The following is a 137,316-nucleotide window of genomic DNA, read 5'->3' as shown; positions in this document are numbered from 1 at the left end:
GGTCTCCACAAACACGTGGGGCGGGAGACGCCAAACAGACAATCGATCCATCACCAGTCGTCACCAGAGCGACAATGAGGCGAGGAATATTGGAGAAGAAGATAGCGTCCATCGGTGTCCAGCTCCGCACGTACATATCGGCCTTTGGCCACTGGTAGCAAGTACGCCTCAGTTTATTAATCAAGCGTGACTGCTAAGTCGACGATGGGTACGTTTCAGGATACATCTTATAGAGAGAGAAGCTTCCAGCTTTTTCGTTTTGTTTTTATGAACTCACGTGTTAATCGAACTTAGTTGGTGCATTAGTTGTTGTTTCTTAGAAAAGGGGAACAATTTGACCTATCTGTACTGCAGCTGTTAGCGGACTAACCCTGCATGCATTCCGTCTTAAGATTTCAGAGCGTACTCCCTCCGTCCAATAAAAGTTGTCTTAAGTTTGTCAAAATTTGAATATATGTAGACATGACTTAACGAATAGATGCATTCAAATTTAGTCAAAGTTCAGACATCTTTTATTAGACGGAGGGAGTATCCGCATGTTTATTCAGACACAGGCGAAACTTGTTCTGCCGGGAGCATCATATCGCGGCAAGTGTACACCAAGGCATTCAGTATGGAGGAAAATTGGCCCAAGTGTTCACTGTTTTGCAGCAAACTAACTTTGATTCGACTTGCTAGTAATGGATTCTCTGGATTCCTTTGCCAGTCACAGACAAAGTAACGGTAGGCATATTTTTAAGAGACTGTTAACAGCTAACGCAGCATTTCAACCATTGCCCCTTAGGCTAGGAGTAGATGACAAAACTGCAGTTATGCTGACAGATGATTCCTGATTAGAATGCAACAGATGAGTGTTATGCGAGAATTACGAGGAGACACAAATGTATGGCAAGACCATGGAGCCGCTATTAGCATCCTGGTGTTGGCTATTTCCTTCTTCTACAGTCGTTTAGTATTTTCAGTGTTTCTCTTGTTCTCCATGACCATGAGGATTGACAGTTTGACACTGATGAATAGATGTTTCGTCCAAAAGAAAATTACTAATGTAGTGTCATGCAATGGCCTACTCAATTTGGCATTTTATTCACGTTGAGGTGCATGCGTTTAGGACTGAAACTTAGATAGATGTTCATGGTTGTGCTGTATCTGAACTTAATTCGTGAGTCGTCTGGTTCTGCATCCAAAACAAGCTAACAGTAGGAGCTGGGGGTTCTAACTTCTAACTCGACTCCCTCAGTTCCATCAGAATAACACAGTCACATTTTTTAACAGATGTTGCAGGCCCCTGCTGTTAAATGGACGAATCGATGTTCATTCCTTTGGCAGGTGTTTCCATATGTCGACATAGTCAGATTTACTTTTTTTTGTCCGGGTGATAGTATCTGGACCCTGATTCGCACGTTTTGGCATCAGATAGAGCCAGATTGATCATTGACGATGATTCATCCCACAAAGCAATACCACCACCACGCAGAAAACAGAGAATAAAACATCCAACATAACCTACTCCAATTACCTACTCTGCGCTGTGCAAAATGTTTTAGAAAACACAGACACAGTGACAGTTGGGAGCTTGTTAGGATGTTCGAACACTTGGCGATTAAACTACCTATCACGCACATTTCCCTGCTTAACAACCCATACTTGGAACCACACCGACCCGACCCTTAAAAACCCAACGAACACACACCTCCTTACGTGCAGCCAGGACCAGGATCGAGCAAAATCTTCACCATGGGCATGGCCACCACAGCCGCCGCCGCGACGACGACAATGCCGGCCCCGGACAACAACAACAACAACAAGCAGCTCCTCCGACACCCAACACCGTGCAGCAGGCCGCCGGTGCAGCAGCAGCGGCCGTGCTTGGCATCCTCCAAGAACAGCCGAACCAAGACTAAGCCGAAGGCGAAAGCGCCCGTGGTGATCGCGCACGAGTGCTGCCCGAGCGCGATGCGCGCGCACGTCCTGGAGGTGCCCGCGGGGCGCGACGTGCTGTCGTGCGTGGCGGCGTTCGCGCGCCGCGGCCGCCGCGGCGCCATGGTGCTGGGCGCGGCCGGGCGCGTGGCGGACGCCGTGCTGACGAGCTCGGACCCGGCCGCGGCGCTGGTGCTCCGGGGCACGGCGGAGATCCTGGGCCTGGCCGGGTGCTTCTTCCCGTCCGCTTCTCCTTCCTCGGCCGCGGCTTCGGCGGGCGTCGCCGTGTTCCTGTCGGGGCCGCGGGGCGGAGTGCTGGGCGGCGGAGTGGCGGCGGGAGGGCTGGTGGCGGCCGGGCCGGTGGTGGTGATGGTGGCCACGTTCGCCGCCGCCGCGTTCGACCGGCTGCCGCTCGTGAAGGGGGACGAGGCCGCTAAGGGCGAAGGGTGTAATGGCGTGCCGCACGGTTTGGATGATGGATACCGGCGGTGCTTTGGTGGCGGTGGGCTGCCGCCGCTGCAGCAGCAGCAGTGCGGGTGGGCGCCGGTGTGCCGGAAGCTGGGCGCGAAGAGCTGAACGGTGGCATGTGGCATCATGGCCCGAGTGAAAAACGCCTATCCGGACAGGTTATTGGGTTTGTTTAGAGAGACTAGCTGGGCCGAGGTATTTCGGGTTTTCTAACCGGGCCCGCATAAGTTTCAGCCCAAACTTCAAAGAGGTTCGTTGTTCTAAAAAAAGAAAGAGAAAGATTTCCCGATGTTCTTTGAGTCAAATTTTTTATACCCATCCGTCCAACAAAAATGTTTGGATGTATCTAGACCATGGTTTTAAATAGCGTGTTATGGCATTTAGCGCTGGTCTCATCCAGATGCTATAGACGCTAATAGCGTGCTATAGCGCGCGCTATTTCAAATAACGTTTTGCAAAAAAATGAATCAAATGTAGACCAAAATTAAATGTTTCTGCATAATAACGTGCTAAAAAGTTCTCTAATCATTTCGAAGACCAAATCCATGACATAAACAAAAGATACGAGTCATAATTGAAACACTGGAGGTGACGCTGCTGATCGCAAGCTGGAGGAAAGACGGTCTGTTGTTAGTTGGAGGAAGAAGTCGTCGCCACCGCTGCTGGTCACGAGCTGTGAGGATTTGCCGCCTCCGCCCTCATGGTGGAACCAGTTAGGTCTGAGAGACCGAGACCGGAAGATTTTGGGCATGGTCTTTAGACCGACGTGGTACTATTTGAATTTTGGACGTTATAATATTTAGCGACGCTATAGCATATAGCGTTTAGCGTCATTTAGCGTGCTAATAGCGAGCGAGAATAGCGGCATAGCGAGAAAAATTGCTTAAACATAGCGTCGGGTCTTCAGATATGCTATAGCGACGCTATAGCAAAGAAATAGCACGCTATTTAAAACCATGATTCAGACATGATTTAGTGTATAGATGCATTCAAATTTGGTTAAAGTTGAGACATACTTTATTGAACGGAGGGAGTACGAAGAAGGACAATTAGAGAAGGTGCACGGAAGTTCTTTTTTTTTCCCAGAGAGTGCAGGGCAGATACTTGGTATTTTGGTAATGATAATCATGGTCTTCCCTCATCTTCTGTTTTAGTTAATCCGACGGTCCCTCCATCTATCCAAACAGACTGTCTTCAACCTCCGCTTATGGATATAACCTGCTTCCTGCTATCCATATCAATTGTCTCCAATTTGTCTAAATATGGATGTATCTATGTCTAAAAAACGTCTAGATACATGTAATATTTCGACAGCTAATATGGATCGGAGGGAGTAATTATATACAAGCGGCTGGAAAAAAACTAAAAAACACCAAGATATTTTATATATCATCGTAGATAACCAAATTTGAGAAATACAGTACAAACGCAGACGCTCACAACACATGCAAACACTCATCATAGAGATAACCATATTTAAACAAACAACTACTCCCTCCGTTCCAAAATAAACGAAATGAATCTGTATAAATCCTTGTACAAATCCGCGTCACTTGTTTGGGACGGAGGGAGTATCAGAGAGATACTCTATTTTGTTGGCGTTGGGAGCAGTCCATCGTTAAGCCGGAGCTTGAAAGGAAATTCAAGCACGCAGGTGCATGTATACGCTTCATTGGCTGCCTAACCGTGCAGAATTTACACGTGTCAAACTAGAAATCTCCAACACCGTTGGGGCTCTTGCACGTCAGACCACCAGGACAGGGACAGCTCGAGAAAGCCCACAACCAGGCCCACCTGTCGGCTTCCGTAATAAATCCCCCGGTTCCAAGCAGAGCCGTCCCTCAAGACCTGCACGCCCAAATCGACCCAGCCAGCGCCTTTGGCTTTTGAGATCCGATCCGTCCCAAACCCCTACCGGCCGCCACCGCTGCGCTGCGGCTCTCCCGCCGCTCCCCTTACCGCTTCGCTTCGCTTCGATTCGATTCGCGCAAGCCTCTCCACTCCCGCCTGCTTCAAATCTCCCTCCCGCACAGCGCGCTCCGCGCTTTATATGCAAAAGCGCCCCATGGCTGCCGACGCCCAGGCACAGCAGCTTCCGCTTGAGCAGGCAGCGGCGGCGGTGCAGGCCCCCGTGGCGCCGGCGCCTGCCCAGCCGAAGCCGACGAGGGTTTCGCTGTCGTACGAGGAGATCTCCAAGCTCTTCTCCCTCCCCATCGCGGAGGCCGCCTCCATCCTCGGTAACCACGTCCTCCCCATGTCTCGTCTCCCTCTAATGTTGGCGGGATTCGTCGCCAGAGCTCGCGATTGCCTGGTTGGTGCTGCCGGACTAGTAGGTGGCAGCTGAGCGACCTTGGTGTTTGGGTGCTGATTTTTGCAGGCGTTTGCACCAGCGTCTTGAAGAGGATATGCCGCACCCACGGTATTGTCAGATGGCCGTATCGCAAGGTAAAAAGAAAAATCTGGTTTCCTCTGTGGCCGATCCGTTAAGATCAATTCTGTACCCTGCGACGGTAGCTTTTATGTTTTAAGTTATTGCATGTTTAACTGCTGAGGGACCTCGTGGTAAGAAGGGGAAGAAAGTTACATACTCCTACCTGTGAGGAAATTAATGCTTGCGATACATACCCCTACCTTCTTGCTGTAACTCAATCGGGGGAGAAAAGTCCAAGGGCTACAAGGATAGGGATTTGATTTCCTTGTTTTTTTCTTTTTTGCATCAATGAAAGATCCTAGCGGAATACTTTCATAGAATTTTATAACTGAAATCAGTTCTGTGGCTCTAACTAAAGGAAAAATTGCACTAGGGTTGCTCGGATGGCCACGAGCGCGAAGTGTCTTGGTGGTAGTGGTTCTTAGGTCATTTAGCTCGCCATGGAATTTCTTTTCTTTGGATAGTGTGTTTCTTAGAAAAAAATAGAAAAAATAAAGCAAAATTTGGATCTTTTACCGTGAAAAGATCACCTCTTTAGCTAAATACCATCAAAAGAATCTTGCTCAGATACATAGCATGATAAGAACACACTGTTCTGAAAAATACCATGTTATTTCAATCCGCTTGGTGCCTCCCCATTTTCCACTTCATTGCACGATGGAATCCTCAAGGATTTACCTGTTTGTCCCTGTGTAAAGATCAAAGCAACACCGGTCCATCAGGAGTGAGGAGTTTAGCTCCATGGAGCCATAGCTCTACTCTCCAGTACCGTTGGATCCAGATGGGCCCAGATAGGGTTTGTTAGTTTCTTAATTCTACGATCAGGTTTCAAATAGTGACTGACATAGATTCTGATGCCCACAGGCTATTTCCTAGTATTTTGACGAACGACATGTTACTTGATGCTATATACTCCCTCCGATCCATAATAAGTGTTGGAGATTTTGTACAAAGTTAGTACAACTTTGTACTAAATCCCCGACACACTTATTATGGATCGGAGGGAGTATCTGAACACAATATGTTTTATGGTATTTTGCTAGAGTTTTAATGGTACAAATCCAAAAACTTTGGCAGGCTGCTTAGTTTCTGCAAGTAACTGAAATACCTGGATTGGTCTATGGCTTCGTGCTTGTAATATTGAGCTGTCTCATTCTATTGCCAAAACCAATTCTTATTATATTACGGAAGCTTCAGTATCTAGAATCAACAGAGAAATACTTCAGTGGACTGACTAAACAAAAGCTCAATATGTTAACTGTAAGCCAAACACACCTTTACATGATAACAAACAGCTGCAAAAGTTGGCTTTCCAGAACTCCAGGGTGAAATAAAATTGAAGTATGATTGTTATTCTATCACTACAGCCTGAAAGTCTGAGGCCGAGCTTGAAACAAAACATAGAGGTGGCCAACTGTGAAAATTGTGCCTCAAAATCATCACAAGTACTTGCTAACTTACTCTTGTTTGTGTATAAGTAACAAATGACACCTTGGACCTAACTAAACTCCACCCTACCGAATGATTTTATGCTTCCATGTTATGGCCCTATTGTAAGCACAATGACAGAAATAATGACTTATGCTCTGATCTTAAACAAGAATATCATGAAACAAGGATACCAAGATAACCCGTTCATTCTTATCATCTACTTCCTCCATTTCACGAAGGTTGGCGTATTTTGTTTCGTTAAGACGAAGGCTTTGACCAAGAATTACACTATTAATATGTAACATATATGATACAAAATCATGATTATTAGAAGAACTTTTAAAGACGAATCTATTGATATAAATTTCATGTATGTAAAAACACATATTAATAGAGTTATCATTGGTCAAAGCCTTGTCTTAACAAAACAAAATACGCCAACCTTTGTGAAATGGAGGGAGTATCAAGGAAGCTATTCAAAACTTGCAAGCATAATCACATAACTTCCCACCAGGTTGTTTGTCATGTGGATTCTTTGGTGTAGGAATTGAGAGATCTTCACATATTTATAATTCTATAGATACATGTACACATGAATTCTTTCATGTCCTTAATTTATGTTACAGTGTGCTTCCTTTTATAATTCCACGCCTTTCAGTTTAGGAAGGGTGTATATTATGTCTCGGACACGCATTGAAATGCGCATCATTTTATTAGAAGAGCGTCTCCAAGATTAGAAATGCAGGACAAAACAAAAGCAAAAATAGCTATACAAAAAGGACTAACCAAGCTATGTAAACAGGAAAATAGTGCAGCATAAGCTTTAGGAGCTGCAATCTGTAGGTCTGGAATGCAGCGACATCCTTAGAAGTTCCTTTGCGCCAGTGAGCTTCTGTAGCTCAGCCTTGCTAAGGATCGACTCAACCAGACCAGGACCATCTGGTCTCACACCATCAAGAACACATGTATTGTGTGTGCGCCTCCTGCGTAGTGTGAGCATGATTAGCGACCTCACGCCTTTGAGATTCTCCTCTGTTCTGTCCATGGCTTAATGAAACCGCGAATTGAACTCCTCATCTGCGGTTGGCATATTCATCTCCACGCCAAATAACTTGAAGACCCTGAACCAAAACCTCCCTGAAGAAAACGCACTCTGTCAGCAAGTGGGATATGCATTGACCAGACTGGTCACAAGAGGGCAGACGTCAGGATGCTGAAAGCCGTGATGTGCCATGCCACATGATCAGCACTCCAGCATCTGTTGGCTGCAGCCAACCAAGAGATGATCTTTACCTTCACTGCGCGGAGCCCAGCAATCCCAGCTTTCATCTCACAGGAGATGCTCAACTTTACCAGCAAAGAACACAAGATATGCAGATTTTGCAGCATATGCGCCAGTAGCAGTCTAGTGGCAGAGCATCTGGTCGTCACTCTCAGGGGCAAGCTGAACCTGATGGATTATGTGAAAGAGATGGAGGCACTCCACAATTCCTTTTGGACATTTGGGCCCCCGGCGATGCCGTCTCCCCAGCTTCATTACCACATTGCTTCACTAACCGTTCTGTGTCATCTGATGTGCGTCTCGACAACCACAAGAGCTGAAGGCGCGAGTCGGTATTGCCATCAAGCTGTCAGTCAATACAGAGTCTTGTGCGAGTGTCAGTCCATGCAACCTTCACAACTACTCCCTCCGTTCCATAATTTTTGTCTCAAATTTGCCCAAATATGGATGTATCTATTCCTAAAAAGCGTCTAGATACATGTAATATTTCGACAAGAATTATGGAACGGAGGGAGTAATATTAATAACATGCCTACTGCAATCACCATGTCTCCTAGTTCTAGTTTTCTCTTAATTTATTCTTCAAATCGAATCATTTATGTTGTTACTTGAATCTTTATACTTGCAGATTGTTTCTGGGAAGACTGGCGATGACGTAAAAAATGCTGAAAGAGAGAAAGCCAAGGAACTTCTTGAGTTGTCAAAAATTGCAAAACAAAAGGCGTGAGTATCTTTCCCTTGATATTCTCCATGTATAGGATTTTTTTTTCCTCTCGAGTAATAGTAAATATCTCTAAAGGTTAACAAGGGTCATGCATTTGACTGTCACTGAATGTTAAGTTGTCAACTAGGGTACAATTTAAACCATGACAAGTCCAATTTATAGATTACTGCTAAGCAAGCATTATAGGATAGAGTGTGTTATATGGCTCTAGTATTATGTACCTGGGTCGGTGATTGTCTGAGATGTTACATCTAGATCTTATATTACCAACACAATCGTTATTACTGTGTCACAGGTGTGGTTATGGCACCAGTAATAAATTGAGAAAACAGTTCTAAATTAGGGTTCTATTGCCTATTGGAGATCATCGATAGCATGTCATACTGCAGTACTCGCTCCTTTCCTATATAGAGGGCAGATAAATTTTATGCGGAGACAAATGAACTCTGCGGATTAATTTTGTGCGTGCTACGTCTGCTCGTCCGCTGCATGTAACGGCTCCTCTGATCCTGCACTTAATGCGGCAGATACGTGCATACGCTGCATCCAGCTATTTGGGGATGAATCCATTACATTAACGTTGCAGGAGCCTAAGCGTCTTCTAAATGGCAATGCCAGAACTTCTTTTATCCTCCCTCTAATGAGGTAGGAAGGAGTTTTAAATTACGGTGCAATTTCTCAATTGTTGCACTACTTTGTCAGCAGCATTGAAGTCAATTGCCACACGTCCTTTTCTATTGCAATGGATATGAATGAATGATTTTATCTTCGCAAAAAAAAAGAATGAATGATTTTATAAGAGAACATTCATCTATAAGGTTATTTATTTTACCGATTATTAAGTTTCCTGCTCTGGATCCTCTACAATGTAAAATGATGTGTGACTTTTGCTGTCCAGTGAGAAAATTGAAACTATTTTATTATTTACATCGAAGGATTTTTATTATTATTGATGTCTGCTTTCTTTTAAGCTGTAGCTATCTATTGTCTGAAAATAGAGTTCCTCTCAAGTTATACACGTAACTTAATGAATAAATTTGGATCTGATCCCAGTAGTACTAGTTGCTGGGTTTAACTCCTCAAACTCTGTGCAGCATTTACTCCGTTAATCTCAGAACCCTTAGATTGCTTGATCAATCTTTCATGCACTGGTAACTTCATGTTGTAAGCACTTGAACGCGGATAATTGTGCCTATCAATGTCAATTGGAGATTATATGTGCCATGCTTGCATATGGTTTTTTGCTTAGTGGTTAAGGTTTAACTACCCATCTGCTCTCTGGGGGCTTGGACGATGGGAACAGTAGACTGGGGTGGTTGCCAGGTAAACCTTTACCATGACCATTCTGTTTAGAGCATCCCTCTATAGGACTGTTTGACCTGGGAAGCATATAGTATTCCTCTTCCTCCGTTCCATAATTCTTGTCGAATTATTACGTGTATCTAGACGCTTTTTAGGAATAGATACATCCATTTTTGGACAAATTTGAGACAAGAATTATGGAACAGAGGTAGTACATTGTTGTACACTTTTCCAGAGGTTCTTGAATGATATTTTAATCATTTCCATTTTCTTAGTTTATGGTATGTGATCAGTTACTCTGAACCATACATGGACCAACTGATGTCTTCACGCTGTTGTACTGTAGAAACAATTTGCAAAAGTCGTCTGACCCTTAATTTGGACCCATTGATAGGTCCCCAGGTGGTTTACAAGGAGTACCAAAATCTCAACAAGGCAGTACAAAGGCAGGACCAAGCTTGGCCCATGTTAGCCAAGCGAAAGACATCCCCACCTACATGGATGATTTCAAGAATGGATTTCCATCATCCGGACTGTCTTGTGAAACTATGAAATGGTGGGGGGCTAGCAGCCACACAGAGACTGCATCAGCGAAAGGCGATAGCCGAGAAGCCCCTGAATCTACAAATGAGGCATCAAAAGGCATGACTGATGATGAGTTAGATTGGGGAGCGGATGAAGCCGAAGCTGATACTGATGGCGTGGTTACGTCTGAACCATCTGCGCAGCTGTGCTCCCTTAGAAGAAAGGCAGCAGGCGACGGGCGCAGGCTATTGAACGGTGACACTGGACGGGGCCAGGGCTTCTGCAGACTGAACAAGAGGCAGAAGATAGCGCTGGCCCAGGTATTTGGAGCTTCACTGCCAGAACAGTGGAGTAGCAAGCTAGCTTGAACGATTTTTTGCTTGCTGTTGTATCATGTGTAACTCTAGTGAGTGTAGTACCGATATGGTTTGTCCTCTTCCTGTAAGCTTGTGCACTGATGAAGAATGGTTGTAGTTTTGCCTGCGTAGATATTCTTTTAGCGGATAACAGTTTCCATGTGAGTGATTGTTTTGGCTGCCTAGATAAGTTATGTAGGTTCTGTATATATGAGTGATTGCTTTGGCTGGCTGGATATGTTTTGGATTTCCATGAGTGATTGTTTTCAGTGCCCTTTTTCATATGTAGGTTGGCTTTCAACTGGCTCGGTTGCACGTAGACAGTCTCTTTTTTTTTAAAGAAACAACGTAGACAGTCTCTTTGTAGCCTTGTAGGTTTTGATCTGGCCCAACTAGACGGCCCAAATGTTAGCAGAAAGACAGGCCGTAAAGTGAAGTATGCCCCGGAACGTAGCGGAAACGGAAAAACGTGTCTTCGAGTTTGCTAGTTCCCCGATCTCTCACTCTCTCTTACTCGTACTCCGTATTTGCCATCTTCATTATACGTAACGCGTACAAAGGTGGCGAGGATAGGCTCGTCGCACTCCCCGACGATGTGGAACCAGACAATTAATGGAGGCGTGTACACCGACGCGACGAAGTGGTCACTGTGGTTGCTTGACCGGCCCCGGTGGACAGCGGCTGGCCGTCAAGGAGCTATATATGCCTCAGCGGCGCACGATCCGTTGGCCGCACCGTGGACGCCGTACGTCGTTGAGTGAGGCGACACCGAGGTTCACGATAAGGTCGCTGGTTTATCTTGACAAGATCAACGAGCGGAGAGCCTTTTCTAGCCGGCGCCTCATGTACGTGTTTCGCCGAGTCCGTTGGTTCGACGAGCAGCCTGTGGGTTTTGTTAGCAACCATGCTTTGGTTTGCTATATTGACCGCGACGGTGTGGTGAAACAAACCTGGTTTTAATTCTCATGTAAATTCTGCACCAACCGAGTGTTTGTTCTGAAGTTTTTTTTTTAGCTCAACACGGTCAATTTCGGTAGCTCGATTACAATAATAGTATTGACTCTGTTTATTAGAAAAATCGGACCCAAAAACCAATACAATGCACGTCTTATTCTAAGAAAGACGTGCGAAAAACCCTGAGTACAAGCAAACACAAAGCAAAACCGAAAAAAAAAGCCACCACTGTCAAAGCAAAACCACTCCCACTCAACAACGTCGAACAGGAAGCAGCTCCATGCAGCAGAAAAAGGTAGGGACTGAGCTTCTTCGACGGCCAGAGCAAAGAAGGGGTGCCCCAACAGCAACAGCTCGCGCCTCAGCACGCCCACGTAGCACGAAGGTGCAAGCATACTCTGCCGCCAAACGATTGCTCCAAAGGCAACGCCTCCAAGGAGGACACGACGTCCGAGGACGCCGCCATTACCCGATTCAGACACCGAACCTAAGCTTTCGCTCGGAGACACCTCGTCCGAGGACGCCGTCATCGACAATGTCGGTACTAGGCTTTCACCAGCAGCCACCACACCCACCACGGACAGGAGCAGCCACGTAGCAAGCAAAAGCTGGCCAGGGGCCACCGCACAACCGTGAGCGTCGACGAAGGCTGTCGCACGCCACACAGCCCAACCACCATCGAGCACCGGCCAGGACGCCGCCATCGCCACGCACCGGATCTGATGCCCCAGGACCCGGATCTGACACACCGGATCAACTGGCCCCATCGACGAAGCACACGTAGAAAAATTAGGCCGCGGCCCTCTAGACCGCCCCGACGCAGCACCTGCGCACACCATGGCCACACCGGCGCACGCCACCTCACAGCTACGTGCCTCCAAAGGACCGGCCTCGGCCCTCCATGGCAAATTTTCTAAAGTAACACATGGCAAGACCGACTACATGGCAAATTTATCAACAATCATCTCACAACCATTGAAGATGCCCTTACACAAATGTTTAGTACCTCCTATCAAATGAAAGATCACCTATCTATGTGAGTCTCAGACCTTTCTAGGACCAAAATATACTACTCTCTCCGACCCATATTACTTGTCAAAATATTACATGTATCTAGACGCTTTTTAAACATACATACATCCATATTTGGCAAAATTTGAGACAAATAATATGGATCGAAGGGAGTATATATTTCTAAACTCTAATTTTACACAGTACACACTGCAAACAGTAATACAAAATTGAGAACATGATTAAGACAGTGAAATCTTCTGAAAACATGATCAGGCACACATCCTCTGCATTTCTCTAATATTGAAAAATAAGTACATTCACAAAATCATACTACCTGATAACAAGAATATATGATCAGGCTGGCTAATGGCCGTCCTAGTTCACCTTAAAAAAAGAACAAGAATGACAGAACACATGTAGTGCAATTATCATGTGCTTAGATGAATTGTGCCCATGTTTCCAAAACAGGAACAGATGCAAGTGCGAACGGAAGTTGATCTCTGTGATACATATTTAGAAGATGCAACAGACCTTTTTATTTTTGCGAACAGAAGATGGAATAACTGATTGCATTTCATCCAGTAATGGTTATCCAGCAGCAGCATTTTCCCCCCTATCAATAACAAACCTAACGCAGTATGAAATAACAAGGGTATGTCCCTGATTGTACATTTGTAAATTGTAATGTCTTAAACTCTTTATATATTATTACGGTACGAGCCTCTCCTACATTTTTCTTTCAAAAAGAGTATGCAAAGCAGCTACGTAAGATGAAAACAATCATCGGAGTAGTATCAGCTAGCTAACATCATGTCCCCGAGACTAGAATTTACAGTGAGAAGATTTCACATCGGAAATTGTCTGACCCTGGAACTCGCGTTTTGTCAATTCTGGGACTGCAAAGATGAACAGATCGAAGCAAAATGACATGGAAGCAGCAGCAGAAACACCCCCGATCTCACCATGGCAAGGTGCCGAAGAGCTCCCTGTAATCACCTGTAGCTGCTATTATGTCAGCTGAACCTGCAAGAATTACACCACAATCATTGTGCAGAACAATTAATTAACTGGCCCTCCATCTGCAATAATCACAAGCTTACTCACCTCCGGCCTCCTGATTCACTTGATTCTGGTCCGATCTTGATGATGGCATCGGCATTGAGCTGGCTGCGGCGGCGGCGGCCGTAGCGGCAAACGCCAGTGCCGGCTGCTGCATGGAGTTGAACTTGAGCAGCGTGTCTCTGCTCCTGTTCGCCTCGTTGCTCTTCGGCGCCTTCTTCCTGGGCTCGCCGCTCTTCGGGGTCGTCTTCCTGAGCAGTTCGACAGATGGCGTAACCGTGAGCAGCTCGAGCGCGGCCGCGGATGGAGTGGCCTGCTGCTCCTTGACGTGCCTGTCCTCCGCCTCCGCGCCACGGAAGGCCGCGTCTAGCATGGCACGCGCTTGCTTCCGGGCGACAGCGGCCTCCTGGACGCTGCGCTCCGCCTTCTCGCGGGCCGCGGCGGCGGCTCGCAGGGCGGAATCGTGCGCGAGCAGCGCCGCGGCGAGGAGGACGCGCGCGTAGCGGCCGTCCAGCAGCGTGCATTGGCCCCTCCCGGCGGGATCGTGCTCGTACGAGAAGGGCCTGCGATCGACGGCGGCGGAGCACGGCGGGCAGACGAAGGAGTACGGGTCCGCGACGCAGGAGAGGTGGGCCACGAAGACGCCGCAGCGGGAGCAGGCGGCGATGGGATCCGGCGGGGAGAAGTCTACGCGGGGTTCTCGGGGGAAGGCGGCGGCGTAGGCGCCCGGGGCGAGGAGGAGGAGGCAGGCGCAGCAGTAGGCGTCGGGGTTGCAGAGGAGGACGCAGGAAGAGCAGAGGCGGCAGGATTCGCCGTTGAGGCGGACGTGGTGGGGAGCCCAGGAGTCGCAACCGGAGGCGCAGCCGAACGACCCCCAGTCGTCGGGTCCTGAGGCGGCGGAGAGGGGAGGCATCATCGCTGCGATGGCGGCGGAGGGAGGGGTGGTGGTAAAGGGTTTTCTAAAGGGAAGAGGTGCGGGCGGCCAACGAGGAGATTTCTGTTTCCAGGCCAGCAAAACAAAATCTACTTTGTGTTGTGTTCGTTTCAGATCTTTCTTCGAGGAAGCAGTATAATCATTCCAAAAACAAAATCGGCGTTCCTTGGCTGCTACTCGTTCTTTTCTTGTGCAAATATTTTTTTCTCTTTTAGGAGTCCTTTCCCTAAAACTCGTATGAGTTGTTAAAATCCTTCGCGAGCTTAAACGCAACTCTCACATAGGCCTCGATTTTTCTTTAACTAGGAGTAGTGTACGGAGTATTTTGGTTAGTACTCCGTGGTACAAATCTTTGACCAGCTATCACTCTTAATACAAGATTCATGTGATGTAAAATTACGGTGTGATTGATTTTTAAGAAAAAGTCTTAAATCTCAATCGATGCACTGGTGCGGTTGGATTAAAATTTGGATGCCATCCCCACTCCCCCTATCCCCCACATGAAGATCCATTGGTCAGCACGTCAACTATCTCTAACTAAAAATCGGTGACTTCTCTGTCGCAAAACCGATAAAATTATTACAACCATTTTTGTCTCTAGAGAAGGCTTCGCTTAGCTATATTATAAAGCTTTATAAGATGTCTTATATCGTGGGTACCTCCGTTCCTTAATATAAGAAGTACTCCCTCCGATCCATATTAATTGTCTCAAATTTACCCAAATATGGATGTATCTATGTCTAAAAAGCGTCTAGATACATGTAATATTTCGACAATTAATATGGATCGGAGGGAGTGCTAAATTTGTTCTAAGTCAAACTTCTAGAAATTTGACAAAGTTTATAGAAAATTTTGCTAACATCTACAATATCTAATAAGTATATTATGGAAATAATGCTAAAATTAATAAATTAGTTTGGAGTTGGGTAGAATATCGAGGACAAAAAATGTGTATTGATTAATTCTATGTAAAATCGAGGTAAAAAATCTTTTTAAGTTCCAAAACTACTGAATCATAAGATAACACCACCAAATCTATGGTGCTAATGAAGTGCTGCAAAATTAAACCAACATAACACCGGTATGTGGACCCCACCTTCTAGAATTGACCCCACACATATAGTTAGCGTTAGGATTTGTTTGTTGTTTACACAAACGTCGTAAAACCAGCTCCCCAAGTGGCATTCCTCCCCTAGTCCCGCTTTTTAAAACCACGCCACCTCGTGACAAAGCCAAGATACGATCCAAAGCAACGTGTGGCAGACTCACGATGTACTTGTCAGCTTCAGGCGATAGCTGGCCGCCTTAATCCTATAAAAACAAGCACAAAAACAGAGAAATATCTCTCTCTCTACAGTCACGTGTTACGGCGGCAATGTTCATATAGAGGAGCACCTCAGTGTTCTCTAGCACTTTCATGGTGTTTTTGCTCTTCGATCTGATTAGAGTTATGACTTTCTAGTTGTCTCAGATATGAGTTGTCTCAATTTTTTTGGATAAGATTCCTGAAATTTTAGTGGGTACAAAATAAACTATTAGGTGTGGATATATCTAAGTTGCCTAATTTTTAAGCAAAAGGCTTAAATATAAGTTGACGAATCAAAACCGTTGGATTATTATCTACTCTCTCCGTTTCTAAATACTTGTCGTGGTTTTAATACAAATTTGCACTGAAACCATGACAAGTATTTAGGAACGGATGGAGTAGATACTACTTATCCTTATTTCTTCATCACTCGTTTTGAATCTTAAAGTACAAATCATATCTAACGACTCAGAAGGCAACTTATTTCTAACTAAAAATATGGCAACTTAGATATAGCAAACCGAAAATTATTATATCAAATTTCGCGTTAAACATAAATTTTGTCACAATTCATCATAGTTCGATACATTTTGTTCAGAAATATAATTTTTATTTGTTTTTGATTATTTTCATGGCGGGTGGGTGGGTGGGTACCCGGTTTTATCCGATAAGACTTTGGTTCAGTTTTTATTTTTCAATAATTCGATCAATGAGAAATTAATCCACTGGAATATGTTCGGTTTCTCAGCTATCTGACAATTTGGTTAACCCTTATATCGATTTTAAACGGATATGATCGAACATGTGACTTGAGACGGAAACAACCTCAACCATAATCTGACACAAATAATTCAGCAAATTAATGACTTGAGCCATGTTTTTTTAGGATCACGACTTGAGCCATGTTTATTTGACTGCATAGCAACTTCACTTCACTTGTAGCCTTTTCTATCTCCGGTACCGGCTGGAACCGGTCGGTCCACCCACAAGGTAACACGTGACACGAAATTTATGAGATGATATATGGACATAATGTTGATATTGAAATAACATTTAATGGATATAGTTGTGTAATACTTCGTATTCACAAAACAATATTGATATTGTAAAAGAAATGATGGGATATTGATATTGTAATTAAATGAATTTGTTGACATAGCAATAAAATTTGATTGATATGAAACTGATATTGAACGAAATTTGGCTGGTAACAATAATATTTGGACTCCGGTTAGCAGTGGAGCGGTAAAAAACCTGCTCTAAGAGCATCTCCAACAGCATACCTACATTTTGGATACCCCAAAACAATATGGGTAGGAAAGAGAGAAAATATGAGTATCCAAAACCGGCCCAACTTTTACAGCGTACCAAATTTGGATACCCATAATCATCCATTCACACCGGCCCCACCTGTCATTGATCCACCCTTTCTTCTTTCCCCTGCGCATCTCCTCTCCCGAATTCGTCTCTTCCCTACTGCCTCTCGATCCAAATCAGAATAGGCCACGGTCGTGGCAAAGCGGGCGACTAAGGCAGCGAGCGGCAGGGCGGGCGGCGCTTGGCCGCGACGGGAGAGGCTGGGCAGGCCCGCGATGGCGGAGCTTGGGGCGACGGCGCGGGAGGCGGCGGCGGAGCCCTGCATGGGAGGCGGCGCAGTCCGGCGCGGGAGGCGAGGAGGAGGGCCGTGGGGCAGCCAGCGGCGGTGCGAACCCTAGCGGCCGCTGCAGGGCCCGACGCGGGCGTGGCTGGGCCGAGACGAACGACAAGAGCGCCGGCGGGGGTACCGAGCCACCGATCGCGGTGGGGAGGTCGCCGGCGACCTCCATCTCACTGATCGGGGCATGGTAGGCGGCGCAGTCCGGCGGCGGACGACGCGGAAGAGATCGAAAAGTGGGCAGTTGGCTTCGCGCATGCCTGTTGGGGAGGATGGGTAGCTACCCATATTTTAGCTTCCTATGCCGGGCTAAAATATGGGCGGCTACCCAAAAAAAATCGGGTATCCAACTTTTTTGGATATGCTATTGTAGCTAGTTTTTTGGTCAAAATACCTATATTGACAGTTTTTGGATATTCTTTCCAAATATGGGTATGCCGTTGGAGATGATCTGAGACCCCATTTTACGGACTGTCTGGCATTGCATCGAACACTCACCGTGCATCTCTCAACCCGACGTTAGCGAGACGTCGATCTTGACGTGGCCGGCACGGCTGCCCTCTTCCGCGGCGGCGCCCGAGCCCAGGCAGATACCGCCTTCTCGCATAGTGGAGCCAGCTCACCCTTTCCCCGTCCCCGCTGCGCTCCATCTCAACATGACCTGTCTATTCGTCCGGGAACAGAGCAAGGCAGGAGAGAAACTGATCTGAAGTGAACTACGCCGCCGCCGTCGCTGCCACACGTGCGCCCGCTCCATCTAGTATAAGAACAATCTCAATCTCTGTCTCCCCATTTCCCATCTCACCGCCCGCCTCTTCCCCGGCCTCGCGCTCTAAGCTCCGGCCACGCCCGAGCCGGAACCGGAGCGGAAGACCGATGATGCAAACGAGGGAGCAGCAGCGGCGGTGGGTGATCCTCGCCTGCATCCCGCGTGTTGTCCCTGACGGAGAGGCCTCCCCGCCGGCCACCGACTTCTCCTTCCAGTGCAAGGCCCCGCCGGAGCCTTGCTGTCTCACCGTGCCCCGGTGCATGGCCCCCGACCCCAAGGACATCGAAAACCACCCCTACGTCGCCGCCGTCAGCGATCACGGCCGCTTCCTCCTCTACGCCACCTTGGGGAACGACGACCTGGTCCCAGGGGAGCCGCCCTTCGTCGACAGGTTCCACAGCGAGCCGCTAGGCCTAGTCGTCGTCCACCAGGGCTACAGGCCCCAAGCCTACTTCCTCTGCGAGACTGCGACCTCCAGACCCTCGCGGCCACGCGCCTCCCGGACCACGACCCCGACCCCGACCGCCCCATCCTCCATCCCGGCAACGTCGGCCTCGTCAGCTACATCCCGCTCCAGCCCAGGATCAAGCCTGACGACCCTGTCGTTTCCGTGGTTGTCGAGCTCCGGCCCACGACCGGCGAAGACCACGCCGCCCTCATCTGGTACGCGTCGTGGACCAACAGTTGGTACGTCTGGCACGACTACCCTGCTCCTGCTCACCGGAAGTGGGGCGGCCACCGCGTGATCACCCCTGCGGATGCTCCGGACTCTCCGAGACTCACCTGGGTGGATCTCTCCTGCGGGCTTCCTCACCTGCCACAACTTCTTCGAAAGAAACGAGGGACCTGAACCGCCACTGCGCTTCATCCCGCTCCCGGACGGCTGTGAGGAGCGGGTCGGCAGGGCGGACCTCGACAAGACCCGCTGCGTGGGGATGAGCGCCGGGAGCCTTCGGTACGTGCAGATCCACCGGCGCGGCGCCGACCCGATCGTCAGCATGTGGACGCTGCTCGATTGGGATGATGCCAGGTCGTGGCGTCGCGACAGCACCATCTCCTTCAGCCTGATCTGGGCTGACTCGGGGTACAGAGCTATGGAGCTGCCGGAGGTTGTCCCCACCGGGTCCCCTGCCGGAGCTACGGACCTGCTGCCGGATGAAGTCCCCGCCGTCGCGTTCATCGACCCCGACCACGGCCACACGGTCTACTTCCTGCTGCGGTCACGGCTCTTCGGCGTGGACGTGAGAACGGGCAAGTTCCTTCGCTGGCAGCACTTCAAGATGGACCACCCGCCGAGTCGTTACCACTCATCCCGATTCGTCCGTCTTTGGAATCTATCACAGGAGATTTTCAACAATGCCTGTATGCTGCTAATCTCTTGCCTCATGTTGTCACTTGGATGTTTGAAATTCTCCATCTCTGTAGTACATTACTGATCACTGTTATTCCATCCGTTCCATAAAGATTGGTGCATCTTTGAAACGGAGCTTTGAACTAGCTCTAGTTTAAAACCGTGCCAATCTTTATGAAACGGAGGGAGTACCATCTTGAGCATTGAGATTTTAGGAGATCACCAAATTAGCCTGCAGATATTGGCTAAGGGATGATGTGTTCTACGGATTGAACTGCATACATGTCTTGACCAAGCAATTAATTACTCGCACTTAATTACCTAAGATGATTCACCAGGAATCCAGTAGGATGCTTAGTATCTCCTGTTTGTCAACTTCGCTACTAATGAATATTGAATTCATGCATGATCCCTGTAAACAAAGAGAGAGAATACATGCATGCTTTCTAGCTCCAACTTAACTTCATGCATCATCCAATCTGATCCCTTCATCTTATGTTCAGTTGTTGTACACTTCTACAGTTCATACCACCGAATTGGCTAGCTTTATTTGGACACAATTTGTTGTTCTGCTCGTAATTAAGTTCTCGCTGGTACTACCATTTTAGTGAGCAATGTATAGACGAGCTAGTAGTCTCTCTCTGTACATACAGTTCTAGGACGCTAAGAGTCGCTTACTAATTATTCATTAGACGCTGCCATCTAGGTATAATTGTACTACGTACTTCTGGTCCTTTTGCATTTCAAGTTGTTAATTTGTCCGACAAATTCTGTCCTCTCAAGTGTTACTGTTTATATGCTTGTCATGAGTTTATGGTCCTCTTTCATGGCTTAGAAACGCCACCAGACACCATTATCATGTTTGAGGAGATTGGTTGTGATGCATATGTTCCTTTATGAAATGTTGAGCAGGTCTTCAAGCTTACACGGTTAAAAGAGATCTGCACCAAGTGGTTCCCCAAGTGGTTTTGCGACATCCCGAGACGCAGGCAAGTACGGACAAGAGAAGACTGGAAGCACCTGAGGAGGACCAATCTGAGAGCAGTAAAAGAGGGAGGAAGTGACTATGGGATTTGGGAATGGGTGTCATCAGAAACTGCTGTTTGTTTGATTTCGCATTTGGTTGTGGTGGCCCTGCCGGTGGATCTCTGTAATTTTGTGCTTCAAAACCTTGCTTAACTCTGACCTGGTAGGTTTGTGGGTGACTGGTGAGTTCTTGCCGTTGCGTGCAGCAAGTTTGTCAAAATGTCTATGTGGGGTGAACTCGGTCTTTTGTTCCGTTGAATTTGTTGATAGTGGAAGGCTGGTCTTGAGAATGTATGGGAAAAAAATATCACATTGTACACAAGTCCTTTAGAATCTGGAATGCAGAGTTATTACATTGGCATATTTGTTTTGCTTCATGATAGTGCACTTAATTTGTATTTGGATATGGTTTTCTTTGTGAGGATGTGATATGTTTAGGGCATTATATTTCATTACTTACCATGAATGTCAAGATAATACATGAATGTGTGCGAACTATAACGTGCTTTTTCATTGTTCTTTATATTTTGGTTCCAGAAAAAAATTGTTCTTTGAATTATTATTAATGCATGAGTAACATGATGTACATTATCATTGAACAAATTGATGCCGCACTACAGATACAAATAGGCAGGTCCTCCAGAATCTAAGAATACGTGTAATTTGTGTTGTTGCACCTCAATGAAAATTATATTGGGATTAGTTTTTTAAGAGCATGTAATGATTTAGTTCAAGGCATTGGATTTCACTTACCACTAACACAGTACTTAAATGTTCGCAAATTATAACCGGCTTTTATCGTCATTTATAAAAAAAATTCGAAAAGGGGAATGCCCCGGCCTCTGCATCAATTGATGCACACAGCCAAAACGTCATTTATATTTATTCTTAATGTATGAGCAAAATGACATTGTTTTTGGCGTTATACAGATAACACCTCAGCAAAAACTTCAATGGGTTTCTTCGGGTTTTGATAAGGTGGTTCAGTTTTGCGTTCAAGAAACAAATAATAGGTTGGTTGATCTATGATACGCCTATTCATTCCCCTATGTTAACCTGCAACGTTTATGAACTGTTTATCTGTTTTTTAGAGTCCAAGTATGTATTTGTTTTGGCTATATATTCGTGTTATCTTGCATGTTGCTGTAATTGACGATTACATTTCTGCCTTTTTGGTTACCGTACAAGTTTTGGATGATCTGGAAACAATACTGTATATTCAGTAACACGCATATATGATTTTTTTTCCTTACAGTTTTAACATGCATACATAATGGATTACTCTCTCCGTCCCATATTAAGTGACTCAAATTTGGTCAAATATGCATGTATATATATTAAAAAAACGTCTAGATACATATAATATGTCATCGCTTAATATGGGATGAAGGAGTAGTATTTAGGACGGTTTGGTCTATTTGCTAGGTAGTACTCCATCCGTCCCATATTAAGTGACTTTCTATTACATGTATATACACGCCATCCATATTTGATAAATTTGAGTCACTTAATATGAGACGGAGGGAGTAGTAGTTACGAAGCTATCTAGGTAATGATTTATACTCCGACTGCATAAATTAGGTGGCTCTGCTCCTAGCTTTAGTCCTAAAGGAAATGGAACTATGTTACAGCTTGTTGGAGTTTACATTGGCATGACCTCGGGAATCTCTATGCTAGATCCTAGAAGGTACTACCTGTTTCAAAATGTAAGACTTTTGGTAGGCTAATTTAGGAACAGGAAGAGTACTTGTAAGTACTTGTGGGCTTGTGGCCGAACAAAACATCATAAGAAACAGGGATGTCTTTGGTCTGCAACTTTCTAGTTGAATAGCATGACACTGAAAAAAAGAATAGTATACTACTCACATTTATCGTTCCCAGTGCATACTTGAGACACACGAAATTGAAGTAATCCTGCGAAAATGCTGAGGTTGAAAAGAAAAAACTCAGTGGCTGTGGGTGCACTGGGAAACATGACAATTTATTGATTTTTGTTGTTTTCAGTAGACGGAGGATTTCAAACATATGGTCCAAGACTTATTTCTGTTTTGCAGGGCACTAGGGCAGGTTGACTAAAAGGGGTAATGTGGAATCGACAACACACAAACAACCATGCACTTTTAAATTAAGAGCATGTACAATTGTAAAATACAACAAAGTATATTGTACAATGGGTTATCACTTGGTGCTATATCTTATAATTAATGTTTGGAGGAACAAAATTAATTAAATAAATGTTAAGAAAAGGTGAAGTCTAGTACTTTGCTCTATCTTGGCCTTCTCATTGTTGTGAAGAAATCATCTCTTATTTGAGAGAAGTCTCATGCTTTTTTTCATTTCTCTCTCTTTCAGATCGTCAATTATCCTGCGTGACATCGTTAAGAAAGATTGACGTCACCGTGTTATACATGTCCTAACCATCTTCTTCGAATTCAAGTTGACAGCACGCAACATTGCCTTACTCTCGGTTGACAGAGGTTCAACACTTACGCAACATTGTCTTACTCTCGGTTGACAGAGGTTCAACACTTAAAAGAACAGTTAGGAAAGTAGTTTCCTGCATCTGGTGTCCATAATAATTTCTTTTTCCTTGGTACCTCAATTTCCTCGTGTATGACCTCTTTCCTTTTGCTTCACCAACATATTAATTGCAGCAGTGAATTGCAACCAGGAAATGCTGAAATTCGACATGTGCAAGCTTGCAACCGTTGCTTTATGATGTACCATTCGAGATGGTTGTATTGTTTTACGAGGCTTGCTTAGGTGCAACCCCCTTGAATAATTTGAAAATGGTATTTTGGTACTTTGTCTTTTAGATTGGTTTCTTTACCCGTCATCCCAATTCCCAAACACTAAGCTTGACGCAAGTCTATATATATCGTGAAGGCCTTAAGTTGCCGTAACAATACTAATCACAGATTTAAGCAAATGGTGAACTGGATCATGCATGGAGGGTTTGTGCATGTCAAACACAATTCGACCCAGTAAACTTTGATCATCAATTCATCATTCGCTCCTCCAGCGACGTGCAGGTGGCTGCCGCAAAGGATGTCGCCATTCCTCGCTCCAAGCTAGCCGTAGAAGGAGTATCCCCTAATTTTCGGCCAGCGAGACCGGCGGAATCCCCATCTCAAGTCCTTCCAGCCGATAAACGAACAGCCCTTCCACACGTTCTAGACGGCCGCAGCGACACACGAGCCACCTTCAAGATTTTTTTTTTAGAATACATTCAAGATTTCTAAACACTGCTTGATGCAGTTCCTTGGGCTCGTTTGGTAGCCCACTTCCCCTCTGGGATCCCGGTCTCCTAGGTGAAAAAACCACGGGCCGAATTAATCGGAAGGAGCCCACGGATGCATTTGGTGGCCCATGAGAGGAGATATCCCTGCCATATCCACGGGCCATGGCCCTTCCACGGGGGAAGATTTCCATGACCCGGTACGTCGGGTACTCCCCTCCCCCCCACTCAAAAGAAAAAGTACGTCGGGAACAAAACTGCTCACTCGCTCTCGCGAATCGTTCGTGCCACGCCGCCGTCCTAGAGTTCTCCCATCGGCGACCGCGAGAGACGCCGCCGCCTCCCTCCGGCGACCTCGGTGACCCCGAGCGACGCGGCGCATTCCCCTCCAACGCAGCAGTATCTGGAGAGTCCCTACCATCCTCACCTAATCCGTGAGCTACTCATGATAATTTATGCAGCATCAATCAGCAATTATTTATCCATTTGCACACTCCAGGATTTCCTATGATTAGCATACGTAATCTCCTTGATATTTCTATGGCTTTTCATAAAATCTGGTGCTGAAGATTTTGCCCGTTTCCCATGTCGCCAAATGGGAATAGGGGTCGGGGATATCTCCCCCGCAAGGGGAGTGGATCCCATGCCGCCCTGCGTCCCTCAATTTTTCTGGTTTTGAAAGCCCTGGCAACCAAAGATTTTCCAGTCGAGCAGACGCGGCCTTTCATCAAATCTTCGATCTGGGACTCATTAGGCAATAGTGTGTTGGTATTTAAGCGAATTGGGCTCTCAAAACCCCTTCCACCCAAAAAGACTTGTGTTTTTTTAGAAACACTAAAAAAGCACTAATATGAGAAGGGTTTTTGATTGATATAAAATGAGGTGTTTTGTGGAAGTACTAGGAACAATCCTCTATTATCCTTTCTACCAAACAATCATTTGAAATTTCTAATGTTTTTTAATTTGTAGCGTAAAACCCACAATATGAAAACACAGTGCCAAACAAGGCCTTAGCGCTCAGATGCAGGTTAGGGAAGACACAACATCGTGTTTACTGTACTACTCTTTTAAACAAAGAGGCGTGCTCTAATCTCCATCATTGATTTGCATTGAAAATTGTACTCCCTCAGTCCCATATTAATTGTTGAAATATTACAGTATAGACGCTTTTCAGCCATAGATTTGTCCATATTTTGATAAATTTGAGACAATTAATATGAGGCGGAAGGAGTAAAAAGATTTAAGGGGCGCATACCGAAGCAGATTTACCGCCACAATTTGTTCTGTTTTTTAGGGCATTCGGAGGAGGATACTGGCATTGGTGTGGCTGAAGATTCTGCACCGAGCACAAGCATCATTGCTGATCACTTTTCCGCTAAATGGCCTCAAGCTCTCTTGCTCTCTTTACGTGCATTGTGGACATGCCCTTTGCCCTGAGCAGACGAGCACCTAAAAGTGCCGCATAGAGTAGCAGCCAGAAGAGCATAAAAGGAATACGAAATAGAAAAGGATGAAGGAAAGAATAAGGAATAAAGCAAAGCATGGTGCATGGACGTAACAAGGAAAGCTTCCCGCCGTGTTTAAGGGTAAGTGGCTTTTGATTGGCTTATGCTAGCCACAATGATTGATATCATTAATTTGTCCCGCTCTTCAAGTGTACCTACCAGAGCGGCGATCTTGATTTACCAGTATTATTGGTTCGTGGATCTGTCTGTTCGTTGCTGACAGCAACCCATTCGTCGAAATACAACTCTCTGCCGTATTCTACAAAACAAAATGCACAGAAACTATACTCGTAAACAAAATGTACAGCAACTATGCGTAAAATGAGCTTGTCTCTATCCATAGCAGGACTCTAGAGGGTCAACATCTCAAATTCCAAACCAGTTTGAACAGCAGTGCTTTCCTGCATCCTGCTTTGCTTTGACTTGCATACATCAGACATCAGAGGGATTGGTGGGCAGCAGGGCAGGACAGGGGAGACCACAGTAAAATCAAGAACACGGTCAATATGGGACCAGACAGACGGCTTCAGTCCGGATCAACCGAACTCTGCGATCGGATCAGGGACCCCAACCAACACGAACCGTTATCCTTTTTCTATGCTGGCGCAGGCCAGGTGCACATGGCAGGTTGCCCCGGCCAGAAGCCAGAGACCACCGCCGTCCGGAGTCACATGTACCATGGGGGATATGGCCATGGCCAACAGATCGAACCCCTTTTGTTTCCCAGCGGTTGCAGTGGGATCTACTCAAACTCAACCGGGAAATCAGTGGGAGCAGCCAGCTTTTGTGCTCACAGCTTTTATAAACCAGCACACTGCCACTAGCTATTAAGGCTAGAGCTAGAGAGCCCCAGCACCCATCTGTCTCTTCTTGGCCGCCTTCCTCCTTGGTGCTGGTGCCTGCCCTGCTCGAGAGCAAGATGGCCAGTGGAGCTCGCCCGTCTCCATCCCTCCTGCTCTTCTCTCTGGGGCTCCTGCTCCTCTGCTTCACCTCAGGTCAGCTCGCTGCTCAATTAATTACTCGGCGCCCCTTCCAGTTAGACGATCTAGCATTTTTGTTGCTCACTACTAATCAGTTGTGTGATCATCTCTTTCCTGTTTGGTGGGTGTTCTTGTGATTTGTTCTGTAAAGAGCGAAAATTGCGCACGGTAACATTTCTTCGGTTTTAGTACGCAGCAGTTCTGCAGCTAGAGAAAAACTTTTTTCTTCAGTTTCCGTTTCTTGTGGTTGTTGAGTCACGCTTTCTGGCACATATGTACTCATGCTATGCTAGCCGATTTTGGATATGCTATGATTGGTATTCTGCGATCTACATACGTGCTCTTGATTTAGCATTTCGATGCCTTGGATCCGTCATAGGATGATTTGTAACTTTGCTTCGAATCCCCTCACAAACTTGTCTAAAAACAAGCATCATTTCTCTGTTCTTCTGCAGGAACCACAGTTCGCTTGGCCGAGGCACAGGTACCCCCCCCTAAATTCTTCTGTAACCATCCCCATTCTTTACCCCCAACAACCTCTCATGACGATGAACTGATGCTCCGAATTCGAATGGGCGCAGAAAACATGGTGCGTGGCGAAGCCTTCAGCTGACGAGAAGGCCCTGATAGCGAACATCAACTACGCGTGCGGCAACGTGAGCTGCAGCGTGATCCAGCCGGGCGGCCCGTGCTACAAACCCGACAACCCCGTCTCGCACGCCGCCGTCGCCATGAACCTCTACTACGCCACCTACGGCAGGCACCCCTGGAACTGCGACTTCCAGAAATCCGCCCTCATCGTGCAGTCCGACCCCAGTAAGCACAGTGCTGCAGACACTCTCTGAAACTGAAACCTCTTCTCCAGAATTTTGCGTCTCTGATATACGAGTTTCTGAATAATGTATTGCAGGTTACGGTTCTTGCACATACTACTGATTTCCTCTACCGAGGTTGAGCCGAGGCCGTGGTCGATGCGGTCTGAGGAGTAGCAGCATATTGCTGCGAGCGAATTGCTCCAGCAACATGTGTTAAAATTAGCCGAGGAACAGCGTGTTGGGTGAGTTGTGCGTCAACTGTTGGTCTGTGTTTTGCCCGTTGGTTTCAGATGTCCATTCAGTGGGAACTTGTTATTAATCCATGTGTGTCGTATTAATAATTATCATTATCCTACAACTGCCTGTCTGTCTCCAAAAATAAAATGGGTCCGAATCACGGTAGATTTGCTGGTTGGATACTGACGCCAGATGTTGGCAGTACTGTTACCAGATCGCAGCGTAAAAACTGCCGTAGTAAAACGTACCGTAAAAACTGCCTACTAAGTTCAACGCTGCAAAACTGAACGAAACGATACAGCAGCGGCACGCGAGGGTTAGGAAATTCCCAAGCGAACGCGCCCCCACAAGGCCATTTTCCGTGTCGGTTCTCCCTCGGCCCCGCGGCGGCGCTCCTGCCGCCCGCGGCACGATGCAGCCCTTCTCGCGGCACGCCGGCTTCTTCGCCTCCCTCAAGCAGGTAACCCAGCCCACGGCTCAAACCCCACCCCGCCGCCTCCCTCCTCTGACGATCTACTCCTTCCTCCCCAGGTGGAAGACAGATTGGCGGCGGAGCAGCCTCAGCGACAGCCCGACCCGCCGCCGCCGCCGTTCTCGGACACCATGACCGCGTCCCCGCTCTTCCTCGGCACGTCCACGTCCACGGCCACCGACCGCGGCAGCGGGCCGGCGCTGGACTTCCTCACCCTCTCCAAAGACGACGAGGACCGCGCGCAGGAGCCCCAAGAGGACTCCAACAACGACGAGGATGACAGCGGGGAGGACATCACACGGCTCATGTCTCTCCTCGGCCTGTCGCCGCCGCCACGGGGTGGTGGCGCTGGCGACGACGCGAGCGCCAGCGGCGGATGCGATTGCAGCGGCGGCGACGGGTTCATGGCGAAGGTCGTCGGCATGGTCGGGCCCAAGTGCGAGAGGGAGAAGAAGAGGGTGGACGGCTGGATTCGGCATTACTGCCCCGGCGACGGCGGCGGGTGCAGGGAGCCCGCGAGGCTGGCGCACCTGCTGCTCGCCAAGGCTTCGTGGACCTGGGACGGAGAAGGTCCTGCGGATAGAGCAGCCCTTGCGTTCCCTTCCGCCGTGAAGGAGTTCTTGGCCCGTGACGCGCCACCGCCGCCGCTGACGAAGGAGGGGGAGCAGACTGATGCAGAGTGATTGGAGGAAATCCCTTTGTACTCCTGCGTTCCTGTTGGCCAACGCCTATTTCAGACACAGGGAGGGAGGGATATGCAAACTGAATATAGTTGTTCTCTCTGAAAGTGTCAAAAGCAATTTGTTGACTTCTCCAAAATTGGAAGTACATTATTTACCAGAGATTTTCAGGGACAAAATTGTGTTTCCCTGTACATTTTTCTCCAGTGATGGCCCTGGGACGGCTAAAACTCCAAATTAACATCACCTAAGGTGATACTTTACCCTAAGTTGTAATTTGTCGAGTACAAGGCCTATCTGCTGATCTGCCAATGATAAGACAACAAGAAATGCCAAAACATGTGATATTTTGTTCTGTCTTTAGACCATATTCAAATGGAAATCACATAGTCAAGCTGTAAAGAATAATCAGAAGGTTAAGTTAAGCTTCTTAGGTGAGTTTTTTTTTTCAAAAAGGAATGTTAAAACCTGCTCTTAGGTGAGGTTATGTTAGGTGTACGAACTGAATATGGTGAGTACTATGCCAGAAGCACCAGAAGCTTTCTTTCCAATAAACTTGAGGGCTAATATTCAAAATAATTTCAAATCTGTCGTGATATATATCTTCATTTGAATTGTAGGACAGGGCGGAGGCAAGGAGACCAGCTACTGTACCACTGCGTGTGTATGCATGTATTCATCTCTTATTGTTTCTCTAGCGAAAGAAGTGAAAAAACGCCACCACCGAGACTTAGGTGTGTTCGGAAGTCCAGCTTCCAGCTTCCCAAAAATTCGACGCGAAGCAGTGCCGAACAGGCTAGCTCCAAGAATCTAAATCTACGAAGCTGACCCAGTTTGATGTACAAAAAGCGGAGCGACCCTTTTGGCGATTCACGGATCAGCAAACCGTGGAGCAGGGAGAAATTACGGACGAACTGCCACCGCCAAGTGAAAAACGATTCGCTCCTCTCTTTTCTTCCTCCCCTCGTTCAGTTGATACCCCAACGCCACATCCCAACACACCAGGAGGGCTCTCCACCGCCGCACAACGTCGAGTCCATCCTCAGCTTCGGTCGCCGCCATACTAGCCCCCGCCCGAGGCGCTCCCACCACCGAAGCTTCTCCGCACCCCTGCCTGCAACCCGGAGCAATTCAATTCCTCGGTGTCAACATGCCGCAGCTGTTCTGCTCCCACGGTCGTGCGACCGCCGGGTCCTTAACCACCTCTGGTTGCAGATTCGGCCGCTAGGTCCCCGGCCTCCACCAGTTGCAGATCCGGCCGCGGGGTCCCTGATCTCCTCCTCCCCGGCCTCCACCGGTTGCAGATCCGGCCGCGGGGTCCCTGATCTCCTCCTCCCCGGCCTCCATCGGTTGCAGATCCGGCCGCGGGGTCCGTGACCTCCTCTTCCCTGACCTCCACCCGGTTGCAGCTCGTCGGACGCATCAAACCAACTGACCAATCAATTCAATTCCTCCTTTCCTGTTCTTGAATGAATCAATTTAATTCCTCCTTCCATGCACTTCAATCGATTTGAGGCCAATTGATGATTTGGGGGCAGGGATTTGCATTGCGGGGATTTTTTTCTCTTGAGAATCATTCGCGTTGCAGGGATTTTATTATTTCACGAGGCACCAACCACGAGCCCAGGGTGGTATTCCTTAGCAGGCCAGCCCGACAAAAATGGGCTTTCGCCCCAGATGAACTCAGAGCAGTACCGAACGTTTTCTGCTCCGATTCAGACGCCAGAGTTGTTGCGGGAAGCTGGATCGAGGGAGTTTCATGAAGCTGGACCGTTTCTGAACGCTCCCTTATTCGAAGTTCTGCCACCACTGGTAGAGGAAAGAGCAGTTGTTGAACTGATTTCAAACATCTCATTCCCCAATTAATCCTTTCACTGTGGTGAAATGTCGTCTAGCACATGTATTGTAGACACCGAGAAAAACTAACCGCTAGCACATATCCCAAAGGAGCCATTAAAAAAGTGATTAGAACTAGAAAAATGAAAATTATCTAGAGATATGTAACGGTTTTGCTATAGAGATATTGAATGATTTTTTTTAGGTATAAGTCGACGTGTTGGAGCAAGACAAAGGAGTGAGGATGACATCTAGATCTTAATTCAGCGGTTTTAATGCGTCGGCTAAGATTTATTTTTATTTTTCTTGAGAAAAGCCATCATGACAGGCTTTATTAATCAGGGAATGATGATACATCTTGTGTGACTACATCCAAGAGAAAATGGGGGATCATTATGCCAAACATAGCCAAGATCCCCTTCGCACGACTAGCTAAAACATGAGCAGCCATATTAACTTTCCTACGACAATGTTCAAACACAATCTTAACAAAACTATGATTAATGAATAACTATCCGCATAAATAGCAGCTGCAGGATTTAAGTTTTTTCTTAAAATCAAGCGACTGGCAAATTATAATTAGAACGGTTTTCTGGAACAGCTTAGAACGAGGAGGCTGATTGAATGGTCCTTGTTCTCAATTTTTTTTTTCGAATAGCTCCGTCTCGTGGGTTTTCAATAGAAGAAGAAAAAAATTCCTTCTGCAGGAATGTAAAAGTGAGTACGTACCCTGAGTACTTCTGACAATAGCAAAAGAATATCAGGACCGGCCGGCGGGAGTATATCTTGACCACCTCAACTCCTCAAGCAGTCAAGCCACACCGCAGGCAACAGCTCCTTCCACCTCGCCGTCTCCCTCCAGCAAATCCTCTTCCGGGTGGCAACACTGGCAAGAAATCAACAGAGAGAAGACTGGATTGGGACTGCAGGGAGGTAACAAGCCGATTTTCTAACTCAATTTGTCAAGAGAGTCTATCAAATGGACGAATTTTTTAGCTTCTGAAGCATGGGTATTTGGATCTCGGAATTGCTTCATGTACGATCTTTGGATCTGGTAAGAGCAGCAGCTTGTGTGCGTATGGTTCGTTCTTCTCCACACCATCGCGTTCAGCTGCACGCCAGGGCAGACCAAGCGGTCGAGCCAGGACAACACGGATTGGAGTGCGATCTTGCTTCGTCCGAATTTGGGGCGAGTTCTTGGATAAATTTTATCAGTCCTTGTCAAGTTGGTCTACTGCTGACTTGTTTTGGATCTGTGATGCGTGAGAGAGAATTGCCTGGCCTTTGAAGTAGGTACTGATGATCCAAATGAGACAAGAGATCGCATGCTTATTGCTTTGTATTTGCTCGATTGAAGAGCAGCTAGTATAGTATACCTCTTCTTTTACTGTGTTTATGTTCTAAATGGATAACCGATTGCTGAGCAGACAGGCTAGTGAAGTAGCATGGACCGTGAGTGTATCGACAAACATGAACAAGGATTGGAACAACCTTTAAGATTTTTAGTTGCCGAGGATTGTGTAGTTTATAATAGCATTTTGGGTTGTCATATAATTGAACAGATTGCAGGCATCTGCTGGAAGTGGATCTACTAGGATAGTGTGATTTTCCTGACATTTAGGGACAAACTATCATTCAAATTTGTATAGCAAGATAAGCAAGCACCCGCAAGTCCCCAAGTTAGTAATCAGTATTCCCATTTCTCCTTGCTTGGTATTCTTGGGCTTTGAATGAGGATATGACAATTGTTCTGTAGAACATTATGATGCCAAGGTGATTAAGCTACTGTTTAATTCCTGTATCTAGAACCATGGTAGGAGACTAGGAGGTATTAGCATTTTGAAGACCTGTGCCGGGTTTATTCTTGCTTATCAAGATAAGCAAGCACCCCAAGTCCCCAAGTTAGTAATCAGTATTCCCATTTCTCCTTGCTTGTTATTCTTGGGCTTTGAATGAGGATATGAGTATTGTTCTGTGGAACACTATGATGCCAGGTTAACTTTTGCTCATTTTTATTAAACAATTGAATCTAATGCAGTATGAATGAACAGAGCTGTGTGGAACCTCCATCAAGTTATGGATTCAACAGATGTTTATGGTCTCTGATTGTGATGACAAGTTCTTGTTGAGTTCACATGTGCTTGAAACTTTCTTAATCGGCGAGGTTGTGGAATGTGGATGTGTTAATACAGGCGATGGGTTGCACTTTACCCTATTATCAAGACTTCAAAGCCTACGTCGTGAAAAAATGTGATTGAATTTAGTAATGAAAGAAACTTGATTAGTTTAAGATCCAAAACAGCCTGTTCCATAGACTAAGGCACAAATGCATATTCCTTATAAGCCTTTGCATCTTCTTCATTTATAGTAGTATCCACGTCTTCTGAAATATGTAAAATCTAGCAGACCTAATGACAATGCAAACATGGGAAGTGTATTCTGTCAATTCAAGTGAACTGTTAAGATTCACCCATGTCAAGTGATCTCTCTATAGAGCGGAAACTTCAAAATAGTATCCTAAAGTGGTTAAGCACCTAGAATTTGCGCAATGATTACAGTGTATAAAGGTGTGAACAGACACAGATTTCTTTTTTATTATGGATAATTAAACTAGCTCAGACGATAGTAGCTTCTGTCAACTTCTGGTGTTGTTTTTTATCTCGAGTTATATTGCTAAAATAGTTTATGCCTTAAAAGTATATTTTCATGTCGTATAATTCACATCAATGCATTTTCTTTTTAGCATCATGTCGGAGATGAAAGACACCAATGCTACTGGGCATGATCTTGTTGGAAATTCCGAGCCTATGGACCAAAGTGCAGATAATTCCATGCCATCGGTTCAGCAACAGGTTATTTTCTGGACTATGGTCATTAAGCCAGTCTAGTTAATGGGAGCAACCAGCAACGCCTCCCAGTAACTAACACGATGAGTTAATTGTGTGAACACAAACATATTCTCCTATATGCAGGAACAAGCAATCAAGAAGAAATTTGGAGGATTGATCCCCAAAAAGACACCACTTATCTCAAAGGTCTGAATTTGTGTACCTCATCCCGTAGTGAAACAGTCAGTGTCAGATATGTACATAAACAACAGTTGTTCTCAGTAATGAAATTGATCTTTGTAATTATAGGATCATGAACGGGCCTATTTTGATTCTGCTGATTGGGCTCTAGGAAAGGTATAACCCCTTATCTGTGGCTTAATTTTTTTTTCCTGCAGTTAGAACTTGAGTTCCAAATTTCAATGCTGACATTACTAATGACATTTTGATCTTTAGTCTGGACAAGGTGTGTCAAAACCCAAAGGACCGCTCGAGGCACTTAGGCCGAAGTTGCAGGTACTACTCTTCATATGTATTGTAGGATCATATTTCGCACCCTAAACAAGAATATGTTCTGCAAACTTCTGTGTTTTTCTCAAGTTCAGCTCTTCGCCTAAAAAATAGTTCAGCTCTTCTGTATTCTGGGCATCTGGAAAACTCGTAGCATAAATATACTCATTGATGTAAATGCTCTTTTTTCCAGCCCACGCGACAACAGCAGCAACGTTCAAGGCGCACTATCTACACTTCATCAGAAAATGAGGGTACGCTTCCTTTTGCACAATGATGTCTCAACCCCTTCTGTGTGAGCACTGTGGTAACCTCACTAAACATCTGACATCCAAAATGCAGATGGAGAAGGTGCAAGTGCCGAGGACATGAACATCAACTGATCACAGCGTCGAACCTGTTATAGTTGGGAAGGTTTCATCACCCAAAGCAGCTTGCTTTTGTTATTCATGGACCAACTGCCGGGAACAATATGTGTGTGTTTGTTGCTTCCATAGATAAGGAAAGAAATGCTGTACTTTTAAGGACAGACAGTGATATATTCATGGGATTGATGCCTAAGATCCCTGCCAAATGGTAGCATAGACCAAAGCATTGTGTGTGTTTATACTCGAGCTTGAGGACAATTTGTCAACGAAACCTCTATAATCATTCCATGATTATTAGTGCATCATTGTGAGTTTGCATTGCAAAATTCAGTGTTAAAGACTTTTTACATCCCTTTTTTTTAATGTGATGGTATTCAAGCTCAAAATTACTTGTCATGCTCATCAATGGTTAGTGGGAGCGTCTGAAGATGTTTCTTTTCATATCTGAAGCTGTTAGTTAACCAAGGAAAAAAAAAATACTACTGGCTGGCTGATGCAGAATTCTGCTCGAGCTCAACGCTCGATCATGATGCCATTTTTTCAAGGCACAAAGTTCTATTGCCACTCCGAGATACATGTGGCTGAGGAGTCGGTGTTAATTACAAACAGTACATGCTAGCTCTTGAAGGACGTATGTCGACTTTCATCTGCTGTCCAGGTACTATCAAGCTAACACAAGACGTCATGCGAAACTTGTCCCGGCCAAACTAGTGTATCCTGTCCAGGTATCAAGCTGCAGGAGATCGGTGGAGTCGTCATCGCGTATTTATGCCTTTCGCCCTGTCGAGTATCGGTGTCGCATCGAGCGCCTTTCCAGGACACGCTCGTGCCGTCGTGCGGGTTGCGGGGTATAACTACGTACTGTACGCACTAGTGCCGCGCCGTCTCTGGCCGGGTCGGGTCGGTACGACGTAGCGATCGCACGGCATCACGGCGAACCTCCGGGATGGCGTTAGGCGAGGTGGCGCCATCGTTCGATCAACCGGGCCGCCGAAAAGAAGAAGATGGACGAGTGATTATACATGGGGGCGGCAGCCGAACGTGGCATGTTATCGCCTTATCGATCTGCTTCCAGGAGATGGCTTGATCGCTCTCTCGCCGCGAGTCCGCGACGGGGAGAAATTATAATGGTCATTGGTCAAGGAGATGAGAAACGACTGAAGGACTTACACCTCGTGAACAACACACAGTCACCATTGCGGAACGTTAACGTAGAGCTGAATGCCCCTGCATTCTACGGTAAGCAGTAGCAGGCGTGTGCTTGTCACACATTCTTTTTGCAGGGAAAACTACCAGGGAAGCTGTCTAAGATCCCTCTGTCTGTGTTCCTGCACCTGATGTCAAATCAAATCCATGTGCCCAGCTTTCAACTTTCCTTTTCTTGTTGAGTACTAGCAAGTACCGCGAGATTCTTGCGGGAACGTGCAGATGAACATGCGGCTACGGCTAGCCATAGGGATTAGCGAGAGACGATCGGAGGAGACGTCGCGATCGGAGAGCACAAGTGGTGGGCCCTTTGACGCACTACGACGCTCACCTTACTGATTTGCGACGGCGTGCGCTGCCAAAGCCCAACTTGCTACAGCAGCAGCAGCACCACGAGCCTAGTAGTGGACTAGTGGACCTGCACGTGCGTGTGCTCCCCCCGGTTAACATAACTCCTTGACATCACAGTTGCTTAACGAGGGTCGACTTGTGCATTTTATTATTCGTGCTCCGAATATATTGGATGATCCTCCAGCCAGTTCCCGTGAGACGATTGGGAAATGATCACATGGCTCCATCGGACGGGAATGCGTGTGCTTTCTTCCAACCATCTGTTCGCCGGCCGGCTGAACTTGGTCGATTTCTCCGACGCGCGTCAATGCACTGTGCACATCGTAGGCGATCGACCTGACAGGCGATTTTGACCGCATATGTATCTTAATTTGGTGTAAGTAAACGAAATCTTGTGTCGTCGACCTCTGATTAAATCATGCGTCTACTATGACCAAAGATGACCCGTTCCTGCGCAGTCCGGGGCCTGAATAATTTACACATATCCAGCCCAAACAAAACAAGAAAGCTAGCGGTGTTGCATCGGTCAGATGGCATGTCGGGTCGACGTTGACGTGTCGACGGGAGGAGATCGAAGGGTGGTTCAACTGTACCAACGGACGGACTGATCGAAGACCCTGTATTATTATTAGCACGAGTAATAATATTTTAATTTTCTTGTGTGTACGACTTATGAGCAGCAAATTAAAACGATGAGGACTCGTCACCACGCACATGCATTGTGACGAAGAAGCTAGCCAGCGGTTGATTGATCGGCGGGAGCGCGCTGATCGATCGGACGCATATGATTGCCTGGACTTTGCTTGTTGGCGTTGTCGGGCGCTGGCTTAGCTTGTCTGGCCGGTGCGTCGCGATGCGTGCATGCAGACGCCGTCTGTTCACGGAGGACGTACCGACCGTCTGTTTTTTATGCACCGATCGAATGATTGGCGCTTGGCAGATGGTTCTGCACCCTGCATCGGCCGACGGGTGTCCTGTGTACGCAGCTTAATTAATCCTCGATTTGCTGACGGATAATTGGCTAGCTAGTTGTTAATTTGTTTATTTATTTGCGAACGCTGGGTCTGGTACTCTGGTATACTATGCAGCACAGCCATGCTGTTGTGTGCATTGTACATTCTCTTCTTCTGTTCTTTAGTTCTGCTACCTGCAATGCCGCGCAGGAAATTAATTACCCTCGCATAAATGCATCTAATGATTAGTAAAACCAACTCTGAATCCAGACATGTGTGCACGGACCGACTAATTAAACAGTCCGATTAAATCATTCTTATGTGCAGAAACCCAAATCTAGGTCGATCGGATCCAAGTTCGACCCCTTGGGCCACATGGCATGTCTCTCAAACACCTGTCAAATCTTCAGGGCACGATGATGCAAACCCCCATCAAGCTAGGTACTACAAAGGTCTATAAAATTCACATCGAAACACATGTGGACGAGGGTGCCTGTACATGAATCCAGGCGATCGAGCACCGGTCCAGAAGGGGCCGGCCGGCCGTACCGGGACGTATATATGACGCTGTCTCATCCATCGCGTTTGATGCATATCCATGTTGCAGTCAGTCGATGGAGCCAGGGCGATCACGAGTGAGCGTGTGTGCACATGCATGTTGACAGAGGCAGGGGCAATGATGTGTGAGGAACATGCGCGCACGCGTGGGTTGAGGGGGCCTTCTCCGACATGGCACGTTGGGGGCAGTTGTGGTTGGACGCCACTGTGCTACCGACAGATGTATCCCCGGACGGATCCTCTCCACGTTTGTGTCGTCCGTACAAATGCACGGCCGCGAATATACTTTTACCGTACGGGACTGGTTTATATTCGCGTGTCTGCGACTCGACCGATCATCGACAAGCATGTAGTGTAGTGTGTAAGTAGTATTGCATTTAGCTCTAGCAACTAGCCAAATTAGACGGTGCTGTCCCAACTATCTACTTCCACCGTCTCTGCCACACACGTGTACCCCATCTTTTATTAATCTCTTGCATGCTGTGGTTAGCATTGACCCTCTCCGTTTCTCTCTGCACATCCTTACGCACACCTCACCACGAGCAGTGCAGTCCAGCGAAGACTTGGGGTGCGAGTCCACGCCCATCGATCCCCGCCGCTGGCCGACAACACCCACGAATCCGAGATCCAGAAAGACTGTGCTTGACGGCGAGATGGAGATCGCAGTGGGCGCGCTCTCAGGCATGGTGGACGCGCTGCCAGGCAAGCTCTCGGCGAGATGCTGCAGCAGGAGTTCGAGCTGCTCTTCGGCGTCCGCGGCGACGTCGCCTTCTTCCAGGTCGAGCTCGGCGCCATGCACGCCGCGGTCCTCCGGTGCAGGCTCCTCCTCTTCTCCTCCCGTGCGGCAAATCCATAGTGACTTTTGAATGTTTGTGCTGTGATCGTGGAGTACCATCATGTACCAGGTGATTTTTCAAAGTTTGTGGTTTTTTCTTTGAATATTTGTGCTGTGATTTTCGAGTACCATCAGGTACCCATTGTACATGACGAGGTACTGGTATTTATGAATGTTTGTGTAGTAATTTTGTTTCGGTACATAATGTACGTAGTCTTGATACGACGAGGTACTTAAAAACTGCTAAGGCACGTGTGATTTTTTCTGGATAAATGTTATGTACCACACGATGTACTCATCTCATAAGTCCATGTACACGAGGTACTTAAGAACTGTCAATGTACATGTGATTTACTATACGATGTAATTTATCGTTGATGAGGTACTTATTAATTGTATGAGTTGAGGAACTATCATGTACCTTGATGTATCTGTGATGTATCTTCATGTACTTTTCATATACCTTAATGTATCTATCATGTGCATGAGGTACTTAAAAACTGTTAAGATACATGTGATGTGTAAATGTACTTGTATCATAAGTTCATGTACACGAGATATTTAAAAACTGGTACGGTATAGTTCATATACCATAATGTACTAAATATGTACTTAAAAACATTTCATGTACCAGGATGTACTTAAAAGTGGGAAGGGGGAGAGAGAAAGAGAAGAACAAAAGTTGTCAGTGGTCAAAGTATTAATCCACCATCTAATTTAAAGAAGGAAAAGCTAAACATGTGGCTAGCACGATGAGTGCAAATACTTGGGTTGACACAGCCGACGTTACTAGCAACGAAATGAGTATATCAGCGGCGTGTACGCAGTGCCAAGGAGATCATGGCGGCCGGGCCACACATGTTGGGGTGATCCGATGATGTGGTGACGACGGCCACGGACCACAAACGTACATGCATATATCTACCTAGCTAGCTAAGATAGCTACAGTACCACTATATAGCTCCCAGATTAAGATCCCCAGCTAGGTCGGGTACGTCGTTGCACCCACCAATCCATCCTGATCAACCATCGATCGATCGCTCCAATCGTCGCCCCCCGCGGCTTCAACAATCATCAAATCGTTGGTGCTCCACTCCACTCACCTGTAGCTAGCTATAGCTACAGCTACCTATCTGGCCTGGCTATATAGCCACTCTACGCCATACCACCCCCACGCACCACCACACCGGCACTACAGTCAGCTCTAGTACTACTAGCTAGCCCGGCCTCCGATCGTCTCCGGCCACTTACAAATAATCCTTACCTCTTATAGACTCACGAATAATCTCCTTCCCATGATTATAGTTGCTTTGTTAATTCGTGGGTTCACAACTACGGAGTACGTAGTAATTAACACCAATTGCTTGGCTAATTCGTTGCCACGCGAATGCCTGCAGGTGCATGGAGCGTACGTCCATTTGGGCAGAAGAGTTTCCTTTTATTGATTTCCATTCAACTATGCATGCTGACCATGTGTGACAACGTGCACGAATCCTCTACAGTAGAACGATAACAACGGGGGCAAAGGGGAAAGGGAAAGACCGCATGCAAGAGGGAAAGCCGGCCGGCTCTACTTCCTTTCCGCCTTTTTTCTGGATTTCGACACCAAGTCGGAAGCCGCGACATGTGGCCTGCCGGCTGCCGGACCCCAACGTGCGCGCTGCCTACAAAGGGCCCTTCTCATGGACGCCTTCCTAAAACGACAATGGCGCGGCGACAAGAACCCGAAGTGCGTTGAGCTTGATTACTCCTCCCTAATTGCTATTCCAGCTACTGATTAAATACGAAAGCGACGTTAGTTAATGTATATTGTAACAAGGTGAAAACCAATACTCTTGATATAATTTGCTGTTGTGAAATAAAATTGTACACGCTCGTTGATTTGCATATCAGTTAATTCATGAAAAACTCGTACGGTTAGGGTCCATGGACATTAGTTTTTGAAGCGAATAAGTAATTACTCCGATCCATATTACTTGTCTCAAATTTGTTCAAATATTGATGTATCTATGCTTAAGAAATGTCTAGATACATGTAATATTTTGACAAGTAATATGGATCAGAAAGAGTAATAATCTAGCATGCTAACTAGATAGCTATTGGACTCTGTTTTCCTGATGTTATTCCACTGGTTCTAGTGGAAGAAAGAAAATGAGCTAGGCCACTATTCTATTCATTTCCCTACTTTCCTTGTTTCTTGACGTGAAAACAAAGAATAAAGTTGACAAAACTTGGTAGAGTTGCCTCTCCTCTCATATATATGATCAATACTAGGCTACCAACTTTAAAAAATGTTACTACCTCCTTTGGTACCGTAAATATATATAACAAGTTCTAAATTTGTCATAAATCAAATTTCTTCAAATTTAACCAAGTTTATAGAAAACTCTACCAACATTTAGAACTTCAATTCAGTTTATTAATTAAACCCATCATTTTTTTATTGTATACTCATTTGATATTGTAGGTCTTAATAAAAAAATTATAAACTTGATCAAACTAAAAAGTTTAACTTGGTATGAATCTAGTACTTCTTGTACTCCCTCCGATACATAAAAAATCTGACCCGTTTTGTTTTAAATTAATACCATTTTTTTACTAAGTAGGCAAATTAGACGAGACTATGCCACAATGGTCATCTCTTTGAGATTTGTGATACTATATAAGCTAGCCTGCGACCTTATCTCTTCTTAAGCCTTGTTACGCTTTGTTTCCTGATTATGAACTGTCAGTCGCAAACCGAACTTAATTGATTTTCTACATAGCTGGCTGATACAATTCATATACATGTAAAATGAACCACGGACTATGGCCCATTAAAAAATATTATAATTGGCTCTCTACATGAGATTTCAAAACTATCCGGTGTCTGCTGATAAGGTCTAATGAGTAATGATTGCATACAGAGCTAACTATCTTAGCTAGCAACAGTACGCAGGACCATATCAGTTTTAAATATAGATTAGTAGGACCATTTTTATCATAAACCAGCAGCAGCAGAAAGGAGGACATGACAACCAATATGGTCATGGGTCCAGTCTAGAAAAGCTTGGAAACAATTAGCTCATTCTCAAGAAGGGAGGGTGCACATGGAAGCCACACAAAATTAGCAAGAAAGCAATCTCGCAACGGCTGATAAACTAAACTAGTGTTTTTAGTAGTGGTATTAAAAAGTGCAAAGCACAGGATAGAAGCGGCAGACGCGAAAACTTCTGGGAGGAGGGAATCAAATGAATAATACTCTTATACACACATGAGCCCTGCCCATACCCGGTGAGTAGGCCCCCACCCAGTTCACATGCCTCCGTCGCACCCCACTAACAGCATAAACAAATAAAAATATTCTGTTCCACTCACCTCTAATTGAGAAAAAAATGAGATGGGTAATCAATTTGGGTATGTGCCCATCTGAATTTAGGAATGGTAGCTGTGGGTAAGCTTGGTTTTACCTTACTTCTAGGGCTAGGTGTAAACAACTACGAAGAAGATACTCCTACATGCTAAAGAGTTATACAACCGTGGAGTTTTCTTTTTGCAGTGTTGTGTAGTTTTCTAAACTCGGGGTTGTATGCGGTTACTTTCAGATAACTCAATGCTTGTGTTAGAACTTGAACTAGATTTTTTTTTAATAGAGAATAAGGGATACTTCCCCAGCTCCATTTATGGGAAATGAGACCAAGCTAGCTAGCTAGGCAATGAACGAGATTTTTCTTGTCCAATTCTTTTTATTCCTAGAAATAAGAAAGATCTTGTTAATGCATGCAAGGTGCGGATCTTGTGACCTTGATCTCTCCATAGAGCCAAAGATTTCCAAACAAAACAATATTTAGAAATCTCAAAAAATAATTATGAACAAAATTTTACATGTACACACAAATGTATTATGTATGTATAAATTTTCATGAAGAACAATGTACCATCATGTCAGCTACGAAAAGAATGGATTCGTCGACCTAAAATTACATGTACGCACAAATGTACTACGCATGTACAAAAAGACGGATAGATTCCTGATAGATTCGTGAGCCCAAAACTTATGATTTGCACTATCTAGTACTATAAATCCACCTTGTCATTTTTGTGTAGCCTAAAAATAAAAGGCGTACATACATATAGAACTTTTTTCTAGATTTCTTTTTACACTTGTATCGATATTTTCAAAAAAATTGGGATCCATAGAGCCCAACCTCTAAAAGCACTTTTCGTATTGTCTGCGCTCTTTCGGCAATGAATATAAATAACACCGCCGTGATATATTTCGATTAAATTTTCTAAATACCCAACAACCGCTGAGGTGTAAGATCTTGAAACAAAGTAAGTGTGCGATTTTGAAAAACAAGGAAAAATAGATTTGCGATGAGTTGTGAGCTTGCAAATTTAGGTAAGAATTAACATGTATGATATATAAAACAAGAAACTAAGTTTTTATACACAATATTTTTCTGCATTGAACTCAATCTCTCCACATATTATTAAAATTTATTTTGCAAGTTTACTTAATACACATACCATTGTCCATATTAGTTGTTTTTTCAATGCATGGTAATGCACCTTTCAGATTTGGTAAAGCAAATGCTATTATTCTCGGTTATTTGACCATTGTCAAACTCGTCGACCTTATCCTTATGTACACTTGTACAATGATCCCTTTTCATCTTCTTGCATTTTCTGAAGGCAACTTGATAGTACTATCTCCTTTCCATAATACAAGACAACCACACATATTTCGAGGTTAGATCGACTTTGATGTCATAATAATATGTGGATCATGTGTTATAAAACCAATATAATTAGAAATTTTGTTTCAAATACGAATTCTACGATATCTTTGGTATGATTATTGGTCAAAGTTAAATCTCAAAATTCATGTGTGTCTTGTTTTATGGTTTAGAGGGAGTACTTAGTCTAACGAGTATAACCGGTGCAACATTGTGAAAATAAAGGTGTCGCCTCTGAATTTCCACCAAAGTCAAGGGCGTAACTGCAATTTCGCCAAACACAAATACTTCGTAGGAGTACAATGGCATGCACATTCGCAGAAAAGGGCCGAAAACTCACATAAATCAAAGCTTAAAAACTCGCAAAAAGAAAAGGCGCGCACTCAATAACGACGCCTACCGAGCGAGCGAGCCAGCCACGCTACAGCGCCAAATTCCACACCAAACCAAACAAAAGCGCGGCGACGAACGAACGAACGAGCAGCCAACACCCGCCCGCACCACCTCACCTCACCGCACTACTCCAATGTCTAATCCACTCCCTAATCACCACCCGCGCGCACCAGCAAAATAAGTACGCCCAACCCGGCGACGGAAAGCTAATCTCTTTCTTTTCTTTCGTCGTCTGCTCCTTTTCTTTCTTCCTCCCCACCTCCACCACCATCTTCTTTCTCCCACCCAACCTTTAAGCCGCCCCCAATCCCTCACGCCATCGTGCTGGTTTTTCTGTAAGCGAGGTGGGCATGATCTCTATAGGCGGGTCTTCGTCTTCCTCGTCGTCGTCGTCCTCGGCGGCGGCGGCGGCGGGGGTCAGGATGGGAGGGGCGAAGAGGCGGGGGAAGCCGGCCGGTGCCGCGGCGGCGGCGGGGCCAGCGCAGACCAAGTGGCGGAGCGGCACGCAGGAGAGGATCTACGGCCGGCGCCTGCTGGACGCGCTGCGGGCCACGCGGTTGCCGCAGACCCAGCCTCAGCCGCGCGCCGTGAAGGCCGCGGCCGACTCGGCGCTGGCGCTCACCGCGCGCGGGCAGTCGCGCTGGAGCCGCGCCATCCTGCTGGCCGGCGCGGCGTCCTGCCGCCGCCGCGTGCTCGTCAAGGCGGGCGGGAAGATCCGGCGCCACCGCAGGCCGCAGGCGCGCGCCGCGTTGGAGGCGTCCAAGGCCGCGGCCGCCGCGTCCGCCGGCGAGCCGCCCGTGCTGAAGGAGAGGAAGGTCAAGGACCGGCTCCGCGTGCTGGGCCGGCTCGTCCCGGGCTGCCGGAAGCTGCAGGCGCCGGACCTGCTCGAGGAGACGGCCGACTACATGGCCGCGCTGGAGATGCAGGTCAAAACCATGCGCGCGCTCGCCGACGCGTTCGCGGCGGCCCAGCTATCCTCGCCGCAGCCGCCGTCTCAGGCGCCCGAGGCGTCTGCTGCAGGCGACGAAGCCGAGATGGAGAGGTGAGGGTCTGAACTGAACCTCTGAAGGAGACGATTGATGACATGATTGCTTGGGCGGTTGGGCTCGGGAAAATAAGGGCGATTGATTAATGGATTATTACTGCGAATGGGGTCTGGGATTCGAGGAGGGTATTGTGATGCCGATGATGATTGCTGCTGATGGACTGCTGCTGATTTGTAAATTCTTGATACTTGTATAAGTAATGCTGCTCTGCTCTGCTCCTCTCTTCTTCTCCTCTGTTCTGTTCTTGAAATGTTCTTCCTCCTCCTGAAATAAGGCGGGGATTCCTGTGTCTTTCTCTTGCCGATTATGCTTTTGGTTTGGGGTCCCTTTGGTTTACCTGTGCGGTTGTGCCAGCAGGGAATTAGGAGTTTTGCTTCTGGCCAGGGGCAGTTCTAGCCGGACGGTTTGCTAGAGCTGAATTCAGAGGATTCGATCCATTTCCTGCAAGTTTCTGTTCTGCCAAATTAATCCTCGTGTTCCAAACGGGCATGAGCTTAGCGCCCCCAAACAGCACAGCCCAATCTCTTGCCTGAGATGCAGAAATCTGAATTCGATCAGAAGGGCATAGATTGAGAAGTTTGCAAGTGGCTCGTAGAAGAAGAACACACCACCAAAGTGAAAACCGCCGCGCTTAAACTAACGCCAAATATTGAACGATGCGTGAGCCGAAAGCTTGGTCTGATTCCATCTGCTCTCGTCGCAGGCCGGCCTGACGCTTGTTTCCTGATCCGGCCGGGCCGATTTTTTCAAAAAATAAAAAATAAAGTTCTGCAGCATTTGCTGCCAGAAATATTGCTGCGCAGTGCTGCCTGCTGCTCCCTGCCAGAAATTTCTGACGTGCATTTATGCACGTGAAAATGTTCTCTGCAGAAGCAGAAGTCCAGAAGAGATCGAGGGGAAGGGACGGTGACCTGCGTCGTCTTCATCGTTCCATTCTCCTTGTTTTCGAGAACACGGGATTTTGATGAGAGAATGGAATGGGATATGTGATTTGACTGCTTCATAGAAACGAAACTAGTTATGAATCGGTGCATTTGCTATGGGACAACAAACAAACGGGAGCGGCAAACTTCTATACATTCTCTAACATGAACAGTAATATCAGATAAATATCTCTAAGTGATACAAAAACATAAAATGAATCCATATCTCTCTCATTCCTTTCTTACAAACAAAAGAGTTTTTATTATTGAAAGGTGGATTACCGTTCATTTTTAGTGATAAAAAAACACGACATATTAGTTATGTCACTCTCGCAATATCCACATATAATATGTGGGTATGTAGTATATGTTTCGTCTATTTCTTAGAGTACAATCGAATCTTCTTATTCTTCTATTTAAGGATAGGTATGCCATACACCCCGCGGTGATTGTAGCTCAATTGGTCAGAGCACCGCCCTGTCAAGGCGGAAGCTGCGGGTTCGAGCCTGGCCAGTCCCAAACTAGGGTTCAATGAATGGAGAAATTAACCCTAAAACGTTTATACCCATCATAAATTATTACTATTGCCTTTTGACATAAATAAATTAGTATTCCCTTCTCTCTATGCCATGCCAGCATTGTTGCGTAACCTGCGCTCATGTCTCGCTCTTCGTCCTCTCTTTGATGCTTTATCCAAATCTCAGAAATCACCACTCAGGTTTTCCTTGCCATAGTTGACAGCCCGCTAGGCCATTACTATCAGGCCATGTGGAAGTTTTTCATGGATTAGTCTAATCTCATTTGTAGGGCAAAACCTATTGGAAAATTTTCAAAAATAATTAACATAACGTATCAACTTTGTTGAAGATTTTCAAGAATTATTAACATAACGCAGAGTCGAATAAAAATCAGATCAAGAGGAGTATGGAGGTTAACCAGTACTTTCTTGTTGTTGTGTTGTCAACAACACATAATTTTGAGCCCAACTAACATTGCTACAAGCAAAAAATGATCAGATCAAATGTTGTTCCGATGTACCATCCTCGTCAATAGGCTATGGGTGGACATGAACAAGATCTCCAGTTTCGTTAGCCTAGCACCGCACAACCTGCTCGACAACCAAATCCTACCGCATTAGCAACAGTGGTGGCTGCAGACTTAGAGGTCATGGGCGTATCGACGATGAGCAGGAAGACTTGGAACAAGATTTGATATCGCCAGCACATGTTGTTCACATCACGTGTTGTTCGCAGGCTGGACTAGCCATGCCAGCATACCGCGTTCACCCCTCGCGCACCCTCCGCTTCCGAGCTACTGATGCATCGAATCGCCATGGACATGCATTTCAATGGTTTGATCCCCGCTCCATGCCCGAGAATTTTAGGGAGATATGCTTCGGTTGGGCGCGCTAGTGATGGGATGAAACCCTACGTGTGTGCATGCGTTTTTAGGTTGAACGGTCGATCTAGGTCAAAAGGGTGGAGTGTGTGCGGGCACGACCGAGTGAGATCCACAAGCGTGGTGAACAACAACGGTATCAGGGAGTCTATCTCAAAGGTTTCCTTTTTCATGTGGAGAGTGGAAGGATGGAGGTGACCGACTTACACATCATGAACGACAGTTGGACAGGTTTCACCCACAGCCACTAGCTTGAAGGGATGGCCTGGGCAAGGCTACAAGGTGGGTTGAAGCATTGATGGCAAGGATAGACTTATAAAAATATCAGAGGGCGCACAACTTATACACATTTTTTGTTCAAATTTGAAGGTGTCACACACCATACATGCCTTAAATATATCGAAGACAAGAATTCGTGGTCCTATGCACTTGGGTAGCTCAATGTAGATATCCACCGATCAGTGGTGCAAACAGGAGTGTAAGTAACGGAGTAGCTGGACACAACTCGTTGAGTTGAAAATTAAAACAAAAGTTTATAAAATCCAAAAAAAAGATCGCCGAGCTAAAAAAATTAAAGAAAAGGGAAAGAACTACGGGGATGAATGAAGATGAGAAGGAGAAGGAGGAGGAGGAGAAGAAGAATAAACGAAGCGGGTAGATTTGGCTGGCCCGTAACGCCCGTTCGGTCGGTAGCTCGCGGCCTAGCAGTTTCCAAAACATTCCGACCGGTTCTGCTGTTAGCCCGAGCAAATTTGCTGGCTTTTCCTACGTGGCAAAGCTTAATTGGTCGTCTAATCCGTTTACTCCAATCGAACCGTCCAAGATGACGAGCTAGAGATACGTCCACGTCAGCGGGTGACGTCCCGGTCAGCGCGCACGAACCCGTCGTGCCGCGCGCCATCTCCGTCTGCTGCAGGGGATCATCCATCTATCCATCCTCCAGTCCTCCTCTTCCGTGCATGTGTAATACGGGCATACGGCAGCGCATTCCGGCATCTCTCCCCGCGTCCTGCCCGAGCCCGGAGCCCCCCCAGTTGCTCCGCTTCGCGCCTCTCCCCGCCGATCCACCCGAACCCTAGATCTCGTCGAGGAGTTCCGTTGACGACGAGGAGAGGGGAAAAACCGTTTCGCTTGTGGACCATGGCGGCGGCAGCGGCGGCTTCGTCGTGGTGGGCGGGGCGGATGTCCGCGGCGTTCGGGGCGCCGTTCCTGTGGCTCGTCTGCTTGATCTACTTCGTCCAGGTCTCTTCTTCTCCCCGCGAAACTCAACGGTCCTCGACTCCTCGTGACCGTTCCATTTTCGAACACGCGAAGTCGGTTAGCTAGATCTGTCCTCTGCATGCTCGCGTCTAGGATCATTTCGCGGTTTCGTTTACTTGGCGCATGGAACACGGGGAGAAACTGGGATTACCTGGATTCTCTATTTTGAATTTCCCCTTTTCGTGGGGAAAGTGAAGTGCGGGAGAGGGCAGTGAGATAATTTTGTCCTGGATCGAAATAGGTGTGCTTCTGGTAGAGTAAAGTTGTGTGCATACTTCGCCGACTTACCTTGTTGCAAATGCCCCGGAGTAGCTTGAGATTGATGCGTAGTGTATATGCTGCCAAATTGGTCACTGTCCGTATAGAGACATTTTAGTGTGCCAAGGAAATTCGGCTATAAAGGATAAACCAGTTCCCCAAGACCCCACCTACCTCCTTGTAAGTGTCATACTACATGTACTGGTTTTTTGGATTCTGATGCCTTAAAATTACTCGATGTGATAATTGCACAAGATAGTTAGCATTGGTGGTATGTCAAATACTTTAAGGTGTCACGTAGGTGGCAGGGGACCATTTTTATTCATATTGTTAGCCCTTGTTGCATCTGCATGCGTTCTCAAACATTAGCATGGTCAATCAGTTGCAAATTCATTGTCTCAAATAAAAATCTTAGGTGTAGCTAATGCTATTCTTTTTGTCTTTTGTTCGAAGCTTGACAAATCTGTACATTTGAATGTTGAAATATATATATTGTTCAAAATTTTAGGGTTTCAGATCTTTTGTCTGGACAGCTGTCTCATATCAAATGAAGGACATGATGAAGTTGTCACCCTCAACATCACAGTTTTTGGTCTCTGTTGCATATTTCCCTTGGAGCATCAAACCTATATATGGGTAATGTTACGTTTTGTTGCTTTACTGCATGGTGAAACTTATGCATGAATTAACCTTGATTGATGCAAAGTACTCATTCTTATCCTTAGGCCTTGTATTTTTGCAAATAAACAGTTTAATTAATATAAGAGTTAATTATTTGAACATTGTCGTTTATTATTGAGTTCCAATGTTCCGCTCATTTTGTTACACCATTTTCTGTTTGTTGTGATTGAAGTTGGTATACGGTATGTGCTGTGTTTATGTTATAAAGAGCATATTGTTCAATATGAGCTACATAATTTTATATTCGCTGATTTCTTACAGATTACCGTGATTAAAACTTAGCACTTACGATCTGAACCTAGACTATTATAACTTTCATCTCAAATAATTTTAGGAGAAAATGGATTAACAATTACGGTTCATTTGGAGACATGAGCACATGACATGACGATAGTAACAAGCAAATGCAAAAGGGAACACATCACAGAAAGTACTTTCTACATGTGTTGTGTCAGTTGCTTTGTTGCTTATGCATGTATATCCATGCATCGGTTTTGAATGTGGGGCTGGGCTTTAAGATATTCAGTGGTTCTAGTACATAGCTCTGTTTAATATCAAAATCCCAATTATTTTTTCTAGTTAGTGTCCATGATTAATGATTGTCAGAGTATTTCTTGCCCGCAGAGTTGAACTGCCTTTTGGCAGTGGTTGCTAACGACTGTAAACCATCAATATATGCTTTGGTACATGCATTACAAGACTACTATGTATTTCTGTTCGCTCAATAAATTGTACTTACCCATATATCGCTTGTAGGATTTTGTCAGATTGTATTCCAATTAGGCAGAGGAAGCGTGTACCTTATTTGATAATTTCTAGTTGTCTTTCTCTCCTTCCGTGGCTTATCATTGGGCTTTCAGAACCTTTGAGGAGCTCTAGCAATTTTCTTACGCTACTGCTGATTGTACAGAACTTAGGATCTGCCATGGCAGATGTTGTTATAGATGCAATGGTTGCAGAGGCAGTTCGATCAGCAGGGTGAGTAATTTGGTGCATCTTATCTCACCATTTAGCAAGTATTCCAATGGAATGCCTTAAAATCTGAATAATTCTATTTCAGGCCAGAATTTGCTGGTGACCTCCAGTCATTATCTTGGTCATCAATGGCTGTTGGGGGGATATTTGGGAGCTTACTGGGAGGATATGCATTATCTAATCTCCCGATCAACGTTATATATATTATTTTCTCAGCTCTTCCGTTGTTCCAACTAGTTTCATGTATTTTCGTTGAGGAATCTCCGAAAGAATTCGAGAACATGGTAGATAATATCGTACATGATCGTGCTGATGATCAAAGTATTGATACTGCTTTTGCTGGAAAAGGCTCTGGTGAATCATTTAAATACGAGGGTACTAGGAGACGAAAGGGTGCTCATAAGAAGAACAAAAGGAGATCATTTGCCAAACGATATGACGCCCACGAGAACCACAATAAGTCAATCAGTTCAAGGCCCTACTTATCTCTGAAGTCAGCCTTCTTCAGTTTATGCACAGCTTTTAAGCAGCCAGCCATTTTGCGGTAACTAACCATGGAATTATTTCAATTTTTTCGGCTGTTTACTCCTGTTATTGAAGAGGCTAATTGGTATCTTCTTTTCTCTCCAGTCCTATGGCATGGTTTTTCATATCAAATGCAGCAATTCCGAATATCTCAACAGTCATGTTCTATTATCAAACAGAGGTTCTACATTTGGAGGCATCCTTTCTAGGGACCGCACGTGTGATTGGGTGGTTCAGTTTAATGCTTGGCACATATATCTACAACCGCTACTTAAAGCATAAGAAACTCAGGAATATTCTTATGTAAGTAATTAGCTAAACCTGTTTCTCTTGTCCAAATGTTAACCCACTGTCTAGATTACTGACAGATTATTTGAGGGAAGTTAAAATGATTTTGATACATGCTTAATGTACTAACTAGAAATTTTCATAAATTTTGCTTATGTTGATTGTCCATGTTGTCCATGATTAGTGTGTCCAGCTTTTCTTTGAGGACAAAATTTTCAACACTTCCACCTGACAGTCTGACACCTTCTCTGTATGCCCTCTGTTGTTAACATGTGCAACTTTGTAACCATATTTCCATTTTGATGAGTATCACACTGGATGCGGAATTGTTTCCATATAAACTGGTTTAAATAAAATTTACTCAATTTTTTCTAACCGAACTGTACGAAATTTTCATTTTGTATGTTGCTATAAGCCATTATTGATCACCTCTTGGTCAGTATCCTGTTGCAAGTTAACTTTTTTGGTTTGCACATGCTGTTTAATAATTTATCTTGTCAAAAAAATTGATGCAATTATCGGTTAGTCATTAGCTATACAATACAAATCTGTTCACACTTGTTCTGAAGTTCTTATATACATATCTGTGATACCTTTAACATTTTCTATTCTTATTTCCCAGGTTTGCACACGTTGGTCTTGCCATAATTACTGTACTGGATATTTTGTTGGTGTCACAATTACATATCCAGTATGGAATTGCAGATAAATACATGGTGCTGTGGGGTTCTGCTTTGGCTGATGCTATCAACCAGTTCAAGTATATCCTCTAGCTATCACATCTTTAAAACCATCAAATTCCAGTGCATTACTCCCTCCTTCCCAGTTTATCTGTCGTTTTAGCAAATTTTCTAATACCAAGGAGCAATTAAAACACTAGGCAATAGAAGTAAATGCGTGGCTGAAAATGCATTGCTTCATAAATCACGCCGCTTCTTTGCCTAACTCGGCCCGCGAAAAGAGCCAGCTGCATGCACGTGAAATCAGCTCCCATTAGCCTTAATTAGCCGCATGCAACCAATCAGCATGCAACCCACCTCACGCTGGGTGCGTTTTTTTTGGCTGGGTAGTTAATGCGTAGAGAAAGCCGATGCGTTTTTTGAGCAAGCGCTAGCGCGACATTTAATCTGGGAAAATATCTAAAACCTTATACGACGTTTTTTCTGGGAAGGAGGGAGTACTATATTACAAACCATAGACTTGGTGATCTGCTTGATCCATAGTGTTCAGAAAATCGCCTTGAGATGTATTTCTGTTATTTAACCTAAATTGCATCCCTGAACTACTCATATTGAACTGACCACTCTTGCGTTTAAAAGATTTTACTGTTGCATAAACTTGTTAGGCATCATTCTTAAACTTGTTTATTTCAATTGAAACTTGAGAAACACTAGCATACCGTATTATTTTTCATTTTCTTGTATTGGGTGAATGCCAATCAGTGGCACTCATGAATACCTCTTGAGCTCCAAGTTCAATATGACCTGTCTATCATTAAATACTTTTGATCACTGTATCTTCTACTAGATGAGGAAATCGTGTACTTTATCTAGTATGATTGGTCCCATTATAAAAAATAATAGATGGCCGCTGTTGTTTTCTTGTGAACGCATCAAATTTATCCGTTTTCATTCGTAGAAAATTCTAACTATACCATTGTTCATTTGGCAGGATGATGCCGTTTCTAATCCTCTCAGGACAGCTTTGCCCACCTGGAATCGAGGGCACACTGTTTGCTCTATTCATGTCCATCAACAACCTCAGCAACACATTAGGTTCATTCCTGGGAGCTGCATTGACGTCAGCTTTGAACATCTCATCAGTACAGTTTGATAATCTGGCTCTCGGCCTGGGTGTTCAGCTGATTGGCACTCTCTTGCCTATCGGTTTTTTGTTTTTGATTCCAAGGGAAGTTACAGGACTAGCACCATAGGAACAGGGATTCAGACCTGATCATTCTTTTTTTCTGGAATGGTTTGTGCTCCCTAGTCTTACTCATACATGGATATATAGGAAGCAGATTGAAGCTAGAAGGAAGGTAGTTCAGTTTCGTTGAAAGATGTTTAGATGTTTAGACTTTAGACAGCACCAAGCATTTTAAGCATACACCGAAGTTCTGCCACCTGTGTAGGCAATGTGCCTCGTTACACTGTTTATTTTATGACTGCACATATATTTTTAACTATACTTACACAATTTCAATATTTAATATAGTATGTTTTTGTTTACACGCTGAATGGTGATGTGACTGAATATAGTACCGTGAGCACAGCGAGAAAAACAAAAAAAAGGAATAAAAAAAAGCCATAGCTTATGTCAAAGAAAGAAGACAACTGCACAGTTTTAAAACATTCCATAAGTACCCATTAAAATACACCATTTGGACAGCCATACCAAATTTGAAACTTTGCTGCCAAGTTGAACCATTTGCATTGCTTTCCCGCTAAGGAGTCTAGCAACATACTGCAGCTTAGTTACTTTTACTTGCTTCCTAAACTCAGGAAATTTCTCTACTAAAAAAATAATTCAAGAAGTTTCAGTTGTTACAAGGAATGTAACCCTGCCTTAACCTTCAGGGGTTCTCTGAACATTGAGAACCCTCTCCAGGTGTTCCTTTTAGCACCAAGACTCGATAGAAGCTAAATCTGACTGGTCAGCTATGGCATAGACTTGTATGCGCTGCTTGAGATGGAAGCCCCTGATAATTTTTGCTTCCGATTTACAGCCACCTCTTTGCCTTTGCCCCTGAATTCATTGGAGGTGGTGTTTTGGCTCTTTTGTCACTTGAACCTGTCAACGGAAGCACAATACTAAGGATCATCACAGAAAATAACCTCTGTAACAACATGGAACACATCGATCTGTCTAAAGTAAAATTAATTCTGTTTGACCTTTTCTCTGGCAGAAATCTGTCTACCATTTGGTGCGTTCTTAAGAAAATATTTAGAAACAAACAAGATTCAGTTCCAAGCATCACCTAGGAGCTCCCCTAAAAAAAATTAACTAGGAAGAACAATATAGGCAAGGAAGGCACCTATATGCTCATGAGGCAATGCCAAGAATCCTTGATTGTAAAGGTATCAAGCAACGGAGATATATAGTGCAAGCAGGTAAAAGAAGGTTGTAGTGGTTCTGGCCTGGGAAAGCAAAAGATTAAGTAAGAAGGAATGGAGAATTCACATTGATGTTGGTCAGGCCATCGAACCCAGGAGAATGGCAGTGGCTTGTACTCGCTGGCAGCACATGCAATGATTTGGCTATTTTGTACACCTTAACATCAAATGACATGACATTAGGAACAGTGGAGTTGATTAATCCTCTATGTGAGACAGCCTACTTTTTTTATGTTTACAGTATTAAGAACGTGAAAATAAGAGCAAAGCCGAGTTCTCTTTATTAAAAAGCTTACTCAAATCTGACTTTCCTCCTAAAGAGGTTCTGCGAGACGATGGTGGTGGGAGACCTGTTAATGATTGTCTTCTCATTAACCTTGCATTAGCAGTAACTGGAGATGGGCCATCATAGTTTGTCTGGGTAGTGGTTTTAGCAGGAGTTGCTTGTACTGAATGCGGAGAATTCCTACAATGTTGTATCAATGGCAAAGAAAGCTTAGTGCAAACGTAGAATTACAATCTATACTCGTTTGCAAATGCATACTAACGATTAAAATGCTCCCCATGACATACCTTCTTTCAGAGCCATGAATCAGTTTCCCTATGCTGCTCTGAATGGACCTTCTTAAATGCGATCCTTTCTTCGTCACATTGCTTGTGGTGGGTTTATCCAATTTGGCATCAGAAGGTTCACATGTTTGGCTTGTTTCCACGCTCATGTACCTTGGTCCACATGGTGTTCTTTGGAGAGAATCCAAACCTGACTGCTTGGACTGATTATAAGCATCAGGGGGTAGTTGATGAAAGGTAACCACATCATCTGTTGTAATTATCTTCTCATTCTTCTCTCTAGCCAGCCCTTCAGATAATGTCGGGGACACCTTTTGTCACAATAAGCAAGAAGAATAAAAAATCAGTTGCTACAACATCAAACAATACGAAGTTACTCAGAGAAAGATTTACCTGTATTACTGATCTGTGGTACTTTGTGCGACTGAAGCCATCAGTGCTGCATTCCTTGTCATGAGATGCCCCATGGTCTCTGTTGAACTTCATCATTGAAATAGGTGATTTTGGTGCCTTTCCTGCTATGCTGCCTTTACCACTACTAACATTCTCAAGGCTTAATCTACGCGGCCTTGGCGGGGTACGCTCTGGGAGTAGCTTTATTCTCTCACTCATTACCGTATTTTCCTTCAGTTTAAGTGATGATTTTTCCAATTCTTTGGCTGCCAATGCCTTTTTGAGAGTGTCTACCTGAAAATAGTTTGGAAATTATATCCTTACTGTTCTGTTTGTGGAGCAGTTAAAATACAGATAACATATAAGTATCTGGAAGTGTAAAAAAGCAATGTACATTAACATCATAGATATAGCAAAACAAATGTATGGAGAAAGACTCCAATTCAGTCCAATGATTCGCTCGAAGATAGTGGTGAAAATTATAAGTGTGCGTAGAGCGCAATGTTTTAAAAGGTGAAAATTGTTAGCAGTAATGCTTATTTGGAATTCAAAATAAATTCTAGGATTCTAGGCCCAAATGATGGGTGCCAAATGAGCTGTTACATGAAATACTGTTGATGCTAGCAGGAAATTTTACCTGCTCTTTAAGCTCTCTTATATCATTGCTTTCTTTGTTTGCATGAGCAGTTCCGAGTTCAACAGTAGAAGCTCTTTGAGCAAATTTAAGTGTGCTAAGAGTTTCTACATAAGATTCTCCCTCCGGACTTATGTGGGCTAACATTAAAGTCTTTGCATTTCCCCCTGTCATTGGCAGCACAAGAAAGATGTTACAATAACTAGACTAGTGCGTGCAGAGAACATGTTCAAAGATATAGCTGTATACCTAACGAACTCCGTAGCAATTGGGTAAGTTTGCTATTTCTGTAAGGAATGTGAGAATTCTTCTGAGCTAAGGCAGTGATGACATCTCCTAGGCAAGAAAGTGACTTGTTAATATGCTGAGCTTCTTTCAATCTGTCCCCTGTGGCTTCTGACCTGTCAACCCTTTCACTTCCTGCAAGATCTACCAAATGCAAACAGCTGCAGCTTACATTGCCAGACATATCCTTCCCGTTTACATGGACAGTCAAGATACTGTAAGAAACCATAATAATCAGTTGCAGCAAATATTGGAAGGACAGCAAAGAAAAATGATTGCAGGGAACATAATGTGGATGCAAACCTATGAGATCGACTGCTTCTATTGTTCATTGCTGTTGTACTAGAAGCACGGTGATTTTCCCCCAACAGCATCAAATTCATAACATCAGAAGGAGACTGCACGGCGCACATCTTTGCATCGGGGAGGTTGAACAGACCATTGCTTGAAGTCCTTATATCTATTGTGAAATTAATGTCAGGAACCAACACAGTTATGAAATTAGTTATTACTAGAACAAACATCACAAGACTATCACAGAAGACATGGAAGGATATTTTGTGCTTGAAGTATCTTCGCTTAGGAGATCACGAACTTGCTCATTGTATATTTCAACCATCTGGATTCGTATATCATACTTTACATCTTCCCTAGAGGTTGAAATAGTGAAGAGATCATTCAGCGCCATGTAATTAATTCCCAGATCATTAGATGATGAATCACCAGACGGGCCACACTAATCATCAACATGCACAGCACAGATAAAGAACAATATATGTGATTAAATAAAGCCCCAGGAAAAATAAAGAGTTACTGTGCTAAATATGATTTGTTCGATACCATCGTATGAGTTTTGCCGGAACCTGTCTGCCCATAAGCAAATATGCACACGTTATAACCATCCATGACAGATCTAATCAAAGATTGTGTCTCCATGTAAATCTCATCTGCACCAATTTGAGCACTAGGGTGTAACAATTGGATAAAGCCAGGTGCATCCAAGTTCAGTTGATATCAATATTCTGAGGAAAAGTTTAGACCAATGTTACCTTGAGTGGTTGTTGGCCCAAATGTTTTGTTGAACTGGAAGACCCTCTGTGTAGTTTGTGGCTTAAACGGATCACAAACCATTATCGAACCATCATTTCCAATATATTCAATTGACGAAATAGACTCCGAGTTTATAAGTGGTCTTATCCGGCAGAAGACCCGGATATTTCCTATAAAAGAGCTCTTAGAAATCACCGAAACGGTAACATCAATGACCAAACTGAACTAAACTAATACCTCGCACTTCTTGAAGCATGTTATATAGGTTTCTATTTTCTTTCACAGCTTGGTTATAACCAAGAGCAGCTTTGGAAAGACCTCTGATATTGAGACCTGTTAAGTTATTGCAATGTTATACCACACCAGTAAAGCTCAAAATGAGGTTTAATTGGCACACTGAAACTGTGTGTTCTAACCAAGGTTTAAACATCGTACCTAATTCAGTGATGTCATCTTGAAATTGGGTCTGCAAAGACCTGAAATCAACTTTAACCTCTTGAAACATTGTCTTGAGCTCCTGCAAAATAAGTTAAGTCATTACCAGGTGCAAACTGACCACAAAGCAAAATGATGTTGAACCTACAAAAAGACAAACATGCCATATGGGGACAGAAAAAAAACTCAAATGGATGATGTTGGGTATTAAACATATTAATAATCCAGTTAGAAGCATGAGATCTCACCAGAAATTCAGATTCATGTGCTTCCAAGAGGCGCATTCTATTCTCGATCTGCAAATTTGAACACTACAAGACAAAATGGTATAATGCATCACAAGGATGTACAGCTTAACTTAATTACCACAGTTTTGAGTGACTAAACATGCAAAGTCCGATAAACTGATTTTAATGTGATGGCATAAAAATGGCTTCCAAAATTTAAAAAGGCAAAGGTTTTCAAATTATCTTTTCACATTAAAAATCATGACATTAATGTTCATTTGAAGCTGCCGCCATATTGACAAGACGTGAGCGCAACATCACTATTAAGTGGCCCAGCATGTATACTCCTATAAATATAAGCATGTCCAATGCAGGGTGCTTAAGGTAGTGCTATAAATATAAGCATGTCCAACATCACTATTAAGTGGACAAACGTGGTGGCTACATAATGCTTACTGTGTTGTGTCTGCTGGGGTAGCCTGGCTTAGGCTTTTAAGCATGTCCAATGCAGGGTGCTTAAGGTAGTGCTACAAAATTAAACCGGTTTATTCTCAAGCACCAGTGCTTATTTCTATGCTAGAGGTGCCTAATTAAACACCTGTCCTATAGCACACAAGCACCAGTGCTTAGACAAAAGCCGGTTTATTTTGTGCAAGCACCTCCCTAAGCACCTTGCATTGAACATGCTCTAAAGCATATTTTTTTCATTCTAATACTTCTACCAATACATTAAGAGAAAGCTTTGTGCTATATCTCAAGGAAAACATCTGTCAAAATTAATTCCTTCAATTTTCTGCTGATAAATGGAAAAGCACATTACCTGAATATGCTGAGTTTGTTCATTTTTTATTGTAGAATCTTCTGGAGAAAATAGTTGAAGAAGTGGTTTGAACTGCACAAAAGGAAGTGATCTTTAATTAGCGTCAATTTAAACATCAACAATCCAAAAACACAAATTTCCATTTGAAAATAAATTACTGATAAACATTGGTGAACAAATGATAGATCAACAATGCCAACTTAGGAGGTCAGAACATATATAAGAGGAACTTGGTATAACCACATTTCATAAGTCAGAACTGAAAATTATGAAAGATTGAAGATCTCGATTTCGGCTTGTATCACATGTTGCTTTCTAAATATCTTCAGCAAATACAAGCTTCCAGGGGTTTTATGTGATTCCTTCTGTTAAGATTCCTCATAATTTTACAGTTCTACCAAGCTGCATGCTCAGTTTTTTTAATAAAGAACGTGTTCTATGTTTTCTGGAGAAAGATTTAGTTGTAACTTGTAACAATTCTTGAAGAATCAAATGTAGTAAGAGATTTAAAAAGGTTTGATGCAGTAAATAGTAAATTCTGCAAGGCAGGGTCGTCAGATGTTGCATATTGGTGTACACTGAATTGGGAAAGAATGCACGACACATGAAAACTATAGGACATCACAATTTAGTTGAGAAGATGTCAAGAAATAGTAAATATTTGGCACAACAACCATCTGAAAAGACATAATGTTATGATTTGCACAAATATTCTGAGATGTCATATGAATAACAGCACCACGACTAATAGTGGAGGGACCACAGATGCAATTGGTTTCATACCAATTTGACACAGATTCAGGAAGATGTCTTATACTGAATAGTCTGAACATGTAGGCAAGCAGGTGGCAATAAGCGTGAAAATGAGCTTAAGCTTGAAGCTAATAAAACAAATTGGGCCAGAGCATGGCTAAATTGGTATAAAAACATAGAGAAATATGTGCATTAGAGAGGAAGTATCCAATAGATATGGTAGCATTTCAAGTCACCTGTTCCTTTTCCAGCTGATTTGATAAAATCTTTCCAACTAGCGCTACCGGATTCTGGAAAATAAGTTAAACTGGTCTTAGAAACTGATACATGGTACAATTGGTACAGTAGATTTAACCAATTTTTTCGTTGAGTAAGGACCTTTCTCAAGACATCTTGGTCCAAATTTTCCTTGCAGCCTATCATGCAATCAAGAATAATCCTCTGAAGTTTTTCGATTGCCTCTGAAATGCACAATACGTAGATGGTTAAATTCTTCATGACTGTTTAACCAAATCACTAAAATGTAGCTAACGGGTGCAGCATCATATAAACAGCACAATTAATTGACAGATAAACTAACGGCAGCATATAGTGTGATGACAAGAGTGACTTATTGGGTAGCAAACATTCAGAAATGAAGTGCATAACAAGCACGCAGAGAAAGGCGCAGCACAAACCTTCCATGTTAGGACTAACGTTTTGAAATGATTGTCCCTCAGCATCAATAGTCTGTGTCAAGTCTAGACGCTTTTGGGGGGTAGAAGATCCCAAAGCAACATTTTCAGACTGAAGATGACCGACAGAACGCAGTGCAAGAGGTGATTTCATGTTCTTGAATGGCCCGTTGGCTCCATGCCGCTCGTAGTAAGACTTCAAAGAATTGACACAATCGACAATTTTTCCCACAGAGGCAACATCAAGATTATCCTGCACAAGCAACTGAGTTAGTAGGGTGACTAATAAGCATAGATCCATCATGATGATTAACATGCTGAACACAGGCAGCAAACCTTTTCCAAATCAGAGGCCTCAAAACATGGCAACTTCAGCTCCTGAACAGCAACCAAGAAGTTGCGGATGTTCTCGAAATACTGAAAAGCCGTCGATGGCTGGCTGTCGCAGGGGGCATATGCAACAACCTTTGGCACAACACCTGGCTTTATTTTGTTGATGGCCTTGCATAGGACAATGCCATTCCTTAGAGCAGCAACAAATTCTTGCTCTGACGGGCAAGGGGATAGGCCAATGGGCCCAACCATGCTCTCGAGCCAGGCTGCAGCCTGGTGCCGCCTCCATGCTTGCACAAAAGAAAGCAAGAAAGTATAATGAGGCAACGAAATTTTCACATAAGCACAACTTAATATATTTAATATTGTTGCATGCTTAACTTGGAGTCTTGGATTGATTTTCTGTACAAAGAAATGCATTGACCTGACTAAATTTTCTTCGCCACATATTAGAACTAGCCGACTGGACAATCTGATTGAAGTCTCATCTCCGCAACAAGTGTTGTTTACAGAAATTAAAGCGTGGAGCATGGGAATTAAACTTGCACATGCATTTTTGCTACTTCGTACAGTTCTTGGAGCAAGATAGGAGTGGCAGATTCAGGATCACCGAATTACATCCGTCTAAGCTAAGAGCCTAAGAGCATATTCTTGCAGAACCAGAGTTCAAGTCACGGAAATATATCTGATGGACGCGAGACTGCAGCCCATAATAAAACATTACAGCAAGCATATCCCGCTAAGAACTAAGAAGTACTTACATCAATTGGAAATAGGAAAGAAAGATAGCTGCGCATCAGATCGCAAAATATCCGCGGGATCCAGGGGAATCCCAAGATTAAGGGCCTATCCCACGCGATCCAAAAATCATTGGGACCGTAGCACGACACCGTAGTTAATAGTACAAGAAACGCCCCCCCCCCCCCCCCCAACGACCAAGAGCTCTCTGCAGAGCAAACCCATCCAAAACCCAACCAAAACGACGCGCGATAAAGGGAAAAAAGAGGCGCTGCATAAATATCAACGGAACATCGCGAGGGGGATGAAGCGATCAACAAACCCTCGACCGACGGCCGGAGAGCTCGAGAATCGAGATAACGAGAGAGATCTACGTACCAGCCTCCTCCGCCTTCCTCGACGCGAGGCGGCCGTCGCGGAACGACACCCTCGGCGGCTCCGCCATGCCTCCGTCCCCTCCTGTCCCGCACGCACCCCTGCGTCCCCGCGTAGGCTCTGGAAGCTTCGATTGGGGTGGGGAGGAGGAGAGGGAGAGCGAAGGGGGGCAAAGAGAGAGAGATGGGGGGAAGGAAGAGGTTGTTCGAATTCGAAATGTGGGGTGCGGCGGTGGGTCCTGACCGGTGGCACCGTTCGAGGAACCTGTTAAATCTGTCCAGGATCTCGACATGCCCCCGGACGGATCGGACGGACAGGGATTGCTCTGTTGGCTCGGGGTCTGTGCGGGCCGGCGCTCTAGGTCGGCGGACTGCGTTCACGCTTACATGTGGGGGCCAGTGACGTTGGGGCCACTCGTCGGCTGCTGGCATGGTGGGGGTAGAATTGTAAAAGTTCAGGTGCTGCGGCCGGGAGCACGTGATCGCGTCAACCACAGCGCGCCGACCATAGGGCTGGTAAAAAGAGGACTGTCTAATCCGTGGTTTATTTTTGTTGGCCGCTTATTTGGTTTGTGTCTTGTTTGTGAATTTTTGGATTTGGTCATGGGTTCTACTTTTACTTCTCTCTGCAAAATTTCTTCTCGTTTTCAACCGTTCAATTTCGTACACAACTCAAATCATCCCACCTATCCCACAAGCCAATCCCTTGCGGCATTGACGAGGCAAATGCGGTGGAGGATGTAATGCCCCCGCCTCAGGCACAGGGCCCAATGGTCAGATCAACAGCGCGACGCGGGCGCGTGGCGGGCGTGGGATGCGCGGTCCCACCAGGACAAGGAGTGAAGCGCACGGCTCAGTAAACGAGCCGACCGACGGGTAGTTACCCGTCCGATCAAAAGAACAGCGGCTGTCCAATCCTACCCTAGGGTTTTAGACCCCTAGTGGTGGAGGTGGCATCCATGCACGCCAGCAGCTCACCGGGGGAGTTGTGTGCCTCCCCGCTGGACACTTGTAGCCCATGCACTAATGTCACTTGTGGCATCTCCTTGTATATAAAAGGAGTACCCGTATCAACGGTCAAGGGGTTCCGCATCTTCTTGGCTCAGCTCAGCAAGTTCGCTCAGTTTGCTCGGCAGAAGCTTAGTTGGCTTCAGTAGACAGCCAGCAGAGAGCAGTGAGGAGTACCTAGCTTTTGAGAGAAAGCCCGGGAGCTTGCCCGGCAACTTGTAAACATTTGATCCGCAATCAATATTAGCTCAGACAAGCAGGACGTAGGGTTTTACACCTCCGGGTGGCCCGAACCTGGGTAAAATGTGTGTGCATCTGTTCTTGGATTAGCGCGCAGCCCTAGCACTTCGTCTCGCCGGCCCCGCAGGGCCTCATCGGCCGTGCCGGCGGTCGCCGGATCTCTGCCCCAGACGCCCCTACCGAACCTAAGAGGGGGACGTGGCCGCACGCCCCCGGTGTCGGAGCACCGAGCGACGACATCGGGCGCGCTAGGTAGGGGGCACGGGAGTGGACAACGCCGGAGATCGCCGGCAGCAGAGTTTCCATCGGCGTCGGCTTCTCTCTTCTTCGCCGACGAGTCTAGTCATCATGCCCCCCAAGCGGGCTGGTGACTCACGCATAGACCCGCGTGAGGCCCCAGCGGCACACAAGCGGTCGCACGACCCGAGTCGGGGGCTCAGGAGAACCCCGAGCCCTCGAGGGTGCAGCAAACGTAGCTGCCTCCACCGCCTCCTCGGCCGTCTGCTAACAATCGGCCGAGGGGACCGGCTGCCCCCAGTGTCGGGCCAGTCCCGCTCCCGCGCCGGTCAGCGAGTTGAGTCGCGGGCCGAGGATGCTTCGCGGCAGCGGCACCAGGGCCACACCGCGTCGCGGGCAACCCCTGGGAGTTCGCACCCTGCGCACCCGGAGGCGTCCGGGGCCTGGGCGGGAAGCAGCTGTTCAGGAAATCGGCTGCCCCCCGTACGAACCCCGGCAGAAGCCATCATCGCCGCGCACGTCATGGTGCGGTACGAGCCGTAGCAGGACACGTCGGCGCACGAGACGTGGGGCGAGGAGTTGGAAGCGCTTCTTGCCCTGGCCGTCCAGCAGCCGCAAGGCGAGGGCGCCTCGGTAGGCTCCGGCCACGGGCAGAACCTAGAGCGCGGAGACACGCCACTGGCCTCATGACGGGGGGAGAACCCTCCCCCTCCTCAGGGAGACCAAGGAGACGGGGGCCCGGAGGGGTCCTCAAACTCGTCGCCCACCATTCCGAGGGGCGATGCGCGTGGCATTTTGAATGCCCGCCAGCAGGAGGATTTGCGCCGGCGCTTGGAGCGCCGGCGCAGGCGCGAGGTAGAGCGCCAACACCCACAGGAGCAGGAAGACGCTCCCATGGGCCCCGAGGACGGCTGCACCGCGTTCACACGCGAGCTGCGGCGGGTGACGTGGCCCCGTAAGTTCCGAGCGCACGTGCTTGGTACGTACGACGGGACCGCTAACCCCAAGGATTTCCTCCTGACCTACACGTTGGGCATGCATGCCACCGGCGCCGACGACAAGGTCAAGGCAAACTGGTTCCCGATGGTCCTAAAAGGATCAGCGCGAACCTGGTTGCTCAACCTGCCCGCCGGGTCCATCGCCACATGGGCGGACCTGCGCGAACAGTTCATGAGCGTGTTCCAGGGTGGCTATAAGCGCTCGGGAACCATGGCGGAGCTGCACACTATCGTGCAGAAACCGGGAGAGACGTTGCGGGCCTTCATCAACCGCTTCTCCAACCTCTCCTATTCCATTCCGGAGGCGGAGGCGGCTGCCATCATCAACACCTTCGCCATCAACGTCCGCGATCCTGAGATGCGCGAGAAGCTGAGCACGCACCGGATCCGGACGACGCAGGACTTGTACGCCCTGGCGCACAAATGCGCCATGGCCGAGGAAGGGTGCCTGGCACCCGAGCTGGCAGCTAAGGCTGCCGCGAGCCCTGGCGAGGGCTCGCAGAAGAAGGGTTTCCGCAAGCGCAGCGGGAAGCAAGTTCTCGCTGCGGACTCGGGGGCTCCTGCCGCGAGGCCCGCGAAGAAGGCCTCGCCGGGTGGCGGGCATGGCGGGAAGCAGGGCGACGCGCCCTGCTGCCCCATCCACAGCAACTCCCCCCACGATGCGCAGAACTGCCGCGTTCTGCAGGGGATCAAGCAGCGGTGGGAGCAGCGCCATGAGGAGCGCCGTGCCGCCGGCGCCTGCTTCAACTGCGGCGACATCGGGCATCTCTCTGGAGACTGCCCGAACGACCCCCGAGCAGGGCCAAGGCCTGCCGGCGGCCGAGCCAGCAGGGATGAACCCCAAGGGGGGCGCGGCAAGCCCCGCGCTGGTCGGGAACGCCCTCCACGGGGCACGTGCTAAGGAGCAGCGCAAGTCCGACTATACCGGCGGCGACGAACCGGGCTTCCAGGAGCCTCGTGGCGTCGCCTGCATCCATGGGGGAGCCTATGCTCTCCCATCCCACGCTGTGGTGAAACGTCTTACCCGCGACGTGTGCGGGCTGTTGCCGGATGCGGAGCCGCAACAACCGCTGAGGTGGTCGCACGTGCCGATCACCTTCAGCGCCGACGATCACCCAGAACGACAGCTGGGTTCAAGGGTAATACCCTTCATCGTCTCACCGATCATTAGCAATATGACGGTGACCAAGGTGCTGGTGGACAACGGAGCGGGGCTTAACCTCCTGTCCGCTAGGCTGGTGGAAAAGCTCCAGCTGCCGGTGGAGCAGCTGAAGCCCACCGATCCGTTCCGGGGGGTGAACCCCGGGATCGTGCACCTGCTGGGGCGCATCACGCCGCCGGTCACCTTCGGGTCCCGAGAAGCGTTCAGGACCGAGCACATAGTGTTCGACGTGGCGCACACCCTGTTGCCCTACAACGGGATCCTTGGTCGGCCAGCGCTGATCAAGTTCATGGCGGCCACGCATTGCGCCTATGGCGTGATGAAGATGCCGTCCATCTACGGGGTCCTCTCCATCAGGTGCGACCTCAAGGACGCGGCCTGGTGCGTTGGCGAAGTCGTCCGGGCCGCTGCCGTAGTTGACGCCGGCGACGAGAATGCTATCGAGGACGACAGCTTGCCGGGCGATGCCCCAGCAACGAAGAAGGCCCGCGCTGCCCCGCAAGAGCTTGCCGGGGGAGGCGCAGGCTCGAGCTTGCACCCCAGCAAGGGGCAGGGGCTCCGGGAGGAGGCCGCCAAAGTGAAGAAGCTGCCCCTCCAAGCCGGCGACAAGGAGCGCACCGTTACCGTCGGTGCGAACCTTGCCGCCGAATCGGAAAGCGCCCTCATCACCTTCCTCCGGGATAACGCCGAGGTGTTCGCCTGGCAACCGTCGGACCATCCCAGAGTCCCCAGGGAGGTGATTGAGCATCGGCTTGCGGTGCGCCCGGATGCGCACCCCGTCAAGCAGAAGATCCGGCGGCAAGCACAAGAGCGTAAAGATTTCATCAAGCAAGAGGTGGGCAAGCTCAAGGCTGCCGGGGCAATCAGGGAAGTTCTGTACCCCACTTGGCTGGCTAACTCTGTACTAGTGCCTAAAGCAGGGAATAAGTTTCGCATGTGTGTAGATTTTACCGATCTTAATCGCGCATGCCCCAAGGATCCCTTCCCTGTACCCCGTATCGACCGGATAGTAGATTCTACCGCTGGTTGTGACTTGCTGAGTTGTCTGGATGCTTTCTCCGGCTACCATCAAATCAAGATGGCGGTCGAGGATGAGGAAAAGACAACGTTTATCACCCCGGTTGGCTGTTATTGTTATGCATGCATGCCTTTCAGGTTGAAGAACGCGGACTCCACGTTCCAGCGCACCCTGCGCGAATGTTTGGGGCCCCAGCTAGGCCGCAACGCGGAGGCCTACATGGACGACATCGTCATCAAATCGAAATGTGGGGACTCGCTGGTTGATGACCTGCGGGAGACGTTCGACAACCTCCGCAGGATCAAGCTCAAGCTGAATCCTGATAAGTGCACCTTTGGTGTCAACTCCGGGCAGCTTCTGGGTTTCTTGGTTTCTCACAGGGGGATACAGGCCAACCCGACCCAGATAGAAGCCATCGAGAAGATGGAGGCCCCCCGCAAGGTGAAAGATGTCCAACGCCTCAACGGCTGTGTTGCCGCGCTGGGACGTTTCATCTCCAAGCTGGGCGAGCGTGACCTGCCTTTCTTCAGGGTAATGAAGAAGAAGGGTCCAGTCGACTGGACTCCCGAGGCTGAGGCGGCGTTCCAGGAACTCAAGTAGTACCTGAGGTCGCCGCCCATCCTCGTCGCCCCCAAGCTGGGCGAGCCGCTGCTACTCTACCTAGCGGCGACTGACCAGGTGGTCAGCTCGGTGTTGGTTGCCGAGAGGGAGGAAGACGTCTCGGGGACTGGGGCTACGGGGCAGAGGGCTGAGCGGCCCCTGGCAACCGCCTCAGACCCGGGGACCGCCCCCGAGTCGACAACCTCGGCACCGCGGAAGCGGTTGATGCAGCAACCGGTGTACTTCGTTAGTACGGTGATGCGCGACGCGCGGACAAGGTACCCGCAAGTACAGAAGCTCCTTCTGAGGATTCTCTTTGCGTCCCGCAAGTTGCGCCACTACATCCAGGGGCACCGCGTCACGGTGGTGTCCGGGTTCTGCCTTGCGCGAGCCCTCACCAACCGTGAAGCCACCGGGAGGGTGGCCTTATGGAGGATGGAGTTGTCGGAGTTCGACCTGCACTTCGCCAACTCCAAAAGCATTAAGAGCACGGCCCTGGCGGACTTCATCGCGGAATGGACGTCCACGGGCGTAGAAGATAGTGAGCCGGAGACCAGCCTGCCCGGCAAGTTGGACGAGGACCACTGGGTCCTCTACTTCGACGGTGCGTTTAGTCTTCAGGGAGCAGGCGCTGGGGTCGTCTGAAGGGACGCGTAGAGATAAACAAAACTTTTCCTACGCGAACTCCCAAGATCTAGCCGAGGTAGAAGGCCACGAGGATTACCACTAGACGCGCAGTTGCGGATTATCGATGCGGCGCCTTGATGCAGTGCAGTCCCTCGATCCGATCCAGCCGATCCAATGCCGCGATCGTCGAAGTGCTGAACGTACAGCACCTCTGCCGGTATCCACACGTGCGAGGAGGAGCTCCGGCGGCGGACTGCTAGGTCCGGTGCGACGGTTGAACTGAATCGGGCTAGGGTTCTCAACGCATGAGAGTGGAAAAAACCGTGCCCCTTAGGCATCCCACGCCCCTGCTTATATACCGAGTGGAAGTGGGCTCCAAGCCTTGTGGCCCATCCACCCTGCGAGTCCAACTCGCATTGTCAGCCCAATTCCAGTTCGGGTCCAACCCGACCAAATACTTGCTCCCACTCTTAAGTGTGTGACCCCGCAGGCTCATGGCAACTTGGACACGATTGGAGTCCGACTCACAATCGATCAATCGGTAGCGGCTCCTAGCAGAACGTGCCGACTCCCAAGTACCATCGAGTCATGACGACGTACCTTCCAATGTGACATACGTCTTAGTCCCTTTTGCCTCACGATATACCTTGTCGAACTATAGGCGATTAATCGTCATCCCTTTAATAGTTCAACTCTCTTCTCGATCTGTGATATACGATTCATCCGACTAACTCTTAGTCGATCGACCCGATTAACAGTTAACCAAGTCGCGCATGGCCATGCTTCCCAAATCATATCACTCGAGAGGGCCCAGATAATATCTCTCCAGTCGGAGGGGCAAAATCCCATCTTGGTTATCCACATCACACAGCTTGATTCTCAGTCAACCCGAACTCTGCCTTTATAACTGCCCTGTTACGGAACAACGTTTGACAGAACCTAAGTTGGTGATCCACAACTCGGATTGTACGATAACCTCAGGTCTAAGGATTACATTGATTGAGACATGCAAATGACGACCTGCTCGTTGCATCTCAATATGGGTCAGTCCGACTCGCTAAACTCTTTAGCCGAGTCCGTGTAAGCTGGAATGACATCACCATGCCCATGACAAGTGGAACCGAGTCATCAGCCAACTTTCACATTAGTCTAGGTTATGTGTCCAGCACAACCTTAATGACTAAGGACAATTTAGTATGAACAACATGAATACATAGTTCCACAATCAAATCACATATTCAATGATACATATCAGATGTTCAAACAAGGACAACTTAATAATATTTATGAATACATTGGGAATTACATCATACATGATTGCCTCTAGGGCATATTCCCAACATCGTCATCTAATCACCAACAGGGGACCAGTTGAGGTTCGCTGTTCAACTCGACTTTGCGAACTCCATCAACAACACGGCGGAGTACGAGGGCCTGCTTGCCGGGTTGCGGGCAGTGGTCGCCCTCGACATTAAGCGCCTGGTCGTTCGCGGCGATTCCCAGCTCGTGATCAACCAGGTGAACAAGGACTACGACTCCCTCAAATGGCGCCGTACGTGGGGGAGGTCCGCAAGCTGGAACGAAAGTTCAAGGGCTTGCGCTTCGAGCACGTCAAGCGGAAGGATAACTTCGCTGCTGACGAGCTGGCGAAGATGGCAGCAGAGCGCCGGAAGCCTCCGACGGGGGTGTTCTGTCAGAAGCAAGCGGCTCCTTCAGTCGCCCCCCAGCCGGCTGCTGGGGACGCCTCTTCGGCAACCGAAAGAACCCCTGCGGCAGCAGGGGTCCATGCCGCTGATATGGCGGCATGCGTTGGCAGGGAGATTCCCCCCTGGGTGGAAGAAATCGCCAGCTACTTAAAGGGGGAGGCTCTCCCGGAAGATGACGTCGCCGCGGAGCGAGTAGCGTGGCAAGCCAAGATGTACACTGTGGTGGATGGGAACCTCTACCGCAGGCGTGCGAACGGCGTCAAGCTCATCTGCGTGCCGCAGGAAGAAGGGTGCGCACTGTTGGAAGACATACATCGAGGCACATGTTCATACCATGTGGCCTCCCGGGCTCTAGCCAGTAAGGCGTTCCGGCACGGCTTCTACTGGCCCACGGCCCTGGCTGACGCAGAGCGGCTGGTGAGGACGTGCGAAGCGTGCCAGTTCCACTGAAAGAAGAGCAACCAACCGGCACAGGCCCTGCATGTCATTCCGTCCTCATGGCCGTTCGCGGTCTGAGGGCTCGACATCGTCGGCAGGCTACCGAGGGCGGTCGGCGGTTACGAATATTTGTTCGTGGCCATTGACAAGTTCTCCAAGTGGGTGGAGGTGGAACCAGTGCGGAAGATGACCGCCTAGGCGGCTATCAAGTTCTTCAGAGGCATTGTGTGCCGGTTTAGTGTGCCTAACAGCATCATCACCGACAATGGCACGCAATTCACGAGCGCGGCGTTCCAAGCCTACTGCGAGGGCATGGGCACTAAGCTGCGCTTCGTGTCCGTTGCTCACCCGAGGAGTAACGGACAGGCGGAGCGAGCCAACGCAGAGGTGCTGCGGGGGCTCAAGATGAGAACCTTTGACAAGTTCAAAGGCCATGGGAAGCACTGGATCGAAGAACTTCAGCCCGTGCTGTGGTCCATCCGGACCACACCTAGTCAGGCAACGGGCAGAACTCCTTTCGCCCTTGTCTACGGGGCAGAAGCGGTGCTGCCCCTCGAGCTCAAGTACGGATCTCCCCGAGTACGCGCGTATGGCGACACCAGCCAACACGAGCAAAGGGTCGATGATCTAAACTTCATGGAAGAGCTTCGATGCCGGGCTGCTGTTCGAGCCGCGCGCTACCAGCTGGACTCCGTCGTTATCACGACAGGCGAGTCCGTCCCCGGGGGCTCGAGAACGGAGACCTTGTCCTGCGTCGGATACAAGGAACGAAGGCGGGGAACAAGTTGACTCCGAAATGGGAGAGCCCCTTCCGGGTAGTGCAGGTGACCAGGCCGGGGGCCGTCCGCCTGGAAACCAAAGACGGCTTGCCCATGCCCAATAGCTAGAATATTGAGCACTTGCGCAAGTTCTACCCGTGAAGCGGCGGAGCCCGACCCTCAGGTGATGCCTCCGATGCATACCTCTCGAACTAGTGTAACCGGGCAGCCCCCGCGTGTAAACCTGTAGTTAATCGTGAATAAAGATAAGTGTTTCGCCCCTGAGCTTTGGATTTGCCTTGTTTATTCGCGTGTTCCTCTCTCTTCTGTCTCCTGCTTTAAGTGCACAAAGGTGTCTTTCCATACTTGGTTGTGAGCAGGGGGCTGTTGTGGCCTCGAAACATAAACCCGTTGCCGGATCGTTCCAGCACGGAGCATGCCGTTGGTGGGCTTCTCGCAGCGCGCATCACTGGACATGCCGTGGCGGGTTTCCCGCAACGTGCATCACTGGACGTGCAGTTGCCGGGGCCCTCGCAGCTTGCACCGTGCCGTCGCTGCGCCTGGGAAAGGAAATGCTCACATCCAAGTTTGGCATCGACCCCTTTGTGCCCGGGGGCTGGGAGGCAGGAAGGGTTTGTTTGTGTTGCTTATTTTCATAAGTTTCGAAAAAATTTGCAGCACCTCGGGCCTGGTAAGAGTCTAACCTGCAGGAAAGGGTGAAATCTTGTACACTGTGGTGCCCGTGGGCTGCCCACGGGTCGCACCATATACCGGTGCCTTGTGGTGCGGGAGGACCGCAGCACAAGGGGCTCCCCGCACTCTGAGATTTCTGACTCGGCAGGTTGCCGCCACGTGTGCCATGGTTGCCTGGTAAACCTGACGGCGGAAACTGCGCCGCGTTCGAGGGAAGGGCACCACGGGTGCTACGCGGGTCCGTCGCGCGCGGTGGCAAACCCCCCTCCCGCGCCTACAAAAGGCGCGCCCCAACCATGGAACGGCTCAGAGCGAAGCCGGGTCCGGGGCCGTTAAGGCGGGTGGTGCCACGAAGGCGCGGAGGTGGTGCGTCCCGTCAGCGCTTAGCGCCGGCGGGTGCGCTGCCATCGCGCCCCTGCCGCATCACCCCATCGAGCCTGCCCCGAGGGACGCCACAGAGGCACGATGGTAGTGCATGCCATCGGCGTCCTGCGCCGACGGGTGCACTGCCGTTGTGCCCCTGCCGCGCTTCCTCAAGTGGGTTGCTCCTGGGCGAGGGTCGCCGCGGAGGCACTGTGGGGTGCATGCCATCAGCGTCCGGCGCTGACGGGGTGCATTGCCGAAGTGCCCTTGCCGCCCACCTCCATAGGACACCTCCGCAAGGAGCAGGGGCTGCCGCGGAGACTCTATGGTAGTGCATGCCATCCGTGCCTTCTGCCGACGGGTGCACTATCATAGAGACCCGGCCGCATTCCCTTTGAGAGAGCCTTTTTTCGGGCGTGGGTCGTTGCGAGGACGCTGTGATGCCGCCGGTGCCGGCGCTCGTCGCCCGTTCCATCCCATCACCGCGTCCCTGCCGCGGCCCTCGAGTAGTTTTGCTCTCGGGCAACAAGGGCGGTCGCATCCCTTGGGACGAGCTCCCCAGAAAAAACCAGGTCTCCCCCGGTTGCGGGGGCTGTTGCTGAGAGGCTATAACTTCCTCGCCACCCGTGCCCGCCGTACGGGGTGGGGCGCAGCTGGCGTCAAGGACGTTATAGCCGTCTTGCGGCTGCTCCTGGGGCGGAGTCCTCCTGAGCCGGGGTCCGTCCCTGAAGGCGAGGGTTGCCGCGTGGGCGTGGTGGTAGCATCATCGTCGGCGGTTGCCGCTGGCGGCGATCCTGCCCCCGCGCTCCTACCGCATCCCTCAGAAATCGTTTCCCTTGAACAGGTACCCAAGGAGGGTTCCTACCAAGGTAGTGCCCCAGCTGCACTCTACCGCCGAACGTCACGGAGCATTGGACCGAACGGAAAAGCTAAGTGTCTGAACGCTGAATTCGCTAAGAACAGAATGAAATTGAGCACTGTCTCATTGGGTGTGACCCCAGATCCCGCGCGTAGCCGGAGTGTTAAAAGGGACACTTGCGGGGGGAGTGCGCTCCCCGTGTGGCTTTGCGGGTCCGTCCCGGAGGGGCACGGCTTGGAGCAGTTACCCCGCAACTGGAGTGGCTCCCCGCTACCGCTTGGCTTTAGGTTGGCACCGCGGGTCCGTCCCGGGTCCCTGGTCTGGTCAAGGGTGAGGCGCGCGTGAGTTCCCCACAACACAAGGCAAAATACGCAAAGGCTAAAAGGGCCACCCCGCTAGACAGTACCGGGAACAACGAACGTGTCGAAAAACTTAATTGACTAAGAATTGGATGCTGCTTCGCCAAGTGTGGCCCCGGAACCCGCGTGTGGCTGGGGTGTGAGGAGGACGCTTGCGGGGGGAGTGCGCTCCCCGTGTGGCTTCCGGGTCCGTCCCGGGAGGGCATGGCTTGGAGTAGTTACCCCGCAAGTGGAGCGGCTCGCCGACTACCGCTTGACCCCAGGTCGGCACTACGGGCCCGTCCCGTGTTCCTGGTCTGGTCAAGGGTGGGACGTGCGAGTCCCCGGCAACACAAGGCACGACACGCAAAGGCTAAGGGGACTGCCCCGCGAGGCAGCCCCGGAAACAAGGAACAAAAATTGAGCAAATTGAAAAGCTTGATTGACCGTGCTGAATGATTACATGGACTAATCAAAAGATGATTGTTCAAACGGCGCTAAGCGCCATACTTGTAGGAAAGCGAACTAGAGGAGCTACATTGGGAGAAACGAGCACGGCTAGGGGCTGCGGCAACTAGTTGTCGCCGTCCTCGGCCGGGGGCTCGGCGGGGAGATCAGGCTCCGGCTTCATCTGCATCCGCTCGACGACCTCGTCGATGAACTCGCGCACTGCTTGGGTGTGCGTGGGCTCATCCTCGCTGTCGGACCAAGCGTCCAGCAGGGACTCGAAGGGAAACTCCGGGTCCCGGAGATGGATCCGCGGGAGGATTGTCCCGGCAACCTCCCGAGCGCAGTTGGTGACTTCGTTGGCGCCGTATTTGGCAATCCAGACGTCGAGCGCCCCGAGCTTCCCCACCAAGTCGGGGAAGAAGGGGATCAACGTCGTGACATCCGTGCCGTCCACCTCCGCCGCCTGCAGCTCAAACTTGGCCAGCAGGTCGCGCAGCGACTGGGCGATCTTCGTCAGCTTCTCCGTCTCGACCTGACGCTGCCCGATCAGCGTGCCGTGATGGAGTCGAGCGTCGTGCGCGGCCTTCTTGGCCTTGCTGACACGGCCCTCCAGCTTCGCAAGCTCTGCGGCCTTGGCGAGCTCCTCCCGGACGGCGGCCAGCTCGGCCTCAAGCCTGACCGCTCTATCTTTGGTGGAGTTGAGCTCGGTCTCGTGCCGAGCCGCCGCTCTCGCCACATCCTCGGCGGCCTTGACCTGCACCTCCAGCATGATGCGGAGGCCTTGGATTTCGCTGCGGTAGTGGGCGATCAGGACGCTTTTCTCGTCCAGACGGGACTGGGCCGTCGCAAGCACCTCGGCGTGCTCCTTCCGAGCCGCCTCGAGGGTGGCCGCCATCGAGTCCAGCTTCCCCTAAAGCTGCACGAGCTGAGCCTCTAGCTGCCGCTGGAGCTCGGCCTCCGAGACCATCGGCTCCCGGGCGGCTTCCAGGGCTTGTTGGGCCAACCGCGCCTCCTCTTCGGTGAGGCGCGTCTCCTCGCGCAGCCGGGAGAATTCGTGGCGTTCCCTCTTTACGGCCTTCCGCACCTCGCCGAGTTGATTCTTGGCGGCGGTGTGGTGCTCCCTCACCTCGTTGAAGGAGGTGACGAAGGCCAATTGCTGGTCCTTGACGGCGTCCAGGAACCGGTGCCCCCGCTCGAAGACGCTCAGATCCCAGGTAAGGGGGTTCCAAGCGACCTCGGCGAGGGTGCCGAGGTTGGTGCCGGGGAGCGCCGCCGAGAACGATGAGGCCCCTGCTGCTGATGTGGGGCTGTGCGCCGGGTCACCAGCCTGCTCCCGAGGGCCTTGCTGTCCTCCCCCGGCAACTTCCCCTGCGCCTGCGCCCGGGGACCCCGGGGCTGGGGAAGCCTCCCCACCCCAGGCGGGGGTTGCCCCCTGCGATTGCAGAGGAGTGATAAAGACATACCGGTTGCCGGCCCTGCCTCTGTGGGGGCTGGGTCGCCAAGGGGCGCACCCGCATCGCTACTGATCCCTGCAGCGATGGGGTCGGCGGCGCCGCTAGTGTCGGCGCGCGTCCTCTTGCTGGGTGTACTGGGCGGGGAATCGCTCCTCGCCCTCTTGCTGGTACCCGCCGGCGAGGAGGATTTCGGGGGGTTACGCCGGAGCGCGAAGCCCCGGAAGACCCCCCTAGCGGGTGGCGCCGTGGGCGCCCGCGGAGTTGTCGTGACCCGGAGAGCTCCGGGTGTTGACGGCGAGGCCGCCGCGGCGCCGGGAGCTGGACTTGCGGAGGCCCCCGCTACCGGGGCAAAGACCGTTGCCGGGGCTCCGGTGACCCCTGCAGGCGCAGGTGCGGTCGGAGTGCTGGCGGGCACCCCGGGACCGGCTACCGCCATGATGCCGGCGGCTGCCGCTGGGGCGGAGGCTGCCGCCGAGGCACCCGCGGCTCCTGTTGCCGCGGATGCCGTCGAGGTGCCGACGGATGCCCTTGAAGCAGCCGCCGCCGCAAGGCTGGTGGCCGCTGCCGGGGCGGGCGTCGCCGGTCGAGGAGATGGCTGCGGCCGCTATAAACGCCTTTGATCTCTTCACGATCAAGGGCGCGCTGTTGCTGCTCTCCTCGTCATCGTCTTCCACGGCTACGACCTCCGAGGACGCAGCCGCCTGGCCCACCTCGTCGTCCAGCGACTGGAGGGAGGGCCAGCTGGGATCGGATCCACCCTCGCTCTCCTCAAGCACCTGCTTCTCGCGGGGTGTTTGCGGGGGAGCGTGCGGGACCCGGGTGGGGGTGTCGTCCATCAACCCCCACTAGTTGCAGGGCGGGAAGGCGCCGACGATGTCGCGGAGCGCCTTGACGCCGGCGTGAAGAGAGGAAACCCCCGGCGGGAACTCCGTCGATTGGAAGATCTCGCCGGAGATCCCCCTCACCCATGTCCTGAGGGTCTCCAAGTCCATGCCGTCCTCCTGGAGGCGTGTTCTGTCCCCGGTACCCATGTACATCCACGCGGGCCGGGAACGTAGCTGCAGCGGGGCAATGCGCCGATGGACGAAGGTGCGTGCCACGTCCACATCGGTGAGCCCCGCCAGCCGCAGCGCCTTGATCTTCTCCACGATGGGGAAAAGGTTGGCGTCGCGGTGGTACCTGTCCTGCCAGCCATTCTGGGGTACCGGCAACTCCGTCGACGACTGGATGAACTCGTGGGGGTCCTCCACTCGGACCCAGCACCAGTCGCCCTGCCACTCTTTTTCAATCTTCTTCCCCAACCGGACGATGAACTCGGACTTCATCTGGTCGCGGGTGCGGAAGACCACCCCTGACGACATCGCCTTCGCGTTGTCGATGCGCGGGTAGAAGTAGTGGCGGAAGAGCCCCACCGACGGCATCACCCCCACGAACGCCTCGCAGAGGAACTGGAAGGTGACGAGGAGGAACAGCGAGGTGGGGTGGAGCTGCGCCACCCGCAGCTGATAAGACTCCATCAGTGCGTGAAGGAAGAAGGCGACTGTGGCGCGCATCTCCCGCCTCTTCTGATCCTTGGTGGCGGCCGCTTTGATTGCTGCCTCGGTCTTGCTCGTCGTGGCCTTCTTTGAGGTTTGGACCTCCTTCCCCTTCCTGGTGGTGGGGGGCGCCATGAAAAGCGAGGGCGGAAGCTAGCAGGAGCGCAGGGATGCAAGATACGGAAGAGGATGGAGACGAAGGGGCAAAGTATTGTTTCCCCTTTTGGCAACAGTGGTGGCTTTCTGACTCCTGGCCGTTGGTAACGGCCGGTTCCGTACCCTACGGGTGCGCGGGGATAACTCCTAATCACTGGGAGTGATGCGCGGAGTGGCCTTAACTTTTCTATTTAGGGGGGGAGTTAGGGCGGAAATCACGCGTCCACTACTCCGTCTGTAACGGTTCCGTACAGGGGGACGCGAAGGGACGTGGGCCCGCGACTGATCGGGGCCCACGCGTCGGTTAAGGGCGTAGCCCGGCAACCGACCAAGGGAAAACCCTTCCGGGAACAGGTGATGCCGGCCCACGCCCGGGGGCTACTGTCGCAGCAGTGGCACCCGGGGTACCACCACTGCGTGACGCGTGGGCCCCGTTCCCGAGTTTCCCGGGAAGGTCTCATCTCGGAGAGCGTCTATGAGCTCCCCGGCAAGCTACCAGCCCGGAAGGGGCTAGCGGGGCTTCGGGGAACATTCCCACCTGGGCACCTCCTGGGAAGCTGCTTCCCGGGGGAGGTCCCCGGGTGCGCTGGGCCCGGGTGCTTCCCGGGGTTGTATTGCCGGGACTGGAGGTTCCCGGGCGCATGCCCCCGCCTCAGGCACGGGGCCCAGTCCAGTGGTTAGATCAACAGCGCCACGCAGGCGCGTGGCGGGCGTGGGATGCGCGGTCCCACCAGGGCAAGGAGTGAAGCGCACGGCTCAGTAAACGAGCCGACCGACGGGTAGTTATCCGTCCGATCAAAAGAACAGTGGTTGTCCAATCCTACCCTAAGGTTTTAGACCCCTAGTGGTGGAGGTGGCATCCATGCACGCCACCAGCTCACCGGGGGGAGTTGGGTGCCTCCCCGCTGGACACTTGTAGCCCATGCACCGTGTCACTTGTGGCATCTTCTTGTATATAAAAAGAGAACCCGTGCCAACGGTCAAGGGGTTCCGCATCTTCTTGCCTCAGCTCAGCAAGTTCGCTCAGTTCGCTCGGCAGAAGCTTAGTTGGCTCCAGTAGACAGCCAGCAGAGAGCAGTGAGGAGTATCTAGCCTTTGAGAGAAAGCCCGGGAGCTTACCCGGCAACTTGTAAACATTTGATCCGCAATCAATATCAGCTCAGACAAGCAGGACGTAGGGTTTTACACCTCCGAGTGGCCCGAACCTGGGTAAAATGTGCGTGCATCTGTTCTTGGATTAGCGCGCACCGCTAGCACTTCGTCTCGCCGGCCCCGCAGGGCCTCATCGGCCGTGCCGGCGATCGCCGGGTCTCTGCCCCAAACGCCCTTACCGAACCTAAGAGAGGGACGTGGCCGCACGCCCCCGGTTTGTTGGCGTCTGCCGTCGACATGCTCACCGTCGCCATCGTCACGGCCTACTACCTCGAGTGCACGATGACGAGCAAGGAGATTGCAGGCCATATAGAGTAGATTTTTTTTTCTACAGAGCAACAATATCCCCTGCTCATGTAGTCCACACGTAAGTAACTATTGTAGCAAAATCTTAGTACTTGTAAGTAACTACTGTAGCAAAATCTTGGTACTCGACACGACGCCCCCTTTGGATCGGCTACAGGGGCTTTTTCGTTCGAAAGAAGGAATCCGGATGGATATTTATAAAATTTTAACCCATGATACCTTTTTATTAGTAAAGAGGTGTTTTCGTTTGAAGAAATTTATTTTTCAAAATTTCCTTAGATTACTTTCTTTTACTTCTTAAAAAAATTCCGACTTGGAAGCAGCAAAACGACAAACAATGTTAGATGCATGCAAAGTTATTCTTATTGTTGTGCATACACGAGAGAACCAAACATAATTTGACATCCCATGGAGCAAGGTATCCGGCCGAGGTACTTCGTCGCGTCAAATATATTGTGACATTTGTTTCCTTTGTAAGTTTGCATATTGACTAAAGTAATATCTTTCGCAAAAAGCATGCATGCAGACACTAACGCCAACAAATGACCCGTAGCATTTGTGTAAGAACTTTGGGTCTGTTTGGTTAGGCTTAAACGTGGTTTTTGATTTTCGGCTTTACTTTTGTTCTTATAAGCCAAAAGGAAGAAACCACATTTCAGTCTAACCAAAAAGGTTGCTGGTTAACATAAAGAAGAAACAACATGGCTATTCACTTCCTCAAATGTATGAGGTCGATACAGATTTATATGCTATAAATTTTAACCAGCTATTAGACAAATAATAATATATACTCAGAATATGTTTTCAATACATACCCTGTGATATCACTTTTCTATCACGCTAACCTCATACTGTTAGTTCCATACTTAATCAAATTTTGAATAAAAAATCTTGTTGGGCTTTATGTATTTACAAGGATGGAGTACAACTTTGTAAATTCGTCAAGATTATTCCTAGCATTAATTGTACCCAACTAAATTAGCCAAATGTGGCCAGCTAGAATGTTGCCGGATATATTTCCCAACGGTCGAAGGAAACCCACACCTCAGCTCAAAAACAGACAAAAGCGTCGCGTCATCGTGTGACAAGAAGAAACCGCCGCGTTAAACCCCCGATTCTCCAACGTTGACGAACGGACTGCACGTCTGCACTGCGGGCAGGGGACGGTTCCTCGTCGCCTCCTCCTCCTCCGTTGGCTATTTCCCTTCCCTTCCACGCTTCCAAGAAGGGATTGTTACAAGGGATGGGGGGCAGTGGTGGCGGCGGCAAGCCGCCGGCATGGGAGTTCCACGCAACGGGGCCGCGCAACCTCTCCAACCCCAGCTGGAGGGACCTTATCCGCTCTACCTCTACCTGGTTCGCAACCGTCCTCTCCTCCCCTCCCTCTTTCTTCAACCTTGTTTCTCGGGACACCAGAGCACATGGTTCGTGGTCACAATACTATTTGCACGGGCCCTACGGTATTAGGGGTTAGGGATCCTAACTTTGAATTGCTTAGATTGGGAGATTTTTTTATAAACCAGGAATCTGAGAAAATGTTGATTCTGAATTTCTGATTCTACATGGTGTTCAAATCTAGCGAACTCAGGATGAGACGACGCTTAGATTCTCAAACATTTGCAGGCCTCGTACTTTCGATTAATGGCGCTCTTTCCCCTGTAAAATTATCTACATCTCTGCATTCGTCGCAAAAGAAGAGAGTGAAACATCTACTAGTCATGCCCAGGGCACCTATTTATCCTATTCTTGCCTTGCCCACTGTGGAAGCTGGCCTAGAGTACTACTGCCTAGAAATGGCTATACCTGAATTAGCTTTTCGTGTTGTCCAAATGAGTCTGCTGAATGGCGAAAGCTGTCAATTCACTTGACTATGGCTGGACAGTCTTCTTCAGTTGTTCTGGTCTGAAGAGTTGGCATAGCCAATTAGCTACCAACAGGGGCAACCAGAAACTAATCCGATACAATCCTGGTTCTATGCATGTGAAATTAAACTCATCTCATCTACTTCCTCTGATCCTAAATTCTTGACTCAAATTTGCACAAATATGGATGTATCTATTCTTAAAAAGCGTCTAGATACATGTAATATTTTGACAACAATTTAGGATCGGAGGGAGTAAGAAATACGAGTGCTATGATCCCCCATTCTATTTGCATTCTCAGTCACTTCAACTATTGCTGGAGGTCATGCCTTTTGTTGATAGTGAAATTAGTGGTGTGTATAGTACTGAGTTACTGACGAACAAACATTATCATGATTCTGCAGGACGGATCCCAGCTACAGAAGAATTGCAATTTCGTGCTTCGTGCAGGCCGCATATCTTCTGGAGTTTGACAGGCAAGAGAATAGAACCGGTGAAAACGCCCTCGCTCCTAACTGGTGGAAGCCATTCAAATATAAGCTGGTATGTTCTTTGATTGATTCGAGAGACGAATCCATATACGGGGCACTTCTAGAATGGGACCAGCTTGCTGCACTATCAGACCTGATAATGCTGAGGCCTAATGGTGCTCCAAAGGCTGTCCTTGCACTGAGGGGAACAATATTGAAGCAGTTAACTGTTGCGAGAGACTTGGAGGATGACTTAAGGTTCTTTGCACGGGAGAGCTTGAGGAGTTCTGTCAGGTTCGTTGGAGCGTTGGAGGTGCTCAAGTCGGCAATCGATAAACATGGCAGCAACAATGTGTGCATTGCTGGGCATTCCTTGGGTGCTGGCTTTGCTATGCAGGTTGGGAAGACTTTGGCTCAGGATGGAATCTTTGTGGAATGCCATTTGTTTAACCCACCATCAGTGTCACTTGGCATGGGCCTAAGGAAACTTCAAGAGAAAGCCGACAAGGTCTTCAAGCGATACATCAGTGGCAGCTCCTCAAATGCAGGCGAAATTTCTTGCCCGAGAGAGAAGGGAGAAATTGCCTCTGAAATTGGGGAAGAAAAGCTGATCAAGGAGGTGAAAAGATGGGTGCCGAACCTGTACATCAACAACTGTGACTACATTTGCTGCTTTTATCTTGACCGTAGTGGTGAAGCCACCGTTGCTGCTGAGAAGCATGATGACAGTCATTCCGATGCGCGTGCCAAGGTGTTTGTGATTACCAAAGGACCACAGAAGTTCCTTAAAGCTCATGGGCTGCAGCAATGGTGGTCGGATGATTCTGAGCTCCATCTAGCTGTACATGATAGCAAGCTCATGTATAGGCACCTGAAGTCCCTGTATGTCAAAGAATCGTAGCAAAAACCAATGTCATTGTGATGTCTGTCTCGTGTTCTAAGTCAAGTAAGCTTTTCAATCTCTAATGAAATGCTCCAGTTCCTGCCAACATTCTTAGTAGTTTTTGGCGCATAGCAGCTAGTTCCTATATCGATATTAACTGTGAATATTATATTTCGCTTTCACATTTTTCCTTAAAATGACAAGTGTCAGGTGTTCCATGGTGAAATCATTACTATTTCTACAATAGAATGTGAACCGAGTACATCATGATTGTCACTGGAGCACTGGGCGGTTATAATGCAGTCAACTTTGCAAAGCCTTGGGATTTTGACCATGAACAATATGCGATTTCTTGATTTCTAAAATCTTCTGTTATGCTTTCATTCTATCAAAAGATGGAAAATAAAGGTGCTTCTAGCAGCACAAGAGTGCATAGTGACAATATCAACAAATTTTTACCATGACTTTCCTTCTGCGTTAGACATAAAGCAACTCTGTCTTATCCTGTAGATCTTTTCTGAAATTAAAATTTTGTTACAAACTTTCTATATATAGTTCTCCTCATCGGGTGTGCAGTAGTTCTTAGATCAGACTTGAACCAACTGGCACATGGCGGTGATAAAACAAACCACATCTCTTTTATGAAACTAAAATTCCGTAGAAACCTTCTATATAGTTCTCCTTACAAGATTGTTCTTAGATCAGACTTGAACCAGCTGGCAATGGCAAACCAAGCCAAAATTACAAATTTTCTTTTGGATCAAGGTTGTTCGAGCATTCAGAAGGCAAAGATGTCGAGCATTCACACGGCAAAGTCGTCTCAGTCGAATTTATGACCATTTACAAGGACATTGTTCTCCCTGTAATACATTGAATACGCAAATTTTAAAATCAAAATAGTGACTACATTGCAGTGCAGAAGATATGATATGGAATCTTTGTGCATCCATGAAATGTACAGTATGTACAGTGACACATGCATAAACTGAGATCAATAAACACTAGGTCCAGTGGTAGCCCCAATGATCACAGCAATTGTAGCGAGGGTAGCCTGTTACAGGAAGAAGCTCGCATTAAAATCGTTGGAATTTCAAAATTGAAGGTGGCACGTGACTGACAGAAAAACAGACTAGTCTGGACATCACTTAAGGTTTTAACACAACACTGCATTACCTTTATCATGCATTCCTTTATAAGAGGTGTTCGTATTCTTGGAATCAATCTTTATTAGTGGAAAATAAATATACTGTAGGTACATACATGTAAAATCCTTAATGCATTCTTCTATAAGTCTGTACACATCTCTAAATTACTCTTTGTTTAAATGTTACATAGATATGCTCCACTACATATGTGTTGAAAATTTAAAACATGAATCAAAATGATACATCATGCAACAAGCCAACAATTGAAGATTATATAAATTTTGAAATATGACAAGACAAACACATAATAGATATCCTATATGATTTAATTATCGATACTACCTTTATCATTTAAATCCAGTGTTTAGTTCTTTTAAACAATCAGACCCAGCAACAACATTGTGCGGAACTAACTTTTTTCATTACCTTCTGTTGGGCCTAACATGATTGAGCGGTTGATATGATACTTGATTCACTAATTGCCCCTGATACAGGATTAATTTTTTTCACAGGCAAAGTTCACAAGTCTTACAAGAACAACAAGATGACAAATAGTCTATTTGCTCAACAATTCTCAACTACATCTACAATGGATAAACACAGAAAATTAAAAATTACTCCCTCCGATCCTAAATTGTTGTCGGAATATTACATGTATCTAGACGCCTTTTAAGAATAGATACATACATATTTGGGCAATTTTGAGACAAGAATTTAGGATCGGAGGGAGTACTAGATATGCATTGGAAATCCTGAAATCATCACAGACAACAACATGATTAGTTGATTACTACATCTACTACTTTGTGTATACTGCATTTACATGTCATCTATCAAACATTCAAATCTCATGTTGTGCAAACAGATCAATGAAGCCAACTTGCGGAAACTGATGGTACAAGACAACTGAAGTACATGCCATGTTAAGAAATGGAAATGTACTACCTTTAATACTACGTACCACTTATATCATACAATCTGCTCAAAGGGACGCCGATTGAGTTAACACTATACTTGTGATTATGTTGCGGATCAGTTTGGTGGAAACCAGTTTCGCTAATGATACAGTTAGCATACAACAGAGGACAACATCTACAACAAACAGAAGATACTACAACTGAGGCCAATTTGGATCTAGGCATCAAGCAACTGAATGAAACAGTGCAAAACTGCAACATGATTTTCAATTCCAAGCAATTAGAGTTTGGCTGAAAGAACTGAAATAGATCAAAGACCCCAAGAGTGGGCACCGATCCCATAAGCAGCCAGAGATCTCGGAGCAAGAATTCCGCCTTTGATCCCACAAGTTTCACACCCGTTGCGATCGATATTTGAGAACCGGCATTACACACGCCAGATCAAACAAACCCCTCGGGATTCGATCCATAACTAGTTGTGATCGCGACGTCAAACAAACACCGAAGTTGTGCTTCTCCCAGACATCTTCCTCACTCAGGAACCCAAGATTGGAGGGATCGGGAAATTACCTGTCCCGGCCTGGTATCCGCCGCGGTTGCGGGAGTAGGGCTCGCGCTGGCCATAGAGGCCGGGCGGCGGGGCGGGCTGCGGGTACCCGACGACCGGCGGGTGCGGGGGAGGGTAGCTGGGAGGCCCCCGGAACGTCTCGTACTCCCCTCCGCCGCCGCAAGCCTTGGCCTTGTCGCCGTCGTCTCCGCTCATCTCTCCCTCCTCCTGCCTCACCTCAGGCCTCACTACTCCTCGCTTCCGCAGCTCGTGACTGCACACTCCGCTCGTATAAACGGCGAACGTGTCAAGGAGGAGACGGAGGCGGAGTGCTTAAGGCTGCTAGCCGTGGTCCGCCGATGGTTACATGGACGCCTAAGATCGACCGTGAGAAATTTTTTGGTTTCCGTTCCTCGCGACACCGAACAACTCCTGTGATCCGCGATCGATCTGAAGTTCTGTCGGTGAAATTCGAGTTTAGTTATGCAGTGTAAAAAAAGTCTGTTTATCGGCTCTACTGGAGCACCTTATTTCCTTCTCACGTGGACCGGAGATTCAAATATACTCCCTCCGATCCTAAATTTAAAAAAAAATTGTCGTGGTTTTAGTTTAAATTTGGAATCGAAGAGAGTAACATCTAACTTCACTTGTGACACGCCACCAGCTACAGCTAGTGAGAAAAACAACGTCTTTTGACTTGTGTGTAATTTTATTTTATTTTAAAAATGATTTTATAAAAATTGGTTAGTTATTTCTTAGAGATGCACAATAGTATCCGGAAAAAAAAGTACGTCAAATCGAGAAAAACGTCGTTGGTGTAATAGTTAAGAATTCGCCGATAAGAGTCAGACGCCGGCAACAATGATGTGAGAAAGAACCCACGAAAGAAGAGGACGAGTATTGCATGACAACATATCTACGCAAGACTTGGCTTCACGGTCTCCGCGGCTGACGAGATTGTAGTTACGATGAATCTGCTCTTGAATTGCTGTACTCCCTTCTTCCAACAAAGGATGTCTCAACTTTGACTAAATTTAAATGCATCTATACACTAAGTTATGTCTAGATACATCAAATTTTGACAAACTTGAGACATCTTTTGTTTTTGTTGGACAAAGGGAGTATTATTTTTTTAAGGATCTACTTGACTGGATACGATGTACCTGTCTAAAACAACCTCTATTTGAGAAGGCATGTGACGACTCTACCTTTTTTAAGCTTGACCGCTGCGCCAACCTGATACCATCCCCCAAGGACCAGCGCGGGACTTGAGAACTGTACCAAAGGTCCAAAACACATGTTACTCGCATGTATACCTGGGCATGGGTGGCCTGACCTGGCGGGCCCGGCCCGACGTCCCGGGCCGGGATCGGGCCTCACTTTCCAGTCCCAAGCCCGGCCAGAAAGCCCGAAATGACTAAAAACGGATATTTTTTAGAAAAAATAGGTATACAAAATCATTTTTTATTCCGAAAATAATTATTTTAATGTTTAAATGGACTATTTTCGAGATTTTGGGCCGGGCCGGGCTTCAGGTTTGACCGTCGGGTTTTTATGAAGCCCGGCCTGAGGTTTGCCCATGTATACTCGCATGTGCCCCTAGGATAGCCCGGTGAGAGGATTGCTTAAGTCAGTCAGCTTGTGAAGTGCTTCATTTTTTTCGACAAGAACGTAGGGTACGTAGCAGTGTATCGTATTCCCATGCCCAGCATGCAACGTCGCCAAACGGCGTCGACAGAATCCTCTGCTGCCGCATCGTATCAACTCACAAAACACAATTTGGCCCCTGCATCTCTGCACGGTTGGTCCTCGTGGCATCGTATCACTCATAAAGTCCAAACAGGCCATCGCTTTCTGATCTGATAATATCCCGCCAAATTAAATAAATTACTTCCAATTGATGCAATTGGTCATCGTGGCTCCCACATGGCTAAAATGATTGATGACATTCGGCCAACAAGATGATCGTTTAGGACTTTAGGTTTCTTACAGGCAAAGGAAGGCCCCCGTGCCATTTGACGACGTGGCTTGTTTTGAAGAACAAAATTAGTATCCCTATCGTTGTGCAAGCGAAAAGTTGAGTTTGTTGTACTCTGAGAGCTTTCTCATCCCATGCCCTAAATTTAGAGAATTTGGGCAAAAAAGTCTTCCAACAGATGTCCTATCTCGAGCGTGGGATTCCCCATATTGATATGAGGTGAGAGGGAGAAAGGAAATGGTGTGAAGAAGAGACACATCAGCACTTAATTTGTCTTTTCCGAATTTCGATGAGGCATATGGAATGAAATATGAGGAATCTGTTGGAGAGAGAAAAAAATTGGGGAGGGTATCTTTAATATGGAATCCCTAAATAGAGGTTTTGGGGAAGCAAATATGGGGAAGCTCCTGAAGATGCTACAGTGCGATTGGTATCCCTGTTCTCTCCATTCCACAAAATACATCATATATGCAGTTCTCCTTTTCAGCGACTGACAACTCATATTAAATTAATATTAAATAAATGTGAACTGCTATTAGTCAGATGTGGAAGCCAAGAGAAAACGAGTTATATTACAGAAAAAATCAGAATTTTAGAGACCAGTTTTAGGAAGAGAAGCCCTTTTTCTCATAAATGTTTCCCTCTCCAGACATAAACTGGGTGGTGATGCTTTGAAACTCTTGCTACATGTATAAGTGGGAGTATATATCATCTAGAAAATACGTAGCCAACTTTTTTCAACATCGACAAGATAAAAATAACATTATTTGACTTGTCCTCCTAGTCATATAATTCTATAAGAAACACCAAATAGTGCTTCCAAAAAGTGAAATTTCTCAACCAAATTTAGAAACAAATCAATTGATTTGTCATGAAAAATACTTTTTTTTAATAAATGTCATGAAACAAGTTCTCTAACTTTCCACATGTATAATCCTTTCTTGTCGAAACCACCCAAGTTTTTTTTGTTAGAAAAAACCACACAAGATTCACAAGTGGACAACTCAACGCCAATGCACGTGGCGCCGACTAGGTAGGGTCAAGCTTGTTTGAAGTTTCAAAATTTCCAGTTATTTCTTGATTTCCTGAACAGTGTCGTATTCTCAGACGATACGTGTCGGCGCATGCCGTACCCGACCCGAGGACAAATGCGACGGAGCACGCCGTACCGGACCGGACCGGACGCTGAGTTAGCTGCGCGTGCGTGCGCCGCGCCTGGCTCAACCTTTACCAGCGCGCCACTTGCCACTTTCCTTTCGTGCCGGCTCGTGCCATGACTCAATTTCTCACACGGCCCCCTGTCATTATCCAAATTTCGCTTTCCGAGGCTGCACACGCGCCTCACCTCGCCTCGTTCCATCCAGATTCAGAGGGGAGACCCGCCAGTTGCTGCTCCATTTCGCGGCAAAGAGATCGCCGTCGGCCCGGAGCGGCGGCGGACTGGCGGAGGGAAGCGGAGATGGACGCCGGCGAGCTGTCCATCGTGCACCACATCGGCCTGGTGCTGGCCGCGCTCTGGGCCGCCGGTTCCGTGGGGTGCTGCCACTCCGTCCTCTTCATCCTCGCCTTCTTCTACCTCTACTTGGTAAGTATATACACCATACTGCTTTCTGCCGCCGGCTCTCCCCCCTCCCGAGTTCCTAGAACTAAACGTTCGCCTGTTACGCACGCGTTTACACCGGATCGTTCCGGCCACTGTATCTCTTTGGCTCTACGGTTCCAGCTCTTTAGTTCCTCCGTATCTTAAATTTGTTCCCCCCTTTGGTTATGTAGCTGGCGTTTACAGAGCTACACAAGGGCACAAGGCACAGGCACATGATTCATGATTTTTTGACTTTTACTTGTGCTTACTGATTGTAGCTGTTCCAGATGACTTGATATTCTCTAAAGGGGTGTGGTTATTTGGTATGTTGGCGTCTTATGGTATTTCTGATGATTTATGAAGTCGGGCTTGTAGGATCTCAGCCATGGCACTGATAATTTTCTCCGTGTGTGTATTACTTGGAATGGGTGACAGCTTTTTGCCTTTTCTCGGGAAAAAAAGTTGGTAGGCATAGGAAAAACAACCCATTAATTCTGTCTACTTCGTGTTTGGACATCTGTTTGGGAACTTTGGGGATGCCGTGCTGAAGTCAAACCTCTGGAATATGTTTATTTTTTAAGAATGGTGGTTCTATGCTTCCAGGGGAAATGTGAATTTGACTCGTAGTGTATTAAATTATCTTTTTTATAGATTTCTGAATAAGTAAATAAATTCGTAATACATGAAATTTATTTTCACGCACGTCCCCCCGATGTTGGCCTAGTTCTATCCCTGTATAGTGGCCGAAGGCCTTCCTTTTCCTTTTCTTTCTCTTTTCTTTTGCTTCTTTCCTGTTTTTGTTTTGTTTTGTTTTCTTTTGAGCTTTTTGCTCTTTGGCTGCCCGTTTGTACTTGCGCTTTCTTCTTAATGAAAATGACATGCCGCTCGGCGTGCTCGAGAAAAAAAATTATCTTCTGTTTTGAGTAAGAGCAAAATTTGACAAGTAGAGCTCCCTCTTTATATTGAAATGTTGTTTATTTAAAAGTATGATTATTGTTACTAAGTTCAAGCTTCAGCATGCACAAATTTTAGCCTTGTAGATAACGAATTACATGTTTGCATGAACATGTCTATATATCAGAAAGAGGAAATTGCTCTGCCGGTCCATGAACTTGGCTGGCGGGTTCACTTTAGTCCATCAACTTGTAAACCGTGCACCGTTAGTCCAAATCTCGGTTAGCTAGGTAGAACTCACTGTAATCAGGCGGGTCGTCGCCAACCCTGCGTCGACGAGCTTCCATGACGAGCACCGCGCAAGGCGGTTGCCGCTGTCTCCTACACCGTCGCCTGCTGCAACCCGGTCGCCGCCCTCGAGCACGTCGAAGAGAGAAGAGGCGAGGAGAAAGGAGGGCTTTTGCGAAGTGGCGGTTCGTCTTCCTCACGTGCTGCTCAGGTGGGGGATTTAGGTTGGGCGGTTCTTGGATTGAAATAATGTCAGGGGGCAGAATGCGAAAAGGATTTTGCATAAACCCCCTCCAGCAACTTGCCCCCGGGCACGTGGCAACTTAACGCCCAGAACCGTGAGCTAACCGAGATTTGGACTAACGGTGCATAGTTTACAAGTTGATGGACTAAAGTGAACCCGCCAGCCAAGTTCATGGACCAGCAGTGCAATTTCCTCTATCAGAAAATGAGAATCAAATAAAACTATATGTCTGTTTGGTTCTAAAACTAAAATAAAGAAAAATCATGTTTTTTCTTTTATTGTAGGTGAATGCCCGCTGTGCAATGAGACTGCAAAAGCGAATACAACATGGGGAAATGAAATCTGCCTACCAACGAAGAGTATGTACCTTTTATGTAATCTAAGATTGATGTCTGTCTACTAGGCTAGTACACTCTTTCCGCTTTTTATTTCTATTGTGATCTGTGGGCACACTAAAAGCTCATATTTTCTTCTGTATCAGCTGCTTTCTGATGGAGAATCTGTGCGTTGGTTAAATCACGCAATCAACAAGATGTGGTCTATTTGTATGGAGAAGATTGTTTCACAACTTTTAGGACCCATCATACCGTGGTTCTTGGATAAGTTCAAACCTTGGACAGTTGTATGGTTTATAGCTTTATCTCTTGTTTTTACAGTTCATGATGTTCTATAGCATGGCTTGTAACTGGAACTTTTACTTCGACCTTCTTTTTATAAGTTAAACTTTAATTTCTCTAAGTAGGTACCACTCAGTAGCTTAATTGATGTAGTTGTTGTGCAGAGTAAAGCAAGTGTCCAGGAGCTTTACATGGGTAGAGATCCACCAATTTTTACATCAATGAGAGTTCTACCTGAGACATCAGATGATGACCATTTGGTGGGAATTTTTCCTTTCCTGTTTGAAGTTTGATGTGAATGTTTTCCTTTTCGTCTATGGGCCACACATTAGTAACAATCCGTATGCCATCTGGTCGATTGACCCAGGTTCTGGAGCTAGGGATGAACTTCCTATCTGCTGAAGATATGAGTGTTGTGCTTGCTATGCAGCTGCATAAGAGTGTGGGACTTGGAATGACCGCAAACATGCATTTGACTAGGATGCATGTCGAGGGCAAGGCAAGTCACCTAGCTAGCTTCACCATTCTATCATTATCTATGTGGATTGGTAACTTGGTTATCTTGATAGTATGTGGAGAAAGTGTACTCTAAACAAATATTACACATATATTAGAATTCTTCCATTTCATGATAAAAAGTAGAGGCACTGACTAAAATTTATACTCCCTCTGCCCCATATTAAGTGACGAAATATTACATGTATCTAGATGCTTTTTGGGTATAGATACATCCATATTTGGGCAAATTTGAGTCACTTAATATGGGACGGAGGGAGTATTATGTAGCCACATTTTTTTATCACGCCTGTTGCTCAATATTAATTAAGGTTATCCGTTATCCTTACTCAAATAGACAAGCCATATATTCGTGCTCAGTGGAGGAAAGGAATATAATGTTTCTTAGTTCTTACCTTAGTGGAGGCAATAGCTAGTGCTGTAGGGTGAACGGAAACAAACATCATGCTTGCTTCTGTGGGTCAGTTGCAAGCACTTGGATGTAAACCTAAAGAGGCCAATAAGAACTTTCCAGTCAACAGTGCTTATTTGAAAACAAAAAATTAAAAGGAAAATAACAAGGGAAAGTCCTCAACTGTAAAAGTGTACTGAAATAATTGTAGAAAATATACAAAATCATTCTGGAGGGAACAGAAGAGAAGGGAAGATTCAAATTAAATTTCAGCAAATCATCAATTCATCAGAAATACCAGGCAGTTTATTCCTGCTCATATATCTTTACCATGTTCTCAGCTCAATAATATGTTCATTACTTCATTATGCAGGTTTTACTTGGTGTGAAGTTTGTTCGGAGTTGGCCATTTCTTGGCCGTCTAAGACTATGCTTTGTGGAGCCTCCTTATTTTCAAATGACTGTCAAACCACTCGTTGGTCATGGACTTGATGTCACTGAGTTTCCAGGAATTTCAGGATGGCTAGTAAGCCTCCCATGTTCCATCATTTTTTTCTAAACCTTTTGGTATCATTGTTGATTATGTTTCTTAGTGAGGTCTACTGTATTTCCTTTTCCAGGATAAGTTGATGGATACTGCATTTGGGCAGACATTAGTTGAGGTTAGGTTCACGACTATTTTATCTTCTCCACTGCTCCATTTAAGGAATCTTGGTCTTGCCTTTTACTATTATATGATATTTTCATTGCTCAAGTAATGAAGTATCTTTTCTTCTTCCAGCCCAACATGCTTGTCATCGATATGGAAAAGTTTTCATCTACTCCTTCAGGTAACAAGTTTTTGTTTTAGAAAAGGTGGTAATACCTGGCCTCTGCCTTCCTGCTGGTTTAAAAAAAACTGTAACTGTAGTTTTCAGAAATCATGCTGCACTTAATGTAAGTACCAAGCAGTTAATGAGTGTAGGGTCAATGTAAATCGACATCTTTAGCTCATTTTCATTATCTGAGTGTGCTTGCAAAACTACTATGACCCTAGTTAAAAAAATTAAGCAACTTCTTTACTTATTTGTCCTACTTTTGGAAAGTTCCATTTTATTAGCATCACTGAGAAGAATGATACTTCTCGTTTTGTACTTTTTGTGATGATAATTCTTTCTCTTCCTGCTATTTTATCTACTTCCCTTCCACTAATTTCTTACATTCTGCAGAAAATAACTGGTTCAACATTGAGGAGAGGCCTCCTGTTGCATATGTGAAACTTGAGATTTTGGAAGGAATTGATATGAAACCATCTGATATAAATGGTGAGAATAACATGCGGGCTGCGGCTGCAGAAAATGTTTGTAATTGTCTTACTCATCCGTCTTTTTAACACATCTTCATGTTCTATTGCAGGGCTCTCGGACCCTTACGTGAAAGGTCGCTTTGGTCCTTTCAAATTCCAAACACAAATACAGAGGAAAACATTATCCCCTAAGTGGTTTGAAGAATTCAAGATACCTATCACGTCGTGGGAGGCATCAAATGAACTTGTTATCGAAGTTCGTGATAAGGACCACATGTTTGATGACTCGCTTGGGTACTATGTTCTTTCCTCTGAACTCATTCTAGGAAATGAAGTTTTGTCAGGAAATCCATAGGATAATATTTATATTGTCTTGCATCTGAAACATGGAGTAGCCATTAGAAAATCTCAAATGCCTATACTTGGAGCATGTCCTAGGATTTTCCTTGGAACTATATTTGTGACAAACACAGTGCTGTGATTCAGCTGTTGACAATTTGACAATCGTTTATCTCCGCTTGACAATTAGTGTTTCTTGCTGCTTCTTACTGAACTGATATGCTTGGTCTTTTACTGAAAGAAACAAAAATATGCTAAATTCCGACCTTTTACAGAGAGTGCACCATAGACGTACATGAGCTGAGAGGTGGACACAGACATGACAAATGGATATCGCTGAAGAATATCAAGAAAGGAAGGATCCACTTGGCAATAACAATTGAAGATATATCAGAGGTTGGTCATAAAATTCTCAAATTTTTTGCTGTAGTTTTTAAAGACCTTTTTGGTGGTCATTTCTTGATGGTAGGTAGCACCTTCAAATTGGTAACGGTAGAGATGCTCTATTCACTGTGACATTATCTAATAAAAAGGCTGATGAGCCATACTTGGTGCATCTGTACCTTCTGCCTAATGAGATGTGTGCATGGGTTGAAACTGTAAAAGCTCATGCCTGAACTCAATTCCAAATTGTTTTGAAGGAGAAGGATGTAACTGGTCTGGAAGAATCGCTGACAAAAGCTGATGCAGAACTGCCAGTGTCAACATCTGCTGACAGCAAGTCGGATGCTGCTAAACTACCTGAAGAAAAGAAAGCCTTAATGGATGAAGTGGAGCACATTAACATTGAAGGACAAGAACAACCTGGAGGGGTATATGTACATCGCCCTGGTACTGGAGTTCCGAAGACATGGGAATCCCGGAAAGGACGAGCACGTTGTCCGGACACAGAGATTTACCAGGAGGTTGACATATCAAAGGAAACCCCTCCCACTCCAAAAAGCAGTGGACAAGGGGGGATGTTCAATCTTGGCTCTTTTTTCCGGAGGAACTCGAAGAAGGGGAGCTCCCGAGATCTTGATCCTAGCCTCCCTGCAACTCCAAGCTCTCAGAGTGCGACAGAGGTTGATCCAAAGCTCCCTCGAACTCCACGTCCCAACCTTAAGGAGCTTGGTGAGAAGCGTACGTCGATAAAGATTGTTGTGGATGAAGAGGCAAGCAAGTTAGGAGAGACAGAAGATGTAGCAAAGGTGATGGCGAAAAATGCAGGCGAGCCAGGTAGATCATTGACAAGCACATTGAGCAGGAAGATTTCTATGAAGAGAAAGGAGGACACGCTGTCGGATATTCCGGAGCAGGTTGAAACTCATGGACCTGAGGTGGTGGTGAATGAAGGGCCTATTCTAGTCGAGGGTAAGCCTATGGATGGCCGTCCGATAACAGAAGATGGCAGTGTACAGGGTGTTGCAGTGGACGTAGAAACTACTCCTCAGACTTCATAAATCACATTAGGTGCAAGATCAGCAATTTTTGTTGCTGTTGCTGCTGCTGCTGCTGGCAGTAGATTTGCTTTGTGCATGTGGCATTGCCTGTTGTTCATATGGGTGCAGAAATGCAGAATAATAGTGATTTAGAGGTTGTTGTAAAATATGACGAAGAGCAGTGTGCTGTGCACTCATAGGTGATTTTCTTTTGAACAGTGTGCACTCATAGGTGATTAATGTTGTGAGATGCATTTCTTTGACAAAACAGTTGTAAAGATATGTGTGACTACCCAACAATTTGTATGTACACAGACACATGTATGTAAAAAGCAAGTTATAGATTCTCTATTGTGATATTTTTCTCTGGAACTTTTGTTGCAAATATATACTTTTTCTTGAACACAAATTTAGTGGAGATATGAATCTTTTTTTTGTCTGGAAAACATATATTGAATCATAGAAATAATACTATATTTTATTCAAACTTGGAAAACATTAGAGATAAAATGCTTTGATCAAGACCCAAGAAACTACAAGGTTAAATGTCGCACTTTTTTTCGAAAATGTGAAGCTAAAAAAAATGTCAAGACAGGCGTGGAGACACCAGCCCAGCCCAAAATGTTCATATCTTGGTGGAGCCCGGCCCTTTAAGCCCAGCAAACTTGGGGTAATTTTTACTGGCCCGTCGACCTCGCTGAGGCCTCCGCTTCCGCCTTCCAACGCTCACCGCGCCCTCCCACCAGAGTCGCCGCCGTAGGTTCGCCCCCGCGCAGGGAGCTCGGAGACTCGCCGCGGTGGAGGCCAGAAGGAAGGAGATGAGGGCCGTGGTGCAGCGCGTCCTCTCGGCCAGCGTCGAAGTGACCACTTCATCTTCAACTCGCCACATCGCTGTAATTTCCACGGAATCTGTGAAGAGGTGGGCGCTGATTGACTCTTGCTAAGGTTCGCAGGTGGAAGGGCGAGTGGTGTCTGCGATCGGCCCGGGCCTCCTCGTCCTCGTCGGTGTCCACGAGGCTGACACCGACTCCGACGCCGACTACATGTATGAACCCACCTCTCCCTCTTAATCCTCTTCCTCCGCACCCTTCCTTCATTTGTTGCTTCTATCTTATTCTTGGCGAGTGGTGTTTACCAGTCGTTTATTTCGGAGAGAAGTGGGTAACGTGTTGGTATAGCAATTGGTCAGCTGTATTGGTGGATTGAGTGATTACGCGTAATTGATTGGAAACGACTACTGTTAGCATATCAGTAAATAATGCTAGTAATATGCACGCTGCTGCTCTGTTGTTCGAATGATTCTTCTGCGAGTGTGTGCACTTGTCACCCTGGCTTTTCTGGCATTTTACCATTTCATAAGATTTTCTGTTTATACTGAAATGTTCAGCAAATATATCTTGCTGTCTTGGTGTCAGTTGTCATGCTAACACTTCCCTTCTGTAGCTGTCGGAAGGTCCTGAATATGAGGCTGTTTCCTAATGAGAAGACTGGAAAAGCATGGGATCAGAGTGTAAGTCTTGGAGTTCAGTAATTCAGATAGCAGTCAGACTGCCTGAACTTCGTTTTAGGTTTGAACTTTTGTATAAATTTGAACGGATTGTCCTCTTTGTGCAGGTTATGCAGCGAAACTTCGAAGTTCTATTAGGTAATATGAATAAACAGTGCAATTCGATATCGCTACTTCTGAGTCTGTAAACACAGCTTTAGTAGTTGATTGTATTGTTGATTAATCTTTTTCTAAGCTGTTATCATATTCAGTCAGCCAATTTACCTTATATGGAATCCTGAAGGGTAACAAGCCAGATTTCCATGTGGCTATGCCACCTGCGAAAGCAAAACCATTCTACACTTCTTTGGTTGAAAAGTTTCAGAAGTCATACACAAATGATACGGTGAAAGGTAATATGTACCATATTTCTAATACATCATGCATTTTACAAAGTTGGCCATCTTGGATGCTTAGTTATGAAATCGATGTTCTCCTACAAAAGTAGACTTGTATGGTATGCCTATTGAGATTTTGCTCATTCTAATGGATGCATGGATACTTTTCCATTTTTCTCATTATTCTTGCACCAACTGTTCTTTTATAAAATACATACTCAATATACAACCAGTTCTGTTATACTGACAAGCTGGTAGCTTGTTGCTAATAACATTGTCGGATTGTTCTGCATTTTTTTTAAATTTTCTGATACATGGCCATGAGTATAACTATTTATGGACGATATTGTTTTCGGAAAAGACAATCTTCATGCTGCTTTTGCAATCTGTTCCATGCACATTTGTTCTCATGTACCTATTTCTGACCTTGCCCCTACTTCAAATCTTCTTGGCAGATGGCATTTTTGGAGCAATGATGAAGGTCCCCCTGACTTAACATATGTTATAACTGACTTTCGTATAACATTGCACTTTCAGAATACTTGTCAATCGGAAACTTTTGCAGGTTTCTTTAGTAAATGATGGCCCTGTAACAATGCAAGTTGACTCACCCTCAGTACAAGACTCTTCTCGGTCAAGGTGAGCTCTCCTCATTAATACTACTGTAATGTTTGGGGCATATTGTTGCCGGCTAGACTGTCATGCTCATATGACTTTGACTGATCTCTTTATCTCTTCATCTTGATTAGCAATGGTGATGCTAGTTTGGTTCCAGATGGTGAAGCAGCAGTACCGAATGAGACTCGTTAAATATGCATGGCCTGTTCCTGGAGTCCCGCTCTCTTTGCCTGAGTTGGTTCTGGTCAGGATTTGAAATATATTGCTTGATTCTATGTTGAATTTCGAGGTTCTAGCAGAAGGAAGCCTCCTCTTGTTCAGTTCCTATGAGAAGTATAACTTGTCTCCCTCCACATGTTGATCGATTGAGAAATATTGGACAGTGGACACAGTTGTTTCTGTCACCATTGACCCAGTCTCAATTTAATCTAATCGACCTTAGTGTTTTGCCATCATCAGTCAGCTCCAATTCACGGACGCACTACATTTTTCTCAGACATATTTGGTGAGTCATTTTTTGTTAATTACAGCAGCGATTTCTCTCCCGGTTCTCTCCGAGCAAGTGATGCTTCCCTCCAAACAATCGTGTGTTCCGAATGGCCTCTGTCTTCTATTCCCTTGTTTGTTCCTGTGTTTTCAGTCCCGAACTCCCAATAGTATTTCTGAGGCATGACACTCTAATTCCTGTGTTTTCTGTTGTCCCGGTGTTTTCTTGTCTTGCATGAAATGAAGCCAAAAATGGATATACTAAATGCAACTGAAGTTCTACATACCAGCGGCAATAAAGCAACATGTATACCTGAAAAACGAAAAGCTTATCTTGGCTGTAATTAAACCACCAGTCATACAAAGTTGAGTTTTTACACTTCGAACTTTGAGTATCCTACTCAAGCAGAAGAAAAGCAACAGACAGACAGAAGAACGATAAAATATATCTCGCTCTTTATTCGAGAACCAATATTCTAGGATTTGTTGAGAGCTCAGGAATTTTCACATGAAACAGTTCACTTTTCTGCAGGAATCTGGGGAAAAACTCCTGCATCCTAGACGGGCCTTCATCTCCTCTCTGGCTCTCTGCTAGCTGTGCGCTTGCGCTGGGCGTCGTCACCTGCAGTCGCAAACACACAACGGCAGAGGAGCCCATATATATATCCACCATGCAAACCACCGCCTCAACGGAAGAACGAGAGCGTCTTCATCTTACCTCGCCCCGCTCTTGTCCCTGGAATCCGTCTGACCGGCGCCCGCGCCGCCGTTCGACACGGCGTGGTAGCCGATCAGCGTGGTCGACTGCGCCACCGGAGGCCGCGCCGGGGGCATCGCCCCGTTGCCATTGGCACCACGGCCTCCACCACCGGCATTGTTGTTGCCGCCGTTGTTGTAGCAGCCGCCGACGAAGCTGCCGGGCAGGACGCTGCCGTTGCTAACCCCGTGCAGCACGGGAGGCCTGGCACCATTGTAAGCCGAGACCAGCAGCATCTGCTGCTGTTGTTGCTGTTGCTGCAGCACTGTCGTGCCGCAGCAGCAGGAGGCGCACTGGTCGGCCCGGCGCCGGAGCGCGGCGTTCTCGGCGCGGAGCACGGCGTTCTCGCGGCGGAGGCAGGAGACCTCACGGTAGCAACCCTCGGAAGGGTCCCGCTCACGCCACCGGGCCTCCCACGTCAGCGTCTCGGCGGCGCGCCTCCGGGCCTCCTCCGTGGCGTTGGCCTTGATGAGCTTGGTGAGGTTGGCCACGCCGAAGACGAGGTGCAGCGCCCGGAAGTCGTTCATCCGGTTCGCCGGGAAGTAGGCGGCCAGCTCGCAGTTGGGCTCGCACTTGCGCCGCTGGTGCTTGCACACCGCGCACGCCCCGCTGCCTCCGTTGCCGATGCCGGCGACGCCATTGCCGTTCAGGCCGCCGGTCATGTCGGTCCGCACGGTGCAGTGAAGAAGAAAGGGGAGAGAGATGCGTGTGTACGCATGTACACGTATATATGCACAACTCGCAAAGATAGTAAGGTGGAAGTAGGGTCTACGGCTTTGTAGGTTGCTCACAGGAAGATTTCGCCGAAGGAATAGGGGCCATGGAAACTTCCACTGATACACTGTTCTGTATATACATAGCATGCAAGCGGCAGATACAATCAGAACAAGTAATAAGTATCCATTCCTCAGATCATGCATTATGTGTCTCATGCATGGTGTAATACATGTACCCCTACCACGTGTGCTTATCTTCTATGCAATACAATAATGCATGGCTGCAGCCGGCACCTGAATAGAGAACGCATCAGCAGACAAAAAACTGAAACGTGCACTTTTAAATATCTTCTTCAGAAAATGGAGATGCATGCCATCTTCACTTGTACAGCAAAACATTATTATTAGTCGTTTACTAACCCACAGTTCACAGATGTGTTCAGCAAAATTATTAGGATTAAGCGAAACCATTTACTTCTGACTAGATATCAATCTTTCACAATGGATCACTAGAAATAGTAAGTACGTAGGAAATTCAGCTAATAGTCTGTTGCAGTCAGCAGAGTCGCTCATGCTTGTCTACTTGACGTGTTAACGAGCCGAAGGAAAAATGCATCCATCTTTATATCTTGCTCTGGGGTTACTTGCACAGAAGTAACCAGATTTTTTCCTTACAGTGTATTATTTCAGCGTGTCTAATGGATCAATCACCATAAAATTTGATCCAACTCACCGAAACAATGGGCATGTCAAATAGAATCATGGAAATGCGACACAAGAATTAGGAAACCGATTAGCCAATTTCAGGTGCCGTGCGCATCATCTTGGCAACACCAACATCCTGTTTTTCCTGACCAAAGTTGAACTGATATATCAAGCTGGTGTTGCTGCCTTGCCGCTTTCTCCTCCACTGACACCTTTGAAGTTCAATATTCCAGAAAGGCCTCGTCCTTTGGCTAGGCGCTCAAGTTCACCCAGCTTGAGTTTAAGATCTTCCAAGTCTTTAGCTAACCTCTCTTCTCTTTGTCTCAATTCCTAAGCATAAATTAAGAACATTAAGCTAAAGAAACATTATCATAGACTGGGGTGGAGAACAAATAAACACACATGTGTTCCCAAACCAATGTATACAATTAGCTTGCCACGAAGAATTAACTTAATATTAATAAACTGGTGTACGGCAAACTACTCAAAATAATTACTCCCTCCGGCCGGAATTACTTGTCGAAATATTACATGTATCTAGACGCTTTTTAAACATAGATACATACATATTTGGACAAATTTGAGACAAGTAATATGGATCGGAGGGAGTATTATTTTACAAGAATTCCTAGAGAATATAATAAAACCGGCAATTTGAATTCACCATTCTTAATTAGCATAATTCTGAATGTACTCATTTCTGCTCAGCTTCAGCAATATAGATCTGGTCTTACAAAGACAACACCTTTGAGCATATGCTGAAATCTATAACGTGGGTATTTGCGCTTATCTTATCAACCGCATCATTTTTCAACTTGGAGCATTCCACTCATTACAAATCAATTCATGAACAATACAAAGGTTATAAGCCTGAGTTTTTTTGCCTCAAAAAGGCAAAAAATAAGAAGAATGTACATGAGTGCCAGATTAATTTTGTTGTAAATAGAACGAACACCCTATTGTAATCACTAGTACTTTAGCATGTTGGGTTAATCCCTAGCCTTCCTAAATCCATGAAAAATTCTCTTCTCACATGCAAAGGTTCAATAGGAAAGAGGTATTTACATAGTTCCGCACGTTTCCAAAAGAGAGGCATTCAAAATAGTAGCCACATGGTTGCATAAAATCCTCTGCCTTATTTCTATATTTCAGCATGTCCATTCCATGTACCAATTTTGGCATAAACCAGGGTTATGTGTCCATAGTAACAAAACCTCTACAAACTATCACCTAACATAATACATTAGGAATGGATCATAAGATAGCTTCCTGTCAGGCAAATTAAATTTGGGCGTCTGAATGAAGGGGTTTGTTCGAGATTTAGTTCAACAAATGCCCCCTTACAGAAATCCAGTGTCCTTGAGAGCCAAGACACTAGGGACATCTTAATCTCTCTGTATATATCAAATTGTGCGTGCTATTAACTTTCTTAACACAATCGTGCAAGGGCGACCTTGAGTATAAATTTTGATTTCTATATCTACAAATAGGGGCTAATATATAACATTTCCAGATGTGCAGTGTTTCTCAAGAAAATAATAATAATGGTTATAGGATTGAATAGAGACTGGCATGCATGGACATGTTAGCAAAGCATAGTACATTAACCTGATTTCAGAAAACGAAGGAAAGATTCCAAAGTAAGACAGTTAGACAGCATAGACAAATGGCATAAAATGAAATGATTATTCAGTGCTACCTCAAGTTCCTGTTTACGAGCTTCCTCCTTTCTAGCCTCTGACCTTGCACTTCTTTGCACCTCAAAAATTAAAGCTGCGACAGCAACCTACAACCAAAAATATTAGGCTGTCATTATTAGGTGAAACTTCTTATTTTCACGGAACACAGCAGGGTACATACAGTCAGCCTACGGTTTAGAAAATACCGAAAAGATGAAGCCTTCTCCAATGAGATCTGTAGCAGCTTGTACTGCTTTCTGCTCATCTAAAGGCCTGATCTCCACATTTGTTGCATGACCATAAATGCGCCTCTGTATCCTTGTGGTGATACGATGGTTTACCTGCAATTCATTATAAGGGATTATCAGTTCACTATTTTTCAAGTTTCGAGAACTAAGAAGGAAAGGGGTCGGCCCATCAGGATTCAGTCAGCTACAAGAAAATACATACGAAGACCTAGGAGTGTAATTACCCCAAGATCATTTACTCTAGTAAGTAGTAAATACGAATAGCTACCTAAACACATGACCCTAAGGCAGATTAATATCTCATTGAGGTTCACTGTCCTGCATTTCTAAGGTTCAAGTCATACCTAGCTTGTCCTCTAAGTCGACCTGGCAGACATCAAACCTATCATAAAGCGATCTCCGGTTGGTCTGTAAATAAAACTCTGAATAAACTGATCAAGTAAGCCTGATGAATAGGCATACGATTCAAGTTCTTTCCGAAACGCCCTTACAGAACTTTGCTTTCCTAAGTCACATTGGGATGGAACGAGAAACCGCTCAAGAGATCAACCATCGATCAACTTCCAAAATAAACCATTACCCCCAAAAACTTCCAGACCAAAGGAAATATTTAATGAACTTACCAACTATAGATCAATCAACCTACATTCAGAATAGTCCGTCACAATTTCTTCCGAAATTCCGAGCATCCGCAGTGAGTCAACCACTGCAAAATGCTTGTCCAACAATACGGACATGTTTCAACCTGAACCATGGAATTGGAAATGCTCCACCCACATAAGTGTCTTCTGGCGTCAGACAAATGCTAATACATCCGACTCCAAACCGCAAACCTAAGCAGATCCCCTTCCCACGGACCAATTAGGAGTAATTTCGATCATTAAGCTTCGTTCTGTGGCGTTCCTGCCCTCGAAAGGAGACACGAGAAGATCAAGGGAACCCAACCTGAGCGATACTGACGATGAAGTCGCGGAACTTGGGGTGGACGGCGGCCTGGCTCTTGAGGCGGCTGGCGATGGGCTTGGATAGCGTCCGCAGCAACAGCGTCCCCAGCTTCGCCACCGGCAGCGCCATTGGCAGCGGCGGCGGTCTTTGGCCTCCTCCTCCGCCCTTCCTCCTCCTCGAATGGTGGGCGCGGGTCGTAGGAGGCCTGGGCGATCCGGGGATGGGGAGGAGAGTTGGGGACTCGGGGGAAATTCGATTCGATTCGATGGAGCGAGGAACCTGAGAAACAGAACGGATGGGAAAGTGGACTATCGTTTTAGGGATTTTCGCGTTTTGACTAATCCATATCGGCCCATTTTAAACGTGTTATTCAAAGTGTGTTCCTTGTCAACCAAGCCTGCACAAACTAAATTAGTACTCACGGGGAATTTTTTAGGCATCGATGGTACTTGTACTTCATCTTGTGTAATCGTGTTCTCTACAAATGATAAACTTTGGAAGATATTTTTTTCCGGATTTTTATTGGAAGATAGTTATTGGACAAATACTTTGCTGAACTCAAGCATATGCCCCATACAGGCCCGGGTGGACGGGAGTGACAGACTGTTCGACCGAACAGGGCCCCAAATTACTGCGGTACGATGCTAGGCTGCAGCCCATTAGTCATTAACAAGCTCGTTTATGGAGGCCGGGCGCTTGCATGACTCCAGCGTCGCGTTCACCTCTCCTCGTCCCACCGTGCGGGACGGCTGCACGCGATCTAACCCAATCGATCTGTCAGGCTGAGCGCTTCGCCTCTCCTCGTCTCACCGCGCGGGACGGCTGCACGCGATCTAACCCAATCGATCTGTCAGGCCAAGCGCTGACAGCAAGCAATCAGCAACATGCCTGGTTAGCAATTTGGGAGGATCTACTTTGGGTACCCAATTGAAATCTGCTTGCTGTTTGATGCTTACTCTTGTTCGCGCTGTTGTTTATCAATATGCCTTTAATTTTTTTTATGCATCTTTTGTATCTAATGTTTCAATAATTCAAGGTCTGAGTCATAGTCATGTCTTTTAGAAAGCATGAATCTAATGCCCAAAAACGTAAGAAAAGACAAAGGGAACAAGATTTAATTCAAATGCTCCCTCTGTCCCATATTAAGTGACTCAAATTTGCACAAATATGAATGTTTCTATACCTAAAAATCCTCTAGATACATGTAATATTTTGGCACTTAATATGGGATAGAAGGAGTAAACATCATGCAACCATAAATGCAAACAAAGATGATTTTAATATATCCAATTGTTATGTGTGATATCATTTTTTTGATAGCTGTATAATAACACTATTATAACACATTAGTTCTATTTTTCTAGTGAGGTAGGAGGTCCCGTTTACGGTTTCGCACAGGGCCTCCGATTTTGCCAGCCCGGCCATGGCTCCGTATATGTATCAGAGGCATGTGGAGCCAGAATCGTATATGTATTACCCGCAAAAAAAATAAAAATTGTACGTGTATTGATGAAACACGCAACAGCATATCCCAAAGCTAGTTGACTTGATTAGTAGAGGATGCTTGTTGACATACTCTGTGCGTCATCCCTGATGAGAATTACACCTCCATGAACTTATCCTCCAAGAAAACGCACAAATCTGAAACCTTTATCTTTTAGGCGTTGCAACTCTGAACACAAGTCTGTTCTGGCCTTTCGAAAAGGACTAAGGTAGCTTAAATTCTGAATCGAGGTTCTCGTGGCTTGCTAGGCGTTTCATGTTCTACTCACCTTAAATATGAACCAAACAATACCTTACACCCCATTGGCCAACCAAACAATATGCAACTCATGTGGTTTTCTTCCCCTGGAGTCTTGTAATTTCGGCCTTCTTAGGCTTGTAGCTGCTCCGCAGGAGCGGGTGGTTTCAAGCTTGGATGTTCTCGAAAATTCTAAATAACCTGCTAGACATTTTCTCAATTTTTCCTGGTAGTCCAAGCTTCCACACACAACTACATGAGTACGCAAAGAGTCCTGGCCTAGTACAATATCAAGAAAAAAAACTCACCAAATATTGCCAAGATCCCTAACTCCTCTCTGTCTAGGAACGAGCTCCAGGGCAACCACGGGCACACCGCCAGTGGAGCTCGGTAATCGACAACGACAATCACCACTTCAGGTTCCTGAAAGATATCCCACATGGAACCATGTCGATGACGCGTCAACGATGATCCTCCTGACTACCGTAGTACATTTGCCACTTGTCTCCTAAAAAAGTTGGAGTTTTGCAATGAGATGAGTTGCTTGGGACGATAATGTTGGAGTTGCTCACAAGTTGGTTGACTTGGATTAAGCCTCAATTATTCTTTCGATTCTATGGGACTAATATTATCGAGAATACTATACTTCTTACTCATGTTTTTCAAGGTACATGTTTTTTGGGAGGTTGCAGTCTATTTGATGGTTATCGGTAATGTTCATCTCCCACAAAATCCCTAATTTTAGTTGATGCACACACTTGGTAATATTCATTCTAGATGTTATTTGGAATCTCTAATTGCTTGCAAGGGAAGGTCTAGGGTGTTATTTAGAAGGAAAAAAATGTTTTCCTCCAAAACAAATTAGAACATCCAAGTTTACTGAAATGCCCCTCCAAACTTTCATAATGGCCACATCAACCGCTACATGGTAGATTAGAACTCTAAAACATAATTTGGACTAGAAGTGTTCGCACTGCAAAATTTAGGACGTTGAATGCATAATTTAAAAGTTTATGGATTAAACTGTTCTCACCCACCGAATTTATGAAATCCTGGTGTGCTTCCCTCTTAAGATAAAGCCAACGTTTGCTTAAGAAAAGAAGAAGATAAAGCCAGCTAAGTTTATTTGACTGGTATAAATTAGTGTTTGTTTGTCCAGATCAATAAGGTGGATTAGAAGTAGATAAAAAGAATAGAAGTGTCAAATATGCCGGTTAAGTTATTCTGGAGTTTTATGGGTTATTTTTTTAGACGACTGTAGTGTGTTACTTTAATCGGGGATTCTACGTGGGGCACGTGCCCAGCCATGTCTTATGGGCCGATTGTTCGAATCTCACGATCGCCCCCAGGTCTCCCCGATCCGCTTTTGTCTCGTCCTCATCTTCTTTCCCGATTTCTCCTCCGCTCTCTCTATTCTGCCTCTCACCCGATCAAATCTTTCTCTCACCCTAACCCTGTCCCTGTCCGGCGGCCTCTCCTCTCTCACCTCCACTGCTCGGTGTGTGCGGCGGCTCGCTCGTCGGCCGTCACGTCGGCGTGTGCGGCGGCGGCGGCTCGTGCGGCGACAGCGGCGGCGGCGTGCGGGTGAGGAGGCGGCGGTCCGTGCATCGGCGGCTCGCTCGTCGGCGTGGGAAGCGGAGGCAGCGCGCGTGTGGAGGCAGCGGCCGTGTAGAGGCGCGCGATGGAGAAGCGGCGGTGGCGGCTCGCTCATCAGTGTGTGCGGTGGCGGCTGGTTCATCGGATGATACCTCGATGACGCGTGTATGGAGTTCCCCAGGATTGATGCTTGCTGTGTGCTTTCCAAATTTCATGTTGCTTTTTGGAAGACCGATCCTTTGTAAGCTGCTGTTTGGAGGTGTTGGTGTGTCGCTGCTGTTGAGTCTAGCAGTGTGGTTTCAGTCAGGTGGTATTCGGAAGTTGCTGGTTCAGTTGTTGGCTGAAGAGTCTTGCCCGAAACTTTTCTGTTGGAGCTCCAGTGGCCGGTGAACATGGTATTCAATGTCGATGTTCTCTGATCACAACTTTAATACTGTCAAAATATTACATGTATTTAGACTTATTTTACTATATAGATAAGTCTATTTTAAACAAATTTGAGTCACTTAATATGAAACGGAGTCAGTAATATGCTGGGTAAATAATATGGTAAGTGTGCACAACTAACCTGGCAACTGCCTGTTAATAAAATGGCAAGTGTGCATTGGCCGAATTTTGTGAGAAATGTTAATTATATGGTGCGGTTAATAATCTGGCAAATAGACAGAGTTAAACTGGCAACTAGGTATAGTTAAATCGGCAAGTAGGCATAAATAAATGTGTTCAAGTTTGGAGAAGTCGTCAAATAGGCACAATTAACCTGGTAAGTACACACACTTAATGTGGCAAGTACAAATAATTAATTTAACCTGATAAGTAGGTGTGGATAAACCCGTAACTATGCCTAGATAAGCTTGTAATAAGTAGGCATGTACAACCGGGCAAATAGACATAATTAATCTGGCAAGTAGACACAGTTAACATGGTAATTAAGCACAATTAATCTGGCAAGTAAGTGTAGATAACCCGGTAGGTAGGCATATTTAACTTGACAAGTAGATAGAGTTAACCTGGCAAGTAAGCATGATTAATGTTGCAGTTAGGCACAATTAATCTGGTAAGTAGACGTGGACAAATTGACAAGTAGGCATTGTTAACCTGACAATTATATGTACTTAACCTGGCAAGTAGACACAACCTGATAATTAGGCACATTTAATCTGACAAGTAGATATGGATAGCCTGGTACGTAGGCATAGGTAACCTGTAGATAGAGTTAAACTGGCAAGTAGTGGCAGACCCAGGATTTGGCCATGACCGAGACTAAATTTTAGTGACAAAAAATTGTAACTACGAAGTATCGAGATGCATGAGTACAGAAAATTACAATCACTCTCACTTGATCTCTATGCTAGCCTATACAAGGAATCTACACGGGTACAAGGTAAGGCCAATCTGCCTTTCCATATACCCAATCACTCTCTCTATCAGATGCTAATACTAGCCCTTGTTAATTTGGATAAAAGTCTAGGACTGCTAGATCCTAACATTTTTTTAGTGATATATTAATGGGATTATAGGTGATAGTTGAGCCATGACCAGGGCTACAGCCCAGGTAGTCCTGGGTGTAGGTCCGTCCCTGATGGCTAGTAGGCACGTTAGGCACATTTAATCTGGCAAGTAGGTGTGGATAATCCGGTAAGTAGACGTAGACAAATTGATAAGTAGGCATAGTTAACCTGACAAGTATATGCACTTAACCTGGCAAGTAGACATAGTTAAACTGGCAATTAGACACATTTAATCTGGCAAGTAGGTGTGGATATAACCCAGTACGTAGGCCAGCATAGTTAATCTGACAAGTAGATATAGTTAACTTGGCAAGTAAGCATGATTGACCAGGCAGTTAGGGCGTTAGGCAGAATTGATCTGGCAAGTAGGTGTGGATAACATGATAAGTAGGAGCGGACAAATTGACAAGTTGGCATAGTTTATGTGGCAAGCAGACACTGTTAACCCGACAATTAGGTGTGGCCGGTACATATGACTGGATACACTGCCAAATACTTATTGATAAATTTACAAGTAGACACAACCAAACTGTCAGGCAAGTTTAGATAAACCGACGAATAGACATAGGTAATGGACAAGTAACTTGGTGATACGTGAAAGTGACGCTACATTTTTTAGCAACGTATCAAAATAAACACTAGATGCTCACTTCCATAAATAAAAAAGGGCCAAGTGAAGTACAGCCAAAAGCAACGGGAGGTTGCAAAAATTCGAAATCAAATGTTGTTGCTTGGGCCTTATCTGGGCCGGTTGCTTCCTTGCCGTGGCTGGGGCGTCGTAGGAGCTGGCCCACGGCAGTACGTGGTACGTGGTCTGGCGGAGAGGCGCTACGAAGGCTAGCGGGGCGTTCGCGTGGCTGCCGATCATTTTGTGGGGCACGCCGCTGCGTAGTCCACTCCTACTTTAATTGAGTTTTGATATATGATTAACTATTAACCCTAGGCTAATTCATGGAGTGTTTGACACGTATCATTAAACCACTAGCTAATCTGCTACACATTAATCTTGAACCTAAGAGGGTCTCGGTGTCAACTAGCAACTGCACATCCTGCCTTTTCTCCCTTAATTGCCCTGTTCCTGACCACATAAACCCTTTTATGAAATTACTAACCAACAACACCAGATGTACTCCGTTTATTTGAAATTATTTGTTACTGGTTGCATTTTTGTTTAGTATGATGTTGACCGTAGTTCGTACCAATATAAATGGTACTAATTGGAGGGCTAAATTGGAGCTCAAATACGCGCACTCTAAAATACAATTTGTGTTTAATTCTAGCAAGTATCAGCGGTGGGTTAATCCTGTTGAATCGAAAAATGTTGTATTATCAATTGAGTTCATCTTGCTATGTTCCGTCAAAAATAGTTCATCTTGCTATGAAATTTGATTTTTTTTGTGAGATGAATACGCGCATGCTGGCTAACTAGAGGCTTTAACACCATACCACCAAATGACTGATATTTGTATATAATGAAAGAGTTCTTTTAAAGTGCAAGTTACCTAGAAAACTCGTACTCCCTTCGATTCATATTAATTGTCGAAATATTACATGTATCATGTTTTTTAGGCATAGATACATCCATATTTGGGCAATGTTGAGACAATTAATATGGATTGGAGGGAGTAATATATTATTGGCATGTTAAATAATACTCCCTCCTTTTCACAAAAAATGACGCCCACGCTTTTCGAGGTCGAATTTTGACCAACGATTAGACCAATTGTATGTAGATTATATGTTACAAATTTTATATCGTTTGGAAGGTTTTTGAAATACGAATCCAATGATATAATTTTTGCAACACATAAACCACGAATCGTTAGTTTAATTGTTGGTCAAAGTAAAATCTTAAAATGCGTGCGTGCCATTCTTTGTGAAATGGAGGGAGTAGCTCACATTACATTGATTCTTAGAACTGCAGCTAACTTTGCTGACATTAATATTCTCCTTGTTTAGAAATTTTTTTCTTGTTTCAATGCTAGCTTGAAGCAGTCATTCCTTTGCCTAATTTTGTAGTGTACACGGCTCAAACTTTGTGTATCACAGAAATTATATCATTGTATTTGTATTCAAATAATGTGTAGTTGTGTGCCACAAATATTACATCATTATGTTTGTAATTGTACTGGAAAAAGTTTTCATGGTATAATTTTTATGCAACATAATATACATATTAATTGATGGTAAAGTAAAATTTTATTCACACCCGTTAGTATGGGATGGATTGAATAGCTCTTTTAAAGATAAATATATCACGTAGCAGAGTACGCAGCAGCTGTATTGGTAAAAAAAAGAGAGTACGTAGCAGCTGTAGACTAAGTGATCTAGTACTGCCTAGGGCTAGCTAAGTCTAATTCCATGAGTGAGCTTTTGAGCCTTTAATTAAAAGTGCTAAGTAGCAGTCGGTGCTTATGTACACAGCTCAAAGTTGATATGGCCAACCCCAAGGAGTTCCAGTGGAACACTTGCCCGGAGTACCTTATATATGTAACAACAATGACTAGCTAGAGTCCATCCAATTGTTTTTCCATGTATGTACATACATATATCTATATATGTAGTTATGTACAATATAGAGTATGAGTTATATATTCTTAGAAAAAATATCGAGTTAGGGTTTGATGCAAAACCATCTCTCTTAGCCATATATACACTCTTACATAATGTCTACATAATTAAGTTGAATAACTAAAAGTTGTGTATTACTTGCATATTATAATCCTTAGTATATGTATTATGCTCATTACCCTTTTACTATCCTTCATCCCAAATTAGCGGGAATGCGCAATATATTTCTTATCATTTCTTAATTAGGATGCTCTCATTATTGATCTTATGTGCCTTTCCCTAAAATGTGTATATTATTATGCAATGTTTGTGGTTATGGTTTAGTTTTCTAGTATTTTCTAAGTTCACAAATTTTCAGGACTAAAAACTGTTTGGGGGAGGGAGTTTCAAATCTATGGTAGTTTTATCTTTAAGAGACTTGGTTCATATATTGAATAACATGTGCATTATACGTGTACATTTGTGCTGTCATATATGCTAAGGGCCAAGCAAAGCTGACTCTGCTTTTCGAACAACAATATATCCTGAACAAACTAATGGAAACATCTCCAGACAAGATATCCTGTTTAAGGACACCTTCCATTACAACAAAACTGCACTAAGCTCAGCATGCAGACAAATGTGCAATAAAGTTAAGTAGCACTAGCCAATATGTGGTGTGGATGTGCACCACTAGGAATTATTAATCAAAGAAAATTTCTGGAAGGAAGGCATGCAAAACCAGTGGCCGTCTCCTGTCAATTGGATAACCACCTCCCCTAATTGTTGTTAAGTTATTGGGCACCCCATTGCTATGTTGCAAGCTCCCCTTTTAGCTTGCTTGAACCTTAGAGACTATGACATTTGGACAAGCACAACAACATAGAAACTTAAATCTTGTTGATTATTAGGGGCAAAGATCCTCCTTTATGCATATGTGCCACTATGGCTAGAAATAACAATAGCATATGTTAAAACAGGATCAAGCTATAGCTTGCTAGCTGCACTAAAAAGGTACTAATTAAATTGGTTTGTGCAATAATGGGGTTGTAAAGTGGCTGGTATGGCTTTCTTTTCTTAAGGACAAATTAAAGCCGTAAACTAAAGAGCAGAACTACTCTTTGATCAATGTCCGTACTTTTTTCCCTGAAAGAAGAACATATGGTTATCTTTTTTTCCCCTGAAAGATCAATGGTTCTTTTGGAGTTTGGAATATGCATGTTACGCATGTATGTATGGATCTCTTGCCACCTTTTTTTTTCCCTTTTTTGCATTGCTTCAGTTCTTTTTCTTACATCTACTGGCTTGGCATCAAATAAGATTAAGCTCCACTAGTTACTCCCAGCTTTTCATGGCTCAAATTCCATCAAGTGTAACTAAGTAACAAAGGCCATGTATATGCTACCAAGACAAGAAATGACGGTTGAGTAAACTAATTGAAATCAAATCAATGCATGCCTTCTTCTGGTTCTTTCTGAAGTTGCATGCATGCATGGTTCTTGGCTTCTTGCCATTGTAGGGCTCACATGCCTACACAGCTTCGGAGATGAACACTAGTGTAGTCATCATCGATCTCTCCAGGGCTACATGAATACATGATCAACATCCTGCAGGCTCAGATCCACCCATGTATCGACGACGAGCAGAGTGCTTGCATGCCGACGCCCAAGAAGTCCCTAGTCTCCTCCCTCCCGACGGCGTCCTTCAGGCCGCCGCCATGGCGCGCCGCCCCGAAAACGTCATACCCGGTGTTGGCCGCCGTCAGCTCGCTCATTGCGCTGGAGCCGTTATTAGCACTGTGGTGACTTGCGCCGAACAGAGTTGTCTCCTCCACCGGCGCCCGCGTGGACTTGACCGGCTCAAATAATCCTTCAACGAGCGGCATCGAAGTGTTCGACGTGACGGCGCCGATCTGGGCCGCCTTCTGCAGCAGCGCCGTCGCGGACATGTCCGTAGGCGCCGTGGCGGGCTTGGCGTGATGCTGGCCGCTGAACACGGACGGCGCCGGCGCACTGTCCGCTTCTCTAGACGAGTTGGTCGTCGTCAGCTCGCTGGCGTTCGACGACGAGAGCTGCTTGCCTCCGCCATTCCCGTACAGCCAGTTGAGCTGCGCCATGTCGAACTGCGCGCCCCCGGAGCTCGGCGCGAAGACATCCGCGTACATCTGCTGCGACGGCACTGGCATCGGCATTGCCATCGGTGCGCCAGCAGCAATGTTTTGGCCCAAGCCCAAGGAGGACGGCAGCGCGCTGCTTCCCCACAGCGAGAGCGCGCCGTGCCCTGGCATCTGCCCCGGCGCCGGGGGGACAAGCATCATGTTGGGCCTGACATTCAGCGGCCCGGCCGCCGATCCGCCGAACAGGTAGCTCGGCCCACCCCCGCCGCATATCGCCGGCGCGTTGCCGGACGCGGCGGCGGTCTGCTGCAGCCGGGCGGTCTCCTCGGCGAGCGCGTCGCAGAAGGCGCGGTGGGTGATGAAGCTGTCCCTGCGGGAGAAGAGCGTGCCGCAGTCGCAGCGGTACTCCCTCGTCCCGCAGGTCTTGGCGTGCGCCTTCCAGTCGGACTGCACGGCGTACTTCTTGGCGCACTTGTCGCACTTCCACTTCTTCTCGCCGTGCTTGCGGCAGAAGTGCTTCTTGATCCCCGTCAGGTCGCCCAGCGCTCTGGACGGGTTGTGGTGCACGCACCCCTTTTCCGGGCACACGTACACCCGCTTCCTCGGCTGGTCTTTTCCCCTCTGCCGCAGCTTCCAGGGAAGGTTGTGCCCGCGCCGGTGCAGCTGCAGGTTCTGGTCCCGCTGGAACCCCTTGCCGCAGATCTCGCACACGAACCGGTTCGTCGCCATCAGCGTCCTCGGCGACAGCGCGATCACCTCCGCCTCTGGGTCTGCAAAGATCGATCGATCACCCAGTTAGAATTTGGGGCGAACAGCAGGGGATTGATCAATTCAACTTAGAACTGACTAGGAATTACTGCTAGCTGATTATAAGACTTGCCTGGAGTGCCGGGGAGGTTGCGCTTCTTCTTGGCGGGAGGAGGGGGAGGGTGTTCTTGATCCTGAGACGACGTCTGCTGCTGATGCAGCTGCTGGTTGGTGAGAGGAGCGAAAGGGCTGGACATGGCTTCACCACTCGCCATTAATGTCTCTTGTTGTGTAGCTAGCTTTGATGGTCTTGTTTTGGGATATAATTGTTCTTGATCCTTCCTGCTTATTGGGCTAAGCTGCTGCTACTAGCTCTCTCTTGGTTTGGAGACAAAAGGGCAACTTTTGTTCTTAGCTGTGGGTCATTACTCAAGCAATCTAGCTATAGTGGCAAGCGACGATACCGGCCGGCAGCCGGTGGATAAATATAGAGTCGGAAGAAGGGGTCGGAGTAGCAGAACTAGTTAGTGAGACGGAGACTATAGAGAGAAAGAGCAGAGTGTGGTGGTTCGAGAGAGAAGGGGGTGGATTATAATATTTGGAATGGTAAAAAGGTGAAAGTTGAAAGGGGCGTGCAATGCATGATGACACATATGATGAGGAGAAAGATAGAAGGAAAGGGAATCATCAAAGGGTGGTAAAAAGCTGTGGCTTGGTGCTTTTGCATTTGGCATGATTAGCCCATAATGTGCTGCTCTTCTAACCTTTGCAAAAGAAGTATGCTGCCTCTGCTCTGCGCACAACTCTGCCATGCATGGTCGTCTACTCTGACCTGGACCCACATGCATGCACATAGACCTTGCAAATTTTATATTTTTTTAGATAACTGCATTTTTTTTGTTCATAATTTTTTGCGAAAACTAGATCAATCCCTCAACTCTTTATGGTTTTAAACTTCACCTAATATTGTATAGCTAGATATGGTCCTAGTGGTGGTCTGTTCAGTCAAACCTGGTTTTGACTTGGCGTGGGAGCTAGAAGCTGGTTTTCCTAGCCACGTCAACTCATGATGTGCCAATCTAGAGGACCTCTGGCGATCTCAACCAATCACCTCCCTTCTCACTACCATTCGTTTCTGTATGAATAAATTTAGTAAAATTGGTTACGTGCATCATTTGATGCATAGGCCGGTGAGTTCAACATCTTTTTCGAAAAAAAAAGCAGTATTTGGTGACTCTCCCGCAGAGGACTTTACCCTTAGCTATTGTCACCGGAATACCTAAGATCTAAATCGCAACATCAAGAGAGGTCACGAAACCACCTTCTAGTTGTCTTGTCAATTCAAAACCATATTTGGCCGGACCACCGGTATGACGAAATCTACACGGTCTTAACAATTGATGGGTAAAATTTACACAAAAAAAGTTGAAACATACACTTTCTAATAAATAGTAAGGGACGAAAACTAGAAACGCAAGTGTGACCGCGGAATCAGAAGCATGTTTTTGATACGATCCCATATATATTGGTTTCCAGCCACTTAGTAAGCTATACATTTTCAAACCAGCATTTCGTATTGTGAGGACAATTCAATCAATTACTCTCTCCATTCCAAAATATGAGGAATTTCATAAACACATCCTACTCATGAAAAAAATATGGAACATGAGAACATATAAACTAAAAAAATGAACAAAATTAAGATTCGTGAGTAGAAAAAAAAAACACTAACAGTTGCAGAATTTCGGGTGGACCGGCTGGAAAGAAACGTAAGAGTTCAATTAATTTCTAACAAACGCCCAATCTTGTGACCATCGTAGATCTAGCATACCAGATAATGAAGTTAGCAAGACTGCTGCAAAACAAAAACAAAATGACAGCGCAAGACTATACTACAGCTATAGTGCTAGTATCCATTTAAAAGTTCCGCTGAAAACATAGGTCAAAATCTAGTTACGTGCTGCTAGCTAGCTCCCCTCGGATGCCTTCGGTCCTCCGGCTGCGCGCACGTACGAGGCAAAAGCATGGATCCGCCGGGGCCAAATTACAAGGCAATGGCTGGCAATCTAGCTATAGCTACGTACACAAAAATCACTCGCTTAATTAGGAAGTTTTTTTTTAATTAAACGCCCCTGATCACAAGATCTCACGCACTGGCACACGTACTGTACACGCTCAACCGATCGATCCATTGATTTATTTGTTCGAAACGATACGTCGATCGATTATATATAATAACAATGCGAGTAAGCAGTGCTTGGCTAACTGAGCTGGTCGTGCGACTCGTCCTGCGCTACGTACGTAGCTTTGGTTGGGCTTTGGGACGCGGCGGGCACGTGCGCATGCAGAAGCGGACGGGGAGGTAGGCGACGGCCGAAACGACACGAAATGGAATATCTGCCCGGCGGACCTGCTGCTCGCACACATCTCTGTCTCCCTGCAAAGATCTATCGGTACGTACTGAGATGCGGAGGAGTAGCAACTTTGAATTGCCCCGATATCTATCCTGGTTTCTTTCTTGGCAGATCTTCGCATGTGGTACTCCTTTTGAATTGGTCACGTACGAATCGATCCGGCCGTGTGAATCTTGGCCGTCAAAATGAAACGAAAATCCATCATGTCTCGTGCACTAATTGGCTGTCTTGGTTATTACTGCTGGTTCTCATGCAGGAAAAGTACGTAGGCATGCGTGTACGTACGTATACGTACTGCAACAAAATTAACACGTCCACACGTATGCGTTACTAGCATGCAAAGAAGAGAAAAAAAATTAGTATCAACCATCGTCGGAGATGTCGTAATACCAACGATAACGATGCATGTTTACCACTGTCAAGGCAACTTATTTGTACGCATGTGACAGTGCAAGTCCTCGTGGACGGACCTCAAATCCAAACACGTCTGCATGCAGGTGCCATCATGCAAACATGCATGTGCATTACTAGATGTATATATCCACGCATAAGATTACAAAAAATGCGTCATTTAGAATGACTACCGGATGGCCGGATGGATGATGCTTGCCGCTGGTCTAGTCAAGGGATTCAAACATTAACTCTTTGACATATCGTCATGCATGCATGCACATACCTAACAAACCTGCATGCAAGCTGCCCAGTCCGTCAGTCGATCACACATGCACGATCGAAGGGACCGGCTTTGTCTCACTTTAGATTCCCCTTCCATAACATTGTCAGCTGAGATTATTAGCTAGCTAGATTATGATCGGCCACCAAGATACCAACCCCCTGTTTTAAAATCTCTGAGACTCTTGAGACTGATAGCGATTCCTAGCTTGTACTTTACGTAGTAGTTGGACACAGAGATTAGGTTTATGAAAATTAACCCCAAGTATATTGCAGTAGTAATTAATTAAGTGCATGGACTGTCGTGTCTCACTTGTCACATGCACGGTGGTGTATGCATGCATGGTGGAAAAATGCGACATGAAAAAAAAGGGAAATAGAAAAACTATCCGAAATCAAAATCCATATGTTCGCACGCAGTGAACACGTTTCTTTTCCTGCAAATCTTTTTCGTGAATCAAAATCATGCAAAAGAAAGAACACGTTATACGGTCGGCTCGGTCTTTTATTCGAAAGATGAGCTGTTCATGATTTTGCTTTGCTAGCTAGCCCAGTCAAAAAAAGCAACCGATCCCACGTTGATTTTAACACCGACGCATGGGTTCATATAGTAAATTAGTAAATTTGTTGTTAACTGAAAGTGTCAATGTCAGTAGGCATCAGTCATTCACCCAGCGGCAACGTGCCCGATTAAACTTTGCCGAATCCCCCGAAACCCAAAGCGATCGGCAGCATGCATCCAGCAATTAGCAGGGCAAGATCGCATCAAGCAGATAGATACAGCTGCAAGTGCAAGGATCAATCAGTCAGAATATCATCTCACACAGGCCGGCTACTATACAGTAGCAGGTGAATATTTGGAAGTGTGGGAAGGGCGTCAGCTTGCGAGCTGACTTTTATTCCAAGGCTTTTGCGGAGGTAGGCCCCCACGACGGGGGGTGATAATGAGCCTTTCCGGCCTGCTGCTTTGGGGGGTTCGTTTAATTTAGTGGTAAGCCCTTGGACTCTAGCGTATGAACTCTTGCAAGCACCAGGATATTCTCCCTAGGGAGGGGCTCCACTGCGCTACTCCAATGCATGGCTCTGGCTTTGTAAAGAAACACGAGATTCCTTTCCAAAGTCCACAGAGAAATTTCGCCTTTTCATGGGACCCTGCCGTCGACTCGATCTGCCCTTTGTGTGTGAGCTTGCGTGGTTCTTTGGGAAGGGAAAACTAACGGGGAGAGGTTTGGGAAAAAGAGAGGCCTTGTCACCATGGGTATGTTTGCTTCCTTGGATTGACCTTGGACAACGGTGATGGTCTAGGGTGCTAGCTAGACTCCGGAGAGGTGGTGTTTTCTTTTGTTCTAGCAAGCTACAGTACGTCCGCAAAGCTACCAAGGGATCACATTTTGATAGAGAATGAGGAGCAGTTTTATTTTCAGTTACATCTTATACGTTTAAAGGAAAACTAGTTAATTGGCATACTGTTAGAGCACCCTGCCCACGTTGTGAACAAATGCTGGTGCTAGCTAGCTCATGCCGGTCCAAATCTCAAGACTAGGATCGGCCGAGTGAGCACATGAATTGACAGGAGTATTACCTTTTTACCTCTTTTCTCTTTACTCTTGTATTAGATAGCTATTTATTAGGAGACGGAGAAATAACTATTTTTAGATTCAGTGGATAAGAAAATTTTCATTAGATGACTATGACTGTCGATTGAGAAATAACTATTTCTTAGACGACTGAGAAATAGACACTCCTATTAGATATATATGCCTAAATATCATCAAAGGGTATCTTTGCAGGGAATTAGTTATAGAAATGTCGTCTAAGAACTAAGAGCATTTTCATTTCTGCTCCATCAATCCAGCATCAACAGAGGTGTGCTTCACACTCCTTCATAGTATGATATATGAAGATTAAGGAGAAAAAAAGTTATACTTCAATGCTCATTATACAAGTTAGGCTGTGCTCATTCCTGTGTCTTTCTCAGCTTCCTAACAAACATAAATGACTATGCTGCCTAGATCGGTCCACTGGCACCCCAATTTCTCTTCTTTGATAAATCCATGAGTGAATTTCGTTTTTGACCCCCAATTTACACTTTCTTGACAGCTTTGACCTCACTAAGTGAGATTTCCGTTTTTTGACCCCACGAGAAAAGTATGTTTTCGGTCCCTCAACTCTTCAAATCAGACACATTTGGTCCCCGTCTTGCTCGAAGTGTTTTCAGCGCCAGCTTGGAGTGGTTTTGCCATTACTTTTGCCACGTCAGATTGAACCATATGGGTCTGACCCCTGGGACCCTCCCGTCGAACTGATTTAATTCATCTTTCCTTTTCAAATGGCATATCCACTGATCCGAACTTGTACTCCCTCCATCTCATATTAAGTGACTTTCTATTTCATGTATCTAAACGCTTTTTAGACATAAATACATCCATATTTTGACAAAATTTAAGTCACTTAATATGGAACTGAGGGAGTAGATACATACACAAGATAGAACGACCCTTTGGATCCAGATCAACAAGCACATACACGGGGACATTCAAACAATCCATGAGTTTGTGCAAGAAAGCTCGTGTCGTGAAATCTGGTTGCCTATTGCCGCCGGTGATGACCGCACGACTAAAGTGATTGCGGAATTTCTCCGGCGAAAAATCTTCAAAAATATCATTCCTTCGAACTACTCCCTCCTCCGATCCTAAATTCTTGTTGCAGTTTTACTTCAAAGTTTAAATTTGAACTAAAACCGTGACAAGAATTTAAGACCGGCGGGAGTAGTATACCAGGATGAACTTGACGTCTCCGCCAAATGCGAGGTAATCTTAGACATGTCTTCCGGTATGCAGCCGCCTCCCCTACCAAAGGCCCTGCAGTCTATCTCTATGCCATTTCTCCCTGTGAATATAAGTGGCCCAATGATCATGCCCCTATACGGTCAACCACGGTGAGGGATGTCCTCGTGCAAACGTGTTTTTTTATAACTCTCGTGCAATCCAGCCGGCACTACTACAAAACAGTGCATATGTGACGGGGCTACCCCGCCCGTCGCGTGCTCGCCCGTCACGGATGATCTCTTATCAGTGACGAACACGTCACGCCTGTCACTCATGACTCCTCATCACTCACGGGCGAGCAGGGCCTGCCACTGATGACCACTCATCAGTAACGGGCACGGGAGGCCCGTCACTAATGGTTCGATGTGAAAAATAGTAAAATTCACATAAACACACATCAGTGGCGGTCTTTTAATCTAGGCCCGTCACTGATGACTCATGGAGACCTTTGAAGATTGAAATAATCATAACTAATTCATAAAAAAAAAGAAAAATGTGATTCTCTTTGCTAAAGTCTTTTTTTTTCTTTCTTAACATGATGGAACAATAATATCATATGTTAACATTTGAAAAATGACATATGTAGTACAAATTTGCTATTTACCATAGTTGAAGTTTATGGTTTAAACCAAATGAGCAGAGTCTTGTCCATTTCTATGCCATGGTTGCTGATAATGTATCCATTTTTTTTTTGCACAAAGAGGTTTATAAATGTTTGGTTATAAAAAATAATTTTATGTTTTCCAAATGTAAAAGATGGGGTATTTTGTGAAGCAAGTACAATAAATATGGTTCAAAACGGCACCTATACAATTTTCTCACAAAGTAGAACTTGTTTTGATTAATTGCAAACTAATTATGCAATCCAATAAGCAAATTGAGTAAATGATAACAATAAAATGAAAACAACAGCCGCTAGTGTCGGTTGTACAAATCATGCCCGACACTAATGGGATGAAAAGTTAGTTCATGCCCATGTCTTTCGTGTTCTGTGTCCTCATTGGTGGAAGGGTGGAGCCGCGGATTGATGAGGTGGCAGCTCCTGAACCGCTCACTCCCTCGCTCTCTCTCTCCCACCCATCGATCTCTCAACAACCTCTAGTGTCGGTTGTACAAATCATGCCCGACACTAATGGGATGGAAAAACAGTTCATGCCCATGTCTTTCGTGTTCTGTGTCCTCATTGGTGGAAGGGTGGAGCTGCAGATCGATGAGGTGGCAGCTCCTGAACCGCTCACTCCCTTGCTATCTCTCTCCCACCCATCAATCTCTCCCTTATCCCCTCGCTATGTCTCTCCCACCCATCAATCTCTTTCCCCTACCCATCTCCCTCCCTCCCGATCTCTTCTCCACCCCGAGCGATACCCCGATCTCTCTCCCTCTCGATCTCTTCTCCACCCTGATCTCCACCCTGCGAACCCTCCTACTCTCGATCTCCACCACCCCGGCCGTGCGCCCTCCCTCCTCATCCCTTGTGCCGCCGAAGTCTAGATTGCCTGTGGGGACGAGCCCTTCTTTGATGGAGGCCACGACAGCGTGGATGAGCAAGGCAACGACGCCGACGCCGACGGAGGTCAAGGATCCGGCTGCCCTAGACCGCCTCGCGCGCCCTTGCTCACGCCCATCGCCGACGGCCGGCCCCCGCCTCCCTCCTCCCACGGCCGGCCACCGGCCCCCCGCAGACGGATAGGGCCGGATCTGGCAACCCTTGCCCTCGGTCCACCGGATCCGGCCGCCACCGGCCTTCCTCGGCCATGCCGCCGCCAGTAAGTCTTCTAGCCCTCTCGGTTCTCTCTCTCTTTTTGCAGTCCCGCTTTCCCTCTCTCTTTCTCTGAAAACTGCAGTGGAGTCCACGGTCATGGAGTGCCAAGGAGCTATCGCCGACGCTTGTGGTGCGGTGGAGTCGACGGGCTACTACAGGAGCGCGCCTGTCGTCGGAGAGCTTCGGATCAACCCCGATGGCGACGACTTCGATCAGTTCATTGTTCATCTCGTTCTGTGTTGAATGTATTTTTTCTTTTCAAGTGTATCTTAATCCCTATTCTGGATCTGCAAATCAAGACATTTGGTTAATCTGTTTAATCTATGAGACATTTGTGTGATTTGTGATTTTGTGAATCGGGCCACAAGCCCACTTTCTTTAATTGCATGAAATGCTATCACTGTCGGTCGTATCTGTGTGACCGCCGTTCCGTCTGTTAGTGATGCGATTTTTCGACCGTTACTGATGACCTTTTCTGTACTAGTGAGGCAGCATATGTCCAACACGGCATTTTCAACGGATTTGTTCTTCGTCTTGAAATTTGACCAATGATCAAACTAATAATATGTAGGTTATATGTTATAAATTTTATATTGAAAATATTTTTGAAATATGAATCTAATACGAGTAATATATATTTTGTAGCACGCATAACCCTCAAGTCAATGAATTATTGGTCAAAATAAAAACTCAAAATGTGTGCATTTGATTTTTATTTTTATTTGAAAATGAGGGAGTATCTCTATGGCACAGAAATTGGCTGCTCCGGATCGTGAGAAGGAAGCTGATAGGACAACCGTGTCCCGGATCTTGGAAAGAAGCACCGTGGCGGCATCGAGGTCCCTGGCGATGACGTACTTCTCGTCCAGATCCTCAAGGACCTGGTCATCCACCCTAGCAGGGTGCTTTTAGGGTAATAGACCCTCGCCGCAACCCGCTCGTCCGCCGCGACGGAGGTTTTTGGGGTTCCATTCCTCTCTCGCAGCGGGCAGGAGGAACACGATAGATTCGGTAGTGTGCTACAGGTTGGGCTTCTGTAGGTGAAATGGGCTATTGGGGTTGGATAACAGCGTCGTCCATCAGGCGCGCCATCAGAAGTAGGCCTACTCAGAAGTGGCCGCAGAAAGGTAACACTATAACCGTAACTGCAACTCTTAACTCAGTAGTCTACTACTGAACACTAACCGGTGACAAAGCAAAGCGCTCAACATCAGAGAGTCCATTACACTCGCAAAGATAACCGAAAACTAAACACCACAACTAGGCCTGGTAAATGGTCTGGTTTCGAATGGATAAAACGGTTTGGATCCTTGATTGGTGTTCGTTTGGACGGGTTAGACTGGGTTATGTTCACAATTGGTTCGGTCTGGTGCGGTTCTTAGTCAAATATGGTTTGGTTCGGTTCGGGTTTGGAGACAAATGGTTTGGTTTCATCTGGGTTCAACCCGTGGGGTTAGGTCGTGAGAGCTCTCCAACAGATCGGAAGTTGGCTAGGTCGTGACCTGCCGCTACGTCTGCGAGGGAGGGCAGCAGGAGGTTAGGGCGGCGTCGGCACTACAATTCCAGCGAGGGAGGGCGGGGGCGCGCTGCCGGAACGGAGAGGAAAGGCGGGGGCGGGCCGCACCACCACCTCGAGAAGCAAGGCCGGCGTGCGGTGCGGACGCCGGCGGCCTGGCTGTGCCGCCCTTCCGCCCTTCCGTCGAATCCTGTCGCGTGCCCGACTCCGCCGCCAGTCCATGTCCATCAATGAATCGACCGCAGGTCCGCAGCCTTTCTCTGAACAGCCAGCCTTCAGGTGCCTCCTCCTCCGTCGCGCCGTCTCCTCCTCCGCGGACACCGGAGCCATCGCGTCAGCTCCTCACCGGCGCGCCCCCTCCGCCCCAGTACACCCGCGCAGCCGCACCTCCTCCTCGCCGGAGCAGCTGCCGCTCCTCCTCCACAGGTTGCAGTGAAACATTTGGCACCACAATTTTCTGCCCCCACGCAGCGATTTATCTCCATAGACCATAAGGTAAGCTTTGGGGAATTTGCATTTTTTTCTCATTGTGTTGACTCAGTTCTGCAGTTTGGAACCGTTCTACTGTACTGTAGTGACTAAATCGTGTTTCCCTTGATGCGAATCCTAATTTATTTCATGGCTTGGAAAGGATACGTATGAGTAATACACTTCTGATGTGCGGTTGGAGCTTTCGATGTAACACTGATGGATGGATTATTTTCTGTAATTGAAGTTGTGGCTTTAGATTCTGAATGAATTGTTTGAAACCATTTGAGGTAAATGGGTTTGAAACCATTTGAAGGGAATGGTTTGGATTGGTTTGGTTTGAGGTGTCAATTCGGTTTGGGCTGGTTCAGTTTCTCAGAAGCTAATCGTGAATTGGTTTGATTAGGGTCCGCGGGGTACCGGCTGTGATCTGGTTTGGATACGGTCTGGTTCTAAACCATTTACCAGTCCTAACCACAACAGTGGAGCTCCTCCACACGCAGCCAGTGATCATCAACAAATAACTTCTGGAGCTAATTCGCACAGAAAAACTACAGGCACGCAACACCAAATGCAGGAAGGCGAAGTGAGAAATACATCATTCACGACACACGAGCATGACAGCATTGGAGTTCAGTGTTCAATACGAAACCTGGATGCATCGAGGGAAGAAAAGGGTGGAATAGAATTTGCAACTGCGGCATGACGATGGAAGCGAGAGCAATGAACACCGAATGCAGGAATTAAGGTCACCTAGGAAATCAAATCAGCAATGAACACCAAATGCAGGAAACTACTTTCCAAACTGGACTTAAGTGCTAAACCTCTGTCAACTCAGAGTCAGGCACCATTCCAGCTGCGTGCCAGCGAAAGGCATTCCAATGAGACGATTACATAGTGCATGTTGGTTTGGATGTTTGTCATGTACGCATTACCTGGCCGGGGGGCATTACCCATCTTAGTCAGCCTGCCCTAGTGCCCTGCAAAACAGAAATAATTCTTAGACAAAAGTTTGAAGTCCTGCTTTTACTGAAAAAAAAACATGAATAAAAACTGTCATGTTTCCCAGTGCATTCCCATTAATTCATCGGAATACAATCTCAACTCTTAGCATTAGGTCCTGCTTTTACTGAAAGAAAATAACATCATTAAACTGTCATGTTTCGCAGTGAACACCCAATCAGTGGAAAACATCTCCCAACGACACAGCCTAAGCATTAGGTCCTGCTTTTATTGAAAGAAACAAACATCAATAAACTTTCATGCTTCCCAGTGCACCCTCATTCACTGGAGAACATCTCTAAGCCTTAGCATTTTGCAAATTATTTCAATTTTGAGCCTCTTAGGTACGCACGCAGGATAGGTATTTGGAAAAATAGTTAGCGCTGTTCATTCTTTTATTAGGAAGATCGATTGCACAACAAAAGACTCCCTGTTTTGAGTTACTTCTGACAGGACATGATCACTCAAAAGAACCTTCTAGCAGTGGAGGTAATGTAAACATAAACTATAAGAAGCTGCCTATGATAGTAGCAGCTGTATCTCCTTTAGGACTAAAACTACTAAATAGGCCCAAACCATTCTAAATATAGAGTACTCGGCAAACATGTATGCATGCTACTGATATAAATTCCCGGCAGTAAGTAATATTTGAACTGTTCCCAAACCATTCGAAACCTACAATATTGCAGTAACCCAGAAACGAAGAAACCATCAATCACAGCACCATGCATGAGAGAACATGAAATTTCTCTAAGAACAAGAGAACAAGAAATGAGATCGCATTGGCATTGACAGACGAAATCCACTAACATTTTGGAATTTTTGGTAATACTAGCATGAGTGATCGATTGCATTGAAAAGCATAACCAACACTTTGTACCTAAAGCTTGCTCAAAAGTTTCATAAATCTTCAAGCAAGCTTCACATACACGAAGTATTTTTGTTTAGATTAAAGACATACATACACAGAGCATGCAGAAAGGAAAATTAAGTTTACACACTTACATATATGCACAGTTGCACACCATGCATCTATGGTTCTCTATCAGAGATGGAATGATTTGAGCAATGCCAAGGATGAACAATAAGATGGGTGGCAGACAGGGGACGCACTGATTGGTTAGCATCAATGCCGATCATGTTGTGAAATTGAACAAATTTGCGCGCACAAATCGATCGCTATAATTGTTTTCCAGGCTATTGATGCTCATCCGTGGAAGATGCTAACAAAGTTGCAGTGAACTAGATTTTCGTAACATAGGACAGTGTATGAAGTGGAATTTCGGGACACAGAGAGTAGCATGCATTCAGTAGCCTAGAACGCATACGGCATACCTGAGCTCGTGATAAATGGATGGTGGAAACTGCAAAGCGTGCACGAAGCGGGAGGAGACGTCGTGCCGCTGGAACGTCGGCATGCGCAAATCATTGCACAACACGCACTCCAGGACCCTCTTCACGCGGAGGTTGACGCTGAAGAGATGCTTGTCCAGGAAGAAGTACACGACGTCGGGGTCCTTGGGGTGGATGAGGCCGAGGGCGGGGTTCCTCTCTGGCAGCCTGGTGTCCTTGTAGCTCGCATCAGCCCAGATCTCGGCAAAGCCCACGTCGCACTCCGGCGTCCAGCTGCCGGTGTCCGGGTCCGTCAGCGTCCATGTCTTGACAGCATTGGGAGTGCCGGGGGCCAAGTAGCAGTCGCGCATCATCTGCGCGTACCGCAGTTTGCCGTTGCTCACCCCGATGCAGCGGAACTTCTCGATATGGTCCGCGCGATGGCCCATCACGGCGCAGCCGAGGGGTAGCGGGACGAAGCGGAGCGCCGGTTGTTCGGCGAAAGGGTCGCAGGAGAGGATGCCCCAGATCAGGTCGACCCACCAGAGCCTCCCCTCGTGGGCGATGACGCCGTTGCTTCCCCGCTGCCGCGCGGGCGTCGGGTACTTGAGCACCGTCGGGGTCCAACGGCGGGTGTCGGACCAGTAGCGGAGCAGGGTGCACTTCTGCTCGCGGACGTTGTCCGGCGGGGAGATGTGCTGGAGCTCAGCGACCACGTAGAATCTACCGCCTCCGGGTCCGCGGCCGGTGGCGGTGATGATGCCCAGGTTGTCGGGGTGGGCGATGCCGATGTCGATGCCGTGATCGGAAGGCGTGGGGAGCTTGAAGGCCTCGCGGTTGGACTCATCGCAGACTCGGTACTCGAGGCCTTCCAGCGGCGTGGCGTTCTGGAGCGTCGCAAGGCGGGAGTCGTCTGGAGGGCGCGGCCAACCTCCCCCGGTGGCGACGAGGAGGTGGCGTCCGCGCTCGTCGGCGGCGAGGAGGAAGGGGGGGCCGGTGGACTGGCTGTGGAGGAGGCATATGTGCGGGGAGAGGGAGAGGTGGGCGATTGCTGGGGGTGGGGCGTGAGCGAGGACGAAGTCGGCGCCCGCAGGGACCGCGTCCGTTTCCAGCACGCGCCCCAGGATGACCCAAGGCGGCACCGGCACCGGCGGCGGCGGAACCGGTCGCGGCGGCGGCCTGGGGATGTGGTCGGCGTGGCGGCGCGAGGGGCCTGTCCCGGCCATTTCTGGAGCGCGCGCGACAAAATGAGACGCACCGGTGCGGCGGTGCTCTGGTTGGTTACGGCTAGCTTGTCGCCTTGCGGTAGAATGTGCCTGCTCGTTGCAGGACTTTGTTGGGGATGGATCGGTTTATAGGGTTTGGAGCAGGTTGGGATGAGGATTAACTAGAGGGTGGAGTTTTGCTTCTTCTCATGGTGTGTTGTCGCGAGATGGCGGTAGGATTAACCGGTGGTTAACTTTGCCGTGAAAAAGAAATGCGGTGGTTAACTGGTGGCAGCCTTTTTTTCTTAAAAAAGGTCGGTCGATTACGTCATTCGATTAAGGTGGCAGCCTTCTTTTCCCCGAGACAACGCTTGCTGTTTGTGGTGGTCATAGTTTAATTTTGCCGGCAATTTGCTGTGCTCTGGTCTTTTGCACCGTGTGCTGCAATCGATCAAGACCAAATCATGGGACAAAATCGATACCTTCAGCAGAGGAACAATTAATTTCCATGTCCTGGCCGGTCCGACTAATGAAGGCCAGATAACAGGTTTTCACCTCGGACACGATCGGTTTTTCTAGCGCATCTTGATTGATAGCTAGTCCTAACTGCGTCATCCATCACTCCACAATCACGGTGTCCTAATCTCGTTAGGACATGGCCACCATCAAAACTCATCTCGGGCATGCACCAAACAGACCCGTGGTCTTCCACCTCATGCCACAGGGGATGAAGGCGCCACAGCCCACAAGCGACCTTCACTCGTGGGCTTGATGTCAGAGAGGCACTCTTTTCTTTTTTTTGCGGGAAACCTCGGAGAGCCACTCTAACTTGGTCTTGGTCGCAGTGTGTCCGAGTGGATCGGGGTATCACTCATGGCACCCATCGTCCACACGGAGCATCGCCGTGTTGCGGCCTCATCAAATATGGTTTGCCAGATCTGCCGTGCCCCGCTATCCACACAATCGGAGCGTCATGGTCACTCGTCCGTCAGTCATCACCACCCTAGAAAATGATTAGCCACCCGTACCATTGCTCCACCAAAGAAGGAGGTTCTCGCCACCCTTTGCCAACGGGCCTCCACCACCATGGCAAGAACAGAAGCACCCGCGGCATGGATGTTCAAGTGGCGGGTCTACTGCCGGACGTAAGGTTTGGCTCCACCGCTGCCTCGGGAGCGTACGGTAGTATGGACGAGTATTTTCACGTGGGACAAGTTTTTCTTCGAGAATCAGAAAAACAAACTGCTTTTGTAATTTGACACACACAGAAATAATGGCCAAAAACTTATGAAGAGTCATTCCCTCCTAGAGATGTTGCTTTGGAGTCCTCGACTTGTGTCGATTCTCGTGGTTAGTTGGAAGCTTTGGCAAATGGTAGCGAGACCCCATGACGGTTGTGGCATTTTTTGTTGTAGCAGTCCTCTTGGGTGTGTTATTTTTCTCTCCTTCGTTGGTTATCTTTGTAATTTGTTATCCCCAACATTGATCCTTTTATGTACTTTTGCCTCTGGACTTTATTAATTTAAAATCAGGCTCAATTTGAATCCTCGCTGTAAAAAACTCACAAAGTTTGATTAATTAGAGAAGAACCAGAACAAAATAAATCTTTGAGAGGAAAAACCATGACAATTGACTGCAGGAAAGCTACCAACCTAAATTGGATCGGGCACAAGAAGTCAATAATGCACGTATAGCCCCTTCTAAATGTGTAATTAACTAATGGTTAATATGGTTTTTGTCCTCACCCTCCCTGTACTCATACGGCTCCTGCTCCTCTGAAAAGGTGAAAAGAAGACGTTTAAATTTCAAAAATATGTTCACACTAAACTTTCCAAATATGTTCTTTTCACTAAAAGAATATGAAATTTTGAAGATTTCAAAATTAGTTTTTGGGTTATTTCAAAAATAAAATCAAATTCTGACTCAAATTTATTAAAAAAAGTTTAGATAGAAAATTCTACCCATAAAAATCTTGCTAGCTTGACATTTCTTGGTTCTAGTAAGCCCTTTTAGAAGAAGAAGAAGAAAAAATAATTCCATTATCATCTGGCGCCTGCATCACACAACCATATTTTATTTCACAAATGATCTAAGTCTCGCATGTAAATGTAAATACGTAAAGCGGCAAATAAGTGGACAGGAAACCGCGCACGGGACATTGGTTCTACTCTGTAACGAATAATGTGCAGTATGGTTTCAGGTAGTCACATATCTCAAGGAGTGCACAGCACAGGTAGAAGTGAGCAAAGTCCAACAATGTTTAGACATAACAGAGCCTATCGATCAGGTCGTCGAAAGTTCTAGCTAGCCATATGTATCATCTATGAAGACCATGACGTTGCCAAGCGGAAGATCATCTTGCTGGAGCTTTGCCGCCTAGGTGCAGGCGCCCGTGGATCCCTTGATTGAAAGTGTCGTATTTCACGTCTTGCCGCCGATGGAACCTAAGTACCCCTCTGAACGTTTGGACCTTCAAGATAAGCAAACATTTAACAAGACAAGCAAATACAGTATATGCTATAAATGTTGGGCATACGAAGGTAACTTAATTGCCCTGAATTAAAACATTGAATCCAGGAGAAGATAACAATATGAGGAAAACTGGGTTAAAGATGTATGCAAGCTTTTTGATGCTCCGTATGTACAAATGTAAAGATCCCTGAAAGTAGCTGCAAATCCAAACATTGCCCGAGAAAATAATGGTGATCTACTCTGTAACCATGAAGAAAATCAATGGGTAACATCTGTGGATATATAGTACTCCGTACTACTATTGATCAACAGTAACTCCCCAACAAGGATATGCATTCAGGCATAAATATGCATATGTGGTAACCCAGCTGCATTCCCAGAGATTTTAAAGAACTTGCCCCTATCCCCCTATATGCTGCAGCATTGAAATTGTTCCATGATATGCTAGGGAGTGTGATGATGGTTGTGTGGCTGTTGGTTGGGTTACAGTAAAGCCATGAAACAGGGTCATAACTCATGACTTATGACAGGCATATAGAAGGTAAAACAGTTTAACAGAGCAGAAGTGGAGGATCAACATCTTCAAGGCAAAGGCACTGAAGCGCAAATAGACGTAGATCATACACGGAGACTGTTATCTCCTCTATACTTTCCTCATAAAATATTTAAGCAGCAAGAACTTCATTATTATGAACAGAACATTGTGCCAATATAAAAGCTAGCCATTTACGCAACTTGTGGTGAACAACTGAACAACGGATGAATTAATCCATTTAATGATACATGAAGTAAGGTCTCAGGGACGGGAGCATGTATTCAGTTGTAGCAAAGTTAAAATACATATGATACTAACATTAAGCATCCTATCTAGGATCCAAGGTGAATCCTTGATTAAGTAACTGCTTGGTTCGCTTGTTCAAGACATGCAAGCAGTTCCATCGATCAAACACTTAATCTTAACCAATTTGATCTACAGGCTACAAAATTGCATGCTGAAGATGGTAACAGTAGCGATTCAGAGAATAGCAAAATCCAAACGACATAAGGGCATGAGGCAGGATTGGGAACATACCAGCACCATCGAAAAGCTTCTTTGTTTGCTGCCAAAGACGGACGAATCGGGATGAGTGGTAACGACTCGGCGGGCTGTTCATCTTGAAGAAAATCCAGTCGCTGCACTCACCCGTTCTCACGTCGACGCCGAAGATTCGGGACTGCAGGAAGAAGTAGACCAAGTCGTCGTCGCGAGGGTGGATAAACGCGACGGTGGGGACATGCTCCGGCAGCTTCATAGCTTTGTAGCTCTCGTCGTCCCAGATCTCTCTGAAGGAGATGTAACCGTCGTATAACCATAACCCGGTATCCCAATTGACCAGCATCCACTTGCTGACGATCGGCTGGCCTTGGGGCGAGTGAATCTGCACGTACCGTAAACGCTCGTCGCTCATCCCCACGCAGCGCTCCTTGTCGAGGTCCACCGTGCCGGCGAGCCTCTCGCAGCCGGCCGGCAGCGGAATGAAGCGCAGTTCCAGGTCCGGATTGGGATTGTCGTAGAGGAACTGGGAGGAGGTGAGAAGGCCGTAGGAGAGATCCACCCACGTGAGTCTCGGCTCGTCGTAGATTACGCCGTGGGCGCCCCACGGCCGGTGAACAGGAGGGTAGTTGACGTCCCTCACGAGCCAAGTATTGGTCCACGACACGTAGCAGAGGAGGGTGGCGACGTGGTTGCCGGGGGTGGGCTGGAGCTCGACAACCAAGGAGCCGGCCACGCAGCTGATGAGGCCGGCGTTGCCGGGGTTGACGATGGGGTGCTCGGGGTCGGGGAGGCGGGTGGCCGCGCAGGTCTTGAGTTCGCAGATGAAGTAGGCTTTGGGGCTGCCGTGGTGGACGCCGAGCGGCTCGGTGTAGAACCAGTCGAGGATGTGCTGGTTCGCTAGCGCTTGGTAGTTCCCCTGGGTGGCGTAGAGGAGGAAGCGGCCGTAGGCGCCGACGGCGGCGACGTAGGGATGGTTCTCGATGTCCTTGGGGTCGGAGGCGATACGACTGGGCACGGTGAAGCGGGAGGACTGCGGCGGGTCGTCGTGCCGGAGCGAGAACTCGGTGCCCGGCGGGTAGTCGTGCACGCCAGGGACCACGTGCGGGACGCAGACCAGGATCGCCCACTGCTTCTCCGGCGAAGGCGGCTCCATCTTCCGCTCCGATTACGGTTCGGTCGTGGCCAGAACACGAGCTCCCGCCGGCCGCCGCGAGGGGGAGGGGGCCGGAGAGAGGGGCGGTGGTGCGGAAAAATGTTTTCGAATGAGGGGATGGGAATGGGAGAGATGCGATGGTTTGTGCAGCGACGGCGAACGGCCTAGTTTTAAATCTGGATTGTGCCTCTGCTGTTTCGCTCTGTTGTGTTCCCGGACGCGGGCACGAAGAAGTGGAGACGGGATGAGACGGAGAGAGACGGCTCTGCGCTCTGGTGGGATGAGCTGTGCATGCAGCCGTGGGGCCCACGGGTGGGACCCAGAAGAGTGAGCTGGCAGCCCTGGCGCCAGCATGCTGCGCATTCGAGAAGGCAGCCGTGCGGGCGACGAAACGATCACAGTAGGCAGCTGCCGCATCGACTCCGGCACGGCAGCCGTAGTGTCCCCCGGATGACGGTCACCGCCGCAGGCTCACGATTACTCGGTATCTTCTCTGAATTCCACATTTTGCGGTGCCATTTGGCTTAGCTGTCGAGTGCCCAAGAGCTGCACGGCAAGTGTTCGATGAAATGCCAGGCACGAACCGTGACTGTAAATGGGACGAGTGCCTTCACTATACAAGGGAAGTTTCTCTGTAGCGAGGTCAAGAAAACAGTATCGTAACACAGATGCAACAAAAATTAGGTTGCGGAAGTTGTATATACCATCTGAATCACGGCGAAATCATTGCATTGCATGTGTTAGATTGGAGAGTGTTTTTTCCTCTTTGCTGTTTTGATTATCAGTTATGCTTTGGTACACCCTTTTTCCAAACAAAAACACAATTACGGGTTCAGATTGCATCGTACCCCTTCGTTACAAAGGGCGGTTATTCCTAATACCCATTGTCTTTAATTTACTAATAATCTTCTAGCAATCCATCTTAATCTTCTAGCAATCCCTGACGATCTCTGGCGGCTGCAGCACCTCGAGGTGCTCGACCTCGCTGGCAACGCCCTCCGCCTTCCCCCTGCAGCGCTACATATCCTAGAACTTTGCAACAACCATCTCCTCGAGCACGAACCCGTTGCCTTAGTACCCTTACTGACGGAGAAGAGGAGCTTGACGAGCAGCGATGCCAGCGGTCCAGGGTGCACACCCACGCCCACCTCACCGCCACCGCCAGTGCCTTGAAGGGCGTGCACCCTTTTGAAAGCAGGCCGAAAGAGGGAGGAGGCCGGGAGAGGAAGAGAGAATATCAAGGAGATGGAAAAATCAACCAAAAGGAGTTTTGGAAAAGGGTTGTACTGAAGCAGACCTCTTTGGTTATTTGGTTAATCGTTCACGGTTGTTTTCTCGAAAACTCTCATCTACGATTGATTGCCTGGTACGCTTGAATCCACCAACAGATGCAAAACGTTGTTTTCTCGAAAATTATAATTTATGGTTGACCGCCTCATGCACTTGAATTGACCGCACGCGTTGTTGCTATTGCTGTCAGCCTGTCACCACCAAATTCCCTGCTTGTCATGAGCCTGCTGCCACTAGGACTCAACCTGCACACGCTCCGGCTTCTGACCATAATCAATCCTTGTTGTGAGTCAAGTGCCACTGGGACCCAACCTGCATGGCTGCATATATATGCCACTCGAATCCAACACGCACTCGTCGTTGCCCCTGTTGTCATCGCTAAAATGGTGGCCCTTGCAGTCACCTAGACCTCTAGCAATGGATTTTGTGATCTTTTGTATCTTTCAATGGATTGGAATGATGGGGTCTTTTGGTTGAAATATCTAGACAAAAAAGTTGCAACATGCAACGTACTAAGTTTTGTACTACTCCATAGTAGATTTTGGTTTTGACTTGAAAGTTCTTTGTTCTTAATGAAACTAGACACCTCTCAACTATTTACCAATTGTAATGTAACTTTAAATATTTTGCATGTTGTGCTAATTTACCTTGCAACACAAACAAAGTGAAAAAAAAGTGTGCGGCGCTCAAAACCTCTCAACAACCAAACTTTGTGCCTCTGCAACTTATTCTCCATTTGATGCAACAAATTATGCAATAAAGCCTATCCGCTACCATTGCAACATTAAACTTACAAATTTCACTAATCTATATCAATATTTTAGAAACTGGCTTCATCACGATTGGGGTTCGCCGCTTACAGATATGAATGAATCGAGCATGTTGATATCGATTGAAGCTCTACTTCTGAGGTCGAGAATGCGTCCTTCTCGAGCTCCACCTTGAGGTTCATTGAGTGCTCACCATAGCTCCATGGTAAGCTAGAGGCAGTGATCTCCCTGACCTAGCTACACTGCTTCAGAACAAGGAGAAGGTCAAGAGGATGTCACTAATTATAAGAAGGGAGATGAGGGAAAAACATCCATGACCAGAAAAAAAAAAGGGAACGAAAAGATGAATTTAGTAAAATGTCTCTCATGAGAGGGTAAGGGTAAAAGGTACTTACGAAAGCATTTCCTCAACTAACTTAGATTGATCGTTTTTTTTATGGTTAAAGATTTATGCACTAGGTCGTGTGGTTGTCACGGGATATCCCATTATATGGGTCCATCAAACGGATGAATGACCTAACATCCTTTTTCTAGACCTGTAAAGTTGTAAGTAACAATTCCACTCAAAGAGAAGGAGAGATCCAAGGACAAAGCAGGGGAGGGGTAGGGGCGTCGAAGAACCATTTGAAATATCATTTTCTACAAATATGAGAAGAAAAAAACCCTATCATTTATTTAGCAGGATGTAGTGACTTCTGTGCAATTGGCATTGTGAAAAAGAAAATACAACATATTTATTAAAGGACAAACCCTTGGATTTTGCATCTTTGGATCCACGCAACCATAATAAAATGCATTACACTGAAATATATGCGCATCAAAGGGCGTAAGAAAATCCTAATCGATAGTATTTGGATTTGGATGGACAAGACCAACTACAGTAAAAATGTATTACGCTGAAATATATGCTGATTAAGAAATATCCTACTCGATAGTATTAACTACCTTAAATCAGGTTGATTTTGGGGAAAAAACCAAGTGGGAGGCCATGGACCGTGGTAACCTGCTGCAGGCTCTGTGGCTGTCTCCGGCAGCAATGGCATTACTGTTCGGTCTATCATATTGTAGATGCCGGAGTCGTCACACAACGGACCCTCATAACTGTTTTGGAACGAGTCTTCCTCATTCATAAAGTAGATGCAATATTGTCGAACTCCGATGCCGCCGCATTGACTGCCAGCTGCAGGGAGCGAGGCGGAACAGCATTTGCTGACAAAGAGTGCACATCTCATCAACGTGTTGACCTCCATCCATCGTCCACGGCTGCTGCTCAGATCCGCCGCCTCGAAGACATGGAACTCGCAAGTTCGCTGCTGAATGTCCGATTCTTCCGGCGTGATCAGCGGTACCTTGATCACCCAGATCACCATCAGCAGCCGGTCGCCGGAAGCGACGAGGTATTCCGGTGCACGTAATAAGAACAACCAGTACTTAAGACGTTAGGATGTAACAACGCGTTCTCTTCTTCCCTGTAGCTATGATATCTCGGGGCATAAAGATGCTTGCGTTTAGCGAGGACAAGAAGGACGCGGGAGGGGAGACAAGTGAGCGAGAGAGAGAGTGAGCCCTGCTGCTCCCGCCGCGCCACTGGCCACTCCGGCCGTGGCGGCCATCCTCCCCCTCCGTCGCCCCCGCGTCCGGTCTCCTCCATGTGCTCTGGGAGTCACGCGCCTCGGCGGGCGTCGCCCCCTCCTGGGCCCGCTGGTTCCTCGCACGCTGCTGCAGGAGTTGCCCGCTCCCTCGTCCGATCCAGCTGGTCCTCGCCGTCGCCCCCCAGTTCCGCAGCCGCTGCCTTGAGCTCATCAACGCTCCACGCTCCTCCCGCTCCTACGGTGATGCAGTCGCCCTTGGCGGTCCGTGCGACGCGCATGCGCTCCTCGGGAAGGCGCACTCTGCTCCATCCTCCCCCCGCTCGGTCCGGCGGTCCGATGCGCGACCGCGCCTGTCGTCTGTGGTGGTCGGCACCTTGCCCTCCCTGCCTGCTGCCGAGAAAGGAAATCCCTGGATCTCAGTGCCCTCCAGAAGTCGCCGCCCCTCCCCGCTCAACAGGCGGTTGCCCATGCTGCCTGGTTCTTCCCGCCGCCCCAATGGCGCCTCATCCCCGAGCCCCGCCCGTCCTGCCTTCTTAAGGCGATTCAGGGGACGCTGTTTCCGCTGCCTCAGTACCAACCATCGCCGTGCCGCCTGCCGCGACCCACCTCGCTGCATCAAGTGCTGGGCTTGGGGCCATCTAGCGAGGCGATCGAGGCCAAGCTCGGCACCCCGCCGCACTCGCTCCGAGTCACCCGTCATCACCCCGAGGCGTTCTTCATTCACTTCGACTTCCCTGCGCACCGCGACCGTGCCATCGCCCTCGGTCGTCTCGTCGTCAACGACTCCGCGTTCATCCTCCAGCCGTGGCGTGAGCTGGACCACGGCTCGATTGAGCGCCACGACCTCCACGTCCGCGTCGTGATTGAGAAGATGCCCTTGCACCTTTGGTCCATTGAGGGCGCCGAGCAGGTGTTCGTCAAGGACGTCATCATGGACCGCCTCGACAGCCGCACCTACGCCAAGGAAGACACCCGGCTCTTTAGCTGCTGGGTTTGGTGTCAGTCTCTCGACCGCATCCCTAGCGACCATGCCTTCATCGTCTTCCGCGGCGGCGCCGGCCGGGTGAAGGAAATGCACGGCTTCTCGCCTCCGCGCCGCCAGATCGCTGCGCTGCCCGAAGGTATTCGCTTCAACGCCATCATCCATATTGACCTTGTCGAGGATTGGACTGTAAGGAGGTTCGCACGTCATCCAGCCATCAGAGCGGCTTGCCTTCCTCTAGCTCCGAGGAGGCCGTGCCCTGCCCTGCGATCCAGCTCTACTCGTGGTTCGAGGGTCTCTACGACGGGGACGTGCCCGCCGGCAATCGCCGCCAGATCCCCGGCTCCTGCCGGGACGCCTTCACCCTCGCTCCGCGTCGCGATGACACCGGCGATGACGACGACCTCCAGTGCCGACCCGGCAGGAACTCCGGCACCGCCCGCGCCCAGCCACCACGCATCGACGCTACTCCATCCGGCCTTGGTGGCTCATGTCACCGGAGCCGTACGCCCTCTAGCCACCACCGCTGGGCCGCATCGCTGCCCCATCTGTTGGCATCCGATGTGCCCCTGCTGCCGCCACCGTTGCTCCCACTCGACGGCCCCCTGCCCCAACGCCTCGTCGACCTGCTGGCGCCTGTGCCGATGCTGGTGTCATCGCCGGTGCACGCACCGGCACCAGCCCCGCCAGCTTCCCCCGTCACGCCATCCGGCCAGCGCTCCACCTCTAGCGAAGATCCTCTGGCCGAGCTGATCGCCTCCGAGCGCCTCTCCGACATCGACTGGTCCCCGCAGGATTTTGACCCCATGGCGCTCGAGTTGGACGCCTTCTGCACCAAGGTGGCACCACCCCGTTGCTGTTCTCGCCTGCCCCCGCCGGCGGCCGGCCCGGCCTTGGATCGTTCAGCCCCTCACCGCTCAGGCCCGTCTCGCCTAGTCTCACTCTGCCGGACGGTGAGTCCATGCCCCAGGACGTGGCCACCCACTCCGACGCCACCGACGGGATTCTGCAATCCCTCTTCGCCCAGCCGCCTGCCTCGGTCCTCGGCGCTTCACCGCCCCTGTCCTCGCCGATCGCCAAGGAGAAGCCCGCCGCCACCCCACGTCGCAGCGCCCGTCAGGCCGGGAGGGCCTCCTCCACGCCAGTGGCCCAGCGCGCCACCATCCGTCTCGCCAAGGAGCTTGCCGTCATCAAGCCAGGTGACCAGCACGCTGACGTCGCCGCCTCCGCCCTCGTCCAGCGCTTCAAGGAGCCCCTGTCCGACGTGGACATCGACGGGCTCGCCGTGCTCACTAGGATCGATCGTGACGCTCTCCTTCGCGTCGCTGCCCAGGCCTCCGCCTCCAGAGCCGCCACTCAGGTGCACTAGCTTTAGATGTTATGCTCCATTACTTCTAGCAGGCGGCGGCCGGCCTTAAGCCAGCACTTCAGTAGTTTCTTCACTTGTTCTGCGTGGTTGCAGTGGATCGAAACTGGGAGACGACTTTTTTGGGGATGGATTAGGTCTCGTCTCCACCTCGTGTATGCATTGATGTGATCTTCATTATTTGATTCAGTTAGTCGTCGCCTGTCCTCTGAGTTTGTTTTGGCTCTCCATGAATGACAATCTTTGCCCTATTTTGTGCTGGAATGTGCGAGGCCTTAATAACCCCGCGCGACGAGCTGCAGTCTGCGAGTTAGCGGCAGCTGCCAAAGCCAACATCCTGTGTATCCAGGAAACCAAGTTAGGACTGATCACCGATGCCCTAGCCCGCGAGATCGCCGGCCCTCGTCGGAACTCTTTTCTTCACCTGCCTGCAGTGGGCACTCGTGGAGGTGTGGCTCTGTTCTGGAACCCCGACATCGTCAGCATCTCCAGCCCTCAGCTCCGCCTCTTCTCCATCACGGCGGTCGTTAGCATGGTCCACTCTGGCATCGCCTTCGTCCTCTCCACCGTGTACGGCCCTGCCGATGATGCTCGCAAGCCGGCCTTCCTGCAGGAGATGTCCGATATCTCCCTGCAAGCCGGCATTCCCTGGTTGATCGCCGGCGACTTCAACCTCATCTACGAAGCTCGTGACAAAAACAATCTGAACCTCTATCGACGCCTCATGGGCTAGTTCCGTGCCACCATCAATCGCGCTGAGATCTTCGAACTGCGTTGCTCCAATCGCAACTTCTCATGGAGCAACGAGCAGTAGCAGCCCACGATGGTCAAGCTCGACCAAATTTTCTGCAACGCCGAGTGGGATGCCTTGTTCTCTCCCTGCGCCGTTCAGGCTATGTCCACGTCGCATTCCGATCACTGCCCCCTGCTCCTCGCCGGCTTCTACTTGCCGCCCCGCAAGGCGCGCTTCCGCTTCGAGAGTTTCTGGCCGAAGCACCCGGGCTTCGCCGGCGCCGTCTGCTCTGCTTGGTCTGAGGAGGTCTCCTCCACCAACCCTCTTCGTCGGCTCCGCGTCAAGCTGGGCCGCGCTGCTCGCGCCCTTCGCCGTTGGAGCAAGGGGCTATTCAGCGATGCCCGCTTTCAGCTTCACCTCGCGCTCGAGCTCGTGCTCCGCCTCGACGTCGCACAGGACTCGCGTCCTCTCTCGGACATGGAATTCCTGCTGCGGCGTGCCCTCAAGTCTCGGGTGCTTGGGCTCGCGGCCGTCGAGCGCGCCCGCCGCCCCCAAGCTTCCCGACAGGTCTGGCTCTGGGAGGGCGACGCCAACACCCGGTTCTTCCACATCAAGATTAATTCTCGACGCCGCAGGAACTTCCTCCACCAAATCACCTCGAGCTCCGGCGTGCACGTGGATCACGAGGACAAGGCCCAAGCGCTTCATCAACACTTCACCGACATCTTGGGCACTCCCACCCCGCGCGCCCGCGATCTGGCTTGGAACGAGCTTCAGCTGCCCACGCTCCCTTCTTCCGGCATTGACAACCCCTTCTCCCCGTGCGAGATTTGGGATGCCATTGTCGACTCCCCTGCCGAGAAAGCTCCGGGACCCGACGGCTTCACGGGCGTTTTCTACCGCTCATGTTGGCCCATCATCAAGCTCGACATCCTTGCCGCCTTCAACCACCTGTACCACCTCGCCGGTGGAAACTTCTCAGTCCTCAACTCGGCCTTCATTTTCTTGCTCCCGAAGAAAGCTACTGTCAACACCATTCACGATCTGCGCCCTATTAGTCTCATTCATTCCTTCGCCAAGCTCTTCTCCAAGGTTCTTGCTCGCCGTCTCACGCCGCTCATGGGAGACCTCATCTCTCCCGTTCAGAGCGCCTTCCTCAAGTCCCGATGCATCCACGGCAACTTCTTGTTCGTCCGGAACATTGCCCGCGCCCTTCACTGCAAAAAGAAGCCCGCCTTGTTGATGAAGCTACATTTTGCCAAAGCCTTCGACTCCGTCTCCTGGGAATACCTGCTCGAGCTCCTCTTGCGTCTCGGCTTCCCGGCTCGATGGCGTGATTGGATTGCGCTCCTCCTCTCCACTGCGACCTCCTCTGTGTTGGTCAACGGATCGGCCAGCGACGTCATCCTTCACCGAGCCGCTACTCTTCATCCTTGCCATCGACCCGCTGCAGCGCCTCCTCCTCCGGGCTACGGAGCTTGGCGGCCTCTCCGCCTTGCCTCTTTGTGAGGCCCACATGCGCGCCAGCCTCTACACCGACGACGCCATCATTCTCTTAAACCCGCTGCGGCCGGACATGCATTTTCTCCTACATTTGCTCAACAACTTCGGTCTGGCCACCGGCCTGAGAATCAACCCCGGCAAGTGCACTGTGGCTCCCATCTGCTGCAATGGCATCGACCTTGACGACGTTCTCCTCCCCTTCGCCGGCACGCAGGAGGCCCTCAAGCTTCCCAAGTCCTTCCTCTCCTCCTTCAACAAAATCAGACGTCGCTTTCTCTGGGGCATCGGCGACAATGATGAGGCCAGCGGCAAGTGCAAGATTAGTTGGACCAAGGTCTATTCTCCGCCAGAGCATGGTGGGCTCGGCCTGGCAAACCTTGATGCTTTCGGGCGTGCGCTGCGGGTTCGTTGGCTCTGGTTTGAATGGCGCGCGCCCGACAGACCCTGGGTCGGCATGCCCACCCCTTGCGACGACATTGACCGCGACCTCTTTGTGGCGGCCACCCGCGTCACCATCGACGACGGCAGAACGGCGAGCTTCTGGAGCTCTAGCTGGCTCAACGGTCGTGCGCCTCGTGCCGTCTTCCCTCTGTTGTTTGCCCACTCCCGTCGCAAGAATCGCACGGTTGCCGACGCCATCACCGAGCATCGCTGGACCCGCGACGTGTGCCATAACCTCTCCCAGCCGCTCCATCATGAGTTCAT

At 47.5% G+C, this 137,316-nt stretch overlaps 19 protein-coding genes across 20 annotated transcripts; 11 read left to right on the top strand and 8 right to left on the bottom strand.

Annotated features, from left to right (window-relative positions):
• Positions 1-1,615: 1,615 nt before the first annotated feature.
• On the top strand, positions 1,616-2,684 carry LOC100827363 (AT-hook motif nuclear-localized protein 21). Its single transcript, XM_003565524.4, has one exon. The coding sequence runs from the start codon at positions 1,735-1,737 to the stop codon at positions 2,491-2,493; it is 759 nt and encodes a 252-aa protein (XP_003565572.3). The 5' UTR covers positions 1,616-1,734; the 3' UTR covers positions 2,494-2,684.
• A 1,535-nt stretch (positions 2,685-4,219) lies between these two features.
• LOC104582530 lies at positions 4,220-10,692 on the top strand. The gene is made up of 4 exons (XM_010232386.3): positions 4,220-4,622; positions 4,763-4,830; positions 8,158-8,252; positions 9,950-10,692. The coding sequence occupies exons 1-4, from the start codon at positions 4,436-4,438 to the stop codon at positions 10,446-10,448; spliced, it is 849 nt and encodes a 282-aa protein (XP_010230688.1). The 5' UTR covers positions 4,220-4,435; the 3' UTR covers positions 10,449-10,692.
• A 2,401-nt stretch (positions 10,693-13,093) lies between these two features.
• On the bottom strand, positions 13,094-14,490 carry LOC100826743. The gene is made up of 2 exons (XM_014898859.2): positions 13,509-14,490; positions 13,094-13,427 (listed from the first exon to the last, which is right to left on the bottom strand). The coding sequence occupies exons 1-2, from the start codon at positions 14,377-14,379 to the stop codon at positions 13,363-13,365; spliced, it is 936 nt and encodes a 311-aa protein (XP_014754345.1). The 5' UTR covers positions 14,380-14,490; the 3' UTR covers positions 13,094-13,362.
• A 3,675-nt stretch (positions 14,491-18,165) lies between these two features.
• Positions 18,166-20,804, top strand: LOC112271025. Its single transcript, XM_024459913.1, has 2 exons — positions 18,166-19,488; positions 20,390-20,804. Exons 1-2 carry the CDS (start codon positions 18,885-18,887, stop codon positions 20,539-20,541), a joined length of 756 nt encoding a protein of 251 aa, XP_024315681.1. The 5' UTR covers positions 18,166-18,884; the 3' UTR covers positions 20,542-20,804.
• A 5,142-nt stretch (positions 20,805-25,946) lies between these two features.
• Positions 25,947-27,396, top strand: LOC100846392 (glucan endo-1,3-beta-D-glucosidase). The gene is made up of 4 exons (XM_003566267.4): positions 25,947-26,241; positions 26,682-26,710; positions 26,808-27,042; positions 27,137-27,396. Exons 1-4 carry the CDS (start codon positions 26,166-26,168, stop codon positions 27,160-27,162), a joined length of 366 nt encoding a protein of 121 aa, XP_003566315.1. The 5' UTR covers positions 25,947-26,165; the 3' UTR covers positions 27,163-27,396.
• A 146-nt stretch (positions 27,397-27,542) lies between these two features.
• LOC100826430 lies at positions 27,543-28,768 on the top strand. Its single transcript, XM_003565521.4, has 2 exons — positions 27,543-27,738; positions 27,810-28,768. Exons 1-2 carry the CDS (start codon positions 27,691-27,693, stop codon positions 28,431-28,433), a joined length of 672 nt encoding a protein of 223 aa, XP_003565569.1. The 5' UTR covers positions 27,543-27,690; the 3' UTR covers positions 28,434-28,768.
• Positions 28,769-31,016: 2,248 nt separating this feature from the next.
• LOC100844259 lies at positions 31,017-34,321 on the top strand. The gene is made up of 7 exons (XM_003566261.4): positions 31,017-31,199; positions 33,010-33,118; positions 33,239-33,301; positions 33,404-33,451; positions 33,551-33,610; positions 33,798-33,858; positions 33,947-34,321. Exons 2-7 carry the CDS (start codon positions 33,014-33,016, stop codon positions 33,985-33,987), a joined length of 378 nt encoding a protein of 125 aa, XP_003566309.1. The 5' UTR covers positions 31,017-31,199; positions 33,010-33,013; the 3' UTR covers positions 33,988-34,321.
• An 8,690-nt stretch (positions 34,322-43,011) lies between these two features.
• LOC100826119 (transcription factor bHLH150) lies at positions 43,012-44,357 on the top strand. The gene has a single exon (XM_003565520.4). The coding sequence runs from the start codon at positions 43,337-43,339 to the stop codon at positions 44,030-44,032; it is 696 nt and encodes a 231-aa protein (XP_003565568.1). The 5' UTR covers positions 43,012-43,336; the 3' UTR covers positions 44,033-44,357.
• A 2,853-nt stretch (positions 44,358-47,210) lies between these two features.
• LOC100840910 (probable folate-biopterin transporter 4) lies at positions 47,211-52,549 on the top strand. Its single transcript, XM_003566251.4, has 7 exons — positions 47,211-47,595; positions 48,380-48,507; positions 49,309-49,530; positions 49,613-50,071; positions 50,158-50,355; positions 50,963-51,100; positions 52,012-52,549. The coding sequence occupies exons 1-7, from the start codon at positions 47,494-47,496 to the stop codon at positions 52,271-52,273; spliced, it is 1,509 nt and encodes a 502-aa protein (XP_003566299.1). The 5' UTR covers positions 47,211-47,493; the 3' UTR covers positions 52,274-52,549.
• Positions 52,550-52,661: 112 nt separating this feature from the next.
• LOC100825805 (kinesin-like protein KIN-14A) lies at positions 52,662-60,964 on the bottom strand. Its single transcript, XM_014899544.2, has 20 exons — positions 60,744-60,964; positions 59,631-59,917; positions 59,298-59,547; positions 58,999-59,081; positions 58,857-58,910; positions 57,868-57,939; positions 57,069-57,131; positions 56,821-56,902; positions 56,623-56,718; positions 56,385-56,555; positions 56,176-56,282; positions 55,893-56,071; positions 55,639-55,800; positions 55,300-55,550; positions 55,054-55,217; positions 54,417-54,710; positions 54,027-54,334; positions 53,750-53,919; positions 53,521-53,610; positions 52,662-53,130 (listed from the first exon to the last, which is right to left on the bottom strand). The coding sequence occupies exons 1-20, from the start codon at positions 60,808-60,810 to the stop codon at positions 53,060-53,062; spliced, it is 3,021 nt and encodes a 1,006-aa protein (XP_014755030.1). The 5' UTR covers positions 60,811-60,964; the 3' UTR covers positions 52,662-53,059.
• A 16,966-nt stretch (positions 60,965-77,930) lies between these two features.
• On the top strand, positions 77,931-82,257 carry LOC100835830 (GDSL esterase/lipase At4g10955). Of its 2 annotated transcripts, XM_010232383.3 has the most exons (3): positions 77,931-78,193; positions 79,104-80,115; positions 82,063-82,257. In XM_010232383.3, the coding sequence occupies exons 1-2, from the start codon at positions 78,081-78,083 to the stop codon at positions 80,068-80,070; spliced, it is 1,080 nt and encodes a 359-aa protein (XP_010230685.1). In that variant the 5' UTR covers positions 77,931-78,080; the 3' UTR covers positions 80,071-80,115; positions 82,063-82,257. The 2 variants fall into 2 exon arrangements, with proteins under 2 accessions (XP_010230685.1, XP_003566291.1); XM_003566243.4 differs by lacking the exon at positions 82,063-82,257 and having other exon boundaries at positions 79,104-80,238.
• On the bottom strand, positions 80,543-83,106 carry LOC104582529 (protein argonaute MEL1). The gene is made up of 2 exons (XM_010232384.3): positions 82,685-83,106; positions 80,543-81,103 (listed from the first exon to the last, which is right to left on the bottom strand). The coding sequence occupies exons 1-2, from the start codon at positions 82,875-82,877 to the stop codon at positions 81,054-81,056; spliced, it is 243 nt and encodes an 80-aa protein (XP_010230686.1). The 5' UTR covers positions 82,878-83,106; the 3' UTR covers positions 80,543-81,053.
• A 2,844-nt stretch (positions 83,107-85,950) lies between these two features.
• On the top strand, positions 85,951-92,583 carry LOC100834298 (C2 domain-containing protein At1g53590). Its single transcript, XM_003566241.4, has 12 exons — positions 85,951-86,224; positions 87,932-88,006; positions 88,129-88,269; positions 88,429-88,524; positions 88,632-88,763; positions 89,545-89,697; positions 89,792-89,833; positions 89,953-90,001; positions 90,380-90,475; positions 90,567-90,750; positions 91,071-91,191; positions 91,437-92,583. The coding sequence occupies exons 1-12, from the start codon at positions 86,099-86,101 to the stop codon at positions 92,235-92,237; spliced, it is 2,016 nt and encodes a 671-aa protein (XP_003566289.1). The 5' UTR covers positions 85,951-86,098; the 3' UTR covers positions 92,238-92,583.
• A 327-nt stretch (positions 92,584-92,910) lies between these two features.
• LOC100832436 (D-aminoacyl-tRNA deacylase) lies at positions 92,911-95,231 on the top strand. The gene is made up of 8 exons (XM_003566236.3): positions 92,911-93,076; positions 93,170-93,261; positions 93,660-93,726; positions 93,831-93,861; positions 93,975-94,115; positions 94,556-94,581; positions 94,666-94,739; positions 94,850-95,231. Exons 1-8 carry the CDS (start codon positions 93,035-93,037, stop codon positions 94,908-94,910), a joined length of 534 nt encoding a protein of 177 aa, XP_003566284.1. The 5' UTR covers positions 92,911-93,034; the 3' UTR covers positions 94,911-95,231.
• A 44-nt stretch (positions 95,232-95,275) lies between these two features.
• On the bottom strand, positions 95,276-96,662 carry LOC100825498 (LOB domain-containing protein 7). The gene is made up of 2 exons (XM_024458622.1): positions 95,923-96,662; positions 95,276-95,826 (listed from the first exon to the last, which is right to left on the bottom strand). Exons 1-2 carry the CDS (start codon positions 96,621-96,623, stop codon positions 95,823-95,825), a joined length of 705 nt encoding a protein of 234 aa, XP_024314390.1. The 5' UTR covers positions 96,624-96,662; the 3' UTR covers positions 95,276-95,822.
• A 606-nt stretch (positions 96,663-97,268) lies between these two features.
• On the bottom strand, positions 97,269-100,590 carry LOC100830003 (OPA3-like protein). The gene is made up of 4 exons (XM_003566233.4): positions 100,255-100,590; positions 99,268-99,402; positions 99,082-99,168; positions 97,269-97,712 (listed from the first exon to the last, which is right to left on the bottom strand). Exons 1-4 carry the CDS (start codon positions 100,381-100,383, stop codon positions 97,551-97,553), a joined length of 513 nt encoding a protein of 170 aa, XP_003566281.1. The 5' UTR covers positions 100,384-100,590; the 3' UTR covers positions 97,269-97,550.
• An 8,298-nt stretch (positions 100,591-108,888) lies between these two features.
• LOC100828183 (zinc finger protein NUTCRACKER) lies at positions 108,889-111,069 on the bottom strand. Its single transcript, XM_014898438.2, has 2 exons — positions 110,649-111,069; positions 108,889-110,538 (listed from the first exon to the last, which is right to left on the bottom strand). Exons 1-2 carry the CDS (start codon positions 110,788-110,790, stop codon positions 109,268-109,270), a joined length of 1,413 nt encoding a protein of 470 aa, XP_014753924.1. The 5' UTR covers positions 110,791-111,069; the 3' UTR covers positions 108,889-109,267.
• A 9,849-nt stretch (positions 111,070-120,918) lies between these two features.
• On the bottom strand, positions 120,919-123,826 carry LOC112270994. The gene is made up of 2 exons (XM_024459807.1): positions 122,513-123,826; positions 120,919-121,155 (listed from the first exon to the last, which is right to left on the bottom strand). The coding sequence occupies exons 1-2, from the start codon at positions 123,733-123,735 to the stop codon at positions 121,134-121,136; spliced, it is 1,245 nt and encodes a 414-aa protein (XP_024315575.1). The 5' UTR covers positions 123,736-123,826; the 3' UTR covers positions 120,919-121,133.
• A 2,123-nt stretch (positions 123,827-125,949) lies between these two features.
• Positions 125,950-128,375, bottom strand: LOC112270691. Its single transcript, XM_024458716.1, has 2 exons — positions 127,259-128,375; positions 125,950-126,184 (listed from the first exon to the last, which is right to left on the bottom strand). Exons 1-2 carry the CDS (start codon positions 128,373-128,375, stop codon positions 126,159-126,161), a joined length of 1,143 nt encoding a protein of 380 aa, XP_024314484.1. The 3' UTR covers positions 125,950-126,158.
• Between the last annotated feature and the right edge of the window lie 8,941 nt (positions 128,376-137,316).

Source organism: Brachypodium distachyon, chromosome 2, assembly GCF_000005505.3.
Source record: "Brachypodium distachyon strain Bd21 chromosome 2, Brachypodium_distachyon_v3.0, whole genome shotgun sequence".
NCBI lineage: Eukaryota > Viridiplantae > Streptophyta > Magnoliopsida > Poales > Poaceae > Brachypodium > Brachypodium distachyon.
This window is presented reverse-complemented; position numbering and strand designations above follow the sequence as displayed.

Coding starts and splice junctions, on each gene's coding strand:
- LOC100827363 (XM_003565524.4), top strand. CDS start 1,735: ATGGGCATGGCCACCACAGCCGCCGCCGCGACGACGACAATGCCGGCC.
- LOC104582530 (XM_010232386.3), top strand. CDS start 4,436: ATGCAAAAGCGCCCCATGGCTGCCGACGCCCAGGCACAGCAGCTTCCG. Junction 4,831..8,157: donor TCAGATGGCCGTATCGCAAG/GTAAAAAGAAAA, acceptor TTATACTTGCAG/ATTGTTTCTGGGAAGACTGG. Junction 8,253..9,949: donor AAAATTGCAAAACAAAAGGC/GTGAGTATCTTT, acceptor ACCCATTGATAG/GTCCCCAGGTGGTTTACAAG.
- LOC100826743 (XM_014898859.2), bottom strand. CDS start 14,379: ATGATGCCTCCCCTCTCCGCCGCCTCAGGACCCGACGACTGGGGGTCG. Junction 13,428..13,508: donor AGTGAATCAGGAGGCCGGAG/GTGAGTAAGCTT, acceptor TAATTCTTGCAG/GTTCAGCTGACATAATAGCA.
- LOC112271025 (XM_024459913.1), top strand. CDS start 18,885: ATGCTCCGGACTCTCCGAGACTCACCTGGGTGGATCTCTCCTGCGGGC. Junction 19,489..20,389: donor GGAGATTTTCAACAATGCCT/GTATGCTGCTAA, acceptor AATGTTGAGCAG/GTCTTCAAGCTTACACGGTT.
- LOC100846392 (XM_003566267.4), top strand. CDS start 26,166: ATGGCCAGTGGAGCTCGCCCGTCTCCATCCCTCCTGCTCTTCTCTCTG. Junction 26,711..26,807: donor TTCGCTTGGCCGAGGCACAG/GTACCCCCCCCT, acceptor GAATGGGCGCAG/AAAACATGGTGCGTGGCGAA. Junction 27,043..27,136: donor CATCGTGCAGTCCGACCCCA/GTAAGCACAGTG, acceptor AATGTATTGCAG/GTTACGGTTCTTGCACATAC.
- LOC100826430 (XM_003565521.4), top strand. CDS start 27,691: ATGCAGCCCTTCTCGCGGCACGCCGGCTTCTTCGCCTCCCTCAAGCAG. Junction 27,739..27,809: donor TCTTCGCCTCCCTCAAGCAG/GTAACCCAGCCC, acceptor CTTCCTCCCCAG/GTGGAAGACAGATTGGCGGC.
- LOC100844259 (XM_003566261.4), top strand. CDS start 33,014: ATGTCGGAGATGAAAGACACCAATGCTACTGGGCATGATCTTGTTGGA. Junction 33,119..33,238: donor TGCCATCGGTTCAGCAACAG/GTTATTTTCTGG, acceptor TCCTATATGCAG/GAACAAGCAATCAAGAAGAA. Junction 33,452..33,550: donor CTGATTGGGCTCTAGGAAAG/GTATAACCCCTT, acceptor TTTGATCTTTAG/TCTGGACAAGGTGTGTCAAA.
- LOC100826119 (XM_003565520.4), top strand. CDS start 43,337: ATGATCTCTATAGGCGGGTCTTCGTCTTCCTCGTCGTCGTCGTCCTCG.
- LOC100840910 (XM_003566251.4), top strand. CDS start 47,494: ATGGCGGCGGCAGCGGCGGCTTCGTCGTGGTGGGCGGGGCGGATGTCC. Junction 47,596..48,379: donor GCTTGATCTACTTCGTCCAG/GTCTCTTCTTCT, acceptor TCAAAATTTTAG/GGTTTCAGATCTTTTGTCTG. Junction 49,531..49,612: donor GAGGCAGTTCGATCAGCAGG/GTGAGTAATTTG, acceptor ATTCTATTTCAG/GCCAGAATTTGCTGGTGACC.
- LOC100825805 (XM_014899544.2), bottom strand. CDS start 60,810: ATGGCGGAGCCGCCGAGGGTGTCGTTCCGCGACGGCCGCCTCGCGTCG. Junction 59,082..59,297: donor CGTTAGTCCTAACATGGAAG/GTTTGTGCTGCG, acceptor TGTGCATTTCAG/AGGCAATCGAAAAACTTCAG. Junction 57,940..58,856: donor ATCAGCTGGAAAAGGAACAG/GTGACTTGAAAT, acceptor CCTTTTGTGCAG/TTCAAACCACTTCTTCAACT.
- LOC100835830 (XM_010232383.3), top strand. CDS start 78,081: ATGGGGGGCAGTGGTGGCGGCGGCAAGCCGCCGGCATGGGAGTTCCAC. Junction 78,194..79,103: donor ATCCGCTCTACCTCTACCTG/GTTCGCAACCGT, acceptor ATGATTCTGCAG/GACGGATCCCAGCTACAGAA.
- LOC104582529 (XM_010232384.3), bottom strand. CDS start 82,877: ATGAGCGGAGACGACGGCGACAAGGCCAAGGCTTGCGGCGGCGGAGGG. Junction 81,104..82,684: donor CGGATACCAGGCCGGGACAG/GTAATTTCCCGA, acceptor TTCCTGTAACAG/GCTACCCTCGCTACAATTGC.
- LOC100834298 (XM_003566241.4), top strand. CDS start 86,099: ATGGACGCCGGCGAGCTGTCCATCGTGCACCACATCGGCCTGGTGCTG. Junction 88,764..89,544: donor GGATGCATGTCGAGGGCAAG/GCAAGTCACCTA, acceptor TTCATTATGCAG/GTTTTACTTGGTGTGAAGTT. Junction 91,192..91,436: donor CAATTGAAGATATATCAGAG/GTTGGTCATAAA, acceptor ATTGTTTTGAAG/GAGAAGGATGTAACTGGTCT.
- LOC100832436 (XM_003566236.3), top strand. CDS start 93,035: ATGAGGGCCGTGGTGCAGCGCGTCCTCTCGGCCAGCGTCGAA. Junction 93,077..93,169: donor TCCTCTCGGCCAGCGTCGAA/GTGACCACTTCA, acceptor TAAGGTTCGCAG/GTGGAAGGGCGAGTGGTGTC. Junction 94,582..94,665: donor TTTTTGGAGCAATGATGAAG/GTCCCCCTGACT, acceptor AAACTTTTGCAG/GTTTCTTTAGTAAATGATGG.
- LOC100825498 (XM_024458622.1), bottom strand. CDS start 96,623: ATGACCGGCGGCCTGAACGGCAATGGCGTCGCCGGCATCGGCAACGGA.
- LOC100830003 (XM_003566233.4), bottom strand. CDS start 100,383: ATGGCGCTGCCGGTGGCGAAGCTGGGGACGCTGTTGCTGCGGACGCTA. Junction 99,403..100,254: donor TCATCGTCAGTATCGCTCAG/GTTGGGTTCCCT, acceptor AATGAATTGCAG/GTAAACCATCGTATCACCAC. Junction 99,169..99,267: donor GAGAAGGCTTCATCTTTTCG/GTATTTTCTAAA, acceptor TTTTGGTTGTAG/GTTGCTGTCGCAGCTTTAAT.
- LOC100828183 (XM_014898438.2), bottom strand. CDS start 110,790: ATGGCGAGTGGTGAAGCCATGTCCAGCCCTTTCGCTCCTCTCACCAAC. Junction 110,539..110,648: donor CAACCTCCCCGGCACTCCAG/GCAAGTCTTATA, acceptor CGATCTTTGCAG/ACCCAGAGGCGGAGGTGATC.
- LOC112270994 (XM_024459807.1), bottom strand. CDS start 123,735: ATGGCCGGGACAGGCCCCTCGCGCCGCCACGCCGACCACATCCCCAGG. Junction 121,156..122,512: donor TCCATTTATCACGAGCTCAG/GTATGCCGTATG, acceptor TCTGTTTTGCAG/GGCACTAGGGCAGGCTGACT.
- LOC112270691 (XM_024458716.1), bottom strand. CDS start 128,375: ATGGAGCCGCCTTCGCCGGAGAAGCAGTGGGCGATCCTGGTCTGCGTC. Junction 126,185..127,258: donor GAAGCTTTTCGATGGTGCTG/GTATGTTCCCAA, acceptor CTTATCTTGAAG/GTCCAAACGTTCAGAGGGGT.